This window comes from Eriocheir sinensis, chromosome 8 (genome assembly GCF_024679095.1).
Source record: "Eriocheir sinensis breed Jianghai 21 chromosome 8, ASM2467909v1, whole genome shotgun sequence".
Lineage (NCBI taxonomy): Eukaryota > Metazoa > Arthropoda > Malacostraca > Decapoda > Varunidae > Eriocheir > Eriocheir sinensis.
Genome location: NC_066516.1, coordinates 5,590,389 through 5,734,215, shown reverse-complemented (window position 1 = coordinate 5,734,215; position 143,827 = coordinate 5,590,389). Strand labels below are relative to the sequence as shown.

The 143,827-nt window shown below is 45.0% G+C and overlaps 5 protein-coding genes and 1 long non-coding RNA gene across 15 annotated transcripts; 2 read left to right on the top strand and 4 right to left on the bottom strand.

Annotated features, from left to right (window-relative positions):
• Positions 1–4,010: 4,010 nt before the first annotated feature.
• Positions 4,011–10,760, bottom strand: LOC126995408 (ER membrane protein complex subunit 4-like). The gene is made up of 4 exons (XM_050854924.1): positions 10,561–10,760; positions 7,706–7,947; positions 7,046–7,201; positions 4,011–4,840 (listed from the first exon to the last, which is right to left on the bottom strand). Exons 2-4 carry the CDS (start codon positions 7,907–7,909, stop codon positions 4,682–4,684), a joined length of 519 nt encoding a protein of 172 aa, XP_050710881.1. The 5' UTR covers positions 7,910–7,947; positions 10,561–10,760; the 3' UTR covers positions 4,011–4,681.
• Positions 10,761–30,603: 19,843 nt separating this feature from the next.
• LOC126995405 (cystinosin-like) lies at positions 30,604–48,449 on the top strand. Its single transcript, XM_050854921.1, has 10 exons — positions 30,604–30,840; positions 31,552–31,978; positions 34,573–34,758; positions 39,172–39,321; positions 40,128–40,227; positions 41,377–41,496; positions 41,951–42,127; positions 44,068–44,185; positions 46,971–47,073; positions 48,098–48,449. Exons 1-10 carry the CDS (start codon positions 30,744–30,746, stop codon positions 48,399–48,401), a joined length of 1,782 nt encoding a protein of 593 aa, XP_050710878.1. The 5' UTR covers positions 30,604–30,743; the 3' UTR covers positions 48,402–48,449.
• On the bottom strand, positions 43,207–44,185 carry LOC126995406 (uncharacterized). Of its 2 annotated transcripts, XR_007750301.1 has the most exons (5): positions 44,042–44,185; positions 43,922–43,981; positions 43,622–43,681; positions 43,442–43,561; positions 43,207–43,322 (listed from the first exon to the last, which is right to left on the bottom strand). It is a non-coding gene; the product is annotated as an uncharacterized LOC126995406 (long non-coding RNA). The 2 variants fall into 2 exon arrangements; XR_007750302.1 differs by lacking the exon at positions 43,622–43,681.
• Positions 48,450–72,862: 24,413 nt separating the features above from the next.
• LOC126995404 (F-box/LRR-repeat protein 15-like) lies at positions 72,863–79,141 on the bottom strand. 4 transcript variants are annotated; one of them, XM_050854918.1, is made up of 6 exons: positions 78,656–79,136; positions 75,662–75,872; positions 75,142–75,294; positions 74,769–74,899; positions 73,782–74,088; positions 72,863–73,142 (listed from the first exon to the last, which is right to left on the bottom strand). In XM_050854918.1, exons 2-6 carry the CDS (start codon positions 75,866–75,868, stop codon positions 72,963–72,965), a joined length of 978 nt encoding a protein of 325 aa, XP_050710875.1. In that variant the 5' UTR covers positions 75,869–75,872; positions 78,656–79,136; the 3' UTR covers positions 72,863–72,962. The 4 variants fall into 4 exon arrangements, with proteins under 4 accessions (XP_050710875.1, XP_050710874.1, XP_050710876.1 ...); XM_050854917.1 differs by having other exon boundaries at positions 78,602–79,133; XM_050854919.1 differs by having other exon boundaries at positions 73,782–74,000; positions 74,804–74,899; positions 78,602–79,120.
• A 5,621-nt stretch (positions 79,142–84,762) lies between these two features.
• On the bottom strand, positions 84,763–116,035 carry LOC126995403 (uncharacterized). 6 transcript variants are annotated; one of them, XM_050854910.1, is made up of 11 exons: positions 115,884–116,035; positions 105,293–105,382; positions 103,127–103,266; positions 99,919–100,096; positions 93,811–93,966; positions 92,433–92,540; positions 91,583–91,801; positions 90,905–91,258; positions 90,625–90,799; positions 89,640–89,765; positions 84,763–89,228 (listed from the first exon to the last, which is right to left on the bottom strand). In XM_050854910.1, the coding sequence occupies exons 2-10, from the start codon at positions 105,365–105,367 to the stop codon at positions 89,743–89,745; spliced, it is 1,428 nt and encodes a 475-aa protein (XP_050710867.1). In that variant the 5' UTR covers positions 105,368–105,382; positions 115,884–116,035; the 3' UTR covers positions 84,763–89,228; positions 89,640–89,742. The 6 variants fall into 6 exon arrangements, with proteins under 6 accessions (XP_050710867.1, XP_050710869.1, XP_050710868.1 ...); XM_050854912.1 differs by having other exon boundaries at positions 115,939–116,007; XM_050854911.1 differs by lacking the exon at positions 115,884–116,035 and adding an exon at positions 115,637–115,794.
• Positions 116,036–118,986: 2,951 nt separating this feature from the next.
• LOC126995402 (DDB1- and CUL4-associated factor 10 homolog) lies at positions 118,987–131,987 on the top strand. Its single transcript, XM_050854909.1, is given in 7 exon segments — positions 118,987–119,777; positions 121,210–121,323; positions 121,621–121,818; positions 126,979–127,150; positions 127,805–127,908; positions 127,910–128,012; positions 129,447–131,987. Coding segments are annotated over 7 exon segments (2,148 nt in total). The 5' UTR covers positions 118,987–119,550; the 3' UTR covers positions 130,677–131,987.
• The last annotated feature ends 11,840 nt before the right edge of the window (positions 131,988–143,827 follow it).

The window sequence follows — 143,827 nt, the reverse complement described above, 5'->3', positions numbered from 1 at the left end:
ACCTAACCTAACCTAACCTAACCTAACCTAACCTAAAACTAACCTAACCTAACCTAACCTAAAACTAACCTAACCTAACACTAACCTAACCTAAAACTAACCTAACCTAACACTAACCTAACCTAAAACTAACCTAACCTAACGGCCTCCCTCCCTCCGTTATAAATGATTTCCGAGGGGTGTTTATGGGGATGAATTTACTCAGAATGCGGAGCTCTTTCTAATGGTCAGGGTAAGAAAAGCCATCTCTAGACTGGTGTGCTCCTACAATAATACCCTTTCCACTGGGCTCGAGTACGTATAAAAAAAATTCTGCACCAAACGTTTTGACACTAATTTCTAACCCCCAAACATTTCACTTAAAATACTTAATAAGATACTTACTGCCTTTCTTATAGACACTTACTTACAGATACCTACGTTTACAGAGCTCTTATTGGACTCACTTTTGACTTACTTAAACAGATGTAGTTGATAAAAAGTGAAAAAGTAAAGACGGAAAATTTGTTAACATTTGGCAGGTTCTCAGACACGCCTCTTATTATATGGATTTAAACGTTTGCAATTAATTACACCTATGGCAATTTGTACAGGGGTCTTAATGCACTTACCTTTGACTCTTACTGGGGCAGATTAGGCGGTGAAAAGGCAGGAAAATGGCGTTAAATATGGAGGGGCTCACAGTGCGGCCATCACCTTCCTCCCTTCAGGCCTCTCTGAGTCTTCTTCTTCTTCTTGTGATCCTTTTCATCAGTTTTTGGCTCAATTCTCGTGTATTTTGTGTGTTTTTCTGGCCAATGGTGTTGATTTTTAGGCTTTTTTGATACGTTTTTGAAGGAATAATGTTTCTGTTGGGTTGAATATGCGCTTTCAGGTATATGCTTCGCGATTCTGTTTTTCCTCTTGTGACCATTTTTATCAGTTTTTGGCTTATTTTTTCGTGTTTTTTGGGCAGTGGTGTTGATTTGGGTGTGTTTTGGATGTATTTAGAAGTGTTTATTAATGTCTGGTTCTAAGTTGTATATGTGTATTTTGAGCTCTATCTATCTTTCTGCTTCAGTGACTTTTATACAATACATGGGACTTTCTAAATGTATCTTCTGTATATGTATATTTCTTTAACACCCTCAAGTACTTTTAATACGATAAAAGACAGACCAGAGATCGAAAGGGAAGGAAAAGAATATCGATCGAAGGATGCTGCATGTGGTGATCTCTTGCAAATCGAGATGAGGAAAATCGAGTTGCCATTCACCACTAACAAACTGTCTCACGTTAATTATTTACTTATTTTTTTCGATATGTTTCTTCTTAAATACGTATAAGCCACACCCAAAGCACTTATCCGTTTGTAAAGGCAGGATGCAATACAGACGAATGAAATGATATAAAATTCTTTGCCCGCGCGTGAGGGAGGATCGAAAGGAATGAATTTTAGATGCTGGGTTATGGAAGATGATGATGGGGATGAAGATGATGGTTATAAGGGATGAAGAGATGATTATAAGGGATGAAGATGATGGTTAAAGATAAAGATGCTGGTCAGGGATAAAGATGATAGTTATAAGGGATGAGCTAGGATGCATGATGGGAACGAAGATGATCGATATGGTGAGAGATGAAGTTGATCGATGGATGGTTATATAGGGGTGAAGAGATGCTGGGTTAGATATGATCGAAGATGATAGTGAGGGATGAAGATGATGGTTATAATTAAGGGATTAAGATGATGGTTATAAGTAAGGGGTGAAGATGCTGGGTTAGATATATGATCGAAGATGATAGTGAGGGATGAAGATGATGGTTATAATTAAGGGATGAAGATGATGGTTATAAGGGGTGAATTAAGATGCTGCGTTAGATATGAAGATGAGTGTGGGATGAAGATGATGGTTATAATTAAGGGATTAAGATGATGGTTATAAGGGGTGAATTAAGATGCTGCGTTAGATATGAAGATGAGTGTGGGATGAAGATGATGGTTATAATTAAGGGATTAAGATGATGGTTATAATTAAGGGGTGAAGATGCTGGGTTAGATATGAAGATGATAGTGAGGGATGAAGATGATGGTTATAATTAAGGGATTAAGATGATATAGTTATAAGGGGTGAAGATGCTGCGTTAGATATGAAGATGATAGTGTGGGATGAAGATGATGGTTAATATAAGGGATGAGGATGAAGGTGAGGGATATATGATCGAAGATATATGCTGGTTATAAGGGATGAAGATGCTGCATGGTTATAGGGGTGAAGATAGATGATCGATGGTGAGGGATAATTTTCTTAAGGCGCTGGTAAGAGATGAAGATGCTGGTCATAAGGGATGAAGATTCTGCTTAGAGATCAAGATGAAGATGCTGGTAAGAGATGAAGATGCTGGTTATAAGGGATGAAGATTCTGCTTAGAGATGAAGATGAAGATGCTGGTAAGAGATGAAGATGCTGGTTATAAGGGATGAAGATTCTGCTTAGAGATGAAGATGAAGATGCTGGTAAGAGATGAAGATGCTGGTTATAAGGGATGAAGATTCTGCTTAGAGATGAAGATGAAGATGCTGGTAAGAGATGAAGATGCTGGTTATAAGGGATGAAGATTCTGCTTAGAGATGAAGATGAAGATGCTGGTAAGAGATGAAGATGCTGGTTAAAAGGGATGAAGATTCTGCTTAGAGATGAAGATGAAGATGCTGGTAAGAGATGAAGATGCTGGTTATAAGGGATGAAGATGCTAGTAAGATCTCGAGATGAAGATGCTGGTGACCAATGAGCTAGAGTTGCCAATCACCACTAATTTATGTACTCGAAGCTATCATATATTTTTTGGACATACTAGGCCTATTAATAAGTATAGGCCACACCATAAACACTTATTCAAAAGCAAAGTACTATAGATTTCTTAACATCGACCCCTCATGAACAATATAAAGCCTAATTTTAGTGTATACGTTTTGACTTGGCAGGAAATGGAAGTGGGGAGGTGCTGATCCATTTCCTATGCCTCTGCCAGCTGTTTCCTATGTAGCTATATATATACTCTTTGTCTCTCACTTGACGTCATCTTTTAATGAGAGAGAGAGAGAGAGAGAGAGAGAGAGAGAGAGAGAGAGAGAGAGAGAGAGAGAGAGAGAGAGAGAGAGAGAGAGAGAGAGTTTTTTTTCTTTCAACAAATTAACATAAGACTGACTACCATTTTTAGATTGGGTGAACGGGAACACATAAATTATTGAAAGTTATGCGGAAAAAAAAAATTGATTATTATGGCAAATGGCCAAATCAATCTTGATATTTCAAAGTGAGAAAGACTTTACTGAGGAATTAAAACATTTACAGACACTCAGACAGATACATAACTACTATAATACATACAAATTACAAATGGAATTTCATGGACCCTCCCTGCAGTAACAGAGGCAAGATCCAGAGTACAGAAATTACAAGTCAATGAACTCGGCAAATTAAGAAAAAGGGAAATGAAGAAAAGAGAAAATGAAGAGACAGGAACAGAAAAAAGAAAATGACAAAAAATAAATCGAGTAAGGAGATAAAGATGCTTGCAGTCCCATCATGCACACACACACACACACACACACACACACACACACACACACACACACATGATACAACAGCAAAATAAAGAGCAAGATGATTTTTCACACCTTTCAACCTTCAAAAACTTTCCTTAAACCAAATAATAAAATTGAAAGGGACAGTTTACTGATACATTTGACAATATATCTTTAACAAAAACTATCTAATTATATTTCTGAAACACATTCACTAACTGACATAATGAACATTGTTAATTAAGTATATGCCTTAAAAATCATATCCTTCTGCGTACAGCATAAAGTATAAGTACAGAGTATAAAGATGTGCTTGTATGACATAATAATACTATATATGTCTTTTAGAATTCAAAATTATATCAGGTAAGGTGATTAGTTAAAAGTGAAATTAGAAATACTGAGAAACATATATGAGTTCTTCAAATGTCCTTTCTTATACACACACACACACACACACACACACACACACACACACACACCAAAATGGGCCACAGATACCTATGTACATAACCATAAACTTTCTGAACTCAAATCATTTACACTAGACACAATACATAACTGGGTTGCACATCTCTTCACCCTATACCTCTACCTCTTGTCTGTCTTTCCATTAACACCCCTTCCTCACATATCCTCTCCGCCCTCACACCATACATAGATCATCTCTCCATTGCCTTTAGATTTCCCAGCTTTTCTATCTTCTATTACGTCCTCTCTCCCAACCATCTCAATTAGTTATTCATCTCCATTTTCTTCTTTACCCTATTTTTGCCACATTCAATAGCTCCTACCTCTTCCATGTCATATTATTTCACCTCTCCTTTCTCTGCCAAGCCCTCACCCTCTTTGTCATCTCTTATTTCCACTTTGTACAATATCTATTCAATGCACTTTTCATCTCTCTGCCTCCACCCCTCTCTCTCCTCCACTTATAACAAACAATGGCCTGCCTCAACCCTTCTCTACTTCCCTCTCACTCCTCTAACCTTGCCTACAATAACCTGCTTCCGCCCCTCTCACAGCCCTCACTTTCCTGTCGCATCACCCCCTCCCTCTCAACTTCCCTTCCATCACCTTACAATCCCTCCAGCCTGCCTCCCCCCCTTCCCCCTAAGCCAGCATCATGCCGCCATGGGAATACTCCATCTGTATGGCTGGCTCTTGGAAGGCTAGCCAGTCAGAAGCGTGGGTGGGCAGAAGTCCCATGCTGTGACACTTGTACAGGGCCAAACCCACGTTGACCAGGTTGCCCAGTAGGTAGATCAGTTTCTGTGAGGAGAGAGAATGTGTTGCAGGAGTTGATTTTGGGGGTCCTGTAAGTGTGGTAAGGATGAAAGATGGGGAAAGGGGGTGAAAAATGGTAAAACTAAAAAATAAACGAAAGAAAATGGTGAGGGAAAGGAAAAAAAGATCTATGTTATCTAAATGAGTTGAAGATGAGGAAGAACAAGAAAAAGAAGAGGAAGAAGCATACATATCAAAATATACCTAATACAGTGATCAAATTTGGAAACACTAAAGCTGTATTCTCAGATGCTTCAAAGTCTCATAACAACTATTTCCCAAGGCCACAAAGGAGATCAGTCAGGTTCTCATAAGAGTTTTTAACATTCATGGTGCAGTAGAAGCCTTGTCAAGGAATCACTAGACTCACAAAACTAACCCCATGGAGATACTGACACAACCTCTACCAAAGCCTTATGAAATGTGGGTGTGTAAGGTCCATATTATCAACTCTTCAAAGACTTAATGCCGTAGTATTAATCTCCCCCATTCCCGTTCCCTTCTCTTCCCTTTCCCTTGGCTGTGACCCGCAGTTTTAAGCGTCCCCGGGGGGTTGGGGTTTATTAACACTACCTGGAGAGAGAGCAGATGGGGTCCAAAGAGTGTTGACTCCGCGGGGTGCGAGGCAGGACATCTTTAGGTTCCCCTTCGTATATTTCATGAATAAATAGTGTTCTATTTGTTATTATAGAAGAAAATATATTGAGAAGTATCAGAATATTTCAATGACTGATATTGTATCGCAAACTTAGCTGAAGTTAATATATTTCTTTTAGTTTGTAAAGACTCTTGTGTTTCCATTTGATTGTAAACATACAGTTATTCCTGAAGATTTCTTTATAATTGCCCCAAAAATGGCAAAAGGAGGCAGATAGACGACTAAATATGGCATTATTATAGTAATACTTAACATATACCATAAAAAAGGGCATTTCTTGGTGACCACCTTGATTTAAGACAAAAATGCCACCAATGACATGACCTGGCAACCCCTATGTGGCTGCCCGGGTGTGTGTGACCAGTCATGGATACTAATTAACCTGTCTCACAAATTAACTTACCTGCATTACCTGTTATTTACATGTAGATTAATTACCCTATTGTTTTGTTTTATGATATATAATGTATATGAATACAACGGTGTGTGAAAAATGCATTATTTCTATCATTTTCTGTAATTATTGGTTTGAAAGTGCTGCCAACATTATTATGACCTGCGGGTTGGTCTTGTCTGGCCCGCTGGGGACGGGAAGGGGATGGGGGGTTTACACATACCCCAGACTCGCGTATGGGGATGGAGACGGAAAGGGGATGGGGGGTTTACACATACCCCAGACTCGCGTATGGGGATGGAGACGGAGAGGGAATGGGGAAGACTAATACTACGGCCGTTAGTCCATCTATTTTAAATGGCTCTCGTAGAAGTTCTTGGGGTTCCCATGGGTGGTTTTCTGAGTCTGATGGTAGTTTTGCAAGGCTTCTGTGCCATGAAGGTAAAAACACCCATGACCACCTGATGTAACTCCTCTCTGGCCTTGAAAAACGTTTGTAACAAGACGCAAACATTTGATAAAATGAGTGTAAGCCCCTAAATGTTTAAGCATATGGGACTAAGTATTGAAAAGGGAGGCAGATGGGGATACAGAATTTCCCAGATCAAAGAATAACCAAGAATAAGCAAGTGGTTGGGAGAGAGGACAAAAGATGAAGGTAAGCTGGGAAATCTAAAGGCAATGGAGAGATGATCTAAGTATGGTGTGAGGGCAGAGAGGATATGTGAGGATGGGCCATAGCCTTTCACACAGCCTCTACCAGAGCCTTATCAAGCGTGGGTGTGTAAGCCCTGAAATGCTTGAGAATACAGGTGCGAGTCTTGAAAAGGGAGACAGAAAGGGTTACAGCATTCCCAAGACAAAATAATAATTCCGATACCCTACGCCCCTGTCCACCCAGCAGTGAATGGGTACCAGGTATTAATCGGGGGTTGTGTCCCGTCTCCTGGGATCTGTTCCCTTCTCCTATAATTCCTTCCCCTTCTGTCTCTCTCCGGCATATGACCACAGATGTTGCACTGACTAAACGAAACTTTCTTTCCAACAAAATAATAAACAAAACATAATGGACTATACACAAAGAAGCAGAGGAAGAAGAGGAACGTAATGGTCCATAGCCAGCGAGCCTTCCACCCACCTGCAGTCCGGCATGCCCCCCCTCAATGGTCCTGAAGGTGGCGGTGGTGGCCCACAGCGCCTTGATGGGCCGCAGCAGCATCATGCCCACCATCATGATCGGGAAGATGCTGATGCTGTTGCCAGCCATGAACATCAGAAACAGGTTCATCGGCACCTGGGGAAGGAGGGAGGACGAGACTTAACTATGGATGAAAGAAAGGTGTTTTATTATTATTGAATTATGTCTCTTCTCCCCTCTCATTCTTTTTCCTTTAGTTCTTAGCAAGGTCTAGCAGGCTTTTTTGTTGTTGTTTTAGTTGTTTTTGATTTTGCCCTTGACCTGCCTCCCTTGTTGAAAAAAATATGTTGAGTAGAGTTGAATAGAGGACAAATAGCAGAGTTAAATAGTCAAAATATCATGATTAGAATGACCTACCATTTTTTTTTTTTGCCCTTGACTGTAAAAATAAGTAAGTAAATAAAATAACCAAAAGACGTCTAGTAGAGGAAGCAGGTCTCAAGTAATAAAAATTGCAGATCAACATGAATTTAACTAGATGAGATGCAAAATATAAAGACACACACACACACACAGTCACACACACACACACACACACACACACAGTCACACACACACACACACACATACACACACACACACACACACACACACACTTACAGACTTGAGGGGGCTGAGGGCAGTGTCCCAGGCTTTCTTGATCACCAGGTTTGGGTCCCCCTGTCGGCTGGCCTCAGTGTGCACCTGGCCCATGGAGGCGCGGTACCCTGGGGGGGCGGGCAGGCTGTCCACGCCTCGCTCCCCCCGCCGCCCCGCCAAATCCAACGCCCACTTGCGCCTGTGGGCCATGGCACGATTGGCCATTGTGTAACAGGCTTTGAGTGTGATGTGTCAGCCGTGCTCTGTAATAAAAAAATTCCATTAACCCCTTGACTGCAGATTTCCTACAAGCTACAGGATCACCAAGCTACAGGAATGGAACAAAATGTGGCTGATACAATTCAATGAAGAAAAATGTAAAGTCATGCACCTTAGGAGGGGATATCCAGCACACCAATACCACATGGGAAACACTCCACTATCCACCACAGAGACAGAGAAAGACCTGGGAGTATATGTTACCAGGCAACCAGTGAAGGCCAAATCCATGCCAATCACAGCAGATGGGTTAAAGTTAAAGGGAAGGGTGTATAAGTCTTTCATGCATGGGCCACCAAGAGGAGGAACCAAACTTCATCAAACTGCATAACAACTATCAAGATACAAAAAGGTTATACTGATTTACATTTTTTAATTCTATGAGTCCCCACTTCACCAATAACCATACTGTTAGGTCTTTAGAGGTCCTCCACTGCCCCTTCAGGCTGGCCTCTGAAAATGGTGGCAGCATCCATTGACACTAACAGTTAAATATCTATCTATTGTCTGCCAGAGTAGGATTCATTCCCATCCAGTGAGCTGAATGGCTCGGCTGATAGAATGTTCAGCTCTGTCAATAATAAGCATGTATCTTATCAGTTAGTCCGGCTTGTCTACTGTTGCGCAAAGTGAATGGGAGAACAAGCTGGTTTGCCAAATAGGTAGAGTTATACTAATGGGAGAACAAGCTGATTGATATGTTGAGTTTTACCACTGAGAGAACAAGCTGGTTTGCCAAATAAGTAGAGTTATACTAATGGGAGAACAAGCTGATTGATATGTTGAGTTTTACCATTGACAGAACAAGCTGGTTTGCTAAACAGGTGGAGTTTTGCTATTGGATAAGTTGGGCTTGGCAAAAAGCTACAGCCTTTACGATAGGATGAGCTGGGCTTGCTGAATAGCATCTGCCTTTACTATTGGCTGAGAAAGTCTAGTTAAATACCTAGTGACAGACCTTACTATCAGACAAGCTAGCCTCGGAAAATGGCTACAGCATTTACTATATACTTTAATACTGGACAACCCATACTTTGCAAAAGCCCAGAGTCAATCTGGAACTGGGCTTCAAAACATTTGAGAAGAGTGCCTCACAGCTCTATGATGAGTTACCCAAGGATGTTAACCCCTTGGATGCTGACCTCCTACAAGAAGATATCACCAAGCTACAGGAGTGGAACAAAAAGTGGCTGCTACAGTTCAATAAAGAAAAATGTAAAGTCATGCACCTTAGGAGGGGAAATCCAGCATAGCAATACCACATGGGTAATACTCCACTATTCACCACAGAGGCAGAGAAAGACCTGGGAGTATATGTTACCAGGCTACCAGTGAAGGACAAATCTGTGCCAATCGCAGCAGAGGGGTTAAGAACAGTGGCAATCTGGCAACCTTTAAGAAAGCTCTGAAGACTCACTCATTCGCTAAATCCTGTGACATTATAAAAAAAAAAGAGGATCGAGGACAATTTTCGGAGCTAACGTCATTGCTGCAATGTTGACTGTCCTGCTGAGCGTTGCGCTGGCACGGAGCGGGGCCTGACACCTCATCAACAGTGAACGGTAAACAGTAAATAGCCACATCTTTTACTATTAGACAAGGTAGGCCCAGTAAATAGCCACATTCTTCACTAGTGGACAAGCCAGACACAGTAAATAGCCACATCCTTTACTATTAGACAAGGCAGGCTCAGTAAATAGCCACAGTCTTCACTAGTGGACAAGCCAGACACAGTAACTAGCCACATCCTTTGCTAGTGGACAAGCCGGGCTCAGTAACTAGCCAAGTGAGAGAGAGAGAGAGAGAGAGAGAGAGAGAGAGAGAGAGAGAGAGAGAGAGCTACCGGTATAAGCTATCAACAACACCCCTCTTGATTTATTTGGAGAGAGAGAGAGAGAGAGAGAGAGAGAGAGAGAGAGAGAGAGAGAGAGAGAGAGAGAGAGAGAAGAGCCCGGGTATAAGCTATCAACAACACCCACTGGCTTACTTTGGAGAGAGAGAGAGAGAGAGAGAGAGAGAGAGAGAGAGAGAGAGAGAGCTACCGGTATAAGCTATCAACAACACCCCACTGGCTTACTTTGGAGAGAGAGAGAGAGAGAGAGAGAGAGAGAGAGAGAGAAGAGCTACCGGTATAAGCTATCAACAACACCCACTGGCTTACTTTGGAGAGAGAGAGAGAGAGAGAGAGAGAGAGAGAGAGAGAGAGAGAGGAGCTACCGGTATAAGCTATCAACAACACCCCACTGGCTTACTTTGGAGAGAGAGAGAGAGAGAGAGAGAGAGAGAGAGAGAGAGAGAGAGAGAGAGAGAGAAGAGCTACCGGTATAAGCTATCAACAACACCCCACTGGCTTACTTTGGAGAGAGAGAGAGAGAGAGAGAGAGAGAGAGAGAGAGAGAGAGAGAGAGAGAGAGAGAGAGAAGAGCTACCGGTATAAGCTATCAACAACACCCCACTGGCTTACTTTGAGAGAGAGAGAGAGAGAGAGAGAGAGAGAGAGAGAGAGAGAGAGAGAGAGAGAGAGAGAGAGAGAGAGAGAGAGAGAGAGAGAGGAAAGTAAGAAAGTTAAAATATCATCCCACCATCACCATACTCACCCACTCACTGCCTCCACTCCTTCTGTACCACGCCCCCGGGTCCTCAGCTTCCTCTAATGGCCACCACGGCACCAATATAACGCTAAGAGGACCTAAAAACGCCGTAATGCCGCTTAATAACACTAAAATAAGCCGCTCTGAGCAATGGCCACGCTGTCAGCGGTCCGTGTTTACATCCACCAGCTGATTTGAGGCCCGTCTTGAGCTGTTTTCCTTTTATTATTAGGAATATTATATAAGTATAGTGTAATTTGTCGAGCCAGGTTATAAAAAAAAGACAATGAGTTAGAGTCTGGTATACCCTGACTCACCTACTAGGACACAGGGATGATAAAAAAATAAAGTAAAGGATCATTATTGTTATTATTAGCATTACTACGGTACTATTATCAGTTGTTTACCTGCAACAATAAAATTTCAATCAATCAATCATTATATTACAATTATTATCATTACACACACACACACACACACACACACACGCCACATTGTTAAAATATATTAGAGTGCGCGTCCTCCATCTCGTTGCCCTGTACGTGATAGGTGATGCCACACCTACTCTGAAGGTTAGGTACGGTAATCTTGGGAGCATACGATACAGCTGTGCGTAGCGGGGGTGCGTTAGCGTTTTGAGCCTGTGGTGTGAGGGAACCCGTTAACCTGACACGAGCCGGGCCAGTGTAGCATCCGGGTTAGCACAGTTTACCTTCCCCAGGTGCACCCAGGTGCCCATTTATCAACCAGCCCAAAAGGGAGGATGAACAGCTCTGTGGGCTACACACTGACTGGCCATGCCGGGATTCGAACCCTCAGACCCGGAGACTCGTAGTTAGAGACGCTAACCACTGCACCGCGGAGGTTGTACCTAGCAATGTAGTTTGGATTAGTCAGTCAATCAATGAGTGGGGGCATACGCCATACGCCTCCATGCAGGCCCCTTCCCATCCTGAGTGCTTCCTGGCAGGATCTATATCGACTTGTTCAAGTCACTTCAATTCTTAGGGCGTCCTCTTGGCCTCCTCCACACAGTAGGGGTGGGCAGGTACCGGTACCAGTACTGGTACTAACGGTACCAGCTAAACGGTACGGTACCGGTACCGAATTGCTCGGTACCGGTACCAGATTGCTCGGATTTATTTATTGGATTTATTGATAATTCTTCATATCCGATTCTTTTCTTTATTTAGGTTGCTAATAAATATTGTTATTGTTATTAGACTATGATCGAGTACATCCATAATAACTATACATGCTATTTTTTTATCGAAAAAATAAATAATCATTCAGAGAGAGAGAGAGAGAGAGAGAGAGAGAGAGAGATTTACATAGATTTACATAGAAAATCAGACCACACAGACCCCATGGTCCAGACTTGGTGGTCTGTCCTTAAACCTAAGTGATTTTACATTAATCAGAAGACTCCAAAACGTTGCATTTCTATTCTAGTTGATATTAAGTTCAAGGAAGTGACGGTCGAGCTTATTTTTGAAGGAGTCAATCGTGTTACACTGGACCACTGACGGTGGAAGCTTATTCCATTCTCGCACTACAACGTTGGTGAAGAAAAATTTGGTGCAGTCTGAATTTACTTGTCTACATCTGAGTTTTACGCCATTGTTCCTCTTGCGCAAAGTGTCATCGATCATAAACAATGTTGATCTGTCTACATTCGTGAAACCAGTAAGTATTTTAAAACATTCGATCAGTTTTCCTCGGAGGCGACGTTTCTCAAGAGAGAACATGTTAAGGGTAGAAAGCCTTTCTTCGTAGGATTTGTTGCGCAAGGAAGGGATCATTTTCGTTGCCCGACGCTGAACACCTTCTAATTTAGCAATATCCTTTGCATGGTGGGGAGACCAAAACTGTACCGCATAATCCAAGTGGGGTCTGACTAAACTGTTGTAGAGCGGGAGTATTACATCTTTATTCTTGAATACAAAGTTTCTTTTAATGAAGCCCAACATTCTGTTCGCTTTATTTGCTGCATCGATGCATTGCTGTGAGAATTTGAGGTTTGACGCGATTTTGACCCCCAAGTCTTTGACGCATTGAACGCTTTTGAGTTTAACGCCGCGCATTTCGTATTCGAACTTCTTATTCCTCGTTCCACCTTGAAGGACCTGGCACTTGTCTACGTTAAAGGGCATCTCCCATCTATCCGACCAAGCTGAAATTTTGTGCAAATCCTCTTGGAGGCTTTGCCTGTCTTCGTCAGTGAGAACCGAGTTGCCAATCTTTGTGTGGTCTGCAAATTTACTAATGCGGTTATTGAGTCCAACATCCACGTCGTTGATGTAAATAATGAAGAGCACTGGGCCAAGGACCGAGCCCTGAGGGACGCCACTAGTGACAGGCGCCCACTCTGAGTTAAATCCGTCAATCACTACTCTTTGTTGTCTGTTGCTCAACCAATTCGCGATCCATTGGTTTACTTGACCGTCAATACCTATTTGCTTTAATTTGTAAAGTAATTTATGATGCGGGACTTTATCAAACGCTTTCTGGAAATCAAGATAGACTACGTCCAGTGATTTGGTTACGTCATAAACAGTGAAGAGGTCGTTATAAAAGGTTAATAGGTTTGATAGGCAGGATCTTTTGTTTCGGAAGCCATGTTGTGAGTCCCCAATCAATGAGTGGCTTTCAAGGTAATTCACAATTTTGTCTCTAATTATGCCCTCAAGTAGCTTACCTACAACCGAAGTTAGACTAATGGGCCTGTAATTACCTGGTACTTTTTTGTCTCCTTTCTTAAAAATCGGTGTCACGTTAGCCTTTTTCCAATCTGAAGGGACGATGCCTTGTCGCAAGGACATATTGAATACGGTTGTGAGGGAGGAGAGTATTTCGCTCTTTGTTTCTTTCAGCAGAGTTGGATATACTTTGTCAGGTCCAGGACTTTTATTTGTTTTAAGTGAATGGAGAGCTTTAAGGACTTCATCGGTTGTTATTTCAAAGTTAGGCAATGCATGCTCGGGATTTACATTAGTACTGGTGTTGGTGGTAGTGGTTGGAGGACTGTTAGTATTAAACACCGAGGAAAAGTAATTGTTTAATAGGTTTGCAACATGTTGGCTGTCAGTCACTAGTGCACCGTCGCTGTTTGTTAAGGGTCCAATTCCACTTCTGATCGCCTTTCTGTTGTTTATGTAACTGAAGAAGGATTTCGGATTATTTTTACAGTTGGCTGAAATAGTTTCTTCATATCTACGCTTTGCCTGACGCACTAATCTGTTTACTCGTCGCCTGGCATCATTATAGAGTCTAATGTTTTCGGGCGAGCTTTGTTCTTTCTTTAATCTGTAAAACAATTTTCTCTACTTGACTGAGTGTTTATTTCGCTATTAAACCAAGGTGGGCTTTTATTAGTGTTAATTCGCTTCTCGCACAAGAGGACAAATGTATCCTGCTGAGTGAGTAAGTGATTTTTAATGCTTAGCCAGGCGTCCTCTACATTGCCGTCATCTGATAGTCGCATTTCTATTAGTTTTCGTCGGATTTCTACGAAGTTGGCTCTTTTGAAATTGGGCACCTTTACTTTATTTTCAGTCACCGATGTTTGAGCTCTAATGTCGACGCGCACTAGTTTATGATCGCAAGAACCGAGGTGTTCTCTTACTGTGACATTACTAACTAGGTTATCTTGGGTCATTATAACAAGGTCGAGTATGTTATTTTGTCGAGTTGGTTCAGAAACCATTTGGCTTAGATAATTTTCTTCTAAAAATTCGATCATTCTATGTGACTCACCTTCTGTACCTGACAGTGTCGCCCAGTCGATATGGGGAAGGTTGAAGTCTCCTAATATCAGTGAGTCGCTGTTGTTAAGTGACTGCCTTAAGACGCTGTACATTTCAAGATCGGCATCGAGTATTGCCCCGGAGGCCTGTAGGTGACAGATATATTTAAATTGACTTTTGCAATGTTTACTCGCACGCACAAATGTTCAACGTTACTGTTTCTTGGTGTTTTGTCAGTGGGTTGCAAATAGCTTTTGACAAAAAGGGCGACGCCACCGCCTCTACGGTTTACAAGATCGTTGTTAAAGAGTCTGTAACCATCTGTGTTGTATTCGGAACTTAAATCAATATTTGTGGTGTCGATAAATGTTTCGGTTATAGCAATTACGTCAAAATTTTCTGTCAGAGCAAGACATCGCAGTTCATCAAACTTAATGTTTCTTAGGCTACGCGCATTGAAACTAAGGACTCTTAGCTTATCTTTAGGCTTGGTAATAGAGGTGGTGGTACTGGCGGGTTCAATGTTACGAGTTTGTTGCGGTGTATGGTGTCTATTTACACGAGCGGGATGGAAGGACTTGGCTGAGAGTCGTTTTTTTGTTCGGGCGTTACGTTTGGAGTCGTTGAAGAGCCTTCCGAATCTGGCTGCCCCGATGGGGAACAGGTGTATGCCGTCCCTTTGGAAAAGTTTACTCTGGCCGTAGAAATGGTCCCAGGCGAGAGAGAGAGAGAGAGAGAGAGAGAGAGAGAGAGAGAGAGAGAGAGAGAGAGAGAGAGAGAGAGAGAGAGAGAGAGAGAGAGAGAGATTTTCTTTCTCTACAGGAAATTTATTTGGGAATTTCATCAGAAGTCATTAAGATAAAAAAAAATACTCCTTTGGGTACCGGTACCGGTACTAACGGTACCTGAGTTTTCGGTACCGGTACTACCGGTACTCAAATTAACGGTACTTGCCCATCCCTACCACACAGGATATTGTCTCGATGGGCAGGATCAGCTGTAGTCGCCGGTTTGACACAAAGTCATTCCAACGATACCCCATGATTCTGCGTAGCCCTTTTTTTTTTTTTTTTATTACCAAAGGCATCAATCCGCCTCTCCAAGTCCCTATTAAAGTCGTCAGGGAAGAACACAAAGAAAATGTGTTACTTTTCGAAGTGTACTATTGATAAATCAAAGTGTAGTATCTGTAACGTGAATGGCCTTGTATGTTTAATGCTGGACAGCGATTGGAGTGCTCATCACGTGTTCAAGAGAGGCCTCCAATGAATGTAGTTTATCTTGATTTTAGTAAGGCCATCGATAAGGTACCTCACCAGTCAGGGCTCATGGAATAAGAGGGAAGGTATCTGATTGGATTAAGGCGTGGATTAGCGACAGGAAACAGCTAGAGGGTTACCATTAACGGTAAAAAAAATCCGAATGGGGTAATGTTGCCAGTGGGGTTCCTCAAGGTTCAGTTTTAGGCCCGCTTTTATTCATTATCTACATCAATGACTTAGACAATGGGATAATTAGTGACATAGGTAAATTTGCAGATGACACCAAAATAGGACGCACTATTAGGACAGGGAAGGATGCTAGAGCACTGCAGGAGGATCTCAACAAACTATCAGCCTGGTCAGAAAAATGGCAGATGAATTTTAACACCACCAAGTGTAGCGTATTTAGTTGTAACGGTGTACCGGAGGGCGTTTAAAGGGCGTTGATTAAGACTTCAGCTTCCTTGAGGCGAATATATTCTTAGCCTATATGTACAAGGAGCGTCGGAGCGAGAGAGACTGCCGTTGTGTGTCAGTCGGACTCTCGTGAAGGAGTGACGAGTTACAGGTTGGAAAATAATTATGTTACAATTGGTCACGTACGTCAAGGTGACCTCCACGCACTATGAAATGCTTTGTATACAAACTGAGACGGTAAACACTGACGGACGACATTCCTATTAGGTGGCGTGATCTATCTGTCGTGGTTTTTTTCTATTGACAATTGTTTGCCTAATTCGTGGTGATACTAAATAATAATGATAATAATAATAATAATAATACATTGATATCCTACTACAACATAGTGTAGGAACACGCATCCCTTTTTTTTTTCTTTTTTTTTTTTACGTCTGCGCCTATAGCACCGGTAGGCTGCTTGAGGGGCCTGGATGGTGTTCGGCCCCAGCCCGTCATGGCGCAGGCCTCTCTCTCTCTCTCTCCGTGCTGTCAACCTGCCTGGTCAAACTCTTTCGCCTCTGCCTGTCAACATCTACCTTTCCTTCTTGCTGGAAGTATGCCTTCATACAGCCTGTACCTAAGAAGGGTGACCGCTCCAATCCCTCAAACTACCGTCCTATTGCTTTACTTTCTTGTCTATCTAAAGCTTTTGAATCAATCCTTAACCGGAAGATTCAAAAGCACCTTTCCACTTCTGACCTTCTATCTGATCGCCAGTATGGGTTCCGCAAGGAGCGTTCTACTGGTGATCTCCTAGCCTTCTTAACTGACTCTTGGTCATCCTCTCTTAGCCGTTTCGGTGAAACTTTTGCTATTGCGCTGGACATATCAAAAGCTTTTGATAGGGTCTGGCACAAATCTTTGCTTTCTAAACTACCCTCCTACGGTTTCTATCCTTCTCTCTGTACCTTTATCTCCAGTTTCCTTTCTGACCGTTCTGTTTCTGCCGTGGTAGACGGTCACTGTTCTTCCCCTAAACCTATTAACAGTGGTGGCCCACAGGGTTCTGTCCTATCTCCCACTCTTTTTCTGTTGTTCATTGATGATCTTCTTTCCAAAACGAACTGTCCTATCCATTCCTACGCCGATGATTCCACTCTGCATTATTCAACTTCTTTTAATAGAAGACCCACCCTTCAGGAACTTAACGACTCAAGGCTGGAGGCTGCAGAACGCTTAGCCTCAGACCTTACTATTATTTCCGATTGGGGCAAGAAGAACCTGGTGTCCTTCAACGCCTCAAAACACAGTTTCTCCACCTATCCACTCGACACAATCTTCCAAACAACTATCCCTTATTCTTTGACAACACCCAGCTATCACCTTCCTCAACACTAAACATCCTCGGTCTATCCTTAACTCAAAATCTCAACTGGAAACTTCATATCTCATCTCTTACTAAATCAGCTTCCTCGAGGCTGGGCGTTCTGTACCGTCTCCGCCAGTTCTTCTCCCCTGCACAGTTGCTGTCCATATACAGGGGCCTTGTCCGCCCTCGTATGGAGTATGCATCTCATATGTGGGGGGGCTCCACTCACACAGCTCTTCTGGACAGAGTGGAGGCTAAGGCTTTTCGTCTCATCAGCTCTCCTCCTCATACTGATAGTCTTCTACCTCTTAAATTCCGCCGCAATGTTGCCTCTCTTTCTATCTTCTATCGATACTTCCACGCTGACTGCTCTTCTGAACTTGCTAACTGCATGCCTCCCCCCCTCCCGCGGCCCCGCTGCACTCGACTTTCTACTCATGCTCATCCCTATATTGTCCAAACCCCTTATGCAAGAGTTAACCAGCATCTTCACTCTCTCATCCCTCACGCTGGTAAACTCTGGAACAATCTTCCTTCATCTGTATTTCCTCCTGCCTACGACTTGAACTCTTTCAAGAGGAGGGTGTCAGGACACCTCTCCTCCCGAAACTGACTTACCTTTCGGCCACCTCTTTGGATTCTTCTTAGGAGCAGCAAGTAGCGGGCTTTTTTTTATTAATGTTTACTTTTTTGTGCCCTTGAACTGTCTCCTTTGCTGTAAAAAAAAAAAAAAAAAAAAAAGGCAAGTGTTTATAGTGGCGCCATCTTCTCTTGGCTCATGCTGCCCCCCGGAACAAGTTCTTGATTCACTTGGACGGTTTCCTCTAGAGTCCGGGTTGATGGGTGGTCTTCAGGACAGCATGTGGGTAGTTTTTTTAAGCCATTCGGCGGTGACTGAAAAATCCGAGGTGGTAGCGTGGGGATTCGAACTCGCATCGTCCATCACGTGGTGAATGTGTGCCCAGCACGTTACCACTCAGCGATAGGCAGATCAGAGTGTGAAAGGGATTTGGGAGTGTTAGTGAACTCTGACCTAAAACTAAGGAAGCAATGTATTAGTGCGAGGAATAGGGCTAACAGGGTATTAGGCTTTATGAAAAGGACGGTAACCAACAGGAGTGCAGAGGTCATCCTCAGACTCTATTTAGCGTTAGTTAGGTCACACTTAGATTATGCTGTCCAGTTTTGGTGCCCACATTACAGAATGGACGTCAACTTGCTAGAATCAGTTCAGAGGAGGATGACCAAGATGATTCAGGGGCTGAGGAACCTCCCATATCAAGATAGGCTGAAACATCTAAACTTACATTCACTAGAAAGACGAAGAGTGCAGGGAGATCTGATAGGAGTATTCAAATGGGTCAAGGGTTACAAAAAGGCGATATAAGTAAAGTACTGAGAATTAGCCAGCAGGATAGAACACGCAGTAATGGATTCAAATTAGAATGTATAGATTTAGGAGAGATATAGGCAAGCATTAGTTTAGTAATAGGGTGGTGGGGGAATGGAATAGACTCGATCAGCAATCACATAGTTAGTGCAGGGACGATAGCTTGTTTTAAGAGTAGACTGGATAGCTACATGGACGAGGATGACAGGTGGCAGTGAGGTGTGGGTGCAGTAAGGAGAACGCCCGTACCGAAGGTAAACGAGGATCAAGCCTCTACCTGTAACCCCTGAAACTACACCTCACCCATCGTGAGTAGTGGGGGGGATTCTGGAGCTGCTCTGTGTAGGCCACTCGGGCTCTTGCAGTTCCCCTATGTTCTTATGTTCGTATGAGATTCCCGGGGTTAAAGGTCCCCGCTAGTCGCTGCTTACCGCCCCCGTTATAGTCGCTGCCTGTCGGCCCAGCGTGTCGCTGATAAAGAAGGTTGGCGGCCCCGCTAAAATTAAATGTTATCTGTCCCCCTCTTGTTGCAGAATACATGACTGGTTTCTATCTCTCTTGTGTCTTGATATGCAAAGTCTTTTATCTTTTTTTTTTTTTTCTCTCTGTCTGTCTCTGCATGTCGCTATTTCTGTCTGGGTAGCATTATGAGTCTAGTGATACAGTTTGACAAGGCTTTGATGGAGGTTGTTGCGTTAGTATTTCCAGCGAAAATCTGACAAGACTTTGGTAGAGGTATTGTGTTAGTATTGTCATGGGTAGTGTTACGAGCCTAGCGAAAGTTTGACAAGGCTTTGGAAGAGGTTATTGTGTTTGTATTGCCACGGATAGTGTTATGAGCCTGTTGATACAGTTTGACAAGGCATTGGTAGAGGTTGTGTTAGTATTTCCCACTACTACTACTACTACTACTACTACTACTACTACTACTACTACTACTACTACTACTACTACTACTACTACTACTACTACTACTACTACTACTACTACCACTACTACTACTACTACTGCTACAGTGCTACTACTACTATACATTACATCACCACCCTACTAAAAAATCAATAACAATGGTGACAAATATAAAATCTACAACCTTAATTGCCTGAGCCCCTATCAAACATTTACCTTTCTTAAGTCTTTATCAAGTCTACCCTCAATCCCTTATCAAGTATAACACTTTGTTAATCTCTTATCAAGTCCTCAGGTATGGGAGCTGGCCTTACCTGACGTTAATTACTCTTACCATATCACCTGGATTGAGAGAGAGAGAGAGAGAGAGAGAGAGAGAGAGAGAGAGAGAGAGAGAGAGAGAGAGAGCAGAATTAAAAAGAATCATTTAAATGGAATGGAGGCGGTGGCTGAGCGGTCAGCGTGCGGGCGTGGCATCCAGGAGGCCATAAGTTCACATCCCGCCCGCCGCTACAAACAAGCTTTTCAGTCGCCCCGGAGTGGCCTAGACTATCCACATGCTGTCCTGGAGACGACCTATCGACCCGGACTCTAGATTCTTTCTAAAAAAAGGGATCAAAGATGAGCTCCGGGGTGCAGCACGAGCCAAACAAGGTGCCGCCACTATATATACCTGCCTGCGCCGTAATGGGCTGGGGCCGACCACCAGGACCCACTAAGAAAAGCCTACTGGCACCATCAGCGAAACGTATACAAAAAGAAGAGCAAAAGAAAATGAAGGGAGGGAGAAAAAAAGGAGAAAAGGGATAAAAAATGGAGGAAAATGATATGAGAGAGAGAGAGAGAGAGAGAGAGAGAGTGCCTTGAACCTAAAATAATATTGAGTTAGATAAAGAAATGGATTAAGAAAGCATGTGTTACTGTGTGTGTGTGTTTGTGTGTGTGTTCATAATCCACATGCTGGACTTACCCTGAAATAATATTGGTTTAGATAAAGAAAGGGATTAGTTAGGTGATGTAAGGGATTAGAGCAGGTCGTGTTATTAGGTGTGTGTGTGTGTGTGTGTGTGTGTGTGTGTGTGTGTGTGTGTGTTTAATAATAATAATAATAATAATAATAATAATAATAATAATAATAATAAATGGTTTGTTTGTTGGTTGGCAACCAAAAGTCTGAAAATGTAGAAATTACAAATAATATTTATCTAATGAGTAGTGGGGCAGTGGGGAAGGGTGGATGGGGTGTGTGGAATGGAGTGTATCGAGGTGGTAGGAGGCACTACGTCCTTCTGTAGTGCGGCGACTATGCCTGATGAACGAGCCTCCCATAACCCACTTAGCCAGTGGGGTACCTCTTTGGCCGACTCGGTAAGGAGTGGCTCTCCCGTCATGCTGGTCGCGGGTTCAATCCCAGGCAGCCGGGGAATACCATGATCATTGTTAATTCCTCGTGTGTTTCGATAGGAAAAGAGAAAAAGAGAAAATAAAACTCCCGGGGCATGACAGTGGTGGCAAAGCGGTGGGCATCCTCTCCTGCAGTTCTGTTGAGTTTTCCCGAAGGGATAACATGTAGGATGACCCATGCTCCGAGGGTAATGGAAAATGGGAAGTGTTGGAGGTATGTCTCTACGGGGACATTGTGAAATAGTGCACCAAAATGGGTCACAATCTACAGGTCTCAACACACAGAAATTAATCTACATAGAGGGGAAAGTCGTGTAGTGCGGCGACTATGCCTGATCAACGAGCCTCCCATAACCCACTAAACAGTGGGGTATCTCTTTGGCCGACTCGGATAGCGAGTGGCTCGTCACGCTGGTCGCGGGTTCAATCCCAGCCCAGGCAGCCGGCGAATACACTCTCCTGGTCTTGATTAATTTCTCGTGTGTTTCGATCAGTGGCGTACCGGGGGGGGGGGGGCATGGTCCCCCCCCCTCGGTACGTCGGCCTTTTGCAAAGAAAAATAATAATGAATAAATAAATGTTACAGGAAAATAATAGGAATATGTATATTAGTATTACGATTACGAATGTGTGTGTGTGTGTGTGTGTGTGTGTGTGTGTGTGGAGTTGAGAGCTCAGTGGCACCGACTGATCGAGTTATTTCCCCTTTGGTTTTGTTTTAAGTTAATGGTAGGATATAAGGTGTGCTCTGAGTGAAAAAAAAGTAAGGTGTTAAATGACGGGTTCATAAAATTGTGTGTAGAGTGCGATGTCAAACTGTCAACTGAAAGCGGCGGAGGGTGTTTGTAGCGGGAGCGGGGAGACAGGAAGAAGAGGAATACGAGATTGGGATGGCTCTGGCAGAGAGAGAGCACGACAGTCGTAAGTGTGCCTTCTTTCCTTCTTGCCTCTCATATTTACTTGATTTTAGGTGTAAGGTGCAGTCAAAGTGATTGGAGGACTATATAATTATACTGTAGAGGCACCAAGTGAGCTTGTTTGGTGACAGTGGTGAGTATGTAATGTGCTTCTGTATTATGACGGGGAGAGTGGCAGGCGACGCGAGACGCGTATGGGACCTGTAAGGTCGACCTTTGCCGCTATATTATAACCTTCAATGACCGTTTTGTGCTTGACAGTGGACAGTGTAGAGTGGCTGAGTAACTAATGTATGTTCAGCACCTGAACAATGGAGCTGCTGAGTTGAATAAGAGCAGGTGATATATTTTGAGAAAGATTCATTGACGACGTTGGCTCACGTGGCCGTAGCCTATTCATGTTAAGCCCGATTTACATTACCCGTCTTCCGACCGACAGGCAGACCGCCGGCTAGACGCCGTCAGACTGTTGTATATTTACACGACACGTTCTCGGTCCGTCCATCTCTGTCTCGTAGTGCTCACGCAGCTGCTGTCACGTGAGCATCATGGCCCCTCGCCCTCTCAGCATCAAGACTTTGGCAGCGATTGCTTTGCTTTTAGAAGAAGAGGATGAAGAACGCAATGGAAAGAGGAAGAGAATGTGGGTGCACCAGTCTCTGCAGAAAAGGAAGTCCGAGGGAGAATTCTGGACCCTGTTTAAAGAGCTGTCAGATGATGAAGTGAAGTTCTACCAGTACTTCAGGATGTCCAAGGCTAAGTTCAGTTACTTACTGCAGAAAATAGAGATGGACCTGACAATATCATAGAGCTCTTCATGGCCACGGACGAGTTCTATCAGTCTTTCGTCCATGGTGCCGGAAAATGAATTAAAAATGTTATGGGCGCGGACGAGACAACACGTACAAGCCGCGAGATGAACGGGTACCGTACGGGTCTTCGTTCACACTACCCGTCACCCACCCGTCGAGCCGGAGTCAGGCCGCCGTCACGCCGGCCAGGAATTCTCGAGAGGAAATCCGGGACGTGTCGGTTGGGTGTCGGACGACTGCTGCCGTCAGCTTGACGGGTAGTGTAAACACTTCCATTTAAATACATGAAAGAAATCTTGACGGCGTCTAGCCGGCGGTCTGCCTGTCGGTCGGAAGACGGGTAATGTAAATCGGCCTTTATCCGTATAATATTTTCTGACCACAAATTCCAAATTTCTGAAAATTATGATTGATCGACTTCATTTACTGTTTGTGTAGTACTTTTTTCTATAGCGTGTGTCATTTCTTGAATTCGCGCAGGCTTGGGATTTGTGCCTTTCCATTCTTTACATATTTCCTCCTTGGTCACAAAACGCCAGAAAACGCTTCACGTGCGTACTCTATCTGGTGTAGGAAAGTCACCACTGACTCGGCTGATGCCCCGGATAATTCAGTTAATCAGGTAGGTAAATAATGAAATAATGATTAAGAATAATTACTGCAAAACACGTTAGGTGAAGAATCAGCAGCCAAGTCTAATCTAAAACAATGAGTGACCCAGGTTTTCTCATGAGTTTGGAAGTGCACCACCTCAGTTCTAAGTGTCACTAAACCCGTGCCAGAAAAGCTGCAGGGGTCATAACAAGAACTGATGGGTGCTCTTGGAAGTGTAGCTACACAGAGCTGCATAGATGCATTTCCGTCCTATCGTGATGGAAATAAGTTCAACCAACTTTTTGCCCAAGCTGAGGAAAGGTACGGAGATATCATCCAGAAGCCTTGAACAATCAGTGGTCATCAGAAACATAATTAAGGCTAACCCTCCAACAGCAACTCCATAGGAGAACTATCGAAGAGCTATTTTTCTCCCATTTTCGGACACTGCTAATGCACAACTCAGGGAAAGGTTTGCATCTAAACATATTGGGAGTTTTTTGTTGGGAAATCTTGTTCCTTCTCTTTCAGTTGATACTGATTTTAGTGAACTGAAGGAGGCAGTTGAATTTAATGGAAAATTTCTTGATGGAGATGCAGATCTCGTTGAAGATGAATATCTACGGGGGCAGAGTTATTGGAAGCGTCGTGAATCTCATGAGAGGTCAAAGCAAGTTGTTAAGACATTGGCATGTGCCAAAAAAATTGGGCATATATCCAAAATTTTCCACCTTATTGCAATTTTTTCAACCCTACCTGTTTGCACTTCCACCAATGAGCGATTATTAAGTGCCCTTAAATTGCTTAAAACATACCTTAGGAACGCAATGAGTGAAAGTCGTTTAAATGGACTGGCCCTACTTTGTCTAATGTGACACAAATCTTGATCATGAAGTCCTTGATGAATTTGCCCGTAAGAACAGACGCATAAATTTGAGGTAAACCAGTTTCAATGTATTGTTGTTAACAGTAACTAATCTAATTCATCTAGTTAATTTTTATTTCATATTCATAAAATACCTGACCCAGTTTCCATGTATCTTGTAAAAATATGTATTACAGCAGCAACCTGTATAATCGAAGATTATACATGTTATATGAATATAGAAAAAAATTCCTTGCCAGTAAATTACTTTTTTATCAGAACAAGTAGTTCTAAAGTAAGTAGTGTTGTTTCGAGGGTAAATTTTTGCAGTCCAAATTACAGAAATGAACAAGATTTAAAAAGTAATGTTCGCTCAAGTAACAAAATTAATACTTTTAAAATTATTTAAATCTCCCAGATTTATGTTGTACTTATATGCTACCAACAAACTTCTAAAATGTACAATGTATGTATATGTACGTATCAATGCATGTATGTATAAAAAAATAATAAATTTACCTTAGCGATCTAACCCGAATCCTCAAGCTAGCGTATGGGATCCCTGCGCTTGCAATAAGACGCAGAAAAATTCTCTCTCTCTCTCTCTCTCTCTCTCTCTCTCTCTCTCTCTCTCTCTCTCTCTCTCTCTCTCTCTCTCTCTCTATATATATATATATATATATATATATATATATATATATATATATATATATATATATATATATTGGCCCCCCACTTCAATTTTCTGGGTACGCCACTGGTTTCTATACACACAGAGGTCGTGTTGGAGAATAGGAAAAGAGAAAATGAAACTCCCGGGGCATGACACTTCGTGGTGGTGTAAGTATTGGTGTGAGTGGGGGAGGGGGTGGGGGTCACGTGACCATGGAAGTGTTGATCTGTTTGACCATCATGGGAACTGCAGCAAGCCTATACTTGTCGGTACGTCCCTTGGTGGGGACAGGAATGTTGTGGTGTCCGGTGGGTCGAGTGGGAGGGAGGAGGGCGGGTGGGACTGTGGCGTGGGTTTCGGAATTCGTTCTCGTACGTAGTTGGTGTAAGAACTACCCATATTCTGTCTGCAAGCCCGCTTCTAGACTCCCTCAAGTTGGAGGTCCTGGCCTTGCTGATGGAGGAAGCCCAATTAAGCAGGGGAGGCGTAGAGGAGTCTGGGGAGGATAAAGGTGGTGTACCCTACAGCAGGTCCTTTTTCGTCCGCTGAGGTGCTCCTAGTGACTTCATGCGCCTCTCGACATGTAGTTTGTTAGAAGTCGCTCTGATGATGGTGGTGACGTATTTACCCCAGTTCAACTTGCTTCCCAAGATGACTCCAAGTAGTTTGGATGATTCTATTATCTGTAGCAGGTGCGGTCCAACCTTCAGAGCTGGCAGCGGGATGACGGTGGCAGAGATGTTGGTGTTCATAATGACGTGGTTGTTTTGAGTCCAGCTCTGCAGTCGGTCTTGTAGGGACATATATAGTCAGGGGCTGTGTTGTTGATGATGATGTCCGCTGTAGACTCATCAACGTACTTCCAACGATGAGGGGCGTCTATCAGTGCTTCATTAATGAGGGCGAGGAAACACAGAGGCTCCATGCGTGTCTCATGTGGCACCCCAGCCGAGAAGGGCTGGAGGGTGGGGGTAGCCTACAGCCCTGTTGGCGTTATTGCGTCAGGAAATCAGCCAGTCAGGATGTCAAGTGGTGTGTGTGTGTGTGTGTGTGTGTGTGTGTGTGTGTGTGTGATTCCTTGACCTTGAATGATATGAGTTAGATAAGAAAGGGATAAGAAAAACATTATTATTATTATTATTATTATTATTATTATTATTATTATTATTATTATTATTATTATTACATGTGTGTGTGTGTGTGTGTGTGTGTGTGTGTGTGTGTGTGTGTGTGTGTGTGTGATTCCTTGACCTTGAATGATATGAGTTAGATAAGAAAGGGATAAGAAAAACATTATTATTATTATTATTATTATTATTATTATTATTATTATTACATGTGTGTGTGTGTGTGTGTGTGTGTGTGTGTGTGTGTGATTACTTGACCTTGAATGATATGAGTTAGATAAGAAAGGGATAAGAAAAACATTATTATTATTATTATTATTATTATTATTATTATTATTATTATTATTATTATTATTATTATTATTATTACATGTGTGTGTGTGTGTGTGTGTGTGTGTGTGTAGTGGTGGTGGAGTGATGAGAGTGTGGGGGTGGTGGTGGTGGGTATAAGGTGGAGGTACCTTGGAAGTGGTGGTGGAGGGGTGGTGAGAGGTGTTGAGTGGTGGATGATGTGGTGGAGGTGCCTTGCAAGTGGTGGAGGTGATGTGGTGTTCGGTGGTGGTGGTGGAGGAGGAGGTGACTTTGAGGAAAAAAGGTGATAACTGGAGAAAAAAAAATGAGACGGAAAGGAAAAGGGAAGAAGAGGGGAAAAAGGGTGAGGACAAGGGTGAGAAAATAGGTGAAAGGGTGATAAGGGTGGAAATTAAGATAGAAGGAAGAAGATAAAGGAAGAGAGAGAGAGAGAGAGAGAGATTTTGCGTTGGTCTGCGTCACCTTATATTTCTTTTAATTTCTTCCGCAGTTTGTAAGGTCAGTGTCGAGCTTGCTATGATTCACGGTGCTCTGATGAAGGTGGCGCCGTGGGATAATTATATGCATTAGCTTTCAAGTGTCAGACAGCAACAGATGCGTGGCTATATATATATATCTTAAGAATACATTTGCTTTATGCCCCGGTCACACATAGCCGAATTGCTTCCGAGCCCAGCCTGAATCGCATTCGGGGTCAATTCGGATACGTTTCAGGCTACTTTTCAAGGTCTTTTTTTTTTTTTTTGTCGGACCGCATTCGATTTGCATTCGGAACCTATTTTCGGATGCAAACCGAATGCACTCCAACACCAAATCAAAAGCTAACCGAATGCATTCCGAACTTACCTCGAACTCCGAAATTCAAAATTTAACTTTTTTTTTTTTTGCTTACCGAATGCAAACCGAAAAAAAACGATTCCAAACCGAATAAATATCGAATCCATCCAGAATCGAAAGCGATTTTTTGACATTTTTAACTGTCATAATTCAAATTTTCGGTTCTGAATCCAATTAGAATGCAACCCGAACACCCTGAATTATTTCGAACGCATTCCGAATGCATATCGAACGAAAACCGCCTCGATTCCGAACATTTTTCCTTTCCGATTCCAGTCCGAAAGTTTCATATCGAATGAAATTTCGGTCAACTTTCCAGAATCGTTTTCGAATCAGACGAACACATACCGAACAGCCCGAATCGGTGCAGGAATGCAAGGTGAATGCAAACTGAACGTCATTCGGAAATGATTCAGATTCAAATTCGGCAATGTTTGACTGGGCATTAGTTAATACTCACATAGGTTACTACGACTACTACTAGTGCTGTTACTACTACTACTACTACTACTACTACTACTACTACTGCTTCTACTACTACTACTACTACTACTACTACTACTACAACTACTACTACTACTACTGCTTCTACTACTACTACTGCTACTACTTTCCCTGCCTTTCTGCCTTTCTGCTTTCCATTCTTCCTTCCTTCTTTCCTTCCTTTCTTTCACACCTCCCCCCTCTTCTTCCCTTCCCTCTTCTTTTCTTTTTTCCCCCACTCCTCCTCTTCCTTTCTTCCCTTTCTTCTTTCTTCTTTCTTTCCTGCCTTCCCCTCTTCTCATTCTCCTTTCTCTCCCTTCTCACTACTACTACTACTACTACTACTACTGCTACTACTTCTACTACTAATAAAATGACTGATGTGGAAAGAATCCCAAACTTACGTAGCGAGTGGTGTATCTCTTTGGCCGGTCACAGGTTCGATTCCCAGCTCCGGTAAAACCCTTTCCGGATCTGATATAATTTCTCATGTGTTTCGTGACTCGCAGAAGTCGTGTGAAGGTATAGGCTGGTTTACACGGACGACAGTTTTGCCACGATATGCCACGACAAACTGTCGAGCCACCTCGTGTCCGTGTAAATACAACTGTCGTGGCAGCCCGTGGACTCCTCGTGACTTTGTTGTGCCACCCCGCGGCCTTGTCGCGACAACCCGAAAAATTTTGAACATGCTCAATATTTGGTCACGACAGTGCCACGAGAAAAATGTTAAATCTGTCGTGCCCATTCTGTCGTGCCACCTCGTAGCCCCTTCACGACAAGGGCACGACACCTCGTGGCGCCCCGTGGCCCGTCGTGGCAGAAGATGAACTGTCGTGGCAGCCTCGTGCCACCTGAAACGCCCCTCGTGCCCCTTGTCGTGGCCCGTTTTCGTGTGTGTAAAAGCAATTGTCGCGACCTGCACGGGGCGTGCACGACAAGGGCACGATAGATGCGCGACAACTTTTCTCGTGGCCTTCTCGTGCCCAGCTTGTGTCACGACATTTGTCGTGGCATGTCGTGGCAAAACTGTCGTCCGTGTAAACCAGCCTTATGGTTAAGTGGGCATTACGGGCATTACACTACTGTTGCCACCTTCACCTCCACCATCACCACGTCAACAACAATGGTAATAATAATGATGATGATGATGATGATAATAATGTTTCGGAACACTCTAAAAACGGATTTTCCCAAGACGTAGATTAGACAGATAAGAGAGAGAGAGAGAGAGAGAGAGAGAGAGAGAGAGAGAGAGAGAGAGAGAGAGAGAGAGAGAGAGAGGAGGTAACACATCTACTATCCATATCAGACCTTATGACATACAGTTTTTCGCAAATATCTTTCAAACGAAGACTCGGATCAGCATGGGACTTTGGCACAGATTGTTTCACACACTCCGCTAATTTTTGACGCTATTGTGCAATGCCAGATGCGGTTAATTATGGCGTTTACTCTTGACTGTGATGGCAAAACCTGCGTGAGCCACTTACACATTCGAACAAGTGAGGCGTGACGTATTTGTGACGTGTATCCACCACCTACCTCCGCCCCTTGTTTCCCCTACTCCCATCCATCCCTCCCTCCTTCTCCCCCGCACTCTCTCCCCCCCCCCAGTCCTCTTTCTCCCCCATGCCTCCCCCCTCCCCCCCCCCCTCTCTCTCTCTCTCTCTCTCTCTCTCTCTCTCTCTCTCTCTCTCTCTCTCTCTCTCTCTCTCACAAACACTTGTGCTGTACACGAGATGAATCCATGCACACGTGTGACTTGAATTAATAGCAGATAAATAAATATTATATCCCGTCTGCATCAGCATCAACAGTGATGACGAGGATGACCTGTTTGTCGATGGTGATGAATGTTGAAGTAACAGCCTATGTGGTCAGTTATTTACATTATTAATCCACCCATCATATACTCGCTATCTATTTTTGTTTGCTATGACTTTTTAACATATCTACATGAACACATCGTATGGCAATCTTTTCCTAACATCAGAATAAATTATTCATATATTTCTCCAATTTCATTTCACGTTTTTACTCTGCAATGAATTCCCGCTTCAATTCCACCCTTATTCCTTTCCGTCCCTTACGCGATTTCCTATAAATAATCAAGCGTCAGCTACGTGCTTCATCCCATCATACGCTCAACGTAACCTGTGGGAAGGAGGGTCATGTACTCATATAACTTTCGATGGTTGTATAATTGCCAAACAAACCTCATACAGCACTTAAGCAACATCCAGTTACGCTGGAACAGGAATCAGGGTCGTGTGCATAAAACACCAGACCATAATTAGCATATCCTTGCGAGTTATCCGCCATTGTAGACAAGTCATATCTGTGCAACGCTTCACATCGCATGTGGGGGGGGGGAGGGGGGGGGGAATGGGGAGAAAGAGGGCGGGGGGAGAGAGTGCGGGGGAGAAGGAGGAGGGATGGAAAGGGAGGGATGAGAGTAGGGGAAGCCAGGGGCGGAGGTAGGTGGTGGATACACGTCACAAATACGTCACGCCTCACTTGTTCGAATGTGTAAGTGGCTCACGCAGGTTTTGCCATCACAGTCAAGAGTAAACGCCGTAATTAACCGCATCTGGCATTGCGCAATAACGTCAAAAATTAGCGGAGTGTGTGAAACAAACTGTGCCAAAGTCTCATGCTGATCCGAGTCTTTGTTTGAAAGATATTTGCGAAAAACGGTATGTCATGGGGCCTGATATGGATAGTAATCTCGCTTTTAAGAAATCACGTTACACACATACACACACACACACACAGTCTCTCTCTCTCTCTCTCTCTCTCTCTCTCTCTCTCTCTCTCTCTCTCTCTCTCTCTCTCTCTCTCTCTCTCTCTCTCGTTCTCTATCACCAATTATCAGTTCCCCACAAAATCTGAGAATGAGACAGGGGGGAGGGGGGGGCGTGGAACTATATAAACACACGCACACCTAATAGTAAGCACCCTCACATTGACACTCGCACACACACGCACACGTCCACAAACAGACAGGTGTACACACATGTGCGTCACACCGATAATTTCTCACCTGTCTGTCTCAGTTATCTCCTCCTCCTCCTTCCTCATTCTATCATGGGAGGTTTGAAGGAGAGGAAGTGGTGGTGGAGTGTGGTGGTGATGGTGGTGGTGGTGATGGTGGTGGTGTCAACTCCAGTGGTGGTGAAAGCTGGTAAGTAATAGTGCAGGGCCGTAGTTTCGGGGGAGCAAGAGGGGCTATTCACCCCCAATGTTTTCTATATCTGCCTCGAAATTCCCCTAAAAGTGATTATTTAAAGAAAAAATCCCAGAAGTGAATATGTATGTTCGCTTCGCTCGCCACCCTCCCACCTCCCACCTCATGAACCTATAACGCCCTCTAGCCCCCCAAGAAATCTGCCAAAATTACGGGCCTGTAGTGGTAGTTATAGTAGTTGTAGTAAGGAGGCGGTGGCTGAGTGGTCAGCGTGCGGGCACGGTGTCAAGGAGAACCGGGTTCAAGTCCCGCCTCCCGCAACAAGCTAACAATTTTCAGTCATCGCCGAGTGGCTTAAAACTACCCACATGCTGTCCTGAAAACAACCTATCAACCCGGACTCTAGCGAAACTCTCTACAGTGAAGCAAAGATGAATTTCGAGAGGCAGCATGAGCCAAACAAGGTGGCGTCACTATAAATATTTGCCTGCACATCAAACGGGTGGTGGTAGTGGTGGTGGTGGTAGTAGTAGTAGTAGTAGTAGTGGTGGTGGTGGTGGTGGTAGTAGTAGAAGTAATGAGAAAAATAATAATAATAGTAATAATGTTTCCTGATGTAAGAGAGAGAGAGAGAGAGAGAGAGAGAGAGAGAGAGAGAGAGAGAAACACACACACACAAAAAAAAATCTCATCTCCTTTTCCTTCCAGATTCACAGGTGGAGGACAGAAGACCAGCGGAGGAGACGAGAGTGGAGATGAGTGAAAACATACCAGAGGAAATGAGGAAAAAGGAAATGGAGGAAGTGGAGAATGGAAACCAAGAGAAGGAGGAGGAGGAGGAAGATGTGATAAAGAAGAAGAAGGAAATCAGAACAATGAAGGAGATAACAGCGAGAAGACAAGTGGAGGAGAAGGAGATAAGAAGGGAATGGAGACTGACGGAAGAGGAGGAGATGGAGGAGGAGATCAAAGAAGAGAAAGACAGAATAATCCAAATGGAGAAGAGAAAAGAAGTGGAGATGAGAGGGAGACAAGTGGAGGAGGAGGTGGAGGAGGAGTTACCTGTCCTCCACCTGTACCCAACGGAGGTCAGCTTAGTCTCCGGTGAATCTTGCGTACTCAAATTAAGACTCACGTAAGTATGTAAGATATTTAATTAACATACTATTATTATTATTATTATTATTATTATTATTATTATTATTATTATTATTATTGTTATTGTTATTGTTATTGTTATTTTTGTTTATCATTATCGTTATTGTTATTCCTTCCTTCCTTTTCTCCTCCTTTTTCTGTTTTTTTTTTTTCATTTCGTCCTTTTTTTTTCCTTCTTTTCTTCCTCGTTTGTTTTTTCTTTGTCTTTCCTTCCTTTTTTTTCGTTTTTTCCATTTTTCCTCCTTTCTCTCCTTCCCTTCCTTCCTTCCTTTATTTTTTTCCACCCTTCCTTTTTCTTCTTCTCTTTCCTTTCGTTTTCCCTTCCTTCCTTCCTTCCTTCCTTCACACCTTCCATTTCTTCTCCCCTTCCCCTCTCTCTTCTCTTTTCTCTCTCTTCCTACCCCCTTCCCGCCCCTCCTTCTCTCTCTTCCCCTCTTTCCTCTTCCTCTTCTTTTCTCTTCCCCCAATCCTCCTTCCCCTTCCTTTCTTCTTCCATCCTTCCTTCCTCAATCTCTTCTCACGCCACTTTCTCTTCCCTCTTCCACTTCCTTTGTTTTTGGTTTCCCCGCCACGCAGAGGACATTGCTAAATTAGGTGTTCAACGCAGGGCAACAAAAATGATCCTTTCCTTGAGCAACAAACCTAACGACAAAAAGCTCTCACCCCTTCAGCTGTTCCCTCTTGAGAAACGTCGCCTCCGAGGTTAACTGATCGAATGTTTCAAAATGCTCAGTGGTTTTACGAATGTGGACAAATACAAATTGTTCTTGATCGATGACACGTTCCGAACGAAAAATAATGGCACAGACCTTCATTTTCTCCCTCCTTTTAGTTTCCTCCTTTCCTTCCTTCCTTTCCTCCCTCCTTTCTCTTTTCCTTACTTTCTCTCTCCCTCTCCTTCTCTCGCCTCCTCCTCCACCCTCCCTCCCTCACATCCTTCCCTTCTCTCTCTCTTCATCTTTCTTCCCTTCCTCTTCCTCTTCTTTGCTTTCTTTATCCTTCTTTAAGTGAAAACAAGTAAATTCAGACTGCACCAAATTTTTCTTCACCAAGGTTGTAGTGCGAGAATGGAACAAACACAAAGAAACACAAAGGAAGAACAAACAACAGCAGACCTGCTGGTCCTTACGAGGTTGTTTGTGACAAGCTACACTAACTATCTAATCAAAGGTGGAAGATGAAGGACAGCAAAGGCGAAGGCTCCTCCCCACCCCCACATCCCTCCAGCCGAAGCTGGCAGGAAAGGAAAAAGAACCATGCAGCATGGAAAAACTGCATGGAAATTATGTAGGAAAGAGGAAAGAACTACCATTACTGCTACCACTAAGCGGGCGATAAAAGCGGACAAGGACACCAGTATTCGAAAGAACTTAACGTTATTACGACAATGAGTAATATCTTAGTTGCTGGTTGGATTCAAAACACTTGTCCCTCCTGCCTTCAGTGGTCCAGTGTAACACGACTGACTCCTTTAAAAACAAGCTCGACCCCTACTTCTTTCAACTTGATATTCACTAAAGTAGAAATGCAAAGTCTTGGTGACATTAGATTTAACAGGATTCCACTTAGGTTGAAGGATAGACCACGTAGTCTGCATAGGGGCTGTGTGGTTTGAATATCTATGTAAATATACGTAAATCAACCCTCGCTCCCCCTCTCTCTTCCCCAGTAAAACCTCATCCCCTTCTTCTCCCTTCCCCGCTTCTCAACCTTCCCTTCTTCTTACCTTCCTTCCTTCCTCCCCCTCTTCTTACCCCCCCCCCTCTTCTCACCCCTCCCCCCCTTCTCTCCCCAGCAAGAACCCAGCCGAGTGCTTCTACGAGTACATCAAATTCACCCTGTGGGAACTCCTGGGGAACCTTAACCCCTCTTTCACTTCCCTTTTTCCCCCTTCCTCTCTTTCCTTCCCCTCCTTCTTCCTTCCTTCCTTCCTTCCTCAATCTCTTCTTTCCCCTCCTTTCTCCTCCACCCTCTCACTCTCTCCCACCTTCCACTCCCTCACATCACCCTTTCTCCACCCTCTTCTCTCCCATCCCTTCTTCCTTCCTCCCCCTCTTCTCCCCCTTCTTCCTTTTTCCTCATTTCCCTTCTTCCTTTTTCCCCTTTTTCTCATTTCCTTTCTTAACTTTACTTCCTTCATTCCTTCTTTGACCTCCTCTCCCCCCCTTCTCACCCCCCCCCCCTCCTTCTCCCTGGACAGCCCCAACCCCTTTCTCTCCCCTTTTCTTTCCCCCAGCAAGGCCACACGAGCTAATTCTTACCTATTTTTTCTTTCTTTCCCCATCTTCTCACTCCCCTTTCGCCCCCTTTCCTCACCCCCTTCACCACCCTTTCTCCTCTCTTCTTAACCTTTTTTCCTTCACCAAATTCCTTCTTCCTTTTCTCACCTCTTCTTCTCCCACTCCTTCTCACCTCTCTCTTCCTTTTCTCTTCCTTCCTCTCTTCTCACCTCTCTTTCTCCCACTCCTCACCTCTCTCTCCCCTTTCTCCTCTCTTCTAAACCTTCTTTCCGTCCTTCCTCCCCCTCTTCTCCCCCCCCCTTCTCACCCCCTCTCCCCCTCTCACCCCCAGCAAGAACCCAGCGGAATGCCTCTACATCAACTTCACCCTGTCGGAACCCCTGGGCAGCCTCAACCCCTCGGAAGTGGAAATATGCGCCGCCACCACCGACGACGCGCCACCCACCACCACCCTCACCACCACCACCCACGGCACCACCACCGTCACCGCCATCGCCATGCCCGAGGACCTGGTGACGTGAGTTGTTCTTGTTGTTGTTGTGGGGGGAGGAGGAGGAGGAGGAGGAGGAGGAGGAGGTGAAGTATGGTTTTAGGAGTAGTAGGAGGAGAAAGAGAAAGAGAAAGAGGATGAGGAGGAGAAGGAGGAGAAGAGGAATGATAGTAGTAGTAGTAGTAGTAGTAGTAGTAGTAGTAGTAGTAGTAGTAGTAGTAGTAGTGGTAGTATCATTATCATTATTACCAATACTTACTCTTTACACGTTTATGTCACCTTCACCTCCTCCTCCTCCTCCTTTTAATCTTTGTTTTTGCTGTGATATCTTCTCTTATCATTATAACACTAAGAGGTTCAAATATCATGTGACGCTTTTATTTAACTCTCTCTCTCTCTCTCTCTCTCTCTCTCTCTCTCTCTCTCTCTCTCTCTCTCTCTCTCTCTCTCTCTCTCTCTCTCTCTCTCTCTCTAATCAGTACAGAAGTTGTCAATCATTCTTCTTCATCTTCTTTTTTTATCTCTTTCTTTGTCTATTCTGAGAGACTTTCCTATCGTCATTTTCTTATCAGCTGACCTCTGTTTTTAAGTCAGCCAGTCAGTCAGTCAGTCAGTTCCTTTTTCCTTCCTTCCTTTCTTCCTTCCTTCATTCATTCGTTCATTCATTCAGTCATACAATCAGTCAGTCAGTCAGTCAGTTAGGCAGTCAGTCGGTCAGGCAGTCAGTCAGTCAGTTAGATAGTCAGTCAGTCAGTCAATCAGTTATCCAGTCAGTAAGTCAGTTAGTTAGTCAGTCAGTAGTCAGTCACTCAGTCAGTCAGTCAGTCAGTCAGTCAGCCAGTTAGCCATTCAGTCAGTTAGTCAGTCAGTCAGTCAGTCAGTCAGTCAGTCAGTCAGTCAGTAAGTCAGTCAGTCAGTCAGTTAGCCATTCAGTCAGTTAGTCAGTCAGTCAGTAAGTCAGTCAGTCAGTCAGTCAGTCAGTCAGTCGGCCAGTTAGCCATTCAGTCAGTTAGTCAGTCAGTCAGTAAGTCAGTCAGTTGGTTCGTTAGTCAACCAGTCAGTCAGTTAATCAGTCAGTCAGTAAGTCAGTCAGTTGGTTAGTTAGTCAACCAGTCAGTCAGTTAGTCAGTCAGTCAGTCAGTTAATCAGTCAGTCAGTAAGTCAGTCAGTTGGTTCGTTAGTCAACCAGTCAGTCAGTCAGTCAGTCAGTCAGTCAATTAGTTAATTCATTACAAATTCATCACAGTTCATCACCAAATCATCACCACGTGCAACACCACCTTCAACACCACTACATATTTTTTTTTCTTTTAATCTGTTTTTTTTTTTTTTTTGCCCTTGAGAAAACTTCCTCCGCCACTTCATCACCACCACTTCATCACCACCACTTCATCACCGCCACTTCATCACCGCCACTTCATCACCGCCACTTCATCACCAACATTTCATCACCAACACTTCATCACCACCACTTCATCACCGCCACTTCATCACCAACATTTCATCACCAACATTTCATCACCACCACTTCATCACCACCACTTCATCACCGCCACTTCATCACCGCCACTTCATCACCAACATTTCATCACCGCCACTTCATCACCGCCACTTCATCACCGCCACTTCATCACCAACATTTCATCACCGCCACTTCATCACCGCCACTTCATCACCGCCACTTCATCACCGCCACTTCATCACCGCCACTTCATCACCACCACTTCATCACCGCCACTTCATCACCGCCACTTCATCACCGCCACTTCATCACCAACATTTCATCACCAACACTTCATCACCACCACTTCATCACCGCCACTTCATCACCAACATTTCATCACCAACATTTCATCACCACCACTTCATCACCACCACTTCATCACCGCCACTTCATCACCGCCACTTCATCACCAACATTTCATCACCAACATTTCATCACCACCACTTCATCACCGCCACTTCATCACCGCCACTTCATCACCAACAATTCATCACCAACATTTCATCACCACCACTTCATCACCGCCACTTCATCACCGCCACTTCATCACCGCCACTTCATCACCAACATTTCATCACCGCCACTTCATCACCGCCACTTCATCACCGCCACTTCATCACCAACATTTCATCACCGCCACTTCATCACCAACATTTCATCACCGCCACTTCATCACCACCACTTCATCACCACCACTTCATCACCGCCACTTCATCACCAACATTTCATCACCAACACTTCATCACCACCACTTCATCACCACCACTTCATCACCGCCACTTCATCACCGCCACTTCATCACCGCCACTTCATCACCACCACTTCATCACCGCCACTTCATCACCAACATTTCATCACCAACATTTCATCACCACCACTTCATCACCGCCACTTCATCACCGCCACTTCATCAAAGCCACTTCATCACCACCACTTCATCACCGCCACTTCATCACCACCACTTCATCACCACCACTTCATCAAAGCCACTTCATCACCGCCACTTCATCAAAGCCACTTCATCACCACCACTTCATCACCGCCACTTCATCACCGCCACTTCATCACCACCACTTCATCACCGCCACTTCATCACCGCCACTTCATCACCACCACTTCATCACCACCACTTCATCACCGCCACTTCATCACCGCCACTTCATCAAAGCCACTTCATCACCACCACTTCATCACCGCCACTTCATCACCAACACTTCATCACCAACACTTCATCACCAACACTTCATCACCGCCACTTCATCACCACCACTTCATCACCACCACTTCATCACCAACACTTCATCACCAACACTTCATCACCAACACTTCATCACCAACACTTCATCACCACCACTTCATCACCAACACTTCATCACCAACACTTCATCACCAACACTTCATCACCGCCACTTCATCACCAACACTTCATCACCAACACTTCATCACCACCACTTCATCACCGCCACTTCATCACCAACACTTCATCACCGCCACTTCATCACCGCCACTTCATCACCACCACTTCATCACCACCACTTCATCACCAACACTTCATCACCGCCACTTCATCACCGCCACTTCATCACCACCACTTCATCACCGCCACTTCATCACCACCACTTCATCACCACCACTTCATCACCAACACTTCATCACCACCACTTCATCACCGCCACTTCATCACCGCCACTTCATCACCACCACTTCATCACCACCACTTCATCACCAACACTTCATCACCAACACTTCATCACCACCACTTCATCACCACCACTTCATCACCGCCACTTCATCACCAACACTTCATCACCACCACTTCATCACCGCCACTTCATCACCGCCACTTCATCACCGCCACTTCATCAAAGCCACTTCATCACCACCACTTCATCACCACCACTTCATCACCGCCACTTCATCACCACCACTTCATCACCACCACTTCATCACCACCACTTCATCACCACCACTTCATCACCGCCACTTCATCAAAGCCACTTCATCACCACCACTTCATCACCACCACTTCATCACCGCCACTTCATCAAAGCCACTTCATCACCACCACTTCATCAAAGCCACTTCATCACCACCACTTCATCACCGCCACTTCATCAAAGCCACTTCATCACCGCCACTTCATCACCACCACTTAACTATTACCTCACCACCACTAATACATTCATTCACTATCCACTTTATAACACCACCACATCACCACCATTTTCATCACCACCACTTTATCACCACTACACTATTACGGCACCACCATTTTATCATCGCCATTTCATCACCACTACACTATCGCAACAACACCATTTCATCATCACCAATTCATCATTTATCACCAGACCGTTTAACACCACCTCATCACCACTTCACTCTTACTTCAACATAACCTAGCTCCTTAACACCATTTCATTCATCACCAGTCAGTTCAACACCATTTCAACACCATTTCATCACCACTTCACTATTACTCCAGCATAACATAGCTCCTTAACACCATTTCATTCATCACCAGTCACTTCAGGACCATTTCATCACCACTTCAGTCATCACCAGGCAGTTTAACACCACATTACTGCCACTTCAATTGACTAACCAAATGACTGACTAACACCACCACTTTTCATCACCAATTCACCACCACCACCACTTCATCACCACACACTTTAACAACGGTACATCACCATTTCTGTCAACACCACCTTACTATTTCTCCATCACCAGTCACTTCATCACCACTTCAGCACCAATTCAACACCAATTCATCATCACTTTTCATCACCGCCACTCGTTCAATTCAACACCAAATCATTCCTCATCGGACAGCTTAACATCACTAGCAAACACACCACTAACCACTTTTCACCTCCATCACCACCACCACTACCTTCATCACCACTCACCACCACCACCACCACCACCCCCAGGTACCCCCGTAGCGGAGGAGCCTTCAGTGTTGTGTCGGTGATGAAGTCTAAGGGCATCACCACCACTGCTGACATCATGGGCTGGGTGTACACCATCGCCTGGGACATCTCCTTCTTGCCCCAAATCGTGCACAACTGGCGGAGGAAGAGGTGAGGAAAGGAGGAGGAGCAGGAAGAGGAGGAGGAAGAGGAGGAGGAGCAGGAGGAGAAGGAGGAGGAGGAGGAGGAGAAAGGTAAAAACAGGGAATGAAAGAACGACTAGCTGAAGAAGATGAGGAAGAGGGAGAAAAGGAGGAGGGGAAAGAGATGAGACAGAAGAAAACGAGGATAAGGAATTAGAGGAAGAGGTGCAGGAGGAAGAGGAGGAGGAGGAGGAGGAATATAAAATAGGAAATGAGAGAAGGAAGAACTGAAGGAGGAAGAAAAATAAGAAAAAGAAGCTAAGGAGAAGGGAGAGGGATGATATGTAGGAGGAGGAGGAGGAGAAAAAAAAATGAAGAGGAGGAGGTGAAGGAGGAGGAAAAGGAGAAGGTGAAGGACGGGGAAGGAAGGTAAGAAGTAAAATAGGGAATGAAAGAGGGAATAACTGAAGGAGGAGGAGGAAGAGGAGGAGGGAGGAAGTGGTGAAGGAGGAGAAGGAAGGTAAAATAAGGAATGAAAGAAGGAATAAGTGAAGGAGGAAAAAAAAAAAAGGTAGACGGGAGAGGGGAAACAGGTAGTATGAGGAGGAAGAGGAGGAGGAGGAGGAGGAGGAGGAGGAAGGTAAAATAGGGAAAGGAAGGAGAAAAAGAACGAGGAAGAGAGAGAAAACAATAATAGAAGAGAGAGAGAGAGAGAGGGGAGCGACCTTACCTAACCTTACCATCACCGTATCACCATTATTATTATTATTATTATTATTATTATTATTATTATTATTATTATTATTATTATTATTATTATTATTATTATTTCAGCGTTGTCGGTCTGAGTTTCGATTTCCTTACGTTCAACTTCATCGGTTTCTTCTCGTATTTCCTCTTCAACATGGGACTGTACTGGATCCCGGCTGTACAGGTAAGGGGTCTGTCTGTCTGTTTGTCTGTCTATCTCTCTGTCTCTCCGTTAGTGTTTTTTTTCTTCTTTATTTCTTCATTTTCCTTTTTCTCATTTCTATCTTTTTCAGTCTGTCTTTCTTTTTCTTTCTCTCTCTCTCTCTCTCTCTCTCTCTCTCTCTCTCTCTCTCTCTCTCTCTCTCTCTCTCTCTCTCTCTCTCTCTCTCTCTCTTACGAAATGCGCGGCGTTAAACTCAAAAGCGTTCAATGCGTCAAGGACTTGGGGGTCAAAATCGCGTCAAACCTCAAATTCTCACAGCAATGCATCGATGCAGCAAATAAAGCGAACAGAATGTTGGGCTTCATTAAAAGAAACTTTTTATTTAAGAATAAAGATGTAATACTCCCGCTCTACAACAGTTTAGTCAGACCCCACTTGGAATATGCGGTACAGTTTTGGTCTCCCCACCATGCAAAGGATATTGCTAAATTAGAAGGTGTTCAGCGTCGGACAACGAAAATTATCCTTCCTTGCGCAACAAATCCTACGAAGAAAGGCTTTCTACCCTTAACATGTTCTCTCTTAGAAACGTCGCCTCCGAGGAAAACTGATCGAATGTTTTAAAATACTTAATGGTTTCACGAATGTAGACAGATCAACATTGTTTATGATCGATGACACTTTGCGCACGAGGAACAATGGCGTAAAACTCAGATGTAGACAAGTAAATTCAGACTGCACCAAATTTTTCTTCACCAACGTTGTAGTGCGAGAATGGAATAAGCTTCCACCATCAGTGGTCCAGTAACACGATTGACTCCTTCAAAAATAAGCTCGACCGTCACTTCCTTCAACTTAATATCAACTAGAGTAGAACTGCAACGTTTTGGAGTCTTCTGATTAATGTAAAATCACTTAGGTTTAAGGACAGACCACCAAGTCTGGACCATGGGGTCTGTGTGGTCTGATTTTCTATGTAAATCTATGTAAAATCTCTCTCTCTCTCTCCAATGCGATAATAAATACAATAACAACAACAATAAGAAGAAGAAGAACAATAATAAAACTAACCAACATATATAATCACCTCCTTACCCCCGTCTCTCTCTCTCTCTCTATCTACCTATCTACATATCTATATCTATCTCTATCTATCTATCTATCTCCCAGGACCAGTACGAGACCCGCTTCCCTCAATCCATTCTGCACGTGCGCTTGAACGATGTCATGTTCCCCTTGTACGCCCTCGTGTGTGTGGCTGTGCAGATCATCCAGTGCTTCTTCTACAAGGTGGGTGTGGAAGGGGGGGTTAAAGGGGTGAGGAAGGGGGAGGGAGTGTGTGTGTGTGTGTGTGTGTGTGTGTGTGTGTTTTCTTTCCCTCTTTCTTTCCTCTATACTACTTCTGCTACTACTACTACTACTACTACTACCGGTACTACTACTACTACTACTACTACTACTACTACTACTACTACTACTACTACTACTACTACTACTACTACTACTACTACTACTACCACTACCACTACTACTACTACTACTACTACTGCTACTACCACTATACCACTACTACTACTACTACTACTACTACTACTACTACTACTACTACAACAACCACCATTACCACGAGAACCAGCATCCTCACAAACCTACAATTCCTCACCCTACAACCCTTACAACCACAATCCACCTACTACCACTACCACTACAATTACTACAATAACCACCACTATCACTACTTCAGAGAGGGAAGGGGCAGCGTGTGTCCATCCCCTGCCGAGTCATGAGCGGCCTGCTAATACTCGCTGCTGTTATCGGTTGCATTCTGGTACCAGTGGTCGACGCTTGGCTATGGCTGGACGTCTTGTACCTCTTCTCCTATATCAAGCTGGCCATCACCTGTATCAAATATGTGCCTCAGGTAAGTAAGGGTCGTATCATAAGACATTTCGCCGCCCAAGAACACATATTTGACAAGGCTTTCGTAGGAGTTGTGGGCATTTCCAGCAGTAGTTTTATGACCCTGGTGGTAGTTTGACCCTTCTTCTGTACCCTGAACCTAAGGAAACACATATTTGACAAGGCTTTCGTAGGAGTTGTGGGCATTTCCAGCAGTAGTTTTATGACCCTGGTGGTAGTTTGACCCTTCTTCTGTACCGTGAACCTAAGGAAACACATATTTGACAAGGCTTTCGTAGGAGTTGTGGGCATTTCCAGGAGTAGTTATATGACCCTGGTGGTAGTTTAACCCTTTTTCCGTACCGTGAACCTCAAGAACACATCATTTGACAAGGCTTTCGTAGGAGTTGTGGGCATTTCCAGCAGTAGTTTTATGACCCTGGTGGTAGTTTGACCCTTCTTCTGTACCGTGAACCTAAGGAAACACTCATTAGAACCTGACTGACCCCCTCTTTAACCTTTAGAAATTGTTAATGTGAGAAGCGAAAGTGTCTTATGATACCAACCTAAAGTGTCTACATAGGTATGGGTGTGTGTGTGTGTGGTTGGGTGGGTGTGGGTGGGGGACGGGGGCGGGGGGGTTACTCCATCCTGTTACTGCTTTGGCAAAGGTTAATTATAATTCCAGTGCTCCTCCCACACCTGGTTCTCTGTCTGTCTGGTGTTAGTGTACTCCATCTTGCTACTGCTCCGGTAAAGGTTTTAATGCCATCCCTTTTCCACCTTGTTCTCTGTCCGGTGTTAGTGTACTCCTTCCTGCCCCGGTAAAGGTTCTAATTCCACCTTGTTTTCTGTCTGGTGTTAGTGTACTCCTTCCTGCCCCGGTAAAGGTTCTAATTCCACCTTGTTTTCTGTCTGGTGTTAGTGTACTCCATCCTGCCCCGGTAAAGGTTCTAATTTCACTTCTCTTCCTCCACCTTGTTCTCAGTCTGGTGTTAGTGTACTCCATCCTTCTCCAGTAAAGGTTCTAATTCCACCTTGTTTTCTGTCTGGTGTTAGTGTACTCCATCCTTCTCCAGTAAAGGTTCTAATCCCACCTTGTTTTCTGTCTGGTGTTAGTGTACTCCATCCTGCCCCGGTAAAGGTTCTAATCCCACCTTGTTTTCTGTCTGGTGTTAGTGTACTCCATCCTGCCCCGGTAAAGGTTCTAATCCCACCTTGTTTTCTGTCTGGTGTTAGTGTACTCCATCCTGCCCGGTAAAGGTTCTAATCCCACCTTGTTTTCTGTCTGGTGTTAGTGTACTCCATCCTGCTCCAGTAAAGGTTCTAATCCCACCTTGTTTTCTGTCTGGTGTTAGTGTACTCCATCCTGCCCCGGTAAAGGTTCTAATCCCACCTTGTTTTCTGTCTGGTGTTAGTGTACTCCATCCTGCCCCGGTAAAGGTTCTAATCCCACCTTGTTTTCTGTCTGGTGTTAGTGTACTCCATCCTGCTCCAGTAAAGGTTCTAATCCCACCTTGTTTTCTGTCTGGTGTTAGTGTACTCCATCCTGCCCCGGTAAAGGTTCTAATCCCACCTTGTTTTCTGTCTGGTGTTAGTGTACTCCATCCTGCTCCAGTAAAGGTTCTAATTCCACCTTGTTTTCTGTCTGGTGTTAGTGTACTCAATCCTGCTCCAGTAAAGGTTCTAATTCCACCTTGTTTTCTGTCTGGTGTTAGTGTACTCCATCCTGCTCCAGTAAAGGCTCTAATTCCACCTTGTTTTCTGTCTGGTGTTAGTGTGCTCCATCCTGCCCTGGTAAAGGTTCTAATTCCACCTTGTTTTCTGTCTGGTGTTAGTGTACTCCATCCTGCCCCGGTAAAGGTTCTAATTCCACCTTGTTTTCTGTCTGGTGTTAGTGTACTCCATCCTGCCCCGGTAAAGGCTCTAATTCCACCTCCCCTCCACCTCCTCCTCTTCCAGCTCTACGTTAACTACAGCCACAGGAGCACCGATGGTTGGAGTATCTACACAGTCATTCTGGACTTCACAGGCGGGGCGCTGTCCCTGGTTCAAATGTTCCTGCTCTCTGCAAACTATGGTGAGTGTGTGTGACTGTGTGGGGGGGATGGGTGAGTGGGGGGAACACAAAGGAACACAAAGGAAGAACAAACAACAGCAGACCTGCTGGTCCTTACGAGGTTGTTTGTGACAAGCTACACTAACTATCTAATCAAAGGTGGAAGATGAAGGCCAGCAAAGGCGAAGGCTCAGCAAAGGCGAAGGCTCCTCCCCACCCCCCCATCCCTCCAGCCAAAGCTGGCAGGAAAGGAAAAAGAACCATGCAGCATGGAAAAACTGCATGGAATTTATGTAGGAAAGAGGAAAGAACTACCATTACTGCTACCACTAACCGGGCGATAAAAGCGGACAAGGACACCAGTATTCGAAAGAACTTAACGTTATTACGACAATGAGTAATATCTAAGTTGCTGGTTGGATTCAAAACACTTGTCTAATCTATTCTTGAAGGCCGTAACTGTTGTACTATCAACGACATCACAAGGTAGAGAGTTCCAAACATTAACAACTCGATTGAAGAAGAAGTGTTTAGCTTCGTGCGACGAGAATCTTTTACCACTTATCTTCAAATTGTGATTTCTTCTTGTTCTATTTGATCGATCAATTGTAAAGTAATCTTCCGCATTAATATCACTGAATCCTTTAAACATTTTAAACACTTCTATTAGATCCCCTCGCATTCTTCGTTTTGATAGGCTGAATAAATTTACTTTAAGCCTTTGTTCATATGACAAATTTCTCAACCTAGGAATCATCTTTGTTACTCTTCGTTGGACCCGTACCAATTTTTCTATGTCTTTTCTGTAGTAGGGAGACCAAAACTGTACACAGTACTCTGGACGGTGTAGAACCAACGAATTATACAGTTTTAATATTACTTTTTCCGATTTATTATTAAAGACTCGTCCGATGAAGCCAACCAATTTGCTTGCAGTTTTAACTACCTCTGAACAATGCTGACCGGGCTTTAAATCGCTTGATATAGTGATTCCAAGATCCTTTTCTTTACTTACTGCAGAAAGTTGTTGGCCATTCATTACGTACCGAACGCGATTGTTATTTTTTCCGATGTGCAACACTTTACATTTGTCAACGTTAAATTTCATTTGCCATTGATTGGCCCAACGTGCAAGTCGATCTATATTTGATTGTAAAGCTTCTTCGTCGAGTATCGCAGTTACTTTACTAGCAATTTTTGTGTCATCAGCAAATTTTGATACTTTGCAAGTGAGCCCATCATCGATATCATTAACATAAATTAAGAAGAGCATGGGGCCAAGCACTGATCCTTGAGGTACGCCGCTTCTGACTTCGAGCCAGTTAGATGTAACACCGTTTAGAACTACTCTCTGTTTCCGCTCAGAGAGCCAGTCCGCAAGCCAATTGTGAATGTTACCCGAGATACCGTGCGCCAGTAGTTTGCTGAGCAATCGTTGGTGGGGGACCTTATCAAATGCCTTTTGAAAATCCAGATATATGATATCTACTGATCTGCTTTCATCGAACACGTCAAAAATATAGTGAAAAAAATCAAGTAAGTTAGTCAAACACGAACGTTTACTACGGAAGCCATGTTGCGAATTATTTATTATATTATTTTCTTCGAAGAATTTCACCATATTGTCGCGAATGATAGTCTCCATTAACTTACAAACAATAGATGTCAGGCTAATTGGTCGATAGTTTCCTGGATGAGACTTGTCCCCCTTTTTGAAAATTGGTGTGACATTTGCAAGTTTCCAATCCGACGGAACTTTTCCAGCTGTTAAAGATTTATTGAATATGATGGAGAGCGGTTTACAAATTTGATGTTTGATTTCTTTTAAGACCCTAGGGGTAATTTTGTCTGGACCAGGAGCTTTGCTTACTTTAATCTTTTCAATTGTGCGTAAAATCTCACTTTCTACGATGAGCACGCCACTTAACATCTTTTCGGTCCTTCTAACCTCCGGCGGTTGAGGTGATAAACAATCTTCGTCGGTAAATACGGATGCGAAAAAGTTATTTAGGATTGTAGCCATTTCATTTTCATCGTTCGTGTGGTGAGGAGGGTAAGGGAGGGAAAGCTGAAGAAGAAAGAACAAAGGAGAGATGGAGGGAAGAACAAAAAGTATGAGGAGGAGGGAAGAAAATGAGGAAGGGAGAGGAAGAGGAGAAGGAGAAGAAAGAGAGGAGGAGATGTAGAGAGGGAGGAGGGAGGAAAAGATGAAAATAGAGGATAGGAGAGATGGAGGAAAGGGATGATGGAAGAAATATGTGGAGAAGGAAGGTAGAAAATGGGGAAGGAATAGGAAGAGGAAGAGGAGGAAGATATGTTGATGAAAGGGGAAGAGGAGGAGAATAACGGATGAGGAGGAATAAAGGAAAAATAAACTTATGGTAAGAAAACAGACTAAATAATAATAATAATAATAATAATAATAATAATAATAATAATAATAATAATAATAATAATAATAATAATAATAATAATGAAGGAAGGAAAATAAAAGAAAATTAAAAGAGAGAGGGAGAGAGAGAGAGATTGATAAAGAAAGAAAGAAAGGGATAGCGAAAAATACAAACCCACCATTATCTCTCTCTCTCTCTCTCTCTCTCTCTCTCTCTCTCTCTCTCTCTCAACAAAAAAGATAAAAATTAAAGAAAGAAACAATAGATAGAAATAGATAGAAATAGAGAGAAATACCAACCCAACACTCTCACTCTCTCATTTTCTCACACTCAGAAATAGAGAGAAAGAGAGAGAAATACCAACCCAACACTATTACTTTCATTTTCTCTCACTCACTCACTCTCTCCCGCAGACGATTGGCATTCACTGCTAACCGACCCCGCAAAACTAGGACTGGGTTTGCTGTCCATTTTCTTCAACATTTTCTTCTTCATCCAGCACTACATCCTCTACCGGTAAGTGTGTGTGTGTGTGTGTGTGTGTGTGTGTAGGAGTCATGCTGGTTAATTCTTGCATCAGAGAGTTGGACAGCAGTTGTGAGGTGTGGTGTGTGTGTGTGTGTGTGTGTGTGTGTGTAGGAGTCATGCTGGTTAATTCTTGCATCAGAGAGTTGGACAGCAGTTGTGAGGTGTGGTGTGTGTGTGTGTGTGTGTGTGTGTGTGTGTGTGTGTAGGAGTGAAAGAGTGAAGATGCTGGTAAACTCTTGCATCAGGAAGTTGGATGGACAGCAGTTTTGAAGCAACGTCTGTGTGTCTTTCTGTCTGTCTGTCTGTTTGGCTATCTATCTACCTGGTTTGATCACCTATATGGAAAAATGGAAAGACGGGCAACAACAAATTTATCAGCTCATTACGATATTGCCCACTCTAGTGACTTGACCTGCCCAACAGTCAACAGTCATTTCGGTGCCTTAAAAGCAGATCAAAGCACTTCGGTATGTTACGTCCAGTTCACTCCTGACGCAACGAAGTAACAGTCGATTCGATTTTTAAGGGCATTGATTGTTTTCGCACTGGCTATTCTGGAGGAAGGTTGTTGCAGTGACGGATAACTCGGTTTGAGAGAAAAAATAAATACCTGCCAATGTCTGTATTACTATTACATCGCCTCGCTTGAATAGGCATCTGTACTTGTCTGTCCGTCTGTTTGTCTCTCTACTCACTCTGTCTATCTATCTGTCTGTCTATTTGTTTGTCTTTCAGTGTTCCATATTCTTAAACGTACCAGGCTCCCATTACGACCGTTTCCCAAGGCCACAGAGACATTAACCGGGTTTTCATGGGTGTTTTTCCCGTCCAAGATGCAGAAGTCGTGTAAATTTTTTCACTGGGATCACAAAACAGTCCATGAAAGTCCCGGCAACTTCTACGAGAGGCTTTTCAAACAGGCGAACTGAAGTGCAGAGACATTTAAAAAATACTGTATGTCTGTTTGTCTGTATGTCTGTCACTACTCACTCCCTTCTTCCCTTCTCTTCAGACACGCCCCTCTAATGGAGAGGAAACTGAAGGGCGAGGAAGGGCCTATAACTGTCCTGGAGACCTCCCCTTCACTCCCCACCCCCCCAGCGGTAACCGAGACGGGACTGGGAGAGGGGAAGAAGGGCGAGGAGAAGCAAGAGGAGAAGGCAGGAAAGATGGACGAGAGAATAGAAGGGATGGATGAAGATAGGGAGGAAGGGAAGGGGAGAGGAAAGGAAGCAGAGGAGGAATTGAAAGAGGTAGTGATGGGGGAGGAAAGGAAGAAAGAAGAGGAGGAAAAGAGAAAAGAGGATAAACTATAGTGGAAAGAGAGAGAGAGAGAGAGAGAGAGAGAGAGAGAGAGAGAGAGAGAGAGAGAGAGAGAGAGAGAGAGAGAGAGAGAGAGAGAGAGAGAGAGAGAGAGAGAGAGAGAGAGAGAGAGAGAGAGAGAGAGAGAGAGAGAGAGAGAGAGAGAGAGAGAGAGAGAGAGAGAGAGAGAGAGAGAGAGAGAGAGAGAGAGAGAGAGAGAGAGAGAGAGAGAGAGAGAGAGAGAGAGAGAGAGAGAGAGAGAGAGAGAGAGAGAGAGAGAGAGAGAGAGGGGTATTATTAGCATTACTTGTATATAATTATAATTAACCTGTTGATTACCATATTATTATTATTATTATTATTATTATTATTATTATTATTATTATTGTTATCATTATTATTGTTATTGTTATTGTTATTGTTTTGTAAATAAATACAAAGACATGGTTATTTCTAGTCTTCTTTTTCCTCCTCCTCCTCCTCCTCCTCTTTCATAAATAAGAGTTAAGAACACCTAAAACACCTCCACAGCAACGTGCTGCGTGCGGCTGTCACTCATTGCATGCTCGAGAAATTTTAGGGTTGCCACCCGTTCCTTTAAATATGGATCCATTCCGTATTGGAGAGTGAGATGTTGCATTCCACATTTTTCTGACCTCAGGGTGGCAACCCTAGTTGTGTCATTCAACACAAGAGAGATCGAGACAAAAGGAGTGCGTGCATGCGTGCTGTGCGGCTCCCAAGTTTGTGCCAGCGAAACGTAACCATGCCCAGTTGTTATTGTGCTTGTGATTGCAAAATAAATATATAAATTTCTTAATGGCGGCAGTGTTAGCCAATATTTCTGAGCCGATAGTCGTCACGAACGTCCTTCATTAGGCGAAGACTGTTGTCATGACAGTCCCTCATCATTCTTAAGTAGTCGGCATAGACGACTGAGCCGACAGGAAACGGTAAAAATTTGAAAAATGGCCCCGACAGTCGTCACGACTGTCTGAAGACAAGCCAAGAGTGTTGACGACAGTCGTCACGACTGTCCCAGACCTCCCTCAGACCTCAACCGGAAGTGACGGTTGGTCCAGGCTCTTGCCGACTCTTTTCGTGAAAGTTAAGCATGGAATACTTTTTTGCGCTACTCCTTACGACTCCAAACTCCCGTCACGACGTCGGCACAGCAGTCTCAAGACCTCTTTCAAGACATGCCCGACCCTTTCACATCAGTACCCAAGACCTCGTGTACCCTAGGAGTCGTGGGTTGTCTTGGCCCAGAGTCGGCACAGTGTGAACGAGGCTTTAAGGCCCCGTGTTATCATTACCCGCCACGCACAATGTAGTGACCCTCCTGATGCGGGAAGCGACCTCAGATCTTCAATGAACCCTAACTTCAAGCAGCTACAGCGTATGCCCCCATTATAGATAGATAGATAGATACAGATGATTTTTCATTCCCCTTCCGACCATGTCACAAAGCTTCCAAACAAAGAGCAGATCGCAGCAATTGGAACACAAATAATGAAATGGACTTTGAGACACTCGGATCCAGGTAAAAAAGTTGTTTGGGACGAACAGAACCTCTACCAGTGTACTATGCGGGAGAGCAATTATGTCGTTTGTTCCTATACGTAGTCTTTATAACTCTTCAAGGTAGGACGGTCGGAGAGGGAAAATAATATAGTAAGTGTGATGAGTAAGATAATGGTGAAAGATGAATAAAAACACAGTTATGAGAAGGAAAGAGGCAAAGAAATGCAAGTAAATGAGCGAAAGAGAAAAGAAAAAACAGAGAGAGAGAGAGAGAGAGAGAGAGAGAGAGAGAGAGAGATGCAATGATGAAGCGGGAAGGGGAAAGGGGGAAGTTCCAAGTGAAGTGACGTTAACCATCCTTGTAACGGACTGGGTGGCAGCAGCCTGCCGCTGGCCGGTGGAGCGGGCTCCACGGGGTTCCCTAAGGACGGGGCGGCCACCGCTACCGTGGAGAAGGTCGCTGTGGACCCTTGCCGTAAAGTTGACGAGGGGAGACTCAAAGATTTACCAAAAGTGCCTGATCTAGACAGCATGAAGACAAGTTTGGAAAGTGGCACGAATGACACCATGAAGACCGTGGAAAGGAAAGTCTTTAATAATACAGATGAAACGGGGCATGTAACCGGAAACAAGACAGTCGTTGAAAAGACTACGGAAACTGACGTAAAGCCCAACGGAAATGTATCAAAGATTACGGAAACACAGGTTGTTATTGATGAAGAAGGTAAAGAAAGTGGCGAAAAATCTGTCACAAAGAGCGAAACTCTGACGGAAACCACTCCACACAACAGCTAGGTCGCTAACAGAGACGGTGGACCTGAAAAAGGTCATGGACGAAGAGGGTAATGAAATTAACGAAAAAGCTGTTATAAAGAAGGAAGCAACAGTACAGCCTCTTACCAGTGCCACTGAAGAAAAGCCGAAGGACGATAAAGCCGCAACTCTTCTTTTTCCGAAGGTAGGGGCGGATGACCAAGGTAAAAACAAAACAGAAACTACATTTAGTGCCCCAGGAAAGAGCGACGAACCTCAGCAAGTAGAACGAACAGAGAAAACAACGGAGATTTTGCCCGGCAATAAAACGAATGAATTTTTGGTGACAGAGAAAGAAGAAAAACTACCTTCACAGGAAACCATTATGGAGACATATGTGGAGAGTAAGGATGCTACAGATAAGGACAATGAACCACAGAAAGTAGAACGAATAGAAAAAAACAGTGGAGATTCTGCCAGGCAATAAAACGAATGAAGTTTTCGTTACAGAGAAAGAAGAAGAACTACCTTCACGAGAAACCATTAAAGAGACAAAAGAGGAGAGTAAAAACGTTACAGAAAATGGCGATGGACCACTGATAGTAGAACGAACAGAGATAACAAAGGAGATTCTGCCCGGCAATAAAACGAATGAAATTTTAGTAACAGAGAAAGAAGAAAAACTACCTTCACAGGAAAGCATTACGATGACATCTGTGGAGAGTAGGAATGCTGCAGAAAAGAGCGATGGACCTCATAAAGTAGAACGAACAGAGAAAACAATGGAGATTCTGCCAGCCAATGAAACGAATGAAATTAAAGTAACAGAGAAAGAAGAAAAACTACCTTCACAGAAAACCATTAAGGAGACATCTGTGGAAAGTAAGAACGTTACAGAAAATGGCGATGAACCTCAGCAAGTAGAACGAACAGAGAAAACAATGGAGATTCTGCCCGGCAATAAAACGGATGAAATTTTAGTAACAGAGAAAGAAGAAAAACTACCTTCACGGGAAACCATTAAGGAGACTTCTGTGGAGAGTAAAAATGTTACAGAAAATGGCGATAGACCTCTGATAGTAGAACGAACAGAGGTAACAAAGGAGATTCTGCCAGCCAATGCAACGAATGAAATTATAGTAACAGAAAAAGAAGAAAGACTACCTTCACGAGAAACCATTAAGGAGACAAAAGAAGAGTAAAAACGTTACAGAAAATGGCGACGGTCCTCTGATAGTAGAACGAAAAGAGATAACAAAGGAGATTCTGCCAGCCAATGAAACGAATGAAATTTTAATAACAGAGAAAGAAGAAAAACTACCTTCACGAGAAACCATTAAGGAGACTTCTGTGGAGAATAAGAATGTTACAAAAAATGGCGATGGACCTCATAAAATAGAACGAACAGAGAAAACAATGGAGATTCTGCCCGGCAATAAAACGAATGAAGTTGTAGTAAAAGAGAAAGAAGAAAATTTACCTTCACGGGAAACTGCTGTGACGCCACCGAAGGTTGTTAAAAAGATTAGAAGGAAAGTTTGTAGTTGTGACTCGTTGTGGACCCTTTCGGTGGTAACATAAAAATTTTTTGAAAGAATCGCTGCTGTTGTATTGAAGGAAATGACAACAGAGTAGTGATAATGTGTTGCTGTTTCTCTTATCAACTTCGTTGAAAAAAATCAAAATCAAAATAAATATTGAAGAAGTTGGGAGACCGTGAACCATTCATATATGTCACTTATGAACACGGTGATTGCGGCCCCGGTTTAGATTCGAGAAAGTTATGTTTCTTTTAAGAGTGTACACAAACAATACCGGTTTGTCTCCGGCCTTGAATATTACAGCATTTAGTGGCGTCCTTAGTTAACAGTTTACCACAGTTTACCTTCCGCAGGTTTCCCCAGTGAGCACTGAGGCCACGCGCAGTTATAGCTAACACCCCAACTTTACCTCTTACTTATATAGTTACCGCAGCACCCAGATTCAGAGAGCCGTTATTTAAGGGAACATGTATAAAATTTCAGCCTGTCTCCCTGCACGCATTATTCACGCCCAGTTAGTGCCACATCAAGTGTCAAAGAGACATTTTTTTAAGGTAAGATACACATGATGCCAGCCTGTCTCTTTTCATGTATTATAATCCAGACCCTGCTACGTCGCATCCAGTGTCAAATAGCCATTTTCTAATACAATATATATATATATATATATATATATATATATATATATATATATATATATATATATATATATATATATATATATATATATATATATATATATATATATATATATAATGACAGTCTATTTCCATGTATTAATCCGGACCCAGCTAACGCCGCATCCAATTTCAAAGAGACATTTTTTCAAATATATATACGTAATTCCAGACTGTCTCCATAAACTAAACCACACTCAGTTAATTTCTGCACCTGTATTACGTTTAGGAGAGCCAGATTTTAAAGGAAGACCTGCATACATAACGTCGGTCTGCCTCAGTTCAGTAAACCACCACAAATTTAAAACAAGTAAACGGGCATCGTATTATTCCACGCCCGGTTAACGTCGTCTCCAGTTCCAAAGAGCCACAATTTTTAGGTAATATAAATCTACACGTCAGGCCATTTTGTCTCCTTGTATAAATTCACCCCCAGTCAATACTCCCGTCCAGATTCCGTTTACGTGCGCCAAGCTTTAAAGGAAGACCTATACATGCATAACCCTGGTCTACTTCAGTTCAATAATCCACCACAAATGTAAGCCACGAGTAAGCGCGTCTCGCCACTTTGTCCCCGTTCATTAATGCGCCAAGAAGCTCTGACAGGCGTCCCCGAATACTGAACGAACCTCCTCTTCTGCTGCTGCTGCTGTGTACCGAAACGCCACATTATTCACGAGGTCAGGCGGGGGAATGGGTTTAGTCTTTCGTACGGGAAAGGAGAGAGAAATAGCGAGTGGAGTAAAGAGAGAGGGAGAGAGTAAGAAATGAGGATCCCATGGGTCAAGCACTACGAGGCTCTACGAAACGCTACGATTATGCTACGATTATCCTCAGATTTGAATCCAATAGGTTACGGTAAGATACGATTTGATCACGATCACCTACCCACGCGCTCACCAGCTGACCTCCCTGCCACCTTCCCCCTGCCCTCTCTGCCGCTCCCCTCCTCACGCCACAGCACCCCAGCACGACCCAGCCCCGTCGCCTCCCCGCCCCTCTCAGTGAATAGGCCAACCGACCTCTTGCAGACTCCTTACGTTCTTATGTTCTTATGTTCTTAATGGTGATAATGATAATAATAATGATAATAATAATAATAACAATAATAGTAATAATAATAATAATAATAATAATAATAATAATAATAATAATAATAATAATAATAATAATAATAATAATAATAATAATAATAATAATAAAAATAATGATGGTAATAGAGAAGAAAAAAGATCAAGAATAAGAATGAGAGGAAAGATAAAAAGAACAAAAAAAATAGAACAAAGGAAGAAAATAAATAAAGAATAAAAATAAAGATAAAAAAGAATAAGACAAAAGGAAGGAAATCATTATGAACAGGAAAAAGAACAAGAACAAGAAAAAGAAGGAGGAGTAGGAGGAAAAGGAGAAAAAGAAGAAGAAAAATAAGAAGCAGATAAAAAAGGAGAAATATTTAATCGTTGAGTATAATTGTATCCATTAACATCACAAAGGACCTCATCTACCCCTTCCTCCTCTTCCTCCTCCTCTTCCTCATCATCTCCCTTGCCTTCGTCATCTTCCCCTTCCTCACACACTTACATCTGAAGACCAACGTCCAGTCCCCCCCGCCCTTCCTTTCCCCTCCTTTGGCCTTGCTTAATGGGGGAGGGAGGGAAGGGGAGAAGGGGGTGGGGGGTAAGATCGCTATTTCCGGTCCAAAATTCCTACAAGCCACCCACGTTTTTTTTTTTTTTTTTTTTTTTTTTGCCTAACAGATATTCAAGATTATTTTATTTTTACCATTTGAAAGTGTTTTAAAAGTGTTTCCTCTCGTAAGGTATAACAACCACTACTCCTACCTATACTACTACTACTACTACTACTACTACTACTACTACCTCTACAACTGCTACTACTTCTTCTACTAATTCTACTACTAATTCTACTAATTCTCTTTCTCCACTCGTTTTCCTTCCTTCCATTCTCATTCTCCCTTCTTTTTCTTCTCATCCTAGCTTCATTCCTTTCTTTCTTCCTCCCTCTACTCTCTTTTCTCTCCACTCAGTTTAGTCTCCTCTCCCTTTTCTTCTTCACTTTTCTAACATTTTTTCCACTGCCTCTATCTCATAATACTATACTACTACCACTACTACTACTACTACTACTGCTACTACTACTACTACAATTCCTACTACTACTACTGCTACTACTATTGCTACATTAGTATCCTTCAATCACCCTTCACGAACAATTTATAATATCAAACACAAAAACCCAATATTCACCTTTCGTTCGTTACCTCAACTGACCTTACTACCTACGCACTCTCTCTCTCTCTCTCTCTCTCTCTCTCTCTCTCTCTTGGTAGTAACGGAAAAGCAAACTGTAACGGTATTAACTGGATACAATTTCTAGAAGATCACGAAGACTGTTCTCTTCTTGGCGACAGCTCACCAACACATGTAGCAGGTTGGGCCACCGCGCACTTTTTTTGGCACGACGGGTGACGTAGAGTAAAGCGCCACAATCAAGAAAAACAGTGACAGAGTACAGATCGTCAGGGTACAGGTACGCGCAGTGGTGTGGCGATGTGGCACGAGGTGAGCCCGATCTGGGCACGAGGTGTTGCGAGACGCATAATGAGGTACACGAGGATGGGCATTGCGTCATCGCGACGCACACGAGTGTGTTTTTCAAACCCAACGACCCGCCTTGAGGGGTCGCACATTGTTGCCGATGTAGATGCGTCCAATATTTCAGCGCCTCCTCCCCGGTATAAATAAAAAGGTGGGAATGATGATCAAAAAGCTCAAAAGCTACTGGGGCAAGCAGGCAGGATGAGGAAAGAAACAGACACAGACAAAGAGAGTGCTGCAATACCAGGAGTCCTGATGGTGATTGCTGCGCTGCAGCTGACGTCGAAAAACTCCTTCATACCTCCGTGCCACCCTCCAAACTTCGCTTCAAACATGAACTTTTCGGAGATGGAGGATGACCACCCAATCCAAAATCCAAACCAGACCAAGCCACCAGAAGAGAGCCCCTGTCATTTGATATTGGACCGCTACTCAAATTTTCATCCCCAAAGTCGACTGCGAAGATATCGTGGAGAACATACCAAATCGATACGCTTTACTCAAACTCGACGGAACAACATCAACAGCAAGAAGGCCGTCGTCGAAGACTGGCTGCTTTTTGCATCACATGCAAGCAGTTCCCTGGCAAGAAAAGGATGGGTATATCCATCCAAGGAGGCAGAAAGATGGAGCAATAATTAAATAATAAATAATATATATATATATATATATATATATATATATATATATATATATATATATATATATATATATATATATATATATATATATATATATATATATATATATATATATATATATATATATATATATATATATATATATATATATATATATATATATATATATATATATATATATATATATATATATATATATATGTATATATATTATGGGGACAGTACCTTTTCCATGTGTGATTCTCTGATTTAATTTTCCAAGTGTTTTACCTTTTACCAGTTATTATTTCAATACCTTATTTATATATTCAGTTATTATTTTCCAAGTTCTTTATTACCAACTCTTCATTATTCCCTTTTATCTGTTATCATTTCAAATCCTCAATTTTCAATCCATTTCTTAACTTCCCAAGTTTTAGTATATTTTTTTTCTCTTTTACCATTTATGTCCCAATTATTTATATTCAGTTTGTAGTTTATAATTTTTTTTTACTGGTAAAAGGAAACATTAAAAAAGTGTTTTTAATGTCTCCTTTTACCAGTTATTATTTTATATCCATACTTATATTATAAATGAAAAGGGAAAAAATATAGTTGTTTTTTTCATATTTATTTCATACATTTTAACATATTTTTATATGCAATACATTTTTATTTTGTTTACATTTACTCGTCGCTATCCTCCGCCTCGTAGCCCTTCGGCGTCTCGATCATGGGGGACATTATGGCCTTTTTCGCCGGCGATTTCGTCTTCTGGCCCTGGAGTTTGGTGGTTCCTCCATGAGGCTGATCATGTACGCGATCTTGGAGAAGAGTACTCCATGATGCATGGGGGAAACCTTCTTCAGGCGAGTGTACATAAATTCAACAAACTGCCGGATGTCAGCGTCAGGTCCCTCGACTGGTGGTTTTCGTGTAGCTAGCAGCTGTGCACTCTGGAGTAGTTCTTGGATGGCACTGCTCTCCTGGGTAGATTTGGTGGATCGTGGGCTGGATAGTTCCTCCTCCTGCCGTTCCTTCTTCCTCTTCCTCCTGGCAATTGAGTGGGCCGATAGGACAGACTCATGGCTGGAGGAATCTTGATCGTCACCTTGTCTGCCGAAGTCATCACTAGGGTGCGTACTTTCGTGGGCGATGTGACCTGCCAGGAAGCCCCAAACCTCGACGATCTTCTGCTCCCTCTGCGTCCTCGGCCTGGCTGCTGATCCACTCTTGCTCTCCCTCTTCTCGATTTTCCCAAAATCTGTTCTCTTCTTGTCCACCACCTTCTTCACCTGCTGGTGAGAACAGTCCGAGAAAGTTTGGGCCAGGTCCTTCCAGAGGCTCTCCTTCCACGCCGGATTCAGCCACTTCTCGTTCCGCTTATCGTAGAGCTCTGGATGCAACTGGACGTAGTTTGCTATCTCCCTCAGTTGGTCGTCGTTGAAGGGGTAGTCCTGAACGTCTTTCTTGGATGGCCGAGTGCGTTTCCTGGAGAGCCCAGCAACAGGTTGTACCTTCACCACTTCCACATCAGGAACGTCAGTGTCGTCAGGAACCTCAGGAGGAACATCACCAGTTTCTTCCTCCTGCAGACTCGGGGAAGACTCCTGCTGTGGTGCTTGCTGCTTGCCTTTCTTGGGCATCTTGGAAAGGTTGGCTGGAGATGGGAGGGTTCTTCTTCTGTCTGTGTTTGCGAGATAAGTGACCATGTGGCCCACGGGTGCTGTTTATATACCCCTTGGATCAGGTCACGTGAGAGGCAATTATACAGCTCGCCACCACCTCGCGCTAACTTCGTGCCCACCTCGGACTAACGTCGCGCCCACCTCGCACTAACCTCGTACCACCCCGCACCACACCTCGTGACACCTCGCGCCCAGGTAGCACGAGCTCGCACCACTGCGCGCCAGGCGCGACGTCGTGCCAATAGGCGCGAGGTGTCTCGAACAGGGTACGAGGTGTCACGAGGTGATGGCACGAGGTGGGGCCGACGTCGCCACTTCGTACCACGTCGGGAAAAAAAATGAAACTGTTTTAATTTTAACGCGATGTCGTGCCACCTGCCTCGACTTCCCCGACTTGGTGGCAAGAGGTCTGCACGAGCTGCCGCGCTGTTGGGCACGAGTTGGCGCGAATTGGGTGCGCACTCACCTCGTGCCACGTCGTGCCCAAAAAGTGCGCGTGTGGCAACCCGCCTTTAGGAGGCAAACTAGATTATGCCTGTCTTCTTTATGGCTCTGGGCTAACGGCCACGTGTCATGTAGTGAGAGAGTTGCTGAGCGATCATTTTGCGTTATATGTCGAACTCCCTTTCACTAAAATAGTTACATATGTCCAAAGGAAACGACTCACTGTACCAAAAGGGAAAGCTAATGAGTTTGTAGATGGGATTGAGAAGTGGTATCTGGACTATAAACCTTTGAATTTGGACTGTTTCTACGAAGATTTAATAACAAAGATAGAAGAACTGTTGCCCGATAATAGAACAAATACCACAGGTAGAAAACGTAGTCATTTCAAGCACAGCTATTCTAATGATAAATGGGTTAAGGAGTGGAGTAAGATTCTAGCCAACTCAGTTAAACAGTGGCGGGTCACCAGAAGTGATGATGACAAGGAAGTCATGCTTGAAGTAGCTAAAACCTGTAGCATTGTGAGGCAGGAAGCGAGGACGGAATACTGGCAAGGCTTCGCTCAAGATATTAGTAAAACTAAGAATATTGCAGACATATGGAAGAAAGTAAATAGAGTAAGGGGTAAAAAAACATCACCTATTGCGTCTGTGCACCCTGAAAAGACAGCCAATGACCTAGCCACCAAGTGGGCCGAGACAGCTAGTATTTCCTCGCTCCCTGCTGAAACGCAAGGAATTCTTGGTAGAGGTGAGGCAATGAAGAACGCAATGATCGCTGCTCAGTTTAGCATGAGTAGTCCAACATGCACTAAGATTACTCAACTGGAGCTTCTCAGTGCTGTTAAAAAAGGAAACTCCACAGCTCCAGGCCCAGATGGAATAACTTATGATATCCTAAATTGTCTTGTCTCACTAAAAAATAGCCCTTTACTTGATCTATTCAATATGAGTCTTGAAAGTGGTGTTTTGCCTAAAAAGTGGAAGGAAGCTGTCATTGTTCCCATACCTAAAGGTAATGGGGAATTCAGGCCGATCTCATTGACTTCATGCATGTCTAAGATGATGGAGAGAATTATACTTAACAGACTATTATATGCCTTGGGTGATAATCTATCTAACAATCTGTATGGATTTGTAAAAGGAAAAGGCACAACAGAATGCATTATAAAATGTTTGTCCTACGAACACGGGAACTGCAGAGTGTTTATAGACCTCCAAGGGGCCTTCGATAGAGCCCACGGTCAAATAATCTCCTATGAGCTTGCCAGTCTGGGTGTGTCAGGGAGATTGCTTAGGTGGATATCTGACTATCTGACGGGCAGAAAAGCAAGTGTCTGGTACCAAGGATGTTTCTCTGAACAAAAAAGCTTTCATCTAGGCACTCCACAAGGAGGAGTACTTAGCCCTACTCTCTTTAAAACGTAATAATCAACAAAGTAGCTTCAGACAAGTACCCTAGGGATGTTCAACCTATTATATACGTTGACGACATCTTACTGTGCAGGTAGCACTGGAGCAGCTCTCCACGTCATGTAAATCATTGGGCCTAGTAATAAATGAAAATAAAATAAAATTTCAATGCAGACATAAAAAAATTACTACATTAAATTTAAACTGGAAGAAAATAGAACAAGTTGACAGATATAAGTATTTGGGTACTTATGTCGGGTACTCTGGCAAGGGGAAGGAGGCCGAGACGAGACACGTCATGGCAATGTGCAGGGCTCGCCTCCAGCCCCTCAAGTGCCTGGCGTGGTATGGGCGAGGAATTGGAATACCTATACTGCGCATGATATACATCAGCAGAGTTAGATCCATAATCGATTATGCTGCTCCAGTGTTGTCTGTTGTGTGTAAAGGTAAAATAAGAAAACTAAAGGTAATTCAGAATGAAGGCATGAGAATCATATTAGGATGCCAAAGAAACACCATGGTCGAGACGATGAAAATGGAATTAAACTTGCAGAGTGTATATAGATGACAGGGTCCAAGAAATCAATAGAAAAAATGTAATAAAACTAATCCGAGCAGGGGATGGTAAGGAAATAAGAAAATATATCGTAAGTGGAAAGCGATCTAACATAGATTATGTAAGAAATATTGTAAAGTATGTGAACTTGTATCAGCTGCAGGTCCAGTGCACAGAGTTAAGTGGTGACTATGTTGATATTCCACCTTGGCAAGGAAGTGGAGGTGATGTATGTATCAAAACACTAGCCATGAAAAAGTCGAAGTACTCCCTTGAACAACTTAACCTCATTTTTAACAATTTTATAGAGTGCGCGATTACATGCCTCCTGACTCGCGCTACACCGAGTCGGAGTATGGGTCGCGGCTCAGTGACGGCATCTCGTCCACTCACGCCGAGCTCCAGGGTATAAAACTAGGTCTGACACAAACTCTCTCCATCAAAAAAGACGTACATATGTTTGTTGACAGCAGATCGGCTCTGGAGTCCCTATACAGCAATAAGCCCGAGTATCACATTCTTGTAACAGCGTGTAAACGTTTAATACAGTCGAGTGTCTAGGCAGCAGGGTATTCTGTCAAGCTGTACTGGCTGCCATCTCATGTGGGCATTAAATGCAACGACACGGCTGACAAAATAGCAAAATCGGCCTGCGATAAAGAGCATATTGACATTGTGTGCCCCATATCAATACGGCAAATAAGGTCAATAATAAAGTCAAGGCAGGATAAGGTCGGATCGCCCAGAAGGGCGGAGATGTATGACTCCAGCCCAACTCTCCAGCACTACATGCACGTGAGTCAACACACAGACGTCACATACGGCAGAGGTGGTGATAGTGTGCATGACACCGTTATGATGAGACTAAGGCTAGGCTATAAGTATTATTGGGAGCTTGGGCTCCCAGTAAATGATGAATTTAAAAAATGTGGCATATGTGGACAGGACGACTCTCACACACTAACCCATTTGTACTGACTTGCCCCTCCCTCTATAAATATAGAAACAACTTTATACACGATGTCAAGGAACAAATAGTGTGGATAATAAATAATAATGAGGTTAGGGAAATTCTCTGTAAATACAAATCTTTCGCTCCCCGAGTCTAAAATTGTAAGTATGTGTGTGTGTGTGTGTGTGTGTGTGTGTGTGTGTGTGTGTGTGTGTTTAAGAATGTACAGACTCATTTGTTTTATGTAGGGGCTATACCATTATCATAGAGGAAATCATATGTAATGAGTTTGTGTATGCCAGTGTTCTTGTGTGTTGCTGGTCCTAGTTGACTGTTTGTAAGATCATAGTAAGTGTACGTGTGTGTGTGTGTGTGTGTGTGTGTGTGTGTGTGTGTGTGTGTGTGTGTGTGTGTGTGTGTGTGTGTGTGTGAATAATGAATTGTTTATGCACTGCCTAATGCCAACAATATGTATGTTCTATTTTCTATGCACTTAAGAGTACGCCACAGTAGGGAAATGTAATTTAGGGGTGCAAGCAGAAATCTGCCTCATCCATTTGACTGTAATTTGTCAATAAACCATATCAAATCAAATCATAATTCTCTCTCTCTCTCTCTCTCTCTCTCTCTCTCTCTCTCTCTCTCTCTCTCTCTCTCTCTCTCTCTCGTTTCCTTTCTAGACATGCTAAGTTACCTGTTACAGAGAAAAGAATAAGCATGGGCAAAAGTTTTCAGTGTGTATAATTATCAACTCTAACTTTGCAACCGTTTTCGTGCAGCAGTGGTCAGCGTGTCTGAGTACGACTCCGCTTGTTTGAACTCCGGCCCTGGGCGGATCAGAGTACGTCGGTCTGTGAAGTATCCTAATAGTCTTGAAGGTGAAAACTGGTGGTGGAGTTGTATTAGTGGTGTATTAATTAGTGATGTTAAGCTGTTTGGTGAGGAATGATTTGGTGGTGAATTGATCGAGTGGCGGTGATGAAAATTGGTGATGATTTGGTGTTGAAATGGTGATGAAGTGGTACTAAAGTGACTCGTGACATCTCCGAACCGCTGCCTTTTTGAGCCTTTGTGAAATCCAAAATCGCAACAGTCTACTTTCCCCAAGTTTCCCCAGGTAGCTTATATATCCATTTATCGACCAGCCCGAAAGGGAGAATGACCAACTGAGTGACCTGCCCGGGCCGCATATTCCCGAAGTATGTACGGGTATGTGCCGCCTACTCTTGAACAGGGCAGGATAGGTTAGGTTTGGTAATGTAAGATTTGAATGAAAACCAATAAGCAATTTTGAGTGGGAATCACAATGAAAGTATTATCCAGAACGGCCCGTGGTTAGTTTCAAAGGTACATACATGCAGCCGATCGAGCGTCTTCACTCTGCAAGGACCACATACCCGCAGAGACTTCGGGAATATGCGGCCCGGGCAGGTCACTCAGTTGGTCCTTCTCCCTTTCGGGCTGGTCGATAAATGGATATATAGGCAACCTGGGGAAACTTGGGGAAAGTAGACTGTTGCGATTCTGAATTTCACAAAGGCTCAAAAGGGCAACGGTTCGGAGATGAGCACCGCAGCCACATGGAGCCATAGCGTATGCTCCCACCTTTATATTTAATCTCACCACTTCATCATCAATTCACAACCACCACCACCACCTTACCACTTTCCCACGAGTCACTTTAGTACCACTTCATCACCATTTCAACACCAAATCATCACCACTTTTCATCACCGCCACTCGATCAATTCACCACCAAATCATTCCTCACCAGACAGCTTAACATCACTAATTAACACACCACTAATACAACTCCACCATCAGTTTTCACCTCCAAGACTATTAGGATACTTCACAGACCGACGTACTCTGATCCTCCACTTGGGGCGGGAACAGTAGGTAGGTATAATTTATAGGCTATTAGTGTTTGTACTTGAAGATAAACTGTGTTATATGTTCAGTGAGTTGGATATAATCGTTGGATATTCAATCGTGATACTATAACGAAAATATCAGACATATGAAAACTGAACCAATGGATATTTGTGATACCATAAAAATGAATGATATTGATATTGGTACGAACCTAAACAAAGCCAAGTGACTATGATGATGCCAAGTTTATCAAAAGGACATTAGTAGGCTATTCATGAAAGCAATTACAACTCACCCACTCACCTCGATGTTGCTAATAAGTGCGTCGAGGATTATTATTGAGGCGAGTTCCTTTCGTTTCGCCGCAAAACTGACAATCCTTTGATGCACAACGAACACACAAGGGCACACAGGCTTTGACACAGGGCACATATCACGTACGCGCGGGGGACCAACTGACACCTAGATGAACCCCTGTTACCCCCCGGTGCGACTCGACTCAGTAAAATATGTGTAACAAGTGCTTCAATCTTGCTTCACAGGGGCAGCTTTCTCATACGTTTCCATCTCCCATAACTACTATTTCCAAAGGCCTAAAAGGAGATTGATTGGGTTTTCATGTGTTTTTTTCACAGTCACGGTACAGAAGAAGGGTCACACTACCACTGTTTGATCTTGATGAGCTCGGGTGGTATTTATTCGAAGACGCTTCCATCTCCCATAACAACTATTTCCAAAGGCCTAAAAGAAGATTGATTGGGTTTTCATTTTTTTTTTTTTCACATTCACGGTACAGAAGGGTCACACTACCGCTGTTCGATCTTGATGAGCTCGGGTGGTATTTATTCGCTTCCACCTCCCACATCTACTATTTCCAAAGGCCGAAAAGGAGATTATATAAGCGGGTTTTCATGTTTTTTTTATGTTTTCATGGTAGCTACAGAGGATGGTCACACTACCACCAGGCTCCATATTCTTAAACGTATCAGGTTGGTATTGTCAAACGCTTCCGCCTCTTACGTCAACTATTTCCAAAGGTCTAAAACGGGATCAATCGAGTTCTCATGAGTGTTGTTTTAGGTTCACGGTACAGAAGAAGGGTCAAACTATAGTGAATCCACGAGGAACTGGCGGATTGGGGGGTTTCTGCGGGGGTCTCTCCTCCCGTACCACGCTGCCACATTTCTTGTCTCCAATTGTGGGATTAGAGTCAAGGTGTTAAGTGGACCACCATTAGCCTCCCTTCATTTCCTCCTCCTCCTCTCTCTCTCTCTCTCTCTCTCTCTCTCTCTCTCTCTCTCTCTCTCTCTCTCTCTCTCTCTCTTCTCTTCTCTTCTTCGGGGACGAGAATACAGGCTGTCTTGGTGACCTGTTCGTCATGCACTCATGATCCAGTTTGGCGCAGACTCTTTCAGTAGTTCTTTCACTAACATTAGTGGCTCTTGCTGTTCTTGCAATTACTCTTGTGAGTGGTATGATAAATCCTGTTGTTTTTTCCATCTAAAAAGTACTTGTTTACATTGTAAATGAGTTCTTTCTCGCGGCTGTGCAGCCAACGAAGTGGAGAGGCAGGGGGAGGGAGGGAGGGGAGAGGCAGAGGCGGGAGCGGGCCACCCATGGGCCCACCTGCTGACCTTTCCATGACCTTGAGAGAAGTGATGTGTAGAATGACAACGTTGGAATACAACGGTGTCAAGTGTCGTGGTATTTATACAAAATATTTGTTATTATCTTAAAAACGAAACGATCTCAGCGCTATATGACCTTATTGGATTATCCAATTATTTAATTAAATTAATTTAAAGGTAGTAAATAGCTGACATATGAGAGGAAGCGAGAAGTGTTGAGGGTGTGTGGCAAGGTGCGGTGCGGGGCTGACCCGCACCTCTCACCCCCCAATCCGCCAGTTCCTCCTGGATTGACTATACCCAGGGTCATAAAACTACCCGTGGAAATAATTAAAACTCCTGTGAAAGCCTTGTCGAATGTGTGAGCTTGGGCGCCGAAATATTTGAGAATGTGGCCCTCAGGCTCCCACTACGATTATTTTCCAAGGCCACAGAGAATATCAACCGGGTTTTCATGGGTGTGCTTTTTTCCGTTCATGGCGCAGAAGTCATGTAAAACTATCACTGGGATCATAAAACACTCCATGAAAATCTCAGCAACTTCTACGAGAGGCTTTTCAAACAGGCGAACCGATGTGCCGGATATGTTTAAAAATTCGGGCAGGATCATTAAGGGCAGATCACCTAGTTTTGACCATAGTGTCTGTACAGTATGAACACTGAAATAAATCTATGTCAACCTTCTTTACTCTCTCCTCACATTCATTTCTCCTTCCTTAAATTTCTTCTTTCCTTTCCTTCCCTCCCTTCCTTAATTTCCTCCAATGCAAGTTATCCTAGCTCCAACCCTCCTCCCTTCTCACCTTCCCTTTTTTTAAGTCTCTCCATCTCCTCCCCTTCCCTCTCTTTTAACCTTCCATCCTCTTCCTTGCTCCCTTTGACACCCTTAAAACACACCCCACACAGCCTTCCACTCTCCCCAACATGAGCCCATCCAACACCCCTTCTGCACCCCTTCATTCACCCTTAAACTACGGCTGGAAATGCCCGAAACGCCTATGAAAGCCTTGTCAAATATGCGTACTACTTGGCCGACGAAAGGGTTCTCATTTGCTGCTACATCAGGTGTTTACTTTCCCCCTCACGAAGCATTTGTGTGTGTGTGTGTGTGTGTGTGTGTGTGTGTGTTAATGCCCAGTTTGCAGGTTATGGATGCAGCTATCTCGATGTTGGCTACCGTATATATAGGCGTCATTCCTTTGTTTCCTTTGCTTTTTTTTTCTTTACGTTCTCATTATTTCTTCTTCCCAAATGAAAGAATTATTAATATTACACGACAACTGCTTGCTTGTTCTCTCTCTCTCTCTCTCTCTCTCTCTCTCTGAGGTTAAAATAAGAGAAAAATATTTTGAGAGAGAGAGAGAGAGAGAGAGAGAGAGAGAGAGATTTAAATAGATTTAAATAGAAAATCAGACCACACAGACCCCATGGTCCAGACTTGGTGGTCTGTCCTTAAACCTAAGTGATTTTACATTAATCAGAAGACTCCAAAACGTTGCATTTCTACTCTAGTTGATATTAAGTTGAAGGAAGTGACGGTCGAGCTTATTTTTGAAGGAGTCAATCGTGTTACACTGGACCACTGATGGTGGAAGCTTATTCCATTCTCGCACTACAACGTTGGTGAAGAAAAATTTGGTGCAGTCTGAATTTACTTGTCTACATCTGAGTTTTACGCCATTGTTCCTCGTGCGCAGTGTCATCGATCATAAACAATGTTGATCTGTCTACATTCGTGAAACCATTAAGTATTTTAAAACATTCGATCAGTTTTCCTCGGAGGCGACGTTTCTCAAGAGAGAACATGTTAAGGGTAGAAAGCACTTCTTCGTAGGATTTGTTGCGCAAGGAAGGGATCATTTTCGTTGCCCGACGCTGAACACCTTCTAATTTAGCAATATCCTTTGCATGGTGGGGGGACCAAAACTGTACCGCATATTCCAAGTGGGGTCTGACTAAACTGTTGTAGAGCGGGAGTATTACATATTTATTCTTGAATACAAAGTTTCTTTTAATGAAGCCCAACATTCTGTTCGCTTTATTTGCTGCATCGATGCATTGCTGTGAGAATTTGAGGTTTGACGCGATTTTGACCCCCAAGTCACGCATTGAACGCTTTTGAGTTTAACGCCGCGCATTTCGTATTCGAACTTCTTATTCCTCGTTCCAACTTGAAGGACCTGGCACTTGTCTACGTTAAAGGGCATCTCCCATCTATCCGACCAAGCTGAAATTTTGTGCAAATCCTCTTGGAGGCTTTGCCTGTCTTCGTCAGTGAGAACCGAGTTACCAATCTTTGTGTCGTCTGCAAATTTACTAATGCGGTTATTGAGTCCAACATCCACGTCGTTGATGTAAATAATGAAGAGCACTGGGCCAAGGACCAAGCCCTGAGGGACGCCACTAGTGACAGGTGCCCACTCTGAGTTAAATCCGTCAATCACTACTCTTTGTTGTCTGTTGCTCAACCAATTCACGATCCATTGGTTTACTTGACCGTCAATACCTATTTGCTTTAATTTGTAAAGTAATTTATGATGCGGGACTTTATCAAACGCTTTCTGGAAATCAAGATAGACTACGTCCAGTGATTTGGTTACGTCATAAACAGTGAAGAGATCGTTATAAAAGGTTAATAGGTTTGATAGGCAGGATCTTTTGTTTCGGAAGCCATGTTGTGAGTCCCCAATCAATGAGTGGCTTTCAAGGTAACTCACAATTTTGTCTCTAATTATGCCCTCAAGTAGCTTACCTACAACCGAAGTTAGACTAATGGGCCTGTAATTACCTGGTACTTTTTTGTCTCCTTTCTTGAAAATCGGTGTCACGTTAGCCTTTTTCCAATCTGAAGGGACGATGCCTTGTCGCAAGGACATATTGAATACGGTTGTGAGGGAGAGTATTTCGCTCTTTGTTTCTTTCAGCAGAGTTGGATATACTACTTTGTCAGGTCCAGGACTTTTATTTGTTTTAAGTGAATGGAGAGCTTTAAGGACTTCATCGGTTGTTATTTCAAAATTAGGCAATGCATGCTCGAGATTTACAATAGTACTGGTGTTGGTGGTAGCGAGAGGAAGACTGTTAGTATTAAACACCGAGGAAAAGTAATTGTTTAAGAGGTCTGCAATGTGTTGGCTGTCAGTCACTAGTGCACCGTCGCTGTTTGTTAAAGGTCCAATACCACTTTTGATCGCCTTTCTGTTGTTTATGTAACTGAAGAAAGATTTCGGATTATTTTTACAGTTGGCTGCAATATTTTCTTCATATCTACGCTTTGCCTGACCTACTAGTCTTTTTACTCGTCGCCTGGCATCATTATAAAGTCTAATGTTTTCGGGCGTGCTTTGTTCTTTCTTTAACCTGTAAAACAATTTTCTCTCATTGACTGATTGTTTAATTTCGCTATTAAACCACGGTGGGCTTTTATTAGTGTTAATTCGCTTCTCGCACAAGGGGACGAATGTGTTCTGCTGAGTGAGTAAGTGATTTTTAAGGCTTAGCCAGGCTTCCTCTACGTTGCCGTCATCTGATAGTTGTATTTCTGTTAGTTTTTGTCGGATTTCTACGAAGTTAGCTCTTTTGAAATTGGGCACCTTTACTTTATTTTCAGTCACTGATGATTGAGCTTTAATGTCGACGCGCACTAATTTATGATCGCAAGAACCGAGGTGTTCTCCTACCGTGACACTACTGACTAGGTTATCTTGGGTCGTTATAACAAGGTCGAGTATATTATTTTGTCGAGTTGGCTCAGAAACCATTTGGCTTAGATAATTTTCTTCTAGAAATTCGATCATTCTATGTGACTCGCCTTCTGTACCTGACAGTGTCGCCCAGTCGATATGGGGGAGGTTAAAGTCTCCTAATATCAGTGAGTCGCTGTTATTAAGTGACTGCCTTAAGACGCTGTACATCTCAAGGTCATCATTGAGTGATTGCCCCTTGAGGTCTGTAGGTGACATATATATTTAAATTGACTTTTGCAATGTTTACTCGCACGCACAAATGTTCAACGTTACTGTTTCCCGGTGTTTTGTCAGTGGGTTGCAAATAGCTTTTGACATAAAGGGCGACGCCACCGCCTCTACGGTTTACACGATCTTTGTTGAAGAGTCTGTAGCCATCTATGTTGTATTCGGAACTTAAATCAATATTTGTGGTGTCGATAAATGTTTCGGTTATAGCAATTATGTCAAAATTTTCTGTTAAAGCAAGACATCTCAGTTCATCAAATTTGTTTCTTAGGCTACGCGCATTGAAACTAAGGATTTTTAAGTTATCTAGAGGCTTGGTAATAGAGGTGGTGGTACTTGCGGGATCACAGTTACGGGTTTGTTGCGATGCACGGCGTCTATTTACACGGGCGGGGTGGAGGGACGTGGCCGTGACTCTTTTTTTGCTCGGATGACACGCACTGCTTCGTTAAGGAGCCTTCCGAGTCTGGCTGCCCCGATGGGAGAAAGGTGCAATCCGTCCCTGTGGAAGAGCTCATTTTGTCCATAGAAATTGTCCCATGCATTTAGGAACTCCACGTCAAGCTCCCTACAAAGAGTCTGTAAGCGGTTATTTAGGCTGAAGGCCTTACTGAAAAAGTCGCTCTCCGCCCAAGTCCGTGGTAGAACTCCTGAAATCAAAATGTTAGGGGATTTAGACTTATACTGCTGGATGAGCCTACGGTACTTCTCCAGGAGTTCCTCAGACCGGGTCGTGGTGACGTCGTTCGTACCTGTGTGAATAACAAACAGTGAATCATTAGTAGCCTGGGGGGAGATCTCCTCAAGAGCAGCAGTTATGTCGTCGATTCCAGCACCAGGATAGCAATAGTTCCGTCTTCGACGAGGAACTCTGCCGCAGAACTCAACGACCTGCTGGCGAACCATTGAGTCACCCACCAGGAAGGTGCTCTCCTGCTCGTCCTCCTCCTCCAGAATGGCAAACCTGTTGAAGCAATGAACAGGATAAATCGCTTGTCTGGCTGGTTTGGCTCCTCCATTCACGACGGTGAAGCCATCATGGTCGGTGCCACTAGCATCCTCCCGTTGCGTGGTGTTGTCCGCTGATGTCGACGGTACCGCTGAGGGCAAGGGGGCGGTTGGAGAAGGGTTTGGCACCACAGCAACGTTAGCCTGGAGAGAGAGAGAGAGAGAGAGAGAGAGAGAGAGAGAGAGAGAGAGAGAGAGAGAGAGAGAGAGAGAGAGAGAGAGAGAGAGAGAGAGAGAGAGAGAGAGAGAGAGAGAGAGAGAGAGAGAGAGAGAGAGAGAGAGAGAGAGAGAGAGAGAGAGAGAGAGAGAGAGAGAGAGAGAGAGAGAGAGAGAGAGAGAGAGAGAGAGAGAGAGAGAGAGAGAGAGAGAGAGAGAGAGAGAGAGAGAGAGAGAGAGAGAGAGAGAGAGAGAGAGAGAGAGAGAGAGAGAGAGAGAGAGAGAGAGAGAGAGAGAGAGAGAGAGAGAGAGAGAGAGAGAGAGAGAGAGAGAGAGAGAGAGAGAGAGAGAGAGAGAGAGAGAGAGAGAGAGAGAGAGAGAGAGAGAGAGAGAGAGAGAGAGAGAGAGAGAGAGAGAGAGAGAGAGAGAGAGAGAGAGAGAGAGAGAGAGAGAGAGAGAGAGAGAGAGAGAGAGAGAGAGAGAGAGAGAGAGAGAGAGAGAGAGAGAGAGAGAGAGAGAGAGAGAGAGAGAGAGAGAGAGAGAGAGACGATCATCCTTACCATAATAAAAATTAGTGGGAAGGTATATGCTGTTACGAGTGTTTTGTGTAATTCACCACGGCCTGATCACGTGTTGGACTCGTAATTGCCAGCAGCTACCCTCCCGACATGAGCAGTTAAGTGCTCTTTATCGTCAATCTCTGGGTACTGCCAGGACCTCACACCCCACACACCCCATCCCCCTTGCTCAAGGGGGGACAATAACCACTCCTAGTCGACAGAAAGAATCCATCCTGAGGGGGCTCGAACCGCCGCCCTGTTAGACCGTGAAGCCTGGCAGCGCAGCGCTCTAACCAGTTGCGCCACGGAGCGGTGTGTGTGTGTGTGTGTGTGTGTGTGTGTGTGTGTGTAGGAGCACATGCAGGTATTGACTGGGGTTCAGTACCATCTCGACGGTAGTTTGTTTAATATCAAACGGCTACAAACCAATACCAAAACCTCGGTAACCAGACTGCTGGAGTTGCAGTACACTTACAACTGTGCGCTATTGGCACACGATACACCGACTATGCAACAAACACTTACCGTCATTGCCGAAGTGTATAGCTCTCGGTCTTAAGATCAATGCTTCGAAGACTGAGATAATGGCTCAGTACATAGAACCACCTCACCGGTTTTACATGCTTCAAGAGCCCATCAACACTGTCACAAACTTCAAATATCTTGGTAGCATCCTGCAGTCCTCCTGCTCAATAGACCTAGAAATACAAGCCAGAATAAATCAAGCCTCAGCCGCATTTGGCCGACCGAGAAGATGAGTATTCTCAAACAACAACTTAAGAACTACCACCAAGACTGCTGTATATCATACCATATGCATATCTACACTACTCTACGGCTCTGAAACATGGACACCGTACAGACGATATGTAAAACAACTTGAACTTTTCCATACCACATGACTCCCACGTATTCTGGGCTTGTCTTGGGAGAGTAGAGTGACACGAGAGGAGCTCTACCACCGAGCTCATACCACCAGTGTGGAGACTATTCTAGCGCAGCGCCACTTACGTTGGCTTGGCCACATTATTAGACTGCCAGATCATCGCATCCTGAGACAGGCACTATATAGTCAACTCCTAGAAGGAATTTGCTCAGCTGGAGGACAGAAGAATAGGTATAAAGACTACACCAAAGACCTATTAAAGAAGTGTAACATTGCTCCTCCATCGCTGGAACAAGTTGCTGCAGACCATCCTCGCTGGCAATCAACATGCCAGCAAGGTCTAGACCATCTTGAGACATCCTTTAATAGAAAAAGAGCTGACCAATGCTTAAGACGACACCAATGAGAACAGGGACTTGCCCCTCCTGGTGAGGAACATCCATGTCCTCACTGCAACAAAATCTGTGCCTCCCGCATCGGCCTTCACAGTCACATACGATGGCATCAACGACAACCATGATAACTCATCTCATCAACCTATATGGATCATAGTCGTCATCGGTCTGCGATGGATTGACAGGAAGGTGTGTGTGTGTGTTGCCTTGCCTACCTAGCTTAACACACACACACACACACACACACACACACACACACACACACACACACTATAAGATGCATATTTAATGTGTGTGTGTGTGTGTGTTGCCTTGCCTACCTAGCTTAACACACACACACACACACACACACACACACACACACACACACACACACTATAAGATCCAGATTTAATGGAAAATCTCTCAAATAAACGTTGCTTCTGTACATTTCACAAAGATAATGTTATGCCCTGGTGCTTCTCCTTCCTTTCCTATACAGTTCTATGCATGTACATGCCAGCACAACCTTAGAAGGTACCAAATATACACATCCTCACATAATTCACAGCTTCTCTCACCAACCCTTGCTCAAGGTAGATAGATAGATAGACAGACAGAGAGAGGCTCCACTTATTTGTCATTGCTGTAGTGGTGTGTTTTCTGAAAGGGGGATCAATAACCCAACCATGCATTTCAAGAGTGGACACATTCAAAGATGGATAAGTAAGTGAGTAAGCGAGAGGTCTGGCAGCTGTCGCTTTGTGAGGGCCAACAGACCTCTCGGAGTGCTAGTGCAGAGTAGTGCCTTGCTGAGCCAGGGTGTTGCACCGTGGCGCTGTGGCTGTCCTCACCTCTGCTTGCCCTTCCTTGCTAGTCAAATTTTGGCTTCCCTTTTGGGACAACAAAAATCAGACATCACAAGCCTGGAAGGAAGATTGCTGGCAGATCATCATGAAAATGCACATCAAGGCCAACACGGCTTAAGTAATTGGCAACTCTCATCATGTATCCCACACTGGTGAAGGAGTGAATCAAGACTGTCAGAAGAGTAATGATGAACATCATGGGAAACACTCCACTATCCACCACAGAGGAAGAGAAGGACCTGGGAGTATATGTTCCCAGGCTACCAGTGAACGCCAAATCTGTGCCAATCGCAGCGGACAGGTTAATAACCAAACAGAAATGCAAGAAATGTTTTAGGTTCATGAAACAGAACAGCAAATATATTCCCTGTATTCAAATACAAATTAAACATTACAAACCCACAATAAATGGCAGGCCAGTCTGCCACGGCCTGATCTCCTCACAACGGTGCCTCTAGATCTGCACGTTGATCATCAGCCGGTCAACGTGTTTCCTGCTCCTGATCATGTCCGCCAGCGGGTAATTGGATGTGATCTTCAAACCTGTGGTGTGGAGGCAACACAGGAACTTCTCCGACACCTTGGAACACCTCCTCACATCAAGGCATTGCATCTTGGAGCAGCTGTCCACAACCTACCCAGCCAGAAAACAAAAATATAAACAATTTCTTCTTCTTTATTTATAACCTATCTTCTTACATTCTTGGGGTTGAACTAAAAACACTGCCAAGATGATTTACACATTCATTATCTATTCAACCCCTTGACTGCAGATTACCTACAAGAAGACATCACCAAGCTACAGGAATGGAACAAAAAATGGCTGCTACAATTCAGTGAAGAAAAATGTATAAAGTCCTGCACCTTGGGAGGGGATATCCAGCATACCAATACCACATGGGAAACACTCCACTATCCACCACAGAGGAAGAGAAAGACCTGGGACTGTATGTTACCAGGCTACCAGTAAAAGCCAAATCCGTGCCAATCGCAGCGGACGGGTTAAGTTTTCATCACCACACTGCACAAATGACCTCACTGTACTGTACATTCTCTACTGTATGAGCAGCAGGACCTTGCCAATATCAAATTCCAAAGTAACATTTTTGACAGTGACAACATTCTTATCTAATTTATAACCTAACCTAACCTAACCTAGACCCACTACTCTCAGCTGTAACTTCTTCAGTTCTTGGTAACATTTTTGACAGTGAGAACATACTTATCTAATTTATAACCTAACCTAACCTAGACCCACAACTCCCAGCTGTACCTTCTTCAGTCCTTGGTCTGTGACTCTCCAACACCCTGCCAAGCTCAGGGTTTCCAGGTCTGAGCAGCTCATAGCCAGGTGGTAGAGGCTTGCATCCGTTATGGCTTCCACATCATTCAGTCTGATTTCTTTGATCTTGGTAAACTTTTGGAAAAACTTAGCGATGTCTTGGTCCTCCATGCCCCAACAGCCACCGGTACTGAAGCTGAGCAACTCGGACTGGAAGGAAGTATTGTTCATGTGTTCTAGTCCGTTAGTACCACCAGCACGCAGAACAGCAAGCTCTAACACAGGCGAGGGCAATGGGCTGTGAGGAAGAGGAGTGAGGCTGGTGTCAGGCTGGGATGAGGAGGGCAGTCAGGGGGTGTGTGTGTTCATATGGGTGAGGCAGCAAGGGATGGAGGGAGGGTTGTGGGGTGGTGGAAGGGGTGAAGCTGGGATGGGGAGAGAAGTGACGATATGTGTGAGTGTTGGAATGGGTAAGGCAGCAAGGGATGGAGGGAGGGTTGTGGTGTGGTGGAAGGGGTGAAGCTGGGATGGGGATAGAAGTGAGGATGTGTGTGAGTGTTGGTGTGGGTTAGGAAGCAAGGGAGTGTGTGTAATGGGTATAGTGCAGTGGTGTGAGGTGGTCTGGACACAAGATAACAAAGGACAAGGCTATAGAAACAAAATTTGGAGACATTTCATCAGGACCTGTCTTACATGGGCCCTTTTTTTCTTTCTTTTTTTTATCTTTTTACAGCAAGGGAGGCACTTCAGTGGCAAAAAAAAAAAAAAAAAAAAAAAGACCACTAGACGCTGCTCTGACAAAAGAAACAGAACAAGAGGTCAGAAGAGAGATCAAATTTGGGTGGAGAGGTGTCTTGATACTCTCCTCTTGAAAGAATTTGTCATATTGCCTTCCTGTATAGACACTTGTATTGAGGCCCAGAAGTCAGAACCTGTTTTCAGGGAACACACACTACACAAAGCAGAGCCCTCCATTACCTGTTGCTACCAAATGAACAAGGCGGGGAGTGTACCTGGTGCAGCGTCAGGGCCTGCAGGCTGCCACCAGTGAACCATGGGCAGCCATCCACCAGCAGGAACTTCAGTTTTTTACACTTCACAGCCAAAATCTTAAAGGAAGAAGAAAAATAAGTGCTCCTGTAAACAGCTGCTCAACTACTTGTCCCAAAAATACATCTGTTAAGCAAATACCGACATTTTCTGTATTCTGCCAGTTACTTCCACCCGACAAGTAGCTCCCGTGTGTGTGCTGGCTAACACAGGCAGAGGGAAGGTAAAGGCCTCCTCCTCCTCCTTCTGAGATGCACAGGACACAAGGAAACAATGCAATGTCACAGATGCAGAACCTTACCTGCAGGGCTCCCCCGTTGAGGCTGCAGCATCCCCTGAGGTCAACATAGACCAGGTTTGGGCTCTGCCTGAAGAGTGTGATGAGCGGGCCGTCACTCAGCCATGAACAGCGAGCCACTGACAGACGCTGAAGGTTTCTACACTCAAGAGTTATCTGAAAATTAATGTCATAAATAAAGTAATTTAATACCCTGCAGGTACTTTAAACATTATGGTTAAAATTCACATTTCAGAACTTTACCTACACTAATACTTTTTGTCAACTCATGCTCTAGATTTTTCAACAGGCACATGCATAACTTTGAGGTCATAACAACTATGTGAGAATGGAGATTTATCATACTGTGTGACATCTGCTTGATATATTTGTACTATATTACATTTTATGCATAAATGTATGTATAATTTTACACATTAATTTTAATAGCATCAAGTTATTTCTTTATTAAAAAAAGCCACTGATCACACACAGAATCAGATACAATACAGATATATACTGATTAAAATGTGTCAAGTGTTACCATGCGAAAATCATCATCCGTCATGTTGTAGTCTGAGACGTCAATTTCTTTGCATGTGTGAAAGTATTCCTTTGACACTCTGTGGAAGGCCCTGGACACCGCAGCGAGGCGACACAGCTCCACCACGGACAGGCGCGGGAAGATGTGCTGGTAGATGACATCGTGCCAGGGGAGGTCTGGCAGCTGCTGGGGCTGCACAGACACCATTGTGCTGAGAGAGGGAGAGAGGAAGGAAGGCAGGGTTATGTGGCTGATCCTTGACCATCTTCCTCATTATCTTCAGCCAGCTGCAGAACAAAAGCCTTTCCCAATGGTCTCCACCTCTCTGCTTGATGTTAGTGTACTCCACCGTGCTTTGGAAAATGCTGTAATTTCATCTCTTTGCCCACCCTGATTTCTCTTACAATTTTTGGGCTGCTGCTCCATTAATTTTGATGATTTTTAAGTGTAAGTTGTTGTCTGTCATGTGTTTGGAGGTTTACCTACTATCCTCTGACCCCTTGGCATTAGCCAAGAAAGTGACCAGAGAGAGAGAGAGAGAGAGAGAGAGAGAGAGAGAGAGAGAGAGAGAGAGAGAGAGAGAGAGAGAGAGAGAGAGAGAGAGAGAGAGAGAGAGAGAGACTTCTTCTTCTTCTTCAGTATTTTAGGGGGCTGGCTAGGCTATGGGACCACAGCCTATGAAGCCCCAGCAGTCAGGTTCAGGTTCAGGTGTTGGTCAGGAAGCATACATAGCCTTTGCAACAGCGCTTCCCTGTCTTGTTTCTCTTCTCAATCGGTCAAGTTCCTCCGTTGGTGTTCCCTTTTCATCCACATCTCATACACTATTTTCTTAGCTGCTTCTATCCATTCTTCTCTAAACAGTAGATCGCCAATGATGTTGTTTTCTTGTTCTATAATAGATCTTTGCAAAGCTCTTGATTTTTCCCTTATTTCCTCATATCCAGGGCACCATAACAAAAAAATTATTTAAATTTTCCATCTCCCAGTCACATAGTAAACATTTTGTATCTCCATTTGTATGCCTGTTTCTGTCATTTAGTCTTAGGTTGTTGGTTCTTGCTCTATATAGTATCTGAGATGCTGGCTTGTTGTCATATATTTTCTCTTCCGACAGTTTTCTTCATTTCCTTATAAATTATCTATCTTAATTTTACTGCAACATCATTCTGACATTTCTTCATATCCCACGTCTTGCTTCTTTCTTTTAGTTCTTGTTTCTTTAGCTGCTGGTGCTTGACATTTATGTCTTTCATGAAGTCATGGGTTGATTGTAGCCAATAATCTTAAGTTATATTATTTGCTTTTTCTTCCACAATTCTTCTCAAAAGGCCATTGATTTCATTTTCTTCTATATATTTGAGGTAGTTCAGTTGATTTTCTCTAATTCTTGTTTTCATAGTATAACTGTTATATGTGATATTATTCATGAAAAAAATTAAGACACTCACTCACTCACTACGATGTTTGAGAATAAGTGCATCGAAGACTATTATTGAGGCTTACGTTGAAATTGTTGACGGCCCTCGTAGAGCGCTGCATCAGCAGCGGAGCAGGGCCTGAAACCTCATCAACGGTAAACGGTATATACTTGAACCTATTTCTCCTCTTAATGTTGCTACTTGTGCATAGTGTGGGGCTTCCAGTATGGCTCTATATAGTGAATTTTCAATCCTTTGTAATTTTTCTATTTCTTGTTTTGTAAAGGCTAAAATACTTGATGCATACAAAACTGATGGTAACACAATGATCTTTCAATATGTCTTGCCGATGAGGACTTTATTACAACTTTGTACTATTTCTGGATATGTTAAATTTGCCAGTTTCTTTGCCTTTTCTATTGTCTTTTCCTTCTGAATCTTGAAACAGTTTTTCTTGTTTGTAACAATTATCCCCAAATATTTCATATCTTCCTGATTTCATCTACTTTATTTTTCTCATTGAAAATTAGAACACCACTCTTTTCTTTATTTATTTTTAGACCTGTTATGTTACTTAAGTTTATCAACACATCAATCATCCTTTCCATTTGCTCTTTTGATCTCGAAAGTAGTAGGCCATTATCTGCAAAGAAGTGAACTCAGATGGAAGCTTTCATCTCGGAAACCACCTTCTTCTTCTAATTTGTCTATTATTGTGTATGTAATTAATTTGAATAGGGTTGTTGAAGCCGTACAACCTTGCTTTATCCCACTACTCACATTCTTCTTCACTACTCTTCTTCTGTCAATTGCAATATCAGTCGAATCACCTGAATAAATGTCAGCTATTAAATCAATTAAGTTGGGGTGAACCTTAAACTCCATCAAAATTGCTAACATATTTTCTCTTCTTACAGAATCATATGCCTTAGAAGTCTACAGTTGTTACATACAATGGTCTTTTCTCTCTGAATGTTTTATCTATACAATATTTAAGTGTCATAAGGTTATTTTCAATTCTGCCACCTTTTGTAAGGCCACTCTGGTTTTCTTTAGTTACTTGGTTTTCTATAATGTGGTTTTCTAAGGTGTCTTTGACTGTCACTGACAAATAGTTTGAAGCACTCTCAGCCCCGACACAGCCTTCCAAGCCCTCAAGTGTACGCAGACCTTCCTGCAGAAGTCGGGGTAACTCGATAGGATTTAACCACACCGGTGACAGAACGACAACCAAAAACAACACCGGATAGCGACTACTACTGACGGGGCTCTAGAGGCTGTGGTCCCATTGCCTGACTAGCCCCATAAAAAACCCCAGGAAAAAGAATAGTTTGAAGGAGATATTTGTTACTGCAACAGGCCTTAACTCTGACACTTTTGGTTTATTCTTTTTAGGGATCGTTATTGTTCTTGACTTTTTCCATAACTCAGGGACTCTTCCTTCTCCGATTATTCTTAAAACTTTCTGTTAATAACTTTATAAATTTATAATTATTATTTTGTAAAGCTTTATATAATTCACCTTTCATCCCATCTGGCCCGGCTGTTTTCTTGTTCTTTAGTTTTCTTAAACTACCTTTTACGTCTTCTTCTTCTTCTTCTTCGTGGGTGTTTTATGGGGCTAGTTAGGCTGTGGGCCCACAGCCTCTAGAGCCCCGTCAGTGGTAGTTGTTATCAGGAGTCCTCGGTAATGCAGTTGTTGACAAGTGATGTGACGTGATGGTGTCGGAAGTAGTGCCTTTACAACGGCTCCTGTTATATATTCGTCTTGGTCTTGCAATTCTTCTAATCTTTTTTCTCTTGCCTTCCACGGTGTAGTATCTCTTTTTTTTCTCCTTCAGTTTTACGTCTTCGAATAGGAATCTTCCAATTATTTTCTCTTCGGCTTCTTGGTACAGCTGCTGCAGTTCTATTGCTCTTCTTGTGTCTTGCAGGAACAGGCACCATAGCACAAAATGATTGATGTTTTCCACCTCTGCTCCACATAGCTTGCACTCAGTCTGTCTGTTTCTGTCATTTAAGTTGTCGAGTATTTGACCTGGCCTTGAACAATGTCACTGATGATGGATAGTTCCGGGGTCCCTCTGAGCGAGTGTCCATGCAGGCCCCCTTCCCAACCCGAGTACCTCCCGGCACAATCTATCGACTTGCTCCAGCCAGGAACTCGCCGTGGGTGTCCCCTTGGCCTCCTCCACTCAGGATTGTCTCTTACAGAGACAACCCGATGAGCAGGATCAGCTTCCGGAAAACGTGCCACGTGCCCGTATAGCCGGAGTTGGCGTTGACTCACTATGCATGTAATATATATATATATATATATATATATATATATATATATATATATATATATATATATATATATGTGTGTGTGTGTGTGTGTGTGTGTGTGTGTGTGTGTGTGTGTGTCGAATCAGTCTCACTGAGTAGTCGCCGGTTTGACACAAAGTCATTCCAGCAATATCCCATGATTCTGCGTAGACACTTTTTTTTTTTTTTTTTACAACAAAGGAGGCAGCTCAAGGGCACAAAAAATGAAACAATAATAATAAAAAAAAAAACGCTGGTCGCTGTTCCTAAAAAAGAATCAAAAGAGGTGGCCGAAAGATAGGTCAATTTCGGGAGGAGAGGTGTCCTGATACCCTTCTCTTGAAGGAGTTTAAGTCGTAGGCAGGAGGAAATACAGATGAAGGAAGATTGTTCCAGAGTTTACCAGCGTGATGGATGTAAGAGCGAAGATGCTGGTTAACTTGCATAAGGGGTTTGGTCAGTATAGGGAAGAGCATGAGTAGAAAGTCGTGTGCAGCGGGGCCGCGGGATGGGGGGAGGCATGCAGTTAGCAAGTTCAGAAGAGCAGTCAGCGTGGAAATATCGATAGAAGATAGAAAGAGAGGCAACATCGCGACGTAATTTAAGAGGTAGAAGACTATCAGTAGGAGGAGAAGAGCTGATGAGCTCGAGCTGATGAGCTCGAGGAAGCTGATTTAGCGAGAAAGGAGATGTGAAGTTTCCAGTTGAGATTTTGAGTAAAGGATAGACCGAGGATGTTTAGTGTTGAAGATGGTGATAGCTGAGTGTTGTCGAAAAATAGGGGAGGTGTTTGGAAGATTGAGTCGAGTTGATAGGTTGGAGAAATTGAGTTTTTGAGGCATTGAAGGACACAAGGTTCCTTCTGCCCCAGTCGGAAGTGATAGCAAGGTCTGAGGTTAAGCGTTCTGCAGCGTCCAGTCTGGAGTCGTGTACTTCCTGTTGAGAGGGTCTTCTATTGAAAGAAGTTGAATAACGCAGAGTGGAGCCGTCGGCGTATGAGTGGACAGGACAGTTTGTTATGGAAAGATCGTTGATGAATAACAGGAAGAGAGTGGGTGATAGGACAGAACCCTGTGGAACACCACTGCTGATAGGTTTAGGGGAAGAACAGTGACCGTATACCACCACAGAGATAGAACGGCCGGAAAGGAAACTGGAGATAAAGGAGCAGAGAGAGCGATAGAATCCGAAAGAGGGCAGTTTAGAAAGCAAAGACTTGTGCCAGACTCTATCGAAGGTTTTCGATATGTCTAGCGCAACAGAGAAAGTTTCACCGAAACGGCTAAGAGAGGATGACCAAGAGTCAGTTAAGAGAGCAAGAAGATCGCCAGTAGAACGCCCCTTGCGGAACCCATACTGGCGATCAGATAGAAGGTTAGAAGTGGAAAGGTGCTTTTGAATCTTCCGGTTAAGGATTGATTCAAAAGCTTTAGATAGACAGGAAAGTAAAGCTATGTTGATAGGCAGAGACGAAAGAGTTTGACCAGGCAGGGTGTCAGCACGGAAGCACATTTTTTAAGGACAATAGGAGGCACTCCATCAGGTCCATCAGCCTTCTGAGAGTTGAGGCCAGAGAGGGCATAGAAAACATCATTTGGAAGAATCTTAATAATTACAGGCATAAAGGAGTCAGAGGGGTGATGAGTAGGAGGAATATGCCCAGAATCGTCCAAGGTGGAGTTCTTTCAGAAAGTTTGAGCGAAGAGTTCAGCCTTTGAGACAGATGAGACTGCAGTTCTGCCGTCAGGGTTAAGGAGAGGAGGGAAAGAGGAAGAAGTGAAATTGGAGGAGATATTTTTGGCTAGATGCCAGAAGTCACGGGAAGAATTAGAAGAAGCAAGGTGGTGACATTTTCTATTGATAAAAGAAGTTTTGATAAGTCGGAGAATAGATTTGGCACGATTCCGGGCTGAAATGTAAAGGTCATAGTTAGGGGGAGTTCGAAGGCTCTGGAACCTTTTGTGATATTTTACCAAAGGCATCAATCCGCCTCTCCAAATTCCCATTTAGTGTCCATGTCTCACAACCATAGATTAAGACAGGAAGCACAAGGGACTTGAAGATCCGGATCTTTGTCCTTCTGCACAGGTATCGACAACGCCATATATGCTCGTGTTGAGCGAGTCCATAACACCGTGGGCCAGGCCAATCCGCCGTTAGACTTCGATCCTGACCAGACTCACCGTTGATATTGTTACGCCAGGGGGTAGATTTTTGTGTATTTGTGTTATCTGTGTGTGTGGGGGGGGGGGGTGCTACTTTGGCACGCGGAGGGCTGGTGAAGGCCGGCGGCGTGGGGTGTATTGCGGCAGCCCGGGCGGGAGCCGCCGGGCTGCCGTATCCTGTCCTATCGCTCCTGTACACCCTCTGGACCCACCGAAGAGGCGATGCTTCTGGCATTGTTCTTCAGCTCGGTGGTACGACCTGAGGATGTACTTTTCCGATTTCCCGTGGAATGATTATTGCTTCCAGGAGCCAGACCCCTCTGTGTGTGCTCAGCGCATCACAGAGGTGATTGTCTCTGGAATGGAGGCATACATTACACGTACTGTCTCTACTCCTCACGCTAAAAAGCCTTGGTTTAATTACGCTTGTTCTCGTGCTGTCAGTGATAGAGTGGCAGCTCACAAAAGGTACCTGAGCCTTCGAACTAATACTACCTATGAACTTTACATTTCATCTAGCCCAAAACATCTCTTCCAACTTCACTTCTTCATCTTTCCCTCCACTCCTCAGTCCTGACGGCAACACTGCCGTTTCATCTATCTCTAAGGCTGAACATCATTTCTCAAACTTTTTTTAAAAACTCCACTCTGGACGATTCTGGGCATATTCTTCCTACTCATCCCCCCTCTGACTCTTTTATGCCCGTTATAAAGATTCTTCAAAATGATGTTTTCTATGCCCTCTCTGGCCTCAATCCTCAGAAGGCTTATGGACCTGATGGAGTGCCTCCTATTGTTCTTAAAAACTGTGCCTCTGTGCTGTCACCCTGCCTGGTCAAACTCTTTCGCCTCTGCCTGTCAACATCTACCTTTCCTTCTTGCTGGAAGTATGCCTTCATACAGCCTGTGCCTAAGAAGGGTGACCGTTCCAATCCCTCAAACTACCGTCCTATAGCTTTACTTTCTTGTCTATCTAAAGCTTTTGAATCAATCCTTAACCGGAAGATTCAAAAGCACCTTTCCACTTCTGACCTTCTATCTGATCGCCAGTATGGGTTCCGCAACGGGCGTTCTACTGGTGATCTCCTTGTCTTCCTAACTGACTCTTGGTCATCCTCTCTCAGCCGTTTCGGTGAAACCTTTGCTATTGCGCTGGACATATCAAAAGCTTTTGATAGGGTCTGGCACAAATCTTTGCTTTCCAAACTACCCTCCTACGGTTTCTATCCTTCTCTCTGTACCTTTATCTCCAGTTTCCTTTCTAACCGTTCTATTTCTGCTGTGGTAGACGGTCACTGTTCTTCCCCTAAACCTATTAACAGTGGCGTCCCACAGGATTCTGTCCTATCTCCCACTCTCTTTCTGTTGTTCATTGATGATCTTCTTTCCAAAACGAACTGTCCTATCCATTCTTACGCCGATGACTCCACTCTGCAATACTCAACAGCTTTTAATAGAAGACCCACCCTATAGGAACTTAATGATTCAAGGCTGGAGGCAACAGAACGCTTAGCCTCAGACCTTACTATTATTTCCGATTGGGGCAAGAGGAACCAGACTGCTCGGTACCCATGGTACCAATACTAGCCAGTCGCTCATAGTGTCCCTCCTTTCTTCCTCACTCGCGTGAGGCTGAGTGCCTGAGTGGATATCTCGGTCATGGATACTCTCTCTCTCTCTCCACTGAATGAAGTGAATGTTTATTTTTTCCATAGAAATTAGCATATACAAAGTCACCTGGATGGACTCATAGTCTAGTAACGATAACAGTATATATATATATATATATATATATATATATATATATATATATATATATATATATATATATATATATATATATATATTAGCAAAACTATAAAAAAAAAAGAATCGGACATGAAGAATTATCTAATAAATAAGTTAATAAAATAATGGAGCCGAACGGGAGGATGGAAACATCAGGCAGGACAAAATGGCGGGAAGACGGACATGCAGCGACAAGCACAGCCGGGACCAACACCACACAGCCATGCATGGCGGGCGAGCGTGTCCCCATAAGCGCCGGCACTGGGAACCCAAACGGTACTGATGGTACCGACAGTCTTCCGACACTTTGAGCGGGGCCCAGTACCGATAGTGTCATATGAGCACTCGGCACTGAGCAGTAGTACCGATTTGTAATGATGCCACTCGGCAGTCATGACGCAGTAAACGGAGAAACATATACTTACAGGCACAGCACCTCGTAGGTGGCACCTGGTGGTGTAACTTTTGGCGTCGTGCATCACAACGCCAGCTGAACAGTTTCCCACATGGACCACGGTCACATAATATATTTATCGTGCGTATTCAAGTTTTCAAGTCACGGATCCGCAGAGGGCTGCGCTTGGGCGGTATAGTATGCGGGGGTTGTGCGGGGGGGTCAGGAGGTTGGGAAGGGATTAGGATTTGGGTTAGGACTTAGAATTAGGGTGAGGATTGGGTAGTACAATCTCCATATCTTTTAAACATGCAGCCCTTGCATTATACGGTTTATACCACAACACAAATCCAACAAGTCCATTATAATTACATTTCTTCTCCTTTGTTGTTTTACTTGCAACAATAAACTATCAATCAATCAATCAATCAATCAGAAACACCACTGCAAAACTCATCGCACTTTGTATGTGGCAATGACCGGGGTTTTGTCACTTTCTGACCGACAATGATCACTCGTCATTATACAGCATGCTGAATGCTGATAAAACACAAAACAATGTTGTTGCTCGTATTTACTATAATATCAGTCCGTCGGATTCTTACCCATCAGCACAAAAGTTATTGAAATACAGAACCCACCATGAACCATGCCATGCACCAAGCGGCCATCAGCCAGCCATGTTTCTCATTTCAAAGATCAGGTCAACACTGCAAAACTCATCACAAATCATGTCTGTGGCAACGACCGGGTTTTATCACTGTATGACAATGACCAGTGGTTATTACAGGACATGCTGATATACACAGCACTGATATTTCACTCTGAAAACCGCGAAAAATGCAGATCTCACACAGTGACAGTACTATTCCAACACGCGGGAGAGGGGAACTGGTAATGAGTTCTGATTCCAGTGTTGCCACTTGTTTGTTGCAGTGTTGACACATTACTTATTGTATTTTGGCTAATATGAAAATATTACGAAGGGAAAAGCAGCAAATTTAGGGAAAGTAAAAAGATATTTCCACATTATTCTTGTTGGTTTTATTTATTTTAATAATTTATTTGTTTTTTAATCACTGCCTCATCGGGGGCCCCCTGAATACTGAGGCTGCAGCCTCCATGTAAATCCGCCTCTCTCTCTCTCTCTCTCTCGTCCCAGGACCTCCGAGGCCCTTGGACTTTGTCCACCCCAGTACTATGGGTGTTACGCCACTGCTTGTAGATCGTAGTTAATGTAGTAGTAGTAGTAGTATTTTAGCTGTGTGCTGCCGAGTCAAACTTGAAGTAGCCTGGTGTATGTGATGCCACTAAGGCAACTGCTAATAGGTGGTTATGAAATGCCAGAATTTTCTCTTTACTACACTCACACACGACCTCTGCGTGAAATGACACACAATAAATGAATTCAGACAAGGAAAGGTTTTGCCCATGCCAGGGATTGAACCTGCGACCAGCAAGATTGGAGAGCCACTCCCATCAAGCAAGTCGCCGCACTACACGGCTCCCCATCCCTATTTAGATTAATTTCTGTGTGTTGAGATTTCCCATTTTCTATAAACTTCAGAGAGCATGGGCCATCACTCAACCTGTTACCCACTCGGGGTGACAACAGAATCACAGGAGAGGATGCCCACCGCTGCCACCACTGAAATGCCTGAATTTTTCTCTTTACTACACTCATACACGACCACTGCGTGTAACAAAACACATGTCTCTTTACTACACTCACACACGACCACTGCGTATAACGAAACACGTCTCTTTACTACACTCGCACACGACCAATGTGTGTAACGAAACACACGTCTCTTTACTACACTCACACATGACCAATGTGTGTAACGAAACACACGTCTCTTTACTTCACTTACACACGACCACTGCGTATAACGAAACACACGAGAAATTAATCCAGTCAGGGAAAGGTTTTGCCAGTGACAGGGATCAAACCCGTGACCAGCGAGACGGGAGAGCCACTCCTTAACCAGTCGGCCAGAGGTACCCCCTTGGCAGAGGGATTTATGGGAGGCTCGCCTATCAAGCAAGTCGCCGCACTACAGTTACACCGGCGAAGTTTATAACTGACTTGTCAGCACACAGGTTAACAGATGACCGCTTGTGTTCGCCATGAAGGCTAACGGCTGACTCTGGTGTCTTAACATCGCGAAGGTTTACAGCTAACTACTCACGGGCGACCTTGGCAGGGAACTCATTCCTTTCGGAGCTTCCTTGAACCACTGGTTGGAGCCTGCAGCAGTTATCAATAATGCTTCATCTTGATAACGTACTACCAATACCTCCCTAAACAACCCTTAATTCCTAACAAAACACATCAGTTAAGGGTGAAGTGTATAAGTGTCCACTGTGAAGTAACTAAGTGAATATGGTGTGAAGTAATGAGGAGGACCTATGAAGCGATACAAAGTGGAACAGGTCAAAAAAAGAAGTCCATGGTCAGGGAAGGGAGGAAAACGAGGGGTCTGGGGAAGAGGGAAACAAGGGGAAAGAAAAAGAGAAGGAATTTAAGGAGGAGGAAGATGAGAAAGTTGGGAGTAAGGGGAAGAAAGAGGGATGGCTGTAGGAGAGTGAAGAGTTAGAAGTGAGGAGGACAAGGGGGAAGGGGAAAACACCTCTCCACCCAAAACAGACTCCTGTTCTGGCCGCAAGTTGTTTTCTTTTGTTGGAGCAGCATGTAGTTTTTTTTTTTTTGCTCTTGAGCTGCCTCCCTGCTGAAAAAAAGTAAAGCTATCTTGAAAGCCTCATCGTTATAACCCTTGCGTCATTACGATTTTGGGTATCAAACTGTAATTCATGCAACACAGTTTTCAATACTCTGTATGATCAGTACACCAAGTAGTTACATTGAATGCATCGTCTCTATAAGCCCTATTCTATTCCTGTGTCTTGGGTATAAAAGTTTGATTCTTGCAACACATTTTACAATACTTTGCATGATCAGTACACCAAGTAGTCATGCAGTGCACCACATAATGCTGTCTTTAAAGCCTCACAGTTATAACCTTGTATCATTCCAGAGTTTTGGGTATAAAAGTTTGATTCTTGCAACACTACATTTATACCTCTGCATCAGTATACAGGCAGGAGGAGGGCCGAGAAATGCCCAGCAGAAGCATAGCCGAGGAAAAGCTGCTCTAAGTACATTCTTCTCCTAATGCCCTCGAGAATACATACTGTGGCAACGTGTCCCACAAGGGTCACTTATCCTAACGCCGTGAAGGCACGGACCACTCAAGGCAATACTCTGGAAAAGGAGATGTATTTCTCTTCATGTTCCCTAATTTGTATACCAAATAAAAGAATACTCTTCAGTACAAATTCTCTGGAAAACCCTTCAATAAAAATATCCTCCTCTCAACACCCTTCAGTAAAAATATTCTTCTCCTAAATGCTCTTTAGTAAAGAATATGATCCTCTTTATATTCAATAAATATATTCTCAATGCTATCTAATTATGTACCCATTAATTTAGAGAATTCCTTTCATTCTAAAGCCCATATTCTTAAACATCAGCGCCTCAGTTCGCCTATTTAAAAAGCCTCTTGTAGAAGTAGCTGGGATTTTCACGGACTGTTTTGCGATTGTGGCGACAGTTTTACACCGCCATGCACCACAGATGTGAAAATCACCCATGAAAACCCAGCTGATCTTCTGTGGCCTTGGGAAAGTCACAATATATTAAATTCTGATTACTTAATCTAGAATATACTTTGGTATAATTTCTGAAGAGATTTAATTGCCTACCACTTAAGTATGAACGCATAACACTAGTCAGACCATTCTTAGGTTTGGTTCTCAACCTGGGGACCATGGCAAGAATTTAGGGGGGCCATGGCGGGCTGATACAAATTATACATTTCTAAATAATGTTAGGAATCTGAATGTATTCTGGTGTTCAGTGTGTCATATCTGAAAGACAGTGAGATTGCACTTTGACTACTCTTGCCTTTTTCAAGTACATATTTATGTGAGTCTGGTTTCTCCACCTTCTACAAATCAAGAATAAGAGCCGGAATCGACTGGATGTGGACCCTGACATGAGATGTGCATTGTCAGTGACACAACCTCGGATTTGTCAACTGGCTGAAAATAAACAATGTCAGCCTTCCCACTGATGAGTGATAAAATATGCAGAGGTTGACTGAACTTTTTCCAACCAAATTCAAGTTTATCAAAATTACATAATTATGCCAAATTTGTAATAAAGCAAAAAAAATTCTCTTCAACATTTATTTTAACCTTTTTTGGCAGGGTGGGATTTGGGAAAAAAATGAAGGGGGTCCACACGAATATTGAGAATTCATGAAGGAGGAATGGACAGAAAAAGGTTGAGAACCACTGGGTCACCGCTAAACCAACACCACAGCCATTAGTACCCAATGCAAAGTGGCTACAAAACCTACCAATACCTTTCCCCATTATATAAAATCACTCTAGACTTCTTAAAAGTAACACCTAAAGCCAAAAATGCTCTCTAGGGTGAGGCATATGAAGGCATATGATTATATTTGCTATCAGTGGTGCTGCTGCTAGGCATATAACATAGAGAGCAGTGGAAAGCCATGTGTGTATGTGAGATATTCTGGGTTTAATATATGCTGTCCCTATATGTAATAGCAATAGGAAACGATGTATGTTATGTAGAAAGACAGCTGGTACAGGGTTTAATATAGGCTGCCCCTTGCTTACCAGTAATATCAGTATAAAGCTAAATATATAAGGGGTCAATTGAGGCTATACTATCCTTATCAGCAACAGCAGCAGTATATAAGAGTAGAGTGCATAGTAGTAAGGCCACAGCAGGGACAGCACCTTAAAACATTCAGGACACGAACAGACTGGAAAGAGGAGGAAAAGGGCAATGAAGGAAGACTAGTGAGGGAGAGGACACAAGGAGAAATAAAGACTGAAAGCAAAGCAAAGGAAGAAGGTGAGAGGAGGAAAACAGGAGAGGTGAGAGGAAAGACGAGGACTGGGAGGCTAGGAAAGGGAGAAGATAGTAGGTTTAGTTGGTGGTAAGAGATGAGAGGAGGAGAAAAAAAGTTTAAAAGAAAGAAGAGGTGAGAAGAGGAAAAAAGAGAAGGTTACAGGAAAGAGGACAAATTTTGAAGACTAGAAGAATGGGAACAGAGGAAGAGTAAGAGGAGGAACAGAGGAGAGAGAGAATGGAAGAGAGGAAAGAAAGATTGGAGCAGCAGAGCGAGAGAATGGAAGGGAAGAAAGAAAGATCATAACATAAAAGAGATTGGACAAAGCAGACAAAACAAGGTGAGAGAGAGAATCACTCCTTGGGTTACAATAGTGGAGTGTTCAGGACCTCAGACACCTCAGACCACCCTTCAGGCCATAGCATCAGGGGGACTGGTCTGGTCTCCCTCCTGGCTGGTGGCTTCCTCCCCCTCTGTCAAGCGTTCCATGTCCTCGCAGGGTTGGCTTTGCGATATACCCTTGTACAGGGACCACATGAAAAGCATCTGTTGAAGAGAAAATAAAGGGGAGTTTAATGTGAGGCGGAGGGTGAGGCTGCATTTTATACATGTGGGTGTTGTGTTGTGTTGGGTTGGTGTGTGTGTGTGTGTGTGTGTGTGTGTGTGTGTGTGTGTGTGTGTGTGTGTGTGTGTGTGTGTGTGTGTGTGTGTGAGTGTTGTGGTGTCTGTGTGTATGAAGGAGTTTGCTCAAGGGAGATATAAATTTAAAAAAATTAAAAAATGCCAAAAGGAGGGTTTACTGTATTACTTTTTTCAGTGGTAGATGAAGCAGGTAAAATTATACATGAAAAAAATAAAGAAAGAAAATAAATAACAAAGACCCGAGGAGTGAGACCCAAAGTCACAATTCAGTCAAAACCAAAGGAAGAAGTGAGACCCAGTGAGACCCAAACCCACCTGGAACACAGCGAAGAGAATGTTCAATATGCCACCAAAGACTCCCATTCCAAAGAATGCAGTGTTGCACACCACGATGCCGCCCACAAACAGTGCCACGGTCTCAACGGCCAAGCCAAACAGCCTCTGAAAGGACAACACAAGGATATAGTTGATCAGGTTACAAGACATGAGGATACTGTTAGTCGGGCCACAAAACTTTGATCAATGGATTATAACGGTTACTGAATGAGCAGCACCAGCCGTCGAGTTCACTGCAGTAAGAAGGCCTTCACAAGATCTGAAGAGCAGAGGAGAGAGATTGGAACAGAGGAAAATTAAATACTGGAAGTGGAACAGCAGAGAAAGAAAATGAAAGAGCAGAAAGATTGGAACAGAGGAAAATAAGAGCCTTGAACAGCAAAAAGATTAGAACAGAAAAGAGATTGGAACAGGAAAATATGAGACTGGAACAGCAGAGAGAAAGATTGGAGCAGAGGAAAATGAGAGACTGGAACAGCAGAGGGAGAATGGAAAAGAGAGAAAGATTAGAACAGAAAAGAGATTGGAACAGAGGAGAGAAAGATTGGAAGAGGAAAATAAAATACTGGAACAGTAGTGAGAAAGATTGGAACAGAGGAAAATGAGAGACTGGAACAGCAGAGGGAAAATGGAAGAGAAGAGAGAAAGATTGGAACAGAGGAAAATGAGACTGGAACAGCAGAAGGAGAATGGAAGAGAAGATTGGAACAGAGGACATAGAGACTGAAACAGAGATGTCTATGTCAAATGTCAACGTGCACTATCCTGCTCCAGCAACATTCAATGAAGGCTCCACGATAATCTCACCACCTGCTTCTCTGGCAGATTTGTACCACTCCTCAGCTGCCACTACAGTTACATAAAACAACTACTAGTGGAGATAAAGCCAAGTGGTAATGATAAAGTGCATCAGCATAGACTTAGCCTTGAGAACACTGCCCCAATGAGCTGAAGGGTCACCCACCTGCTTCACGGGGATGATCTCCATTTCTTGATGGAAATACTCTGTCACGAGGCGGCAGTGTCCGTAAGATGGTCACGGTGTTGGCACACAGCACCATAACATGACCCCACATTTTGTAGGTGGGTGTGTCTCCTGCTGACACCCCGATGATTGCCAGGGAAATAATGGAGAAGATCTGAAAAAGGAAAAAGATTCAGTTATGTATTTTATGGGGTACACTTGCTGATCCATGTGTAGTGTTCTCTGAGTGATCCTGACGCTAAACACTCCAGGTGCTCACCACGGACGCCACCTTGATGTGCTTGCCATACTTCATATTCTTCATGGTCTTGGGGAGGAGCACCATCCCTTTATTCCCTTGTGTCTGGATCATGGCCACAATGTCACTGAGGGACGTGACCTCTGACAGTCTGTCCATGATCACGGTCAGGATGCGCCGGGGCGTGCTCAGTGTGGAAGGTAAGATGAGGCGGGCCAGCCAGTGCAGGAGGGTTACCAGACTCAGGCCAATGGCCCGATTCATTGTGCCAGGGTACATGGTGTAAGGTCCGATGGCGAGCCTGACAAAGATCGGGGAGCAGAGGACGGCAATGCTGACGCAGCACAGCCCTGAGAGCAGGCACGTCAGTGTGGTCTGAAAGGAGAGGAGCAAGGGTTCTGTACGCTTGCTTCAACTTTTTTTCCCAAGCTTTTAAAAAATGATAATTACACAAATCAAAAGTCTGCCTACACAGGTCCAAATGCAAACTACTGCCACATGAAAGACTGATTATTTCATTTGTATACCCAAACTTAATGAATTATTGCCATAAGAAAGACTGATAAACTTGTATATCCAAACTAAATGTCCCAGAGTAGATCTTCCGAACACGACTACTAATCAGAATTGGGCCTTGTCACTGGGGAAGCAAGTCTAGTTTTTGAAGGCCTGAAGGGTGGCCAGCGCCCCTCCACCCACCATGAAACGATGCAGCTTCCCCAGCAGCATGGACAGGGCCGTCTCCATGGTGGCCACAGCGTTGAAGCAGGCAGCACTGAAGCACACGAGGGCAAGCTGTATTGGGTACCTGACGCGAGGAGTTTCATAGTAACTGTCATAACGGGGATCTGACTCGCCCCTAAAGCCTCGGAACATCATGGAGTCAAGCAATACAGCAAAAGTAAAACCTGTGAGAGTCTGAAAAAAAAGATAAAAAAAAGAAAGATTGTTAGGGCCCTCAAGTCTGTCAATCCCTTGTAATATCTGGGACTCACTCAGTTAAAAAAGACAGAAAAAGAATCTGAAAAACAAAGGAAATTTAATACTATGAGGACTTAGTCACATGATGGGAACAAAAAAGGGACCATGTTACAAACAACTTGTCAAACAATGGAAGCAAGAAAAAGAATGTTATGAAAATTTAGACAAATAAAAGAAACAAAGGAGAAATTTGTCATATTCAACCTGTACCTGGTTTATTACCTAGTCAACACAGCACACAGCCACAGGGGACTCACCAGTTGTACCTAGTATATCATCTAGTCACCACACAGCCACAGGGGACTCATCAGCTGTACCTAGTATATCATCTAGTCACCACACAGCCACAGGGGACTCATCAGCTGTACCTAGTATATCATCTAGTCACCACACAGCCACAGGGGACTCACCAGCTGTACCTGGTTTATTATCTAGTCGGCACAGCACACAGCCACAGGGGACTCACCAGCTGTACCTAGTATATCATCTAGTCACCACACAGTCACAGGGGACTCATCAGCTGTACATATTATATCATCTAGTCACCACACAGCCACAGGGGACTCACCAGCCGGGATGCGAGCAGAACAGCCTCCATGGTGAAGATGCTGCGGAAATTGAGGGTGGGCCAGTCTTTGGCCTGCTGTCGCCGCAGCTCCCAGACACACAGCAGCATCTGGACACACACAGTAAATCAGGTGAGGTGAGCAAGGGGAGTGTGAGCAGCGGTAAAGGCAGTAAACAAAATTCCTGTTATTACTCAGATCAAGAACAAACTAAGTACTATGTAGGACTGAAAAACTGAACAGGTATGAAAAATGAAATGTTCTCAAAATCAAGCTGTTCATCCTATATGCAACACCATTCACATCTTGCAATAAGAAACTGGTGGACTGTTTTCAGGCAGTAGTTGAAGGAAGGGACAGAGTGAATACAAGTGTCAAGTTTTAGAACACAAATACGGATACCACAACTTTCTTAGAATATGAATGTGAATACAAACACAATAAAATACAGTGCAGTCTCCAGGATTGCGAGTTTCAAGTTTGCGATTCACCGAGTTTGCGATAGGGCCACCCAAAATTTGATTTTTATTGAAAACTGAAATTGCGATATGACCTGAAAGGAAAAGGAAAAGGCTGCTAAAACCGGGTTCTTGCTCTTACCCACCCCCTGAGCCTTTCCATTGGCCACGGGAAGCATGGTGAGTGGGATCCGGGCAGCCAGGCGCATGTGTGCAAGCAGCCCCGGCCACGCGCTGGGCTTGAGCAGCAGACGGGCGGCTGATGATGGCAATGGTGATGATGAGTGTCAGCGGCGAGGCCTTTGCATCGGCGCCACCCAAACAGTATTTTCATTGGGGCCCGTGTGTGTGGGGCTGTGTTTATTGTGGGCCCAGGCTCCTCAATTTGCTAATTCTTATTTTCCATGTTGCGCGTGACTTCTTTCTTTTCTTCCATCTCTTCTTTTTCAAAAAGAAGAGATGGAAGAAAAGAAAGGGGTCCCATGCAACATGTGGAAAATAAGAATTGGCAAATTGAGAAACCCAAACCCATAATAAACTCAACCACACACACACGGACCCCGATAAAAATACCGTTCAGGGGGCGCCGATGCTAAGGCCTTGCTGCCGACACTCATCATCACCATCACCATCATCAGCCGCCTGTCAGCTGCTCGGGCTGTTCAGAGCTGGCCACCCAGATGGGTAGCCAAGCGCAAGATGTCGACGGTTTTCAATTTTCCCCATAAGAATAATGGTTCAAAGTTTGCGATTTCAACGTTTGCGACCCACAACGTCGACCTGTTTATCGCAAACTTGGAGACAGTACTGTACTAGGAATCTGAATGTGTTCAATTATAATTAATCTGTCCCTGGCTTGGACCCCTGGAAACCCATCCACGGACTCCTTGGGGCTCCACAGACCAGGCGGACCAAGCCTCACCTGCAGCGGCAGGAACAACAGCAGCAGGAGGTGGTAGCTCAGGACCCAGACAGTTGTGTCAGCGAAGGAAGGAAATGGTCTCCAGGACTGGTTGTTTTGGTAGATGATGGCCATCACCAGGGTCAGGATCCACAGACACAGGGAGCTGTACAGGCTCTGGAAAACATTGACGGACTCATCACCATTATACCATTGCATGATATAATATATATATATATATATATATATATATATATATATATATATATATATATATATATATATATATATATATATATATATATATATATATATATATATATATATATATATATATATATATATATATATATATATATATATATATATATATATATATATATATATATATATATATATATATATATATATATATATATATATATATATATATATATATATATACAGAAACCCCATTTAGTGCGAGAATTTGGTGGATGAACGCAGTCGCGCTAACTAAATTCGCGCTAATTGAATAAAGTAACCAATATGAAAAAAAATATTTGGTGCACACGTGGGTCTGACTTTTGGGTTTGATAATTACTCAAAATAATCACATTAAAAAAAAAAAAACTACGATTGGCTGAGCTCTGAAAACACACTTGTGATTCGCTGGGAGTCCGATGACGTCATCGCCGGCGCTCACCCGGTCAGCGGCCTCGCTGCCTTAAGGCAGTATCACACTTGGACAACTGGCAAATCCAAATTTTCCGGGTATACCTCACACACAGCCAAGGTCAGTTGCCCGTATCCACATCCACAACGTAAACAAAGCACTTGCCCTGTATCAACATGGCGTCGTCTGCTAAAGTAAGGGCTCTCACGGCTTGTGCCGCACCTCATGGCAACTTGTGCCGCGCCTCATGGCAACTTGTGCCGCGCCTCATGGCAACTTGTGCCGCGCCTCATGGCAACTTGTGCCGCGCCTCATGGCGGCTTGTGCCGCGCCTCATGGCAACTTGTGCCGCGCCTCATGGCGGCTTGTGCCGCCCCTCATGGCGGCTTGTGCCGCGCCTCATGGCAACTTGTGCCGTGCCTCATGGCGGCTTGTGCCGCCCCTCATGGCGGCTTGTGCTGCGCCTCATGGTGGCTTGTGCCGCGCCTCATGGCGGCTTGTGCTGCACATCATGGCAGCTTGTGCTGCGCATCATGGCAGCTTGTGCTGCGCATCATGGCGGCTTGTGCTGCGCATCATGGCGGCTTGTGCTGCGCATCATGGCGGCTTGTGCTGCGCATCATGGCGGCTTGTGCTGTGCATCATGATGGCTTGTGCTGCGCATCATGATGGCTTGTGCTGCGCATCATGGCGGCTTGTGCTGCGCATCATGGCGGCTTGTGCTGCGCATCATGATGGCTTGTGCTGCGCATCATGATGGCTTGTGCTGCGCATCATGGCGGCTTGTGCTGCGCATCATGACGGCTTGCGCTGCGCATCATGATGGCTTGTGATGCGCATCATGGCGGCTTGTGCTGCGCATCATGATGGCTTGTGCTGCGCATCATGATGGCTTGTGATGCGCATCATGGCGGCTTGTGCTGCGCATCATGATGGCTTGTGCTGCGCATCATGATGGCTTGTGATGCGCATCATGGCGGCTTGTGCTGCGCATCATGATGGCTTGTGCTGCGCATCATGATGGCTTGTGCTGCGCATCATGACGGCTTGCGCTGCGCATCATGATGGCTTGTGATGCGCATCATGGCGGCTTGTGCTGCGCATCATGATGGCTTGTGCTGCGCATCATGATGGCTTGTGCTGCGCATCATGATGGCTTGTGATGCGCATCATGGCGGCTTGTGCTGCGCATCATGATGGCTTGTGCTGCGCATCATGATGGCTTGTGCTGCGCATCATGATGGCTTGTGATGCGCATCATGGCGGCTTGTGCTGCGCATCATGATGGCTTGTGCTGCGCATCATGGCGGCTTGTGCTGCGCATCATGATGGCTTGTGCTGCGCATCATGATGGCTTGTGCTGCGCATCATGGCGGCTTGTGCTGCGCATCATGACGGCTTGTGCTGCGCATCATGGCGGCTTGTGCTGCGCATCATGGCGGCTTGTGCTGCGCATCATGGCGGCTTGTGCTGCGCATCATGTCGGCTTGTGCTGCGCATCATGGCGGCTTGTGCTGCGCATCATGTCGGCTTGTGCTGCGCATCATGGCGGCTTGTGATGCGCATCATGGCGGCTTGTGCCGTGCATCATGGCAGCTTGTGCTGTGCATCATGGCAGCTTGTGCTGTGCATCATGGCGGCTTGTGCCGTGCATCATGGCGGCTTGTGCCGTGCATCATGGCGGCTTGTGCCGTGCATCATGGCGGCTTGTGCCGTGCATCATGGCAGCTTGTGCTGTGCATCATGGCGGCTTGTGCCGTGCATCATGGCAGCTTGTGCCGTGCATCATGGCGGCTTGTGCCGTGCATCATGGCGGCTTGTGCCGTGCATCATGGCAGCTTGTGCTGTGCATCATGGCGGCTTGTGCCGTGCATCATGGCAGCTTGTGCCGTGCATCATGGCGGCTTGTGCCGTGCATCATGGCAGCTTGTGCCGTGCATCATGGCGGCTTGTGCCGTGCATCATGGCGGCTTGTGCCGTGCATCATGGCAGCTTGGCGCAATTTTCAAAATTCAGTCGTGGTGGCTGCTCGCACTAACCGAGGCTTTCGCGCTAATTAAATTTTTTCTTGGTAGATGGTGGCTCGCACTAATTGTGGTTCGCGCTAATTGATCTCGCGCTTAGTGGGGCTTTTCTGTATATACAGTAAAACCCCGATTATCCGAAAGCGGATTATCCGAAAAACCGGATTATCCGAAATTGATCTCTCAACAACACCACGTCCGCACCTTCGCCCCAGCAAGGACGTAGGTGCGGCGAACGAACAAACTACTGCACGACTACTCTCACACCGTACTCTCAAGACAACGACACAAACACGACTCCCCTCTCCACTCCATGCCACATTCCCCTTCCAACATACGAGTTGCGCGATAATATGAGTCATCATACTGTGTCTCCACCTGCACGATGCATCAAGGTCACACTTGCAAGCTTGCACAACCATTCACAATCGCACTCTGCAACATTCACAATTCAGATCTGCAACGCTCACAAGTATCAACATACACTGGTCCAGACAAGGAGACACACAGACAAACATACAATAAAACATTTACATCACATGTTTTAAGCGTACTACTTTGTTTAGCGCAGCGTGTGTTTGTTTGGTTTCATTGTTTACATCGTCAGTCGGCGGCAGTTGCAACGCCACAATGCCGACGATCAAACTGGCAGCGATCAAAATGGCGGCCATAAATCCGGATTATCCGAAAAATCGGCTTATCCGAAAGAGGCTTCCCCCCTTCCATTTCGGATAATCGGGGTTTTACTGTATATGTATATATATATATATATATATATATATATATATATATATATATATATATATATATATATATATATATGTATATATATATATATATATATATATATATATATATATATACCATATTTCCTGGCATATGACGCACTTTTTTCTAAAAAGAAGATTTGAAAAACTACCCTGAGTCTTATATGCCAATGATTAGGTTTTGGTAGGCCTAGGGGTTATTGTTACTGGTATGAAACCAACAAGCAAAACAACTTCATTTGACACAATAGTTCCCAGATGTCCCCAGAATAAAATATACAGTATTTTGCGGTGTGTAACGCGCACTTTTATTCACTTAGAAAATGCCCAAAAGTTACCCTTATGCGGTATATGGTGAAGGTACAATTTTGATTGATTTAAATAATGAATAGTGTGAAGCATCCCTGCCTGTGAGGGAAGACTACTTATTTACCCTTGTTTCACCTCAGCAAGGTGCACTACGAGCCCTGCTAATCCTCTCAAAGGCCGCGGAAACGCGCTTCGAACCCTGCTCCATACCTCCAAGGGTTCGAAGGAACGTGATGTGGAGGACCGGCGTAGAGGTGTGAGGGAGACTACCTTGGGACTCAGCCGGCGTTAACACCTTTACCGGCCTCCCATTCTGCTCACCGCCGAGCGGGGTTGTGGCTGACAGGAGCCCTGCCAGTCTGCTGCCCCCGTCATTGCTCTCCTCCTCATCGGACGTCATGGCTTCATCTCGCTGCCTCATCTCCATCCTACTTGTGGCCCCTGGGCCCTTCCAACTCCAACGTCACAACACCGTCTCTCCGCCGCGTCACCACCCTGCCAGTGGCCCCTGGCCCTCTCCAACCGGGACTCTGTTGATGCTGGGCGACGCTACACCGGGAATACTACACTTCTCCCGTGTGTGTGGGTGTTGAGGAGGCAATTAAATGTAAAAGCCACTCTAGTGTTTATCTCGCCACGCACCCAGGGAAGCTGAGGGATACCAGGCCTAACGAGGGACTTGATCTGGCATCCCCTCCACCTAACTACACCTGTGCCCTGTCCTTCACACTGCCTATTGCACCGGTAGGCTTTCTTCATGGGCCAGATGGTCGGCCCAAGCCCGTCGTGGCGCAGGCAATTTTTTATAGTGACGCCAGTTATGTTTGGCTCATGCTGCCCTCCGGAACTCATTCTTGATTCACAGGACTGTTTCTTCTAGAGTCCGGGTTGATGGGTGGTCTGCAGGACAGCATGTGGGTAGTCTTAGGCCACTTGGCGGTGACTGAAAGATCCCAGGTGGTAGCGTGGGGATTCGAACCGACGTTGTCCATGTTGTCCATGGTGAATGTGAGCCCAGCGCACTAACCACTCAGCCACTGCCTACCCAGGAAAGTATGAATATGCAGAAGAGAGAAGGACATGACCATACAGGTCACAAGAAGAAGAATATGTGCCACACGTGGGAGCTGAGGCACGTCGTGAACAGTAAACACAACACACAACACCGCCGCGGCGCACCAGTCACCACGAGAACTTAGCAATGAGGGCCAAGACATGATAATGGAGTGGCTATGCTTGGATAAGACTCAAGTCCAAGACCTGCTCAACCTGGTTACTCCAAACTTGTCTAGCTTCGTGGAACTCATTGTGGTACTTTTTTTTTTTTTTTTTTTACAGCAGGAGACAGTGCAAGGGCGTAAAAAAAAAGAAAACAATAATGGAAAAAAATGCCCGCTACTTACTGCTCCTGAATAGAGTGGCCAACAAGAGAAATCAATTTCGGGAGGAGAGGTGTCCTGATACCCTCCTCTTGAAAGAGTTCAAGTCGTAGGCAGGAGGAAATACAGATGAGGGAAGATCGTTCCAGAGTTTACCAGTGTGAGGGATGAAAGAGTGAAGATGCTGGTTAACTTTTGCATAAGAGGTTTGGACAGTATAGGGATGAGCTTGATCAGAAAGTCGAGTGAGGCACGGGGAGGGGAGGCATGCAGTTAGCAAGTTCAGAAGAGCAGTCAGCGTAAAAATATCGATAGAAGATAGAAAGAGAGGCAACATCGCGACGGAATTTAAGAGGTAGAAGACTACCAGTAAGAGGAGAGCTGATGAGATGAAGAGCCTTAGACTCCACTCTGTCCAGAAGAGCTGTATGAGTGGAGCCCCACCACACGTGAGATGCATACTCCATACGAGGGCAGACAAGGCCCCTGTATATGGAGAGCAACTGTGGGGGGGAGAACTGGTGGAGACGTCATCGGACTCGGCCAATCACAAGCGTGCATTCAGAACTGTCAGGCAATCGTGAGGCAGCCAGCCGCCTTCAGCTGCAGCTTCAAAACGACCCGTATTCTCTTCACATTTTCTTCCTTTTTACACAGTACGTATTTTGAGATAACAAGGGAGTAAAGTGGGAAAAAAAGTCAGCTTCTCCATGGGCCGGAACAAATAAGCACTTTTTCAGTGTTTTCAATACCCTGAGTTTCGCGATCTGCGAGTTTAGCGCTATACCTGCGGAATGAAGCAGGCGCGAAACTTGGGAGGGTTCTCTCTCTCTCTCTCTCTCTCTCTCTCTCTCTCTCTCTCTCTCTCTCTCTCTCTCTATATATATATATATATATATATATATATATATATATATAATCACTTGATTAAAATCTCTTGGTTTCACTCCTGCCACCATGTTCACAGCAACAGTTAAGTTCAGTGAGACACTCACACAGGTTGAGCCAAAGAGCCGCCTGGAGCAGAGGCCGACCAGCAGCATGAAGCCACCCACCACCAGGCAGACCAGGCAGAGCGGCGCCAAGTAGAACCTTGCATCGATGGTCAGCTGGGCAAAGATTGTGGTCTGGTCCACATAGTCCTTGTATGCCTGGGGGACCTCATGCCTCTCTCTGGAAACAGTGAGGCTGTGTGTGAGTGGCCACCTCCCATTACCTGATACTCCAGCAAAAGCCTCACTCATAGGAACATACTACTTATATTAAAGGTAATACAGGTAACTCTCGATTTACGTGAGTTTGGTTTACGCGTTTTTTAAATAACGCGGGGTCCAAAATCCAAATAAATGTTTAATTTAGGCGTTTTTTTCACTTATACGCGATATTTTATGGAGTGGCCACCAGATGTCTCACGCAACTGGACTCACACGGCCACACAGCTGAGCTCAGTTCTTCCCGCGCGCCACTTGAACAACAATACAGTACCTACGCTGCCACGCTAGTACCGGTACTAACGGTACCTGCAATACGGTATGGTACCGGTACCAGACTGCTCGGTACCGGTACCAATACTAGCCAGCCCCTCATGGTGTGTCTCATTTCTTCCTCACATGAGAGAGGCTGAGAATGAGTGCCCGAGTGGATATCTCGGTTCTGGTGACACGCGGCATGCAGCTATTTGTTGTGTGGGTGTGGTTGTGTGGTTTGTAAACAATGCAAATGGCGGCCGGGCTGGGATTGCGTGAAATAACTCCTCGTACAAGACTCATGATGTACAGTTTCTGATATCATATTCACCCCATTATTCTCACTAATATTCATAATTAATAATGAACACATGGACATTTTTTTCCAATAAGATTTTTTATGTAGCTTGTACTGCTCCTTAGTCATACAATCTTAAGCCACCTGTGACATCAAGATCAAGATCATACAAATGGCGCCCGACGGAAAAACGGGATAACAGCAAGGCATGGACGATCTTCCACCGATTTAGTCTTTGTATAGTAGTTATTAGATCGCCCTGTATTCTATGGTAACATATTATAGGACAGCTATGGGCTATGAAGGATTATAAACAATAATAAAGGTAAGTTTGCCATTGTTATTGGATAAGACGAAAAACAGACCCTTAACCCCTAAAGGGCCGGAGGCGGCTATAGCCGCTTTTCCACGGAAGGGCCGGGGGCGGTTATAGCCGCTTTGCTTTTTTCGCGCTAAATTTATTTACTTTTCTGTAATTTTCGATGACCATTCGTTGGCAACACTGCCAGAGATATGTTTAGGCTACTGCTTCAGAATCTTGCCCGCTCTCACGATGGACAGGCGTACTGACACGGATTCTGACGCGTCCGATTTCCTGCCAGACCCTGCCGAGCCCAGCACCTCAACGCCTAGACATATTCCCGCCCAAGCTCGACCACGTGCTTCACCTCTTAGCGACAGCAAAATACTACGGGAACTCAATAGAACTGTCTCCTCGTACTTATCAAGTGATCCCGAGGAACTTGAACAAGGTGACGTGAGCATAGAGAATGAAGGTAGTGAAGATACAGATACAAGTACAAATGATTCTGATTTTGCTCAATCAACACCTGAAGCAGCTTCAGAAGAACCTGCACGTCCTTTTACATCTACTGTGAGGACAGTCGCTGTTGATGATGGTGCTACTCCCTCTACTCTCTCTCTCTCTCTCTCTCTCTCTCTGTAGTATATTATGAATTATGTGTATTATGTACCATGTATTATGTATTATGATTGAATAATGTGTGCACACACAAACTCTCTCTCTATTATATTATGTATTATTATTGTAGTATCTATGTATTACATATGTATGCATTATGTATCTTGTATGTATTAGGAAAATTGAAAATAAAATAATAAAGCATTTGTTTAGTGAGTGTAAATGAAACCCTACATGATAAATAAAATAAAATAAAGGAAAAAAGTCAGTAGTGTACGAAGTGAGTGTAAAAGTACACATACCTAAGTGATGGTATATACTTTTCATATAGTTATTACTGAGTGTAAGAGCAACACGAGAATGAGAAGAGTATGCTACAATGACTCCCAAACCACACATCACAAGACTGTGTTACATAGAGAAAGCTTAGAGTATTGACTATATATAAGAATTAGAGCATGGGGGCATCCGTTTTCATTACGCACTAGTCAAGGCCACACAAGCGAAACGAACGCAGAGCGGGCAAGAGCCTCGCTAACTCCAAAAGTCTCTCCTCTTCAACTCAATATTTCTCCAAAACCACAGCACATAGAAACGTTTTCATGCAATAATTAAAAAGAAGAAGAGTTGATGATGACTATGACGACAAAGTAATTTGTTATTGCATTGTAGTTCAGCAGAATCAAGTGTGTGAATATAGGCTATTTTCGGTGTTTGGTGCTGAGGTGCCGGTCCTGTGGATGTTGTAGATGACCACCCAGGCCGGCCCTTTAGGGGTTAAAAACATCCCAAAGAAGAAATAAAAATTTGTACATCCAGCATATAACGCTCAGGGCTAAACTTTCAGGCATTTTTTATGTGAAAAAATGCGCGCTATACGCCGAAAATTACGGTATTTATTTTTCAACAGAAACCTACCTCTTGTTTGATTTACATTGTTTTTGAATTACGCGACCTCTCCAAGAACGCAACACTCGCGTAAATCGAGAGTTACCTGTATCCTGGAAACTTTTACTCCTGCCCCTGCTTAGAGCTAGGGTAGGTTTAACAAAGGAATACATCAATTCAATACCTTGCAAAAGTAGCATGCATCTAAAAATACACCCAATACAATAAGCCTAAAGATTAGTCATTGTCTACCTCAGGAATGTCATTGTCTACCTCAGGAATGACAAAGCGCACACCATGAGTAGTTGTTGGGTCTCTTATGGACTTATAACCAAGACTATAGAGCACTACCCCCCTGCATTTGCCACCCCCCCCCCCTTTTTTTTTTACAGCAAAGGAGACAGCTCAAGGGCAACAAAAAAGTGCAGAGAAAAAAATAGCCCACTCACCACTTCCATAATAGACAAAAGTAAAGAGTGGCCAGAAGAGAGGTCAATTTCAGGTGGATAGGTGTCTTGATATCAGGAGTGACTGACTGAGAAAAATCAGGAACATTGAACTCCAGAAGACAGGGGTTGACGGCACTCCCTAAGCACCGCCTTGACTGATCATCCAAAGTGCTCACTCACCTATAGTAGTAGCTGTTTGCTGAGGGAGGTGGGGTGGTGGTGGTGGTGGCAGTGATGTTCTCAGGTGGTGGTGTTGGCGGTGATGCTTCCTGGTACCCGAAGTTGATGCCCCACAACCACAGGCCCACCAATCCAATGAACTGGGAGACAGATGTGGAATTTAGAGCAGACACATAGTCCATCCAGCCCCATGAGGGAAGATAAGGATGTTAAACAGAAAAGAGAAGACAAAACAAAGAAGTACAGTACCCTCTCGAGTTTCGCGATCCTCGAGTTTAGCGCTTAGTCCTAAATTCTTACCCTCCCGACTTTCACGCATTACCACCCCGAGTTTCGCAGTGCTTTGACATGTACGGGTCGCGTTTACCTACCGTCGGCGTCATGTGTGCTGCTTTTCAAGGCAGTGTCCAACCATTGGGGCTATGGGCAACTGCAGTTGCCCAATTTACAGTTTCACCCAACCAATGATTTTCTTATGTGGTTCATGTTTTTTCTGGTGATAAATGAGGTGAATTGCATGATTTTGTACCTCATTTCCGTTGCAAATGTCTACTTTTCGAGTTATGCCTATTTTCAAGTTATGCAGAACTTTACATTTTTCTTCATTGAATTGTAGCAGCCACTTTTGTTCCCTTTCTGTAGCTTAGTAATGTCTTCTTGTAGGAAATCCAGTCAAGGGGTTAAGCTATCACTAGGTAGGCTAAAAAGCTGACTGGGTGGGTATGTATCAGGGAAGCATTTTCCCACTCTCTCTACTGGGATGTCGCACTCACTCTTGAACAGGTCAGATTACTGTAGGTTAGGTTAGGTTTGGGTAATGTATCAGGGAAGCATTTTTTATGATCTCTACTGAGTTTTGTCCATTCTTGAACAGGTCAGATTATTTTAGGTTAGGTTAGGTTAAGCTGCAGTTATACTAGTCATTGCTACCCCTGGGCATCTGAAGCTTTTTTTTTTTTTTTTTTTTTTTTTTAATGCTACAGGCTGGGCAATTTTGGCTGGGCTGGGCACCCAGCCCAGCCAAAAACGCCCAGCCCAGGGTAAATTTGAGTGGATGCGCTGGATCATATTGTTCTCCCAGTGGTATGGCTGGGCACACCGTGCAATGTTGCCAGATTGTCTTACTCAGCCTCTTATATTTACCAACTTCCGACCCAAAAACTGTCTCGTGGACTCCAATAAGGAGACTCACTTATAATTATCATTAAAATAGTTAATTTCTGATGTTTCTTGGCAATAGTTAGGTGTCAGAAACCGGTAAATACTATGTTCTGAGTACGACAATCTGGCAACGGTAGGGCGCAGCAGAAGTATTGAGATACTGTAGTATTCAAGCATACAACTAAAACTAAATTATCCTATATAATATAATATATAAATATTATATTATTACATAATGAAATTATTAGTTTTCCTGTATAATTAATGATCACTAACAGCACACAAATTAATAAAACACAGCACCTTCACACTCGCTTGACTTGGAAACCAGATGTAAACAAACACAGGCCTTCGTCAAGCCAACGCCAACGAAGTCACCATGGTATCCCTAGAAATATCAATTTCATGGCCACAAGAGGCCATATATAGCCTCTTGGAGGGCCTCAACAATATTGATGCAGTCCTCCTCGCTTCCTATATCCATGGTTGTCGTGCTTTGGTTACATCTGGGCTTCTCAGAAGACCGCAGGCGGCTGGACTGGGCAGGCTTCTGTGTGACCACTTGTGTTGTAAACCAGGCTTATGGCTGGCTTCCAGCCCAGGCAAAATCATCCAGCCCAGGGGTAACAGTGACTAGTGTAACCGTAGCGTTAGGTTTGGGTAATATGTCAGGGAAGAGTTATCCCAATCCCTCTACTGGGATGTCACACCCACTCTTAAACAGGTCACATTACCTTAGGTTAGGTTAGGTTTGGGTAATGTGACATGGAAGCGTTTTCCCGATCTCTTTACTGGGATGTCGCACGCACCCTTGAACAGGTCAGATTACTTAAGGCTAGATTAAGTTAGGTTTGAGTAATGTCTGCGAGGGTAATTTTGAGTGGGAATAACATTAAGAATATTTTCCTGAACACCCTATAGTTAGTTTCAGAGCTACAGCATAGTGTCTTCACTCAGGAACCACATACCCATAGAGAGGTTGGAAAGATGCATCAGGGAACTCACCAGAAGCACAGCATAGGAGAACAGCACCAGCCAGGACACACAGGTGGGTCTGCCTCCAACAGACGGTGATGCCATCCTGCTCAGCTACACCTGCAAGAATATCAGGCTGTTTATTACATGAGCTCCCTTGCATAGGACTACCGATCTCTTGCAGACTCCTTATGTTCTACAACAAGCTTTGATGCCTGTTAAAATAAATATTTTTTTTTTTTTTTTTTACAGCCAAGGAGACAGCTCAAGGGCACAAAAAGTAAACATTAATAAAAAAAGCCCGCTACTACCGCTCTAAAAAGACTCCAAAGAGGTGGCCGAAAGCTAAGTCAGGTTCGCGAGGAGAGGTGTCCTGATACCCTCCTCTTGAAAGAGTTCAAGTCGTAGGCAGGAGGAAATACAGATGAAGGTAGATTGTTCCAAAGTTTACCAGCGTGAGGGATGAAAGATTGAAGATGCTGGTTTTAACTCTTGTGTAAGGGATTTGGACAGTATAGGGATGAGCATGAGTAGAAAGTCGAGTGCAGCGGGGCCACAGGAAGGGGGGAGGCATGCAGTTAGCAAGTTCAGAAGAGCAGTCAGCGTGGAAATATCGATAGAAGATAGAAAGAGAGGCAACATTGCGGCGGAATTTAAGAGGTAGAAGACTCTCAGTATGAGGAGGAGAGCTGATGAGACGAAGAGCCTTAGCCTCCACTCTGTCCAGAAGAGCTATGTGAGTGGAGCCCCCCCACACATGAGATGCATACTCCATACGAGGGCAGACAAGGCCCCTGTATATGGACAGCAACTGTGCAGGGGAGAAGAACTGGCGGAGACGGTACAGAACGCCCAGCCTCAAGGAAGCTGATTTAGTAAGAGATGAAATATGAAGTTTCCAGTTGAGATTTTGAGTTAAGGATAGACCGAGGATGTTTAGTGTTGAGGAAGGTGATAGCTGGGTGTTGTTAAACAATAGGGGATAGTTGTTTGGAAGATTGTGTCGAGTGGATAGGTGGAGAAACTGTGTTTTTGAGGCGTTGAAGGACACCAGGTTCTTCTTGCCCCAATCGGAAATAATAGTAAGGTCTGAGGCTAAGCATTCTACAGCCTCCAGCCTTGAGTCGTTAAGTTCCTGAAGGGTGGGTCTTCTATTAAAAGAAGTTGAGTAATGCAGAGTGGAATCATCGGCGTAGGAATGGATAGGACAATTCGTTTTGGAAAGAAGATCATCAATGAACAACAGAAAAAGAGTGGGAGATAGGACAGAACCCTGTGGGACACCACTGTTAATAGATTTAGGGGAAGAACAGTGACCGTCTACCACGGCAGAAATAGAACGGTCAGAAAGGAAACTGGAGATAAAGGTACAGAGATAATGATAGAAACCGTTGGAGGGTAGTTTAGAAAGCAAAGATTTGTGCCAGACCCTATCAAAAGCTTTTGATATGTCCAGCGCAATAGCAAAAGTTTCACCGAAACGGCTAAGAGAGGAAGACCAAGAGTCAGTTAAGAAGGCTAGGAGATCACCAGTAGAACGCCCCTTGCGGAACCCATACTGGCGATCAGATACAAGGTCAGAAGTGGAAAGGTGCTTTTGAATCTTCCGGTTAAGGATTGATTCAAAAGCTTTATAGACAAGAAAGTAAAGCTATAGGACGGTAGTTTGAGGGATTGGAGCGGTCACCCTTCTTAGGCACAGGCTGTATGAAGGCATACTTCCAGCAAGAAGGAAAGGTAGATGTTGACAGGCAGAGGCGAAAGAGTTTGACCAGGCAGGGTGACAGCACGGAGGCACAGTTTTTAAGGACAATAGGAGGCACTCCATCAGGTCCATAAGCCTTCTGAGGATTAAGGCCAGAGAGGGCATAGAAAACATCATTTTGAAGAATCTTTATAACAGGCATAAGGGAGTCAGAGGGGGGATGAGTAGGAGGAATATGCCCAGAATCGTCCAGAGTGGAGTTTTTAGAAAAAGTTTGAGAGAAGAGTTCAGCCTTAGAGATAGATGAGACGGCAGTGTTGCCGTCAGGATTGAATAGTTGAGGGAAAGATGAAGAAGTGAAGTTGGAGGAGATGTTTTTGGTTAGATGCCAGAAGTCACGGGAAGAGTTAGAGAAAGCAAGGTTTTGACATTTTCTATTAATGAAAGAATTTTAGGTTAGTCGGAGAATAGATTTGGCACGATTTCGGGCAGAAATGTAAAGTTCATAATTAGCATTAGTTTGAAGGCTCTGGTACCTTTTGTGAGCTACCTCTCTATCACTGACAGCACGAGAACAAGCGTGATTAAACCAAGTCTTTTTAGACTGAGTAGAAGATAACGAACGAGGAATGTATGCCTCCATTACAGAGACAATCACCTCTGTGATGCTGAGCACACACAGAGGGTCTCTATCCTGGAAGCAATAATCATTCCACGGAATTGGAAAAGTACATCCTCAGGTCGTCCCACCGAGCTGAAGCAAAATGCCAAACGCCTCTTGTGGGTCCAGAGGATGTACAGGAGCGATAGGACAGATGCAGAAATAAGATTGTGATCGGAGGAGCCCAACGGAGAGAACAGTTTGACAGAATAAGCAGAAGGGTTTGAGGTAAGGAAGAGGTCTAGAATGTTGGGCTGATCTCCAAGACGGTCAGGAATACGTGTAGGGTGCTGGACCAACTGCTCTAGGTCATTGAGGATAGCAAAGTTGTAGGCTTGTTCACCAGGATGGTCAGTGAAAGAGGATGAAAGCCAAAGCTGGTGGTGAACATTGAAATCTCCTAGGATGGAGATTTCAGCGAAGGGAGAGTGGGTCAAGATGTGCTCCACTTTAGAGTTCAAATAGTCAAAGAATTTTACATAGTTGGTAGAGTTAGGTGAGAGATAAACAGCACAGATGTATTTAGTAATAGAATGACAATGAAGTCTTAGCCAGATGGTGTAAAATTCAGAGGAGTCAAGGTCGTGGGCACGAGAGCAAGTGATGTCGTTGCGCACGTAGGCGCAACATCCAGCTTTGGATTGAAATTTAGGATAGAGATAGTAGGAGGGAACAGAGTAGAGATTGCTGTCAGTAGCCTCAGAAACCTGTGTTTTGGTAAGGAAGAGAAGGTGAGGTTTAGAGGAGGAGAGATGATGTTCCACAGAATGAAAATTAGAGCGAAGACCCGTAAACTGCGCCAGACATCTTAAGATGCTATGAGCTAGACTGTGCCAGACATCTTAAGATGACACATGTTCCAAGGTGGGTATTTATATTTCCTGCGATGCCAAAGTATATTCCAATGAACCTCGTGTGGCTACATGAACCCTCTTTCGCACCATGTTGTCACCATCATCATATTAGTTACTCTTTAGCAGTCATGGAGAGTAGAAGTATGTCATCTACTGATGCTAACCACCCCCATAGCTCCTGTGGTCATGACCGTGGGGGAGGCATGGGAGTTGGTAAAAAGAAAGTACTGGTAAAGAGAAAGATTGTAAAGACAAATCTGAAAGTAACAGTGATTCAGATTGTCTTCAGCCATCAGATTCAGCTGGTCTGAGGAAGCATAGCAAGTGTAAGCATGTTTCTGGCCCTCAAGGTCACAGATGCGCTACCAGGCAGCCTACTCAGCCACTGACGCCAACAAAATTTTTACCAATGCTAGTAGACCCTGATGAATCACTGTCATCTCTGTCTGATGATCCAGAGTGGCAGAATGATGAGGAAAACGACAGTGGGGGTAAAGGAGAAGACTCAGCTAATGAACTGAGTGAGGGATGGGTGTCAGCTGGGATGGGAGAGTAGAGGGAGGCAGAGGGAGAACAGGAGCCTCAGAGACGCGAGACAACACGTACTCCATTCGTCTTGTCTGATGGATCAGACTTTGTGCCAGACTTTCATAACTTTGACAGAAATTTTGCTGGTGTGACTAATGACTGGCCTCTTGATAATGATGCACAAGAGGTTGATTATCAAAATTGACAGTGATGTTTCCTGTGATATATTTTGTTTGTTGTAACTGAAATGAATAATTAGTGGCAAGAGAATGTTCAGACGTGACTGTGCCGTGTGTCATCTTCCCTCTGCCACCGTCCTATCTACCCCATCACAACCAGCGCTCCCAAGGTTGCCTCATATCCGCAACCTTTATCGTGCCATCATTGCCACATTAAGTGAATTATTATCTTTTTTTTTTTTTTGCACTATTTGGTGCTCAACATGTCTCTCTTGGGTGTTGTAATACTAAAAATTGTTTTCCACCAGGTTATTGTTTTGCCATTTATTGCGCACCCAGGAGCTATTCCCGAGTCTTAATTGTGCAGTTTATGGGTTAAGAGTGAAAAAGCTGTGTTGGTGTCTGGGCCAAGGATTACTCTCAACTCCTTAGGCTACGGAAACACCTCAATGATCACTTCAGGATTACTCAACAAGGATTATTATAGATTACCATTTACCCTCAAACTGTCACCTGTCTCCTCGGCGTCCCCCTTAACCCTTTCCTTGTGCGCAGTCTGGATGTGACTATCCCCTCAGGCGCAGTCAGGGAGCCCAATGGGGAGGTTCTTTTAACCTCTGTATCTCAAAAACTATTCATCACAGCTAAAAACCAAAGACACCACTGGAAAGAAGAGGTCCAGATCTTTAGGAGTCGGTTATGTATGCCTCTCTTGCGAACGTACATGCATGTTCAGGGAGTGTTGAATGTTAACACTTACGTCTGTGCGTGCGGGATGATCAGCCATATTGAGGTAACTGCGGACATCTCTTTTTCAGACTCTGGCAAGGGAGAATTGCCAACTGCAATATTTACAACTATTTGGTCAAAGAATCAGTCAGGTGATAGGTGAAGCTATGCAAAAATGCCACTATATTGGGCAAGAACATCCACCAGTTACTCGTCCGTAGATTTGCCGCGCAGGGCTGATATGATTTTCCACCAAGTTTAGTGAAGAACCCGCTCAACTGGCAATCCTGTGTTGTGAGAATTAGTGTTGGAACACTCATAAGCGGGAGATTAGAGTGCGGCTGGAGCTCGCTGCGAGGGTTTAGCGCCACCAGCAAATACGCCTAACGCCCGCTACAAGCGTTTAGCAATGAAAGGGTTAAGAGTGAAAAAGCTGAGTGTTGGTGTCTGGGCCAAGGATTACTCTCGACTCCTTGGGCTACGGAAACACATAAGAACATAAGAACATAGGGAAACTGCAAGAGGCCAAGTGGCCTACACAGGGCAGCTCCAGAATCCCCCCCATTACTCACGATGGGTGAGGTGTAGTTTCAGGGGTTACAGGTAGAGGCTTGATCCTCGTTTACCTTCGGTACGGGTGTACGCTCCAGTACCCTGTCTCCTTACTGCACCCAAACCTCACTGCCACCTGTCATCCTCGTCCATGTAGTTATCCAGTCTACTCTTAAAACAAGCTATCGTCCCTGCACTAACTATGTGATTGCTGAGTCTATTCCATTCCCCCACCACCCTATTACTAAACCAATGTTTGCCTATATCTCTCCTAAATCTATACTTTTCTAATTTAAATCCATCACTGCGTGTTCTATCGTGCCGACTAATTCTCAGTACTTTACTTATATCGCCATTGTTGTAACCCTTGACCCATTTGAATACTTCTATCAGATCTCCCCGCACTCTTCGTCTTTCTAGTGAATGTAAGTTTAGATGTTTCAGCCTATTTTGATATGGGAGGTTCCTCAGCCCCTGAATCATCTAGGTCATCCTCCTCTGAACTGATTCTAGCAAGTTGATGTCCATTCTGTAATGTGGGCACCAAAACTGGACAGCATAATCTAAGTGTGACCTAACTGACGCTAAATAGAGTCTGAGGATGACCTCTGCACTCCTGTTGGTTACCGTCCTGTTAATAAAGTCTAATACCCTGTTAGCCCTATTCCTTGCACTAATACATTGCTTCCTTAGTTTTAGGTCAAAGTTCACTAACACTCCCAGATCCCTTTCACACTCAGACCTGTCTATCGCTGTGGAGTCTAAACTATACCCGTGTAATGGGTTGCATGTTCCTACACTAAGTACACTACACTTGGTGATGTTAAAATTCATCTGCCATTTTTCTGACCAAGCTGATAGTTTGTTGAGATCCTATTGCAGTACTCTAGCATCCTCCCCTGTCCTAATAGTGCATCCTATTTTGGTGTAATCTGCAAATTTACCTATGTCACTAGTTATCCCATTGTCTATGTCACTGATGTAGATAATGAATAAAAGCAGGCCTAAAACTGAACCTTGAGGAACCCCACAGGTAACATTACCCCATTTGGATTTTTTAGTGTTAATGGTAACCCTCCGTTTCCTGTTGCTAATCCACGCCTTAATCCAATCAAATACCTTCCCTCTTATCCCATGAGCCCTGACTTTATTCAACAGTCTCTGGTGAGGTACCTTATTGAAGGCCTTACTAAAATCAAGATAAACAACATCATAGCTCTCATCATTGTCAGCTGCCTCATATACTCTATTGTAAAAGGATAAAAGATTAGTGAGGCACAACTTACCTTTAATAAACCCATGCTGTGAGTCGTGAATTAAAGTGTCAGCTATTATTGACTCAATCATTTTACCTATAACTGACGTCAAACTAATCGGCCTATAGTTTTCCACAGAAGATTTGTTTCCCTTCTTAAATATTTGAATAACGTGTGCCTGCCTCCATGAAATAGGCACCACCCGTGTCTAGCGACTTCCTAAATACTTCTGTTAACTGCCCACTTATTTCAGTTTCACATTCCTTTATTACCCTGGGGAATAGTTCATCTGGCCCTGGTGCCTTGGTGACTTTAAGTCTTTCTGTCTGTCTAATCACGAGCTCCCTACTCATGTTGATGTCGGTTAATCCTTCTACTTCTTCTCCCCTGTAGATCTGTTCTCCCTGAGGTATATCATCTAATCTTTCTTTGGTAAATACAGTTAAGAAATATCTATTTAACGCCTCGCTCATTTCCTCATCTCTATCAATCAGCGTTTCTCCTGACTTAAGCGGCCCTATCTTATCCCTAACCTTGGTCTTATAAAGCTGAAAGAAGCCCTTTGGATTGGTCTTTGCTTCCCTGGCAATTCTAATCTCATAATTACGTTTTGCCATACGCGTGTTCTTTTTTACTGTTCTAGCTAAATCGTTGTAACTATCCCTTAGGTGAGTTTCCCCCCCTTTTGATTCTAACATATAGTCCTCTTTTCCTTCCTATTTCAGTTTTTAGCCTGTCTGTCATCCATCGTGGGTAATTACCTGTTGACCTGACTTCCCTGTGAGGTATAAACTGTTTCTGTCCTAGTTTAATCTCCCTGACCAGACTATTGTACTCACCCTCCAAGCTACTGACCTAACTAGTGACCTTACCAGAAATTAATGCCCCTCCCTGCTCTGGGTCCTGACCTACTTCTGATCTCACTCCCCTAAGCCTCTGCAGCTGCTTTCTTAACCCCTCGTAGTCTGCCTTCCTGAAGTCAGGTATTATTTTTTATTTATTTTATTTTTTTTTTTACAGCAAAGGAGACAGCTCAAGGGCACAAAAAAGTAAACATTAATAAAAAAAAGCCCGCTACTCGCTGCTCCTAAAAAGAATCCAAAGAGGTGGCCGAAAGATAGGTCAGTTTCGGGAGGAGAGGTGTCCTGATACCCTCCTCTTGAAAGAGTTCAAGTCGTAGGCAGGAGGAAATACAGATGAAGGAAGATTGTTCCAGAGTTTACCAGCGTGAGGGATGAAAGAGTGAAGATGCTGGTTAACTCTTGCATAAGGGGTTTGGACAGTATAGGGATGAGCATGAGTAGAAAGTCGAGTGCAGCGGGGCCATGGGAGGGGGGAGGCATGCAGTTAGCAAGATCAGAAGAGCAGTCAGCTAGGAAATATCGATATAAGATAGAAAGATAGGCAACATTATGCGGAATTTAAGAGGTAGAAGACTATCAGTATGAGGAGGAGAGCTGATGAGACGAAGAGCCTTTGCCTCCACTCTGTCCAGAAGAGCTGTGTGAGTGGAGCCCCCACATGAGATGCATACTCCATACGAGGCGGACAAGGCCCTGTATATGGACAGCAACTGTGCAGGGGAGAAGAACTGGCGGAGCGGTACAGAACGCCCAGCCTCGAGGAAGCTGATTTAGTAAGAGATGAGATATGACCTGTCCAGTTGAGATTTTGAGTTAAGGATAGACCGAGGATGTTTAGTGTTGAGGAAGGTGATAGCTGGGTGTTGTCAAAGAATAGGGATAGTTGTTTGGAAGATTGTGTCGAGTGGATAGGTGGAGAAACTGTGTTTTGAGGCGTTGAAGGACACCAGGTTCTTCTTGCCCCAATCGGAAATAATAGTAAGGTCGGAGGCTAAGCGTTCTTCAGCCTCCAGCCTTGAGTCGTTAAGTTCCTGAAGGGTGGGTCTTCTATTAAAAGAAGTTGAATAATGCAGAGTGGAATCATCGGTAGGAATGGATAGGACAGTTCGTTTTGGAAAGAAGATCATCAATGAACAACAGAAAAGAGTGGGAGATAGGACAGAACCCTGTGGGACACCACTGTTAATAGATTTATGGGAAGAACAGTGACCGTCTACCACGGCAGAAATAGAACGGTCAGAAAGGAAACTGGAGATAAAGGTACAGAGAGAAGGATAGAAACCGTGGGAGGGTAGTTTAGAAAGCAAGATTTGTGCCAGACCCTATCAAAAGCTTTTGATATGTCCAGCGCAATAGCAAAAGTTTCACCGAAAACTCTACGAGAGGATGACCAAGAGTCAGTTAAGAAGGCTAGGAGATCACCAGTAGAACGCCCTCGGAACCCATACTGGCGATCAGATAGAAGGTCAGAAGTGGAAAGGTGCTTTTGAATCTTCCGGTTAAGGATTGATTCAAAAGCTTTAGATAGACAAGAAAGTAAAGCAATAGGACGGTAGTTTGAGGGATTGGAGCGGTCACCCTTCTTAGGTACAGGCTGTATGAAGGCATACTTCCAGCAAGAAGGAAAGGTAGATGTTGACAGGCAGAGGCGAAAGAGTTTGACCAGGCAGGGTGACAGCACGGAGGCACAGTTTTTAAGGACAATAGGAGGCACTCCATCAGGTCCATAAGCCTTCTGAGGATTAAGGCCAGAGAGGGCATAGAAAACATCATTTTGAAGAATCTTTATAACAGGCATAAAGGAGTCAGAGGGGGGATGAGTAGGAGGAATATGCCCAGAATCGTCCAGAGTGGAGTTTTTAGAAAAAGTTTGAGAGAAGAGTTCAGCCTTAGAGATAGATGAGACGGCAGTGTTGCCGTCAGGACTGAGGAGTGGAGGGAAAGATGAAGAAGTGAAGTTGGAGGAGATGTTTTTGGCTAGATGCCAGAAGTCACGGGAAGAGTTAGAGAAAGCAAGGTTTTGACATTTTCTATTAATGAAAGAATTTTTGGTTAGTCGGAGAATAGATTTGGCACGATTTCGGGCAGAAATGTAAAGTTCATAATTAGCATTAGTTTGAAGGCTCTGGTATCTTTTGTGAGCTACCTCTCTATCATTGACAGCACGAGAACGTTGTGCTGTTACTGCTGACTCTATCCTCCCATTTGATATTAAATCTAATTTCCTTATGATCACTGTTACCTAATGAATCCCCAACCTTAATATTGCTTATTATGTCCTCTCTATTAGTTAACAACAAATCCAAAATATTTTCTTCCCTCGTTGGTGTTCTAATTAACTGTTTAAGGAAACTATCCTGTATCACATCTAACAAATCCTGTGCCTCTTGGTCTCTGGATAAAGTATCCCACTCTATGTTCCTATAATTGAAATCCCCAATTACACACACATTTCTATATCTTGACGCCCTACTAATTTCCTGTAAAAGGGGTTGGCTACTGTCCCTGGTAAGGTTGGACGGTCTGTAAAGTACTCCGATGACAAGCTTCTCCTTCCTACCTGTTAATTGTTTCTACCCAGAGGGATTCTGTATTGTTAACTACCTTGATTGAGTTGTTAATGACACATTTAAGATTGTCCCTGACGAAGTGCGACCCCACCCCCCACCTCAACGATCACTTCAGGATTACTCAACAAGGATTATTATAGATTACCATTAATCCTCAAACTATCACCTATCTCCTCGGCATCCCCCTTATATGAGTGAAAAAGCTTGGTGTCTGGGCCAAGGATTACTCTCGACTCCTTGGGCTACGGAAACACCTCAACGATCACGTCATTATTACTCAACAAGGATTATTATAGATTACCATTTACCCTCAAACTCTCACCGGTCTCCTCGGCGTCTGAAAAAGGTGTGTTGGACTGTTGGTGTCTGGGCCAAGGATTACTCTCGGCTCCTTGGGCTACGGAAGCACCTCAACGATTACCTTAGGATTACTCAACAAGGATTATTATAGATTACCATTAACCCTCAAACTGTCACCTGTCTCCTCGGCGTCCTACTCAAGGGGAAAGAGCCTCTCCTCCTCCTGCCTCTTATTCTTCAGTGTTTTAAAGAGCCTCAACACGGATAACGGGACTCCTTCGGCTGGACACGTTTATACACTAATCAGTAATCAACCACAAGACTTCAACAATACTTCAACTCACAACTTAAATAAATAAAGGCTTCAGTGATACTCTTGTCTTGGCTACGGCACCATGACACCACTACAAGCCTCAGTAAATACCTTCTTTAACACACAATCAGTAGTTTTCAGGCTCTTCACAGTATAAATGACCTACGTTTCTCTCAAGTCAGGCTTTGCACCACCATTCGTCAGCCAGCTGTTTCCAGGAAAGCGAGCTGCCATATAGCGCTTGAATATCCCATTGAAATACACGTTTATTATGCCTGGTTAGTGGAATTATGGGTGTACGCTTGGGAAAGGCTATTGGTTGTGCCTTTCCGTGGAAGGGGTAATGGATGACACTAATAGGCCTGCCGGGGTTGGTTATTATATTAAGATGTGGTGTTGGATTATGGCGGCAAGACCTCGTGAACTGGGAAGCCCCATGCATTATTTTCCTATTACGGATACGCCCCTTGCTTTCTTCCTCTTCCTCTTTAGCTCTCTCTCTCTTTCTCCCTTCCTCTCTTCATCTCCTTCCTCTCTCTCTCTCTCTCTCTCTCTCTCTCTCTCTCTCTCTCTCTCTCTCTCTCTCTCTCTCTCTCTCTCTTCCTTAATCTCTCCATCTCTTTAGTCATCACTTTTATGAATTCCTCTTCTCTCCCTTTCTCATGCGCTCTCATTCTTCTTCCCTTCTCTCTCTCTCTCTCTCTCTCTCTCTCTCTCTCTCTCTCTCTCTCTCTCTCTCTCTCTCTCTCTCTCTCTCTCTCTCTCTCTCTCTCTCTCTCTCTCTCTCTCTCTCTCTCTCTCTCTCTCTCTCTCTATATATATATATATATATATATATATATATATATATATATATATCTTTTTATTCCTTTCTTTTTCATCTCTCTCTCTCTCTCTCTCTCTCTCTCTCTCTCTCTCTCTCTCTCTCTCTCTCTCTCTCTCTCTCTCTCTCTCTCTCTCTCTCTCTCTCCATATGCATAATGCTTCCAATTAATTTTATACCCTAATTACCTTTTTAGTTTTATAATTGAAAGAGAACTGCATGTAGGCTATAGTTTCTACTATAATTAAAAATTAATATGATGAGAGAAAATAGCCCCACAAATATCTGACATTCGATCCCTATAGATCCGCATGATGAATACATTTTGCTGCTTATATATATGCACAGGGAAGGAGGGGGCCGGGAATCAGGGTGATAATTTGAAACAGGCCATATCTCAGAAAATATATAATACAAAGGCTACTATATCCCCTTCACTTCTAGCTGGGGCCATAGGGAGAATTTAAACTCTAAATTGTGGTGACCCCTATAATATAGGGGTCACCACAGTTTATGACGTAACCAAATCACTGGACGTAGTCTATTTTGATTTCCAGAAAGCGTTTGATAAAGTCCCACATCATAAATTACTTTACAAATTAAAGCAAATAGGTATTGACGGTCAAGTACACCAATGGATCGCGAATTGGTTGAGCAACAGCAAAGAGTGGTGATTGACGGATTTAACTCGGAGTGGGCGCCGGTCACTAGCGGCGTCCCTCAGGGCTCGGTTCTTGGCCCAATGCTCTTCATTATTTACATCAACGATGTCCATGGATGTTGGACTCAATAATCGCATTAGTAAATTTGCAGACGACACAAAATTGGTAACTCGGTTCACATTGACGAAGACAGGCAAAGCCTCCAAGAGGATTTGCACAAAATTCCAGCTTGGTCGGATAGATGGAAGATGCCCTTTAACATAGACAAGTGCTGGTCCTTTAAGTTGGAACAAGGAATAAGAAGTTCGATTACGAAATGCGCGGAGTTAAACTCAAAAGCGTTCAATGCGTTAAGGACTTGGTCTAAATCGCGTCAAACCTCAAATTCTCACAGCAATGCATCGATGCAGCAAATAAAGCGAACAGAATGTTGGGCTTCATTAAAAGAAACTTTTTATTCAAGAATAAAAATGTAAAACTTCCACTCTTCAATAGTTTAGTCAGACCCCACTTGGAATATGCGGTACAGTTTTGGTCTCCCCACCATGCAAAGGACATTGCTAAATTAGGTGTTCAGCGTCGGGCAACAAAAATGATCCCTTCCTTGCGCAACAAATCTTACGAAAAAAGGCTTTTCACCCTTAACATGTTCTCTCTTGAGAAACGTCGCCTCCGAGGAAAACTGATCGAATGTTTTAAAATACTTAATGGTTTCACGAATGTAGACAGATCAACATTGTTTATGATCGACGACACTTTGCGTACGAGGAACAATGGCATAAAACTCAAATGTAGACAAGTAAATTCAGACTGCACCAAATTTTTCTTCACCGATGTTGTAGTGCGAGAATGGAATAAGCTCCCACTGTCAGTGGTCCAGTGTAACACGATTGACTCCTTCAAAAAACAAGCTCGACCGTCACTTCCTTCAACTTAATATTAACTAAAGAGTAGAAATGCAACGTTTTTGACCCATCTGATTAATGTAGAATCACTTAGGTTTAGGACAGCTGATCAGTACGTCATATCCGCGCCAACCTATTTTCTAACTGGTTCTTTTATAGCCGCATAATAATTTCAATTTGTATATCTACTTTCACACAAATTTAATTACTTTTGTGTATTTTTGCATATAGTTTTATATAAATTTACGTTATTTTATTTGTATTATATTCATTTCCTCTCGTGATTCATTTCATTGAGTACCTACTCTACTGAATATTAAGTAAGTTAACATGCATTATATTCATCCATATGCATCGCTTTAGTAGTGTGGCTTTACTATATAATTTTATGACCCGCACTCCGCTCCATTTTTTTTTTTATTTCCCTTCCCTTCAATTTTCCTCTCGTGATTCAGTTCATCGAGTATCTACTTTACCGTACATGAAGTAAGGTACTTACATGCATTATTCATCATTATTCATCGCTTTACCATGACCCACTGTGCTGGTTCGCCCATGAGCATGATGATGACGATGATGAATGACATTGTTCTGCCAGCTGATATATGCTATAACTGATTTCCGTGGACATAGAGGCATACACCGCATTTATTCATTATCTCCGTCAAACAGGATGATGAGGCACAGTGAAATCTCAACGTACGTCATTATTTTTCATTATATTCATCACGTGACATTGACACACATTTAACAAACCCCTATTAAAGAGACTTACCCCAAGGCCCGCCACAGGCTAAAACACACACAAAACTGGATGGAACTAATTTCTGCGCCGTAAACCATCGAAATAAGGAACAAATGACCCAATTTTGTGCCACTATTTACGTCTGTTAAGAAATGTTTGTTTGGGTGGACGAGAAGAAGAAGAAGAAGAAAGTTTTTGTTGGAGGCGAGGACGGCCGAGAAGTTACGTTAGCCTCCTTCCTTTATCTTTTGGCGGCCCTGTGTCTTAGGGTGAGGGAGGATAAGCAGTGTAATGCCATTGGAAAGCAAAGTGTGGGGATAAGCAGAAGAGAGGACCAGAAGGAGGAGGACTCACGAGGAGATACAGGTCTGAAGAGGAAGAAGAAGAAGGCAGCAGCGAGTTGTCTTTCATGCTGTCGTTCATAAATTATAGTGCGCTGGTGTCTTAGATAAGCCAGTGTAACGCCATTGGAGAGCAGTGTGCGAATAAGCAGAGGAGAGGACCAGGAGGAGGAGGACCCACGAAGTCGTACAGGTCCTAAGAGGAAGAAGAAGGCTGCGAGTCGTCTTTCATGCCTCAGCTGACGACCTCGCCGCCCTGCACGACCCTCGAGAGGACGCAGCGGACCCCCTGACGAGAAACAATGCCGAAGGTGAAGTCAGGCCGTGTGTATGGCGGCGTGTTCCCCGAGTACGAGCTGCGGCGCCGCGAGGCTGGGCTGCGGCCTGGCCTGGGCTGGGAGTCTGGGCTGCGGCGCTGCCTCTACTCGGCCATCACGCCATGCACCTCCTGGGACCCTCACGACCACGACCCCAAGACGGGATTCGTCGGTCACGGGGGGGTCTTCAACCTGGAGTTCTCGCCTGATGGGTAAGGGGGGAGGGGAGGCTCTTTGTCCACACACACACACACACACACACACATGGGATGTGGCTATTTTCTGAGCCCGCCTTGTCCAGTTGTAAAGGCCAAGTCCAGCTCATCCGGTAGGAAGACTCCCGCCAGCTGATCAGGCCAGCTTGTTCTTATATTCACCTTGTCACATGTTAGCCGAGTCAGACATCATAAACATGTATGTTGAGGATAATATTTAGAGGCTAACATTGTTATATTGTTGACGGCCCTGTGGAGTGCTGCGCTGGCGGTGGAGCAGGGCCTTAAACCTCATCAATGGTAAATGGTAGAATTTATAACAGACAATCACTTCTTGCTGGCAGAACTGGGCTCGTCCAGCAGCCACTCAGCTCACTGGATGGGAATAAATCCTTTTCTGTTAGACAGTAGACATGTTTACCTTTTGGTGTCAGTGGATGCTGCTGCTGTCTTCAGAGGTAGAACAGGAAAAGTAGTGAATACACTAAGTACAGAGCTTCAGGTATTTTTCTTGTTTTAGTTCCTCTGCACCGTGGAGTTTAACACTATTTTTTCTGACATATCTTGTTGCACCATTAATATTTTTTAATTACCATTTTGTATTGAAATTGCTAAATGGTGGGATTAAGGGGAGTCAAAGCCCCCTATTATGAGGTGATGTTAGGTTTCGTTAAATTTGTTAAGTAATCGTTTACGATAAACACTTCTGATACACCTGCACTGTGGAGTATATCAGAAGCGGCAATCGAGGTGGCGACTTAACTCCGGCAGCAGTAGAGTCTATCTTCTTTGTGGTCTTTTGAGGGCTAAAGTACTTATTTCCCCCATTTCTGCATTTTGTAGGGATGAAATTATTATGTCTAGTGAGTTTTGATGTGTTTGCAATTTGTGTTATTTATGTTTGCTAAAATCAGTAGCTTCTGGGAAGGGTGGGAGGGGAAACTAGTGATTATCACAGGTAATAGACAGTGGATTGATTGAAAGCATATTGAAGTTACCAGAAATAAGCAGTTTTGTACGCTTTTGTAAGATTGGTGAAATTACATATTTACTGAGCTCCTTACACACAAGCTGCAGGGACTCCCTTGGGGCAGCAGGATGGGGATAACGTAACTTCTTGTTCTTTGTTCTTTAATGAAGTGTATAACATTTCTTTGTCAAAATACTCATTCCAGTCCAAGAGAGGTGAAGGTTCCCTAAATCTACTTTTCTTGAAACCATGTATTGTTTGTTTGCATTGCTGCTCAGTATTCACCTCACCTTGTTGGATTTACCTAGTTTTAGTATACAGGATTTGAGTTCATATCATGAGACTAAACCAAAACAAAACAAAAACAATCCTGCATATCATGAAACTAAACCCAACCAAAACAGACACAATCCTGCCTGTCATCTCATTCATGTGTTGTTGTTGTGGTCGTTGGCGCAGGAGTCACCTGGTGGCGGCGTGTGAGCAGCGGGCGGTGATGGTGTTTGACCCACTATCTCGACGGCAGGTCCACCACATCCCCCACGCCCACGATAACTGTGTCAACTGTATCAAGTGAGTGTGGGGGGAAGGAAGGGAGGGAGGGAGTGTGAGTGGGTGAGTGACAGAGAGATTGAAAATTTTGAATAATCTTGGTCTGTTTATTTTTTCATCTCTACCTCTTTATCACTGAGAGAGAGAGAGAGAGAGAGAGAGAGAGAGAGAGAGAGAGAGAGAGAGAGAGATTAAAAATTTTGAATGACCGTGCTTTATTTCCTCTTTCATCATCATTTTTTCTTTTTCACTGTATCCTGCTTTCCTCTGTACCTGTTCCTCTTCACCTCACTCATGTCCTCCCTCTCCTCCCTCCAGGTTCCTAGACTCCCGTGTGTTCGCCTCCTGCAGTGATGACCATACGGTGGCGCTGTGGGACGTGCGGAACCTCAAGCGCCGCATCCGCCTCCTCCAGGGGCACAGCAACTGGGTCAAGAACATCGAGTATTCAGCCGCCGATGGCATCCTCGTCACCTCGGGCTTTGATGGCAAGATCCTAGGCTGGGACATAAATGGGTGAGCGGGTGGTGATCATTCTTCCTTCCCTTTCTTTCCTGCACAAGGGAAATATATTCTCCATTCTGCCTAAACTCATCACGGACAAAGTTTGACCTGTATTTTTTTTCCTTCTAATTTTCTGTTTCTAAATACAGTCATCCCTCAAATAGTACGGTTTCCAATAGTACGGTTTCGGTTTTATACGGATTGTCATAGAATATTTTTTTAGGATTTTTAAATTTCCCGCTCGTTGCACCAAGTAGCCATAGCATGAGTGGCAACACTGTTCTACCAGACTGCCAGCCATGCACATCCCCTCAGTCCGTGTGTGTGCACAACATCAGGAACACTGTTCTGCCAGATTGAAACCTATGTGCTTTCCCTAAGTCCATGTGTGTGCACAACCTCAGCTATGCTTCTCCATTACCACATAACATGAACATGGGACCCAAGAGACAAGCCAAAACACCTACTGAATGCACCCCAAAGCATTCGAGAAAGCTGTTCACCTTGCAGAAGAATTCAGATTTAGAAGAAGTTACGTTTTGGTATGAGTTGATTTGCGGTAGGGAGAGCTTACCACGTGAACTGGTCCCGCCTGGCTCAGCTTCTACTCACCGGCCAAAGCTGCTAGTTATGCATTTTCTGCTGTAGTGTTTCCATGCCGGGCAATGGAGCCATCCTGGCAGCGCTGCTCCCTTCCACATTGTCAATAAGCGAGCCATGTCATACACTCACACTCTCTTACTCTCTACCACAATTTCTGTTGCTCTCTAATTCATACTTAAAATAAGATACAAAACGGTAATTGTGGAGATTGACTCCGCGCCTCCAAAATACGACATTATGCCTCCATATTATATAGTTAAGGGACGCATATTTAAACTACTCCAACTGAATTTGAAATATCCTGACCTCTAACGGGGGGCTTCGCCCCCTTCGACACCCCTGTTGTGGTAACACTATACTGTAACTACAGCAGAAAATGGATAACTGGCAACTTGGGCCCGTGGGTAATAGCTGAGCCAGGTGGGACTCGGATTCCGTAGGAGTGCCCAGGAGTGTTTCTAGGGGGGGGGGGCACTAATTTTATACGGATTTTCGAATAGTACGGGGGTCCTGGGTCCCTAACCCCTGTACTATTTGAAGGACGACTGTACTCTCTTTCTTTTCTTCTTCTAAATTAGATCGATATAAAAGTCTAGCCAGTATTTCTGAATGCATCAGCACCTCAGTTTGCCTGTTTGAAAAGCCTCCCATAGAAGTTGTTGGGATTTTCATGGAGTGTTTTGTGATCCTTGTGACATGACCTCTTCACCATGAACGGGAAAAACACGCATTAAAACCTGGTCAATCTTCTCTATGGCCTTGGAAAATAGTCGTAATGGGAGCCAGGTACAGTGGTACCTCGTGATTTGAACGCCTTTCAATTCAAACAATTCCCAATTTGAACACATTCATCAAACAAATTTTGTCCATTAATTCGAATGTGCGTCGCAATTTGAACACAAACAAACGGCTGCAGACGAAGCCACCGGTGTAGCTAGGTCAGTGAATGTGATACCACGGACTCCTGCCTCAAAAACCTCCAACTCGCAATTGCCATTTTTTCCCGTACACTCCCCTGAAAAATAGCCCAATTGCGCAGGACAACAATGTGTATAACAGTAGTACTTACCACTACTTCATGTAAAATGACACCGGTCAGGAAGAAAATTAAGTGACTTAATGCCTGTACCTAAACCAACTAGTGGATGGCTGTACATCAAACCTGACAACATGTGCAAGACACGCTGTTTCCTTAGTAGACAGGAATCATTGAGGTAAGACAGACCTTCTTCATAAAACTGTTTAACTTCATTTGATTGATAAACACAAACAATTTATGGATAATACTGAAGAGATACAGTATTGAAAAGATTGGTTATTATTCTATACAGTCACCCCCCGCCGTTCGCGGTCTCACCCATCGCGGTTTCGCGTATTCGCGGTCAACTAATTGTGACCCCCCCCCGCTTATACGCGGCCCCAGTTTCGCGTATACGCGGATGCATTGACGCTAAATAGGAAGGCAGAGAGGAGGGAGGGAGGCAGAGAGGAGGGGGGAAGGGAGAGAGGAGGAGGAAGGCAGAGAGGAGGGAGGAGGAGGCAGAGAGGGGGGAAGGAGAGAGGAGGAGGCGGGGCAATGGACGTTAAGGCGGTGTCACACTAGCACTTTTTCCATCGATTAATGCCATTTCCGTCGATTTTTCATCGTTCCGCATGAACTTATCGCATGAATTTGTCAGACGATCAGGATCGTTTCCGCCTGCAAATTTCCGCCTTTGTTTACATTTCCAAGACCAAGACCGAGACTTTCCGCGTGGCTTCAACCTGTCTCAAACTCTCCTTCAGTGACAGCCTTCCTCATCCTGGTGTCACTTCTGGCAATAAGAGGTGTCACTAACTCCAGAAGTCTGTGGTACTGGCTCTTGTCCAACCTGATCCAATTCCTCAGAGTCTCATGATCCTCTAAACTCAGCTCTTTTAACAGCCTGTGGTACACACTTTCTCTTTCCCCGAGGCCAACCATGAGCGCATCCATGCACGCTTTTTGGCTTGTTTAGCTCTCTAAGTCTCACAATACACAGTATTAGGTTCAGAGCAGCGTATCTTTGCATAGCGTGGACTCCATGTTTGTTTACATTCCATGGTCTGTGCCGACGGAAAGTTTCAGACAAAACACCGTTTGTGTGTGACAGGCGCAGCCAAGATATCGCGATTTTCAGAAAAACGACGGAAAAAGTTGACGGAAAAAGTGCTAGTGTGACACCGCCTTTAGGTTGCTCCTGAGTGACGTCACGGTTAGACTGTGACGTCATGCTTTCCTATTGGCCAGCAGCTCACTCAGGGACGACTGCTATTGGTCGAGATTTTCTCATAGCAACATTATCCTAAAAAAAAAAATTCACGCGCCGCCACACTGCAGTGTTGCCAGATTGGGCTACTTATCGCAAATTGGGCTACTTTTGGGAACGAAAAAAACATGTTTTATATGACGTGTCAGAGGTGACTTCCCCAAATGCATATTTTCCCATAGGGTTATAGTCCCGCTGTCATGTTTCAGATCGCTACCAAGTCCGAAGAAATACCCGCGAACGGCGGGGGATGACTGTATTTACAAGTGCCATTTTGCACTTATCTTTTAACATTCTTACTTTACATATGAGTTCAACAAACACTGAAGCACATTCAAGTTTGAAATTTCACACTTCTTTAAGTTTTAAAAATATACTAGAATATTACAACAACTAGACTTAAGATGAAGAATGATAATAAAGAAATATGATGCATGAACTTTATACCCGTTACCCCTCTGAATGTTGATGTCTCTGCCATGTTTGTTTACATCTCAAAGCAGTGCTGTCGAGTCGATAAGACAGACCAATTCTGGTAGGTCTCAGCAAATATTAAATGTCTTTAATGTATTTATTTGAGTGATCTGGCCACAGGGCACAACATAAACCCATAAAAATGTAAAAAAAAAATATGAGGATTTTGGGGCCTGCAACGGATTATTTTTTTCTACAATAATTTCAATGGGATAAATTGCTTCCTAATTCGAACATTCTCAATTTGAACAACCCAAATGAACCAATTAAGTTCGAATCACAAGGTACCACTGTACAGGTAACTCTTGATTTACGCGAGTATTGTGTCCTTGAAGAGGTCGCATAAATCAAAAATAATGTAAATCAAACAAGAGGTAGGTTTCTATCAAAAAATAAATATTCACTTCATTCAGTGGAGAGAGAGAGAGAGAGAGAGAGAGAGAGAGAGAGGATATCCACTCAGGCACTCAGTCTCAGCCTCACTCGTGTGAGGAAGAAATGAGGGACATCATGAGCTACTGGCTAGTATTGGTACTGGTACCAAGCAGTCTGGTACCGATACCGTACCGTATAGCTAGTACTGTTAGTATCAGTACTGGTACCGGTACCTGCCCACCCCTATTGTTGAGTAGCGTGGCAGCGTGGGTACTGTATCTTTGTTTAAGTGGCGCGCAGGAAGAACTGAGCTCAGCTGTGTGGCTGCAGCGCCTTGTGAATCCAGTTGTGTGAGACATCTGGTGGCCACTCCATAAAATATCACGTATAAGTGAAACAAACGTGTAAATTAAACAATTATTTGGATTTTGGACCCTGCGTTATTTTAAAAAAGGCGTAAACCAAACTCGCATAAATCGAGAGTTACCTGTACGTTAAAGAATATGGACCTATGCATTTCTCTTATGTACAGTACTGTCTCCAAGTTTGCGATAAATAGGTCGATGATGCGGGTCGCAAATGTTGAAATCGCAAACTTTGAACCATTATTCTTATGGGGAAAATGGAAAACTGTTGACATCTTGCGCTTGGCCACCCATCCGGGTGGCTAAGCGCATGTGTGCAGATGGCCCCGGCCACGCGCTGGGCCCGAGCAGCTGATGATGGTGATGGTGGTGATAAGTGTCGGCATCCTGGCCTTTGCATCGGCGCCGCCTGAACGGTGTTTTTGTCGGGGCCCGTGTGTGTGTGGCTGTGTTTTTATGTTCCCAGGCTTCTCAATTTGCCAATTCTTGTTTTCCACATGTTGCACGGGACCCCTTTCTTTTCTTCCATCTCTTCTTTTTGAAAAAGAAGAGATGGAAGAAAGGAAAGGGGTCCCGCACAACATGTGGAGAGGAGAATTGGCAAATTGAGGAGCCTGGGCCCACAATGGGCACAGTCACACACATGCGGGCCCCAGTGAAATTGACGTTTGGGTAGTGCCAATGCGGGGGCCATGCCGCTGACACTCATCATCACCGTTGCCATCATCAGCCGCCCGTCAGCTGCTCGGGCCATCGTGCAGCCGGGGCTGCTTGCACACATGCGCCTGGCTGCCCGGATCCCATTCACCATGCTTCCCGTGGCCAATGGAAAGGCCCAGGGGGTGGGTAAGAGCGAGAATGAGAGTCCAGGACCACAACAAGGTGTGAAAAAAAACAGTTTTAGCAGCCTATTCCTTTTCCTTTTCCTTTTGGGTCATATCACAATTTCAGTTTTCAATAAAACTCGAATTTTTTGGGTCCCTATCGCAAACTCGGTGAATCGCAAACTTGAAACTCGCAATCCTGGAGACTGTACTGTATGTACGTGTGTTTTTTTGTCCTCCCAGGTACACGGAGGAGAGCCTGCTGCCAACGGAGCTCTTCAAGATGCAGGGGCTGATGCGGATGCGACTGAGCCCAGATTGCAGCAAGTTGGTCATGTGCACCACCGGCGGATACATGGTTTTGGTGCACAACCTGAGCCTCGAACACCTCGCCCAGGACCTTCAGGACTTCAAGGTGAGGGAGAGGGAGGGAGAAGGAAAGGAGAGGGAGAGGTGGTGAGGTAGAAAGGTAGAGAGGGAGATGGAAATATTTATAGAGGTGGAGAGGGTAGGAGAAAGGTGAAGTAGGAAGGTAGAGAGGTAGATGCAAAAGTAGAGAGAAAGGAAGGAGAGAGGCTGGAAAGAAAAAAGGAAGAGGGGGAGAGAAAAGGTAAGAAGAGAGGAGGTGAGGAAGAAAGAAAGAGAAGGAGATGCAAATGGAGAGAAGAGAGAGAGAGAGAGAGAGAGAGAGAGAGAGAGAGAGAGAGAGAGAGAGAGAGAGAGAGAGAGAGAGAAAGAGAGAGAGAGAGAGAGAGAGAGAGAGAGAGAGAGAGAGAGAGAGAGAGAGAGAGAGAGAGAGAGAGAGAGAGAGAGAGAGAGAGAGAGAGAGAGAGAGAGAGAGAGAGAGAGAGAGAGAGAGAGAGAGAGAGAGAGAGAGAGAGAGAGAGAGAGAGAGAGAGAGAGAGAGAGAGAGAGAGAGAGAGAGAGAGAGAGAGAGAGAGAGAGAGAGAGAGAGAGAGAGAGAGAGAGAGAGAGAGAGAGAGAGAGAGAGAGAGAGAGAGAGAATTTTATAAGTTCATTTGTGTTATTTTCTACTAATCCCCTTCCCCTCCATCCTCTCCCCCACCAGCCGAACATGTACCGCCTGATGCAGCTGTCAAACACGCCGCTGCCGCAGGCCGCCATGTTCACCCACCTGTTCTATGCCCAGCGGAACCGCGTGGAGTTCATCTCGACTTCCCACACCTCCCAGCGAGGAGGTGATCCACTCCCTGCAGGTGCATCCCCAGGGCTGGTGCATCCTGTCCCGCAATACCTCCATGGAGGACTCATCTGAGGTAAGGCCGGGTGCTGTGTGGTGATGGTGGTGATGTTGGGGTGTTGTTGTTTGGTGGTGGTGGTGGTGGTGGTTAAGGGGCATGCCTGGGTCTTTTTACTGATTGCCCTACAGGTTTGAGATGTTGATATATCATTAACCCGTCCGCTGCGATTGACACCGAACTTGCCTTCACTGGTAGCCTGGTAACATATAGTCCCAGGTCTTTCTCTGCCTCTGTGGTGGATAGTGGAATGTTTCCCCATGTGGTATTGGTGTGCTGGATATCCCCTCCCAAGGTGCAGAACTTTACATTTTCCTTCATTGAATTGTAGCAGCCACTTTTGTTCCATTCCTGTATCTTGGTGATGTCTTCTTGTAGGAAATCCGCAGTCAAGGAGTTAATATACTCAGGTAAATTATTTCAAAAATTTTAAAAGTTGTGTGCTATCTTAGCCATTAATTTTCAGTTTATCAATTATAAAAAAAAAATGCCATAGAAAGCACCATTCCATGTGGAGTGGCGTGTAAGTCACAAACAACAACACAGCGGGGGATTTAAATTTTGCTGTAGCCGCCCTGTTTTTAAAATATCACCGAAATCAGCTTCTTCACTGATAGTTCTCACTGTTCTCTATGCGCTGAGCGAAGAAATAGTTTTTTTGTTGATTTAGAAAAATATTCACCAAAATCACAGCCAGGCTCGGCCACTGAGGGGTGTGTTTGTACCTCTGTCTGCCCTGTTCCTCTTTCTGTCTGCTTTGTTCCTCTCTTCCTCTCTCTTTGTTATTCTCTCTGCTCCTCTCTGTCTCCTCCTCTTTCTCCGTTCCTCTTTGTTCATCTCTTCCTTGGTCCTCTATGTTCATCTGTGCCTTGTTCATCTCTGTTTCTCTCTTGGCTCATCTCTGCCTTGTTCCTCTTTATTCCTCTTGTTCATCTCTTCCTTACTCCTCTTTGTTCATCCCTCTTAGTTCATTTTTGCCTTATTCCTCTGCTCTTCTGCTTTTTCCTTCTTTGTTCCTCTTTGCTCCTCTCTTTGCTCATCTGTGTCTAGTTCCTCTCATTGTTCATCTCTTTGTTGTTTCTCTTCGCTCCTCTCTCTCTGCTTTGTACCTCTTACTGTCTGTCATTCTTGTAACATCTCCATGGCAGACTCCTATTGCTGAGTGCTATAGGTGACTTGATGGCTTAGTGCACTGTGCAGACTCATTGCTGAGTGCTGGGTGTAGTGTGTTGAGTCATTGCTGAGTGCTGGGTGTAGTGTGTTGAGTCATTGCTGAGTGCTGGGTGTAGTGTGTTGAGTCATTGCTGAGTGCTGGGTGTAGTGTGTTGAGTCATTGCTGAGTGCTGGGTGTAGTGTGTTGAGTCATTGCTGAGTGCTGGGTGTAGTGTGTTGAGTCATTGCTGAGTGCTGTGTCGCCGAATCAGAGCTGAGGGCCACTGTTATACCTTCCAGTGGAGCTGTGTGCATGACATCCAGGAGCTCGGTGTGACGGCCTGCAAGGACCAGGATGAGGACGAGGACAATGCAGACACTGGTCCTGCCGATGACCTGCTGTCCTACGATGACGTGCCGCCCGCCGCCACCCCCGAGCCTGAGGTGCATGTCGGGAGCAGCGGTGGCGGCGGTGGCGGGGACAGCGGAAACGGTAACGGCAACCTACACCTCTCAGTCACCTTTAGCCCCAGGATGGAGATAACGCTACGCCACAGCCCCAGGGACGAGGTGGATGACGGGGGCGGGGGTGGGGGCGGGGGCGGGGGCGGTGGTGGTGGTGAGGCAGGAGGCAGTGGCGGCGGTGGTGGTGGTGAGGGGGGGGTGGCAGTGGGGGGGGCAGGGATAGCTGTGGGTGGTGGGGGTGGTGGCGGCGGAATTGACATCCAGTTCCGCTTCACATCGATGGATGTGTTTGAGGCGCTGGAGCACATCCGGGAGCGGCGGGAGGAGCAGCGGCTGAGGCAGGACCGCCAGCGCCCCGCCCGGGAGGCCGCCGACAGTGGCAGTGGCAGTGGCAGTAGCGGCAGCGGCAGTGGCAGTAGTGGTAGTGGTGGTGGCTCCTCCTCCAGTGGCGGCAGCAACGGCGAGGCATCCTGGGAAGCCCTCCCACGCCTCAACCGCAACATGACCTTCAGCCTCAGGAACAGGCGTGAGGCAGGCCGGGAGGGCAGCGGTCGGGAGAACACGGCTGCGGGGTCCGGCGGTAACAGCGGCGGCAGTGGCGGCAGAACAGCCCCCTCAGCCTCCCTAGACTCCCAGAATGCTTTCTACATCCGCACGGGTTCAGGCAACCACCGCGCCATCTTGCTGCTGCGGCCAGGCCAGAACTACCCGCGTTACTACCGTACAGTGGACCCAAACCACAAGATTGCGCGCAACATCCCGCGCCTCACCCACTACATCGAGGAGCCCAATGTGGGCCGTGGCTTCATCAAGGAGCTCTGCTTCAACTCTGACGGCCGCCTCATCTGCTCGCCCTACGCCCATGGGGTGCGGCTCATGATGTTCGACCGCAACTGCTCGGAGCTGTCCACCTGTGTCCAGGACAAGCCGCAGACGCTCTACGATGTCTCCACCAGCAACTGCCACTCAAACTGCGTGGTCAGCACCAAGTTCTCCCCGACACACTGCCTTCTAGTCTCTGGCTGCCTCAATGGCAAGATCGTCTGGCACCAACCGGTTCTCTAGTGCCGCAGCGAGGGCTGGTGTGCTGTCGTGTATCTCATGATGGGGTGGGCAGGTGTGGGGAGGGGTGGGGTGAGGCTTTGGCTAAGCATCAGTGTGAGGGCCTGGAGGGGGTGAGTCTGGTGTTGGGATGAGTGAGGCGAGCCACCCTGCCAACACTGCTGTGTGCCGCAGCGCCCAACGGCAGGCTGCCAGACACTGTGTGGCTGCAGGAGTGCCTTGCAGCTGTGTGTGTGTGTGTGTGTGTGTGTGTGTGTGTGTGTGTGTGTGTGTGTGTGTGTGTGCCCCTCCATGACCTGGTGACCCCTGTGCCCCGGTATGCCCCGTATCACTGTGCCCCATAGTGGCCCTAGAAAATGAGTGGCCCTTGTAATGCCCCAACAGCCCCGTGTGTGGGCCCCGGAGTGTCCTTACAGCCCCTGTCTGTGGGCCTCACGCTGCCCCAGGAACAGTGTGCCCTGTGAACCCCTGCCCCGCCGCCGAGAGCTGGACTCAGTGCGTGGGGCTGAGCTGTGAGGAGAGACGCTGACTTCCGACAGGGTGGGGGAGGCAGTGCCCAGGGCCCCGCTGCTGCCCCCACCCCCTGCCTTCTGTGCCCCTCCCTCGGCCTTGGAGGACCCAGCGCTGCCTGCTACTGGCCTTCACTTCAGACCCACAGCAGCAGCAGCAGCATCTATTTTTGTTCCCATTTTTTTTTTTTTTTAAATAACCTTTGCCAATTTCTTTTTCTGAAGTCTTCCTTTATTTCTGTGGGAAGAGGAGGCGATGAGCTGCCGTGGCCCCAAGTGTCTTGCTCAAAGTGATGCTGACCGCAGCAGCAGCAGCACAGCGCCCTTGCTGCTCCCTCGCATGGCAAAGGCCGAGAGAGGGAGAGGACGCTGTGTGTAGGTGTGATGACGCTGTTTGTGTGTGTGGCAAGCCCATGGAAGTTGTGTGTACGCATGTCAAATGTGTGTGTGTGTGTGTGTGTGTGTGTGTGTGTGTGTGTGTGTTGTTCTGTTCAATCGCTGGCAGAGGAGGATAGGCAAAGGAAGTGGTGGTGATGGTGATGAAGATGGTGATGAGTCTGCTGTTGTATCATGTGTGCAGGAACCAAGCTAAATTTTTACACCAATGAACAAGACCAGAAATCATTCATTATACCCAACTTCATTATTACTGTTATCATTACTATCATTATCATTACTATCATTATTATTATTATTATTATTATTATTATTATTATTATTATTATTATTATTATTATTATTATTATTATTGTCTTCTTTTTTGCAACATCTTTATAGTTTTCTCATGTTAAATTTATTTAATCGACATTGGCATTTTTATTTCCTTTCCTTGGCATTGTGTGGCTTGGCTGGGTCAGGTCAGGTCAGGGTAGCTGGTGACCTCACGCTGGGGGAGTCATGCATAGACTACTGTACTGATTACTATAACATTACTTAAGAACATCTATGTACAGTTTGAGTTACAATTACTACTCTTACCAAACTCCCACCGACTCGTTTCAATTACTATTACAATAACAATGACTATAACAATGGGAAGGAGTAGTAGATAAGTTTTTTTTTTTTTTTGGGGGGGGGGGGGTATGTCTTATTGTGGTGGTGATGTTGGTGGTGATGATCTTGATGTGGCTGGTGGTGGTGGTGATGGCGACATGACTGGTGGCGGTTGTGGTGGTGGTGGTGATGATGATGGTATAACTGGTGGTGATGATGATGGTATAAATGGTGGTGGTGATGATGGTGGTGATGGTATAAGTGATAGTAGTGATAGTGGTGGGTTGTAAGTGGATAGTGACTATGACGAGAGAGAGAGAGAGAGAGAGAGAGAGAGAGAGAGAATCAACCATGGCTGAAAAAGTTGAAAAAAAAAAAAAAACGTGAATATGATGTGAATGTGAGTTGATTTAAATGGCTAATTACAACAAGGTAGCCTACTTAAATTTACAGTAAAGAACTATCATTAAATCTGGATAATCATCATAATGTATCATCGTAGTGGCGGAGAGGAACACACCACGTAGTAGGCTATCTCAGACGCAATCCACCACTCGCATCAACAATTTCCAAAGGCCAAAAATTAGATCAATCGGGTACTTACGAGTGTTCTTTTAGGTTCCTGGGTTCAGACAAAGGGTCAAACCACCAGAAGAACCATAATACTACCCATGGAAATGTCCACAACTACTCCGAGAGCCTTGATAAAAAAATAATGTAGGGTCAGTCTTTACCAAGTTTAGTACATGTTTGACAAGACTTTCGTAGGAGTTTCGAGCATTTCCAGGGGTAGCTTTATGACCCTGGTGGTGGTTAGACCCTTTTTCTGTACCATGAACCTAAAAGAATACTCATTAGAACCCGACTGGTCTCCTTTTTGGCTCTAGGAAGTAGTTGATGTGAGCGGTGGAAAGCATCTTGAGAATGCCGACCCAGCAGTCTCGCCCAAGGAAGTTGCGGAACCTCGGCCGGAGCAAGACACGGCAAAAGGTAAGATCCCATTTGGATTTTGTTTTACTATATAATATGGTTCTGTAGTCGTCCGTGAGCTATGTAACGCGACGAACGACATAGACTTATGGCTGAATGAGCTTCTGAGAATAATTATATGCTGTTTGTAGGAGGTAAGGTGAGCTGATGTGTGTTCTAATGGGAGCGTTGTAATGTCCTTCCTCTGTCTGTCAATATGCCTGTCTGTCTCACTGGCTGAGTGGTTATACATCTCAAGGCAAGTATAGAGAAGGTATCGTCATACAGGCGAGAGGAAATCACTCGTTGGCAAATCCTATAGCCTTCACGCTTGGCCCCGCCCCATCCTCGTCGTCTGCCCAAACCGACGACTGCACACACCTCACTCTCACCCTGTTTCCTGACCCCAACATTCATTTTTACGAAAAACTGAGACCATCTTCCTGAGAAAATTCTGCATCACACGAGCATAAAATTGTAACCATAATGTAAAATTACACATACGAAAATCAGAGTTAAATGAAGAATATATTTTCTTGCTTATTTTTCAACTCCTTAGATATCTGCATGCTTTTCTGCTTCTGATGGTGTGTGGTACGTCCCGAGGTAAAAATATACATAGGGTCAAAATCGCCTACGAACATAAGCCGAGTCGTGACGGGGTTCATTCGCATCGGCTTTTGTTTACTCAAGTCAGACTCGCCGCTCACCTCAAGCCTTGGCCTTGGGGCTGCACGTGAGCGGCGAGTCTGACTTGAGTATACAAATGCCGATGCACATGAACGCTGTCACGGCACGGCTTATGTTCAGAGGCGATTTTGACCCTATGCGTATTTTTGCCTCGGGACGTACCACACACCATCAGAAGCAGAAAAGCATGCAGATTTAGGATCTGTGCTTAAAAAAGTGATGCGACGAAAACCAGCAGAGTACTAAGGAGTTGAAGGGAAATAAGTGCAAGAAAATATTGTTATGCTCCACTTGTCTACCCCTCACACAGGCAGACAGGTGCTCTCCCAATTACTTAAACTGGGCTCGCTATGGAAAACACAGTGCTCCCACGAGGCGGACAGCAGACACAAAGACACTCCGGCGGACACACTCGCACACACCCACAGAGCACACAGCGAGGCACAATTAAATACAGGGCGGACTTTCTTGGGGTTTACTAAGCAATAGCACGTTGTACAATCCTTATAGTCCAAGGGGGAGGCAGTCAAGGCACAAATCACAGGCGATTAAGTCCTAAGGCACAGAGCACAGGCGAGCGCGTCCTTTGTCTTCTCTCCGTCTCCACTCTTCCTCGCCGCATGGCGTCCCTCTCCAGCCCGCCCCCTCAACGGGGCCGCAGTGAACCCTCATTACGTCACGTGGCGCCAATTACAATTTAAACTAAGCTAAGCCTTGGCGTAACACTACCCCCCCCTTAAGCGCAGGCGACCCGCCTCGCCAACTTAACAAAACAAATAAAACATAACTGGGGAACTAAACAAATCATTCTGTATCAAAATCTGTAAGCCATCCTGGCCTCCTCCTCTCACGTCTTGGTCGTCGCGGTGGAGGTGAGGGCGAGGGAGAGGCAGCGGGCTGGTCCAGGTCACCAGCAGAGCCGGCCTCCAGGTCGGCGTCTCCACCTGCCTCCTCCTCCACATCATCCGCGACCTCGACGTCCACCGGGTCAAGTTCTGCCCGGTCCTCCTCGTCACTACTGGGGTAGTCAGGGTCCTCCTCAGCGCCAGTACCCCAGGAGTAACGGCCCGGCCCATGGTAGCGCCAGAGCCGGTCAACGTGGACGACAGAGGAGCGTTTGCGGCCCCTCCTGATGCGGTAGGTGACAGCGGACAGGACTGCAATCACCGTGTAGGGCCCCTCCCAGGGACTCTGCAGCTTCGGTGATAACCCTTTCTTCCGGCGAGGGTTATGCAGCCACACTCTGTCACCCACCGCATACTTCACGTCCCGCATGCGGCGATCGTAGTAGTCCTTCATCGCCTGGCCTGCCACTCTGAGCTTGCCGCGCACCTGGTGATGGACCTCGACCAGGTTCTCCTGCAGCGCGGCAGCGAAGCCAGAGGTGACAGTCGGCAGGCCCACGTCCGGCGGCCGCCCCGTCGCCAGATCCACGGGGAGCCTGAGCTCGCGGCCAAACATAAGACGTGCGGGTGTATAATCAGTGGCCTCGTGCACAGCGGACCGGTACGCCATCAGCATTGCGGGCAACTTGACGTCCCAGTCCTCCTGGTTTGCCCCGCAATACTTGGCCAACTGCTGTGCGAGTGTCCGGTTGAACCGCTCCACCATCCCGTCCGACTGCGGGTGGAGTGGCGTCGTTCGGGTCTTCCGCACTCCCAGCAAGTCGCAGCACTCACGGAACACACGGGACTCGAACTCACGGCCCTGGTCTGAGTGCAGTTCTGACGGCACACCGAACCGGGTGAAGCACTCGTTTACTAGGACACTCGCCACTGTTTCAGCCTCGTGGTTCGGGAGCGCATACGCCTCAGGCCACTTCGTGAAGTAGTCCATCACGACGCATACGAAACGATTGCCCCGGGGCGTCATGGGCAGCGGGCCAGCAATATCTACAGCAACCCGCTCCATTGGCGCCCCCACGCTGTACAACTGAAGCGGAGCCCGATTCCGGCGTGTGGGGCCCTTTTTCGCACTACAAACGTCACAGGCCCGACACCACTCGGAAACGTCGTTCCGCATACCGACCCAGTAGAAGCGCTGGCGGAGACGTTTAAGGGTCTTTTTCTCGCCCAAGTGGCCACTAGTAACACCGGCGTGCAACTCCGTAACACCTCAGCACGCTTTGCACGGGGTACCACCACTACCCAGGCGTCTCTGCCCACTCCTAACACCTCCCAGCGCTTTACTAGCACTCCCCACCGGTCCAACCGCAGCGTCTCCCACTGGTCGACGAGGCACTTAGTGGCAGGACTCTCCGCCGACACTTCCTCCCACCGGGGTCGCTCCCCGCTGGCCCTGAGCCAACGCACTACAGGAGCAAGAGCGGGTCTGCGCTCTGTGCCTCACGCCACCGGTCGTTGCCTTCAGTGGCGTTGGCAGGCACCGTTAAGCGTCGGCAAACAGGGTCAGGGTCCCGACGCGCCTGGTGTGAGTAGCTTGCCTCACACGGGCTCTGACTCACGGCGTCAGGTCCTTCAGGGACGGAATGTGAGCTACCTGCCTCACACGGGCGTCGAGTCACAGGGTCGGGGTCCTTGCTAGCACAGTGAGAGCAACCTGCCTCACACGGGCGCCGGCTCAAACTATCGGCGTTGCTGTGCACACGACCCGGGCGGTGAACAATCCGGTAGTTGAACTGCTCGAGCCTTCCCAACCACCTCGCCAGCTGACCCTCCGGCGCCTTCAGTGTTTTCAGCCACTGCAGGGCAGCGTGGTCGGTCCGGACGGTGAACTCAGCGCCGTAGAGGTACGGCTGGAAGTGCTCGAGACTTTGTACTACTGCCAGCAGCTCCTTCCTGGTCACGCAGTAGTTGCGTTCAGGCCTACTGAACTTGGCGCTGTAGTAGGCCACCACGTGCTCCCTTCCATCCTTCACCTGCGACAAGACAGCCCCGATGCCCTCCGCACTGGCGTCGGTGTCAAGCAGGTAAGGGAGCTTCGGGTTGGGGTACGGCAGGACCGGCGCCTCCACTAGGGCCCTCTTCAGGCCGTCGAACGCAGCCTGGCACGCCTCGTCCCACTCGAAAGGCACTCCTTTACGAGTGAGGCGGTGTAGGGCGCCGCGATGGTGGCGAAGTCCTGCACGAAGCGACGGTAGTAGGTGCACAGACCCAAGTAGCTCCTGACCTCAGCTACGTTAGTGGGCCGAGGCCAGTCTGCTACTGCTGCCACTTTCTGCGGGTCTGTGCGCACGCCGTCCTTGCTGACGACATGCCCCAGGAACGGCACCTCGTACTGGAAGAGGGAGCACTTTGGGGCTGAGCTTGAGGTTAGCCTTCCTCAGGCGTTGCAGGACCTCCTCCAGCCTCCCCAGCTCCTCCTCGAAGGTGCCTCCGTAGACGATGACGTCGTCGAGGTAGATGAGGGCCGTCCTCCACTGCAGGCCGTCCAGCACCCGCTCCATCAGACGTTCAAAACAGCCAGGGCGTTGCAGAGGCCGAAGGGCATGACATTAAACTGCCACAAGCCCTGCCCGAAGGAAAAGGCTGTCTTCGGCTTGTCCTCTTCGGCCATCTCCACCTGGTGGTAGCCCGACTTCAGGTCGAGCGTGGAGAACCACCTCGCCCCTACCAGCGCGTCCAAGGTGTCGTCGATCCTAGGCAGGGTGAAGGAATCCTTCACAGTCACGTCATTCAGTGCCCGGTAGTCCACACAGAAGCGTTGTGTGCCGTCCTTCTTTTAACCAGGACTACCGCTGAAGACCACGGACTGTCGGACTTCTCGATCACCCCTGATTTGCCAGGTCGTTGACGGTGCGCTGCATCTCCTCTCGTCGGGCAGGTGCGATACGTCGAGGGGGACACTTGATGGGCGCGCTGGTTCCAGTGTTGATGCTGTGTTTCACCAGCGACGTGCGGCCCAAGTCCAAGTCGCCCCGGCTGAACACGTCTGAGTACTGCGTCAAGGTGTGGCGCACCCTCTCCGCCTGCGACTCCGTCAGGTTAGCGGAGCCCCTGAGCGCCAGGTCTTCAAGGAAGTCAGGCAGCACTCCTCCGCAGGCGTAGACGCACTCTTCGACGGCTGTTCAGCGCTCCACCTCTTCACATGTGCCTAGTATGGCAACAGCGGGTAGTCGCCGAGCCTCGTCAGAGAAGTTAGCAACGAGTACTGTCACTAACTCCTCACCCGCTCCCACGAGGCTCCTCCCGACTGCCACACCGTCAGTCAGGTGCAGGTTTTCTGAGGGTTCTACTATGCCTTCCGCGTCGTGCATCACCCTCGACAGTCGACACTGGACTCGTCGCTCCGTCCTGGGGGCAAGGTGCAGTCGCTCGGCCGTCACTACCGGCACAACCGACTTCCGGAAGCCAGGGCACCTCTTGTCCGTGCACCCTCATCCGCTTCCGTCCAAAGTCGATACATGCGCCAGTCTGCACCAGGTAGTCAAAACCGAGCAAGCCCTCTTCATCCAGGTCGGCGGCGTACACTGGCAGCCGCTCTTCTGCGCCGCCCACGCCGACACGAGCCACTACAGGCCCCTGGAGTGCCACGCAATGCCCCGTCACGCCGCACAATCTCTGCGGGCGTCTGGGAGCCGCTCAGCGTCCAGCAACCGGGGCGCACCAGGGTCTTTTCAGCCCCGGTGTCGACTGTCAGGCGGCAAGACTTACCGTCTACGTTGCCCTCCACCTGCACCGAACTAGTGGTATGGCGGCATCTTACACAAGTGGGGGCGTGTCGACCTTGGCAGGCTGGGTAGTCGCCCCCTTGTCCAGCCTGCTGCTGTTTCCCGCCTGCGCCACTTGCTTCGGCTTGGGGCAGGCGCTGGAGCGGTGATCAGACTTGCCGCAGTCCTTGCAGCAAGTCTGGAAGCCCCAGACTTCGGCCGGTCGAGGAACGCGTCTTTCGCCCCTCGGACACCGGTCGCGTCTGTGGCCCTTCTCACCGCAGCCCCAGCAACGGCCACCAAACTCGGGGCTCGTCTCCTCGACGCCGCCTTACGCTCGAACTTCGCCTTCCGGCCTCGCACGTCGTTCCGAGGCTTGGCGTAGTCAGCGAGGCGGCTTGACGTCTTGAGAAACGCCTCGAACTCCATGGCCCTCGCCAAAGCCACCTGCAGGTCACCAGGGTGGGCTTGTTTACGTAGATCTGCAGCTGGTGGTCCTGCAGAGCATCTACGAAGGCGTCACGGGCGAGGACGGTCGTCATGTCTTCACCAGCAGCCGGATAAGCCCGCCTCACAAGGGCCTCCACATCTTGCGCCAGTTGTGACAGCGTCTCGCCCTTCTGCCTCGCCCTCTTCTTCAGCTGAGCCCTGTACACCTCAGCCTGGTGACTGTGCCCAAAGCGGCGCTGCAAGGCTTCCGACAGGCTGGTAAAGGAAGCTTGCTTGGTGGCTGGAAGGTGGCTGAGAATCTCGAGTGCCGGGCCCCGCAGCGCCGTTGCCAGCTGCAGCGCCTTTTCTTCCTCAGTCCACCCTTGAGCTGTTGCGAGCATGACGAACTGAGCAACGTAGGCCTCCCAAGCTACCTTGCCGTCATACTCAGCCGGCTTACGCCTGCGGTGGTCGTGGGAAGGAAACGAACGAGCAGGGTAGAAGGCAGGCACTCGGGGCAAGAAAGGAGGCAGGGTAGGGTTTAGGTGAGGAGGCGAGGGTGGCAGGCTGTTTGGCAACAGTGGCGGGGGCCGCCGCTCGCGCCCCTGCCGCAGCCCACGCCAGCCGCTGAACCCCGACCGTGACCCCGGCCGGACACGCCAGGCCCGGAGGCTCAGAGAATGCACTGCTTGTCTTCAGCGAGGCTTGACACTGCCCCCAATCACACAAAGGCTCACTCTGCACGTCCTCTGGGGCAGCACACACGGCAGCCTGCCTCGCCTCACACCGTCCCTCCTGCACCTCACCTCTCCGTGCCTCTAGGCCCCGCGGTAGCTCAACCGGACCTCCTCGCAGGCCTGATCGGTATACTGCCGTGCCTCCTGCCGCACAGAAGCCAAACTTGCTTGTAGTGCCTCCTCAAGCCTGCTGGCCTGTGCCTCAGAGCGCCTGGCCTGCTCACGGGCCTGCTCCTCAAGCCTGCTGGCCTGTGCCTCGGAGCGCCTGGCCTGCTCACGGGCCTGCTCCTCAAGCCTGCTGGCCTGTGCCTCGAGCGCCTGGCCTGCTGTGCCTGCTTTTGACCTTGAAGCGTTATTTCTGCCTCAAGCCAGCCAACATTGAGGCAATTAACTCCAGCTGGCCAGGCTTAGCGTCTTCATCAGCCTCAAGGTCACCACTACCCCCACCACTCGCTCCGCCAGCCGCACCGTGCTCGCCGAGGTCCATTGTGCCCGAGGCGTCACTCTTTGTCTGCCCGTCCACTCACAGCAATTTCCACCCCTGCTCCTGACACCACTGTTATGCTCCACTTGTCTACCCTCACACAGGCAGACAGGTGCTCTCCCAATTACTTAAACTGGGCTCGCTATGGAAAACACAGTGCTCCCACGAGGCGGACAGCAGACACAAAGACACCTGGCGGACACACTGCACACACCCACAGAGCACACAGCGAGGCACAATTAAATACAGGGCGGACTTTCTTGGGGTTTACTAAGCAATAGCACGTTGTACAATCCTTATAGTCCAAGGGGGAGGCAGTCAAGGCACAAATCACAGGCGATTAAGTCCTAAGGCACAGAGCACAGGCGAGCGCGTCCTTTGTCTTCTCTCCGTCTCCACTCTTCCTCGCCGCATGGCGTCCCTCTCCAGCCCGCCCCCTCAACGGGGCCGCAGTGAACCCTCATTACGTCACGTGGCGCCAATTACAATTTAAACTAAGCTAAGCCTTGGCGTAACAATATGTATTCCCTACTTCATTTAACTCTGATTTTCGTATGTGTAATTTTACATTATGGTTACAATTTTATGCTCGTGTGATGCAAAATTTTCTCAGGAAGATGGTCTCAGTTTTTCGTAAAAATGAATGTTGGGGTCAGGAAACAGGGTGAGAGTGAGGTGTGTGAAGTCGTCGGTTTGGGCAGACAACGAGGATGGGGCGGGGCTTAATTAGGCTCGAGGAAGGGGCGGAGCTTATCGAGACGCCAACCAATCATCGTCCAGGATGAGATGCCGTGAACATTTCTATACATATTTTTTTTATTCACCGACAGTTGCTTCATAGGGTATATAACAAAAAATCCACATCTTATTTTATTTTATTGTAGTTTATAACATGAAAAACATCCGAGCTAGAGGTCCTATTAAAAAAGCTCATTTCAAAATTTGGTTCTTCACGTTCTATGAGAGTGACGATACCTCTCTATACTTGCCTTGATACATCTGTGTAGCCAACTCTCGCTGTCTCTCTGGCTCGCTCTCTCTCTCTCTCTCTCTCCAGCTGACGAACCAAACCCTGTGCCATATTCTTTTAACGTTTCTGGGGTCCAAGCACACATATTTGACATGGTTTTCATAGGAGTTTCAGGTATTTCGAAGGGTTTTAAGGCCCTGGTGGTAGTCTGACCTTTCTGCTGTACCAGGAACCTAAAAACGATAAATGTCAGAGTGTTGCGATCTTATCGATGGTTAGTCATTCACGAGGTTCACCACGCGTGTTTTTAGAACACGCACCTTTACCTAATATATACTATACCCGGCCCAAACCTTCACAAAAGCCTTTGGGTATAGGTGCGTGTTCTAAAAAAAAAAATAACCACGCGTGGTGGACCTGGTCTCACATGCGTGGGCTACTGGCTAACTAAGCGTACCAAAGCTGACCTAGCTTAACATCGCTAACTGGATCGTTGGCAACGCTGCTCACATCGCGATGGCGTCGCCATGTAAACACATCGCGCGTATGTATAATATGCCTTTTCACTACCTTTACCACTTTTTCATTACTTTTAAGTTTTTCCGCCTTCATATTATGGTTAAGGGACATGTATTTCGTCCCTTAAGTACAAAATGGAGGCGTAATATCGTATTTTGGAGGGGGGGGGGGGTAACAAAGTATCCCAGTCCCCCCCGTGACGCCCCGAGGCGGCCGCAAAAAACTCACTAACTTTTCAAAAATCGCTAGCAGCGATTCTATCAATTTGCGAGGCATATATATGGGGTTCAAAATGTATAGAATTAGGAGATCTAACCCATGGTTAGGGTGATAAGTACCGCAGTGAGATGGGCAACTCTCTGGACATTTACCAAAAACACTCATTAGACAACCCGATTGATCTCCTTTCCCCTCTCTCTTCCTGTCATCATTTCTTCTCTCCCTTCCATTCTTTCTCCTTTTCCTTCCTTTCTTCCTACGTCCCATTTTCTTTCACGTAGCTTATACACACACAGTTATTTCGTTTATTTATTTATATGGTAAGGGGTCTTTCTCCAGCGGCTGTCCACCATTACACTAGCTCTGTTACATATATTATATTAAATTGACCGTCATCTATCACTCCAGAAAGAACTATTTGTCATACGCTCAAAGTACCTACTATGTGTTTATGCGTGTGTGACCATTATTTTATTTCTTCGTGTTAAAAGGGTCTTCTGCCACTCCTTGTATTATTAAACTGAACGTAATATATCATCCAGGAGCTATTTGTTATGCGCTCAAAGTAAGTGTGTGTGTGTGTGTGTGTGTGTGTGTGTGTGTGTGTGTGTGTGTGTGTGTGTGTGTTACTTTTTATCTTATTTCTTTATTTACTAACTAGCGTCTTCCTCCACCGCTTGTCAACTATTCTTTTCCTTGTTACTTGTTGAATTGAACCTCATCTATCACTCAAAAACTATTTCCTATACGCTCTAAGTGACTATTATGGGCTTCACGCTACTCCGGGACACACACACACACACACACACATATTGTAATTTCTGTCTCTGGTCCTGCCTCGTCGATAACAGGGCGGGTGATATTGTAGTCATGTTGTGGTGTCAAAGGATGGCCGGGCTCGTCATCACTTATTCACCGGTGCTCGTCATCTGGGTGGTTGGTAAAGCGATGACTGACTGGCTAGCATTTGTTAAGAAATTGCTACTTCTGCTAGGCTACTACTACTACTACTACTACTACTACTACTACTACTACTACTTCTACAGCGAATTCATGGACAGCGATATTAGGTGGGGTTAGATACACGGGAGCTTAGGTTCAAAGGAGCTGCCTTATACAGACCTACCGTCCTCTTGCAGACTCCTAAGTTCTTATGTTCTTATGTACTACTACTACTACTACTACTACTACTACTACTACTACTACTACTACTACTACTACTACTACTACTACTACTACTACTACTACTACTACTACTACTACTACTACTACTACTACTACTACCACTACTACCACCATCACTACTACTACTACTACTATTACCACTACAGTTTTTCTTAGCACTCAATAACATATTTTAGTATTATACATATTCAAATGCGTATCTTATTGCTTTGCCTGTTTGTTTGCATATTAATAGATGTTTATGCAGATTAAGATATAGCCTGTTTTTTTTCTTTTCTTATCTTTGATAGACCGACCGACAGACAAACAGACAGGCAGTGAGGTATGTTTTGAATTTATACCCTTTTATTTTTTTTTTCTCTCTCTCTCTCTCTAACATGGTATTATGTATTATCCTTTTACTAACATTATTATTATTATTATTATTATTATTATTATTATTATTATTATTATTATTATTATTATTATTATTATTATTATTATTATTATTATTATTATTTTTACGGTAAGAGCTCGGAGACCACGTAGAGAAGAACCGCTATAGAATTCTGCACTGTAATTTATCTCTGAAGTATTTATAAGTATTAGAAAAAAACATAGTGTTCGATAAATAACTCTATACTCTCTCTCTCTCTCTAACATGGTATTATGTATTATCCTTTTACTAACATTATTATTATTATTATTATTATTATTATTATTATTATTATTATTATTATTATTATTATTATTATTATTATTATTATTATTATTATTATTATTATTATTATTAATTTTATTTTTACGGTAAGAGCTCGGAGACCACGTAGAGAAGAACCGCTATAGAATTCTGCACTGTAAT

Bases quoted from the DNA above. Each gene is read 5' to 3' on its own strand.
- LOC126995403 (XM_050854910.1), bottom strand. From the start codon at position 105,367: ATGGCATCACCGTCTGTTGGAGGCAGACCCACCTGTGTGTCCTGGCTG. The intron at 92,541-93,810 runs GTGAGGCTTGGT...GTGTGTGTCCAG, and splicing joins TGTTGTTCCTGCCGCTGCAG to ATGCTGCTGTGTGTCTGGGA. The intron at 90,800-90,904 runs GTGAGCACCTGG...TTCCTTTTTCAG, and splicing joins ACATCAAGGTGGCGTCCGTG to ATCTTCTCCATTATTTCCCT.
- LOC126995408 (XM_050854924.1), bottom strand. From the start codon at position 7,909: ATGGCCAATCGTGCCATGGCCCACAGGCGCAAGTGGGCGTTGGATTTG. The intron at 7,202-7,705 runs GTAAGTGTGTGT...CTCCTTCCCCAG, and splicing joins CCCTCAGCCCCCTCAAGTCT to GTGCCGATGAACCTGTTTCT. The intron at 4,841-7,045 runs GTGGGTGGAAGG...CTCTCCTCACAG, and splicing joins GGGGGCATGCCGGACTGCAG to AAACTGATCTACCTACTGGG.
- LOC126995405 (XM_050854921.1), top strand. From the start codon at position 30,744: ATGGGAGGTTTGAAGGAGAGGAAGTGGTGGTGGAGTGTGGTGGTGATG. The intron at 31,979-34,572 runs GTAAGTATGTAA...TCTCACCCCCAG, and splicing joins GTACTCAAATTAAGACTCAC to CAAGAACCCAGCGGAATGCC. The intron at 47,074-48,097 runs GTAAGTGTGTGT...CCTTCTCTTCAG, and splicing joins CAGCACTACATCCTCTACCG to ACACGCCCCTCTAATGGAGA.
- LOC126995404 (XM_050854918.1), bottom strand. From the start codon at position 75,868: ATGGTGTCTGTGCAGCCCCAGCAGCTGCCAGACCTCCCCTGGCACGAT. The intron at 74,900-75,141 runs GTAAGGTTCTGC...TCTTCCTTTAAG, and splicing joins TCAACGGGGGAGCCCTGCAG to ATTTTGGCTGTGAAGTGTAA. The intron at 74,089-74,768 runs GTAATGGAGGGC...TCTTCCTCACAG, and splicing joins TGTTCATTTGGTAGCAACAG to CCCATTGCCCTCGCCTGTGT.